Source organism: Camarhynchus parvulus, chromosome 13, assembly GCF_901933205.1.
Source record: "Camarhynchus parvulus chromosome 13, STF_HiC, whole genome shotgun sequence".
Lineage (NCBI taxonomy): Eukaryota > Metazoa > Chordata > Aves > Passeriformes > Thraupidae > Camarhynchus > Camarhynchus parvulus.
Genome location: NC_044583.1, coordinates 6,599,630 through 6,743,808, shown reverse-complemented (window position 1 = coordinate 6,743,808; position 144,179 = coordinate 6,599,630). Strand labels below are relative to the sequence as shown.

The 144,179-nt window shown below is 37.0% G+C and overlaps 1 protein-coding gene across 2 annotated transcripts; it reads left to right on the top strand.

The window, feature by feature from the left end:
• The first annotated feature begins 49,605 nt into the window (after positions 1-49,605).
• On the top strand, positions 49,606-112,693 carry GABRG2 (gamma-aminobutyric acid type A receptor gamma2 subunit). 2 transcript variants are annotated; one of them, XM_030957188.1, is made up of 10 exons: positions 49,606-50,401; positions 74,351-74,499; positions 76,102-76,169; positions 76,927-77,147; positions 79,679-79,761; positions 80,442-80,579; positions 105,617-105,769; positions 107,292-107,497; positions 109,240-109,263; positions 110,694-112,693. In XM_030957188.1, the coding sequence occupies exons 1-10, from the start codon at positions 50,295-50,297 to the stop codon at positions 110,967-110,969; spliced, it is 1,425 nt and encodes a 474-aa protein (XP_030813048.1). In that variant the 5' UTR covers positions 49,606-50,294; the 3' UTR covers positions 110,970-112,693. The 2 variants fall into 2 exon arrangements, with proteins under 2 accessions (XP_030813048.1, XP_030813049.1); XM_030957189.1 differs by lacking the exon at positions 109,240-109,263 and having other exon boundaries at positions 50,288-50,401.
• The last annotated feature ends 31,486 nt before the right edge of the window (positions 112,694-144,179 follow it).

The following is a 144,179-nucleotide window of genomic DNA, read 5'->3' as shown; positions in this document are numbered from 1 at the left end:
TGTTTCATTCTTGCTTTTGCCGAGAGTTGTCAGGGCAAGATATAGGGAAGAGAGTCAGGAACAAAGTGAGATGACAGACTCTTTCATACCACAAGGGACTGTGGGATTAAGAAACACAACAAGCTTGTGGAAAGATTTTGTGGCTGCAGGCAACCTATGTCAGAATTAGAGAGCAGTAGTCCTGGGACAGCAGTGCCCCAGAGCTGTGACTTGTAACAACTGTATATGGCCTAAATACCAAAACAAATCCCCATTTAGTCATCTCCAATCTAGTCAAAGGAGACAGTAAGACATAGAAAAGAATAACTAAGTAGTTGCTGCATTCCAGTCCATTCTGAGACACTTATCCTGAACTAGCCTTTGTATGTGATAAAAAATTAACTTCTGGAGCAAAAGTTTATTGTTACTCTCTGTAAGATGCTGAATCACCAAACTGGATCTTTTCCCCCTTTTTTTAAATGATTTTCCTCCATGTGATAAATTTATTTGGACTCAAAAAATGGAGAAACGACCTTGACCCTAGTGAGTGTTAAACAAATACTGGAATTTACATGGATTAGATGATACTTGATGAGCAGGTACAACATCAACCTTTGTGTAGTCCAGTCTTACTGAATTAGGAACACACCATTTGAGAAACCTGAAGTAGGAACAGCAATGTACAATTGCTGTAGTCTAAACTGTATTTAGACTACAATCTGTGCAAGACTGAGCTATCAGTATAAAAAATAGCCTGGTAAATACTCAAATATAAAATTTTACAGCCTGTGCTCCATAAGGTTTTTTTCTTTAAAAGATACATATATACTCTCTTTTGAGCAATATATTTTTGCTCTAAAAAAGATTTTGATGAAATGATGTTGGTATTTTATTTCTAAGTTAATAGGCAATATAAGATGCTATGAAAAAAATGTGGGTTTATATATGATCACTAAAATGCAAGGTTAATAATGTGGCATTACTATTATTGTGTTATCAAATGATTCCCATGAAATAGCTGGCAGACCAATAAAATCCTGCTCAACTTTCATGAGTTAATAAAATATATTATAAATGTTAGGTATATTCTGCTATATAAAACATTCTTGTATCTGCAGTCTGTGATGTATTTTATACTGAATAGTATAAAAAATGCATTCTGTACAAAAGACAAGAAGAAACAGGAAGAAAAAAGTGCACAGATGATGGATTTCAGAGATTCAGCTGGAAAGCATTAAGAAGTAAAAAAGCCCTATGTGCAATACAAGGAAGATTCAAAGAAGCTAGAGCAGAAAAAAATAAGAGGGAATGAGCTTCCATTCACCAGTAACAAAGTTTGAGAATATTAATGTACATCCCAGTATGTTAGTTGAATTGGTGTTTCTACATTTTTGATTCATGCTAAGAAACCAAGACCTAAGTAGTGATTTGACTTAGGACCCTCTCCAGCTACATCACAAAATTTTGCTGGTGTAGTAATTGAGCCAATATAAATATAATTAAATTGGAATTTAATTCCATATTAACTTGGAGAAAATATATTCCCCCCACCAAAAAAAACCCAAGAAAAACATTCCTGCACCCTAATCAATATAATTCCCATGATCATTTCCTACCCAACCAAAATATCCAATGAGAAATTTCAGCCCTAATTAGAAGTATCAGTCTGAATCACCCAGCTCTAGACATGCAATCAGAGTTGACAATTAGGAGAGTTTTATCTATGAGCTTTTTGCACCTCAGCATTAAACAGAGATTTGAAAAATTTGATACAATTTGCAGGTTGTATGGTGCTGAGTCATGTGTGGAAAAAAGTGAATGCCAGAATCAGGCTGGGATAAAAGAAAAAGGTTTTTAATGCAGTAACATGCTCAATTATGTAGAAATAGAGGATTCCAGGGAGATCCAGTGGCCCTATTGACAGCATGGGTGGCAGTTTTTAGGCAAAACTCCATCATCATAATCTTATGAGGTGATTAAAGACAAAGACTCAACTAATAAGGATTGTTATAATGTGATTTGAAGTGGATTATAGTATCATTTTACTTCCTGGGCTTAGCAGATAGAAATAGCAGATGAGTACAGGATCCTATTAGCTAGCAATAAAATAAAAACCTACAAGCCTGAATTGGGAAAATAAAACAGAAAAACAAATTGTCAGTAAAACAAATGTCAGTAAAAATATTGACATGAGATCTAGGTTTATGCTGCTACAAGCTAACCAGTGAAGGGATTTGAGAGCTGCTGCTGAAAATTTACAAATTTCAACCCAATACAATGCAGTCATGAAACAGGAAAATGAAAATTAGAATCAGAGCTCCAGAGACTGAAGTGGAGAATAAATAAAAAGAATTAGTGTTGGTATCTACTTTTTTTTCATCTACAGTAATAGGATGTTAAATACAGAAACCCTGTTCAACTCTGGATGAGAAAACTGAGCCAAAAATTGAGAAGTGCCTGAGCAACACAACCAATGTACATCATATGACTTAATATAGATCAGAAAGATTTCTTAAAATATAATAAATTAAAAATTAAAAACTGTCTCTGGTAGAATAGGAGAGATTAAAATATGTGGTATGAATAAGGAATCTGTGCAGTAGTTCGAACAACTAAACACAAAGTGACATGCTACCTGTTTCATTAAGAAGCAGTAATCAAGCAAGTTGACTAAACCAATTAATATTATGCAGCAAAATCTAATTAATTGCCCTACTGGGATACCCTCTGTAAAGGTAGAATTATTATTTGTCAGAAAAGCCAAATTCCCAATCTGAACTGATGAAATTAATCTGCTTCATCACCAAATCCTACTGACACATCAAGTGAAAGCCTCTAGGGCTAATTCTCCATCACAGCACACCCTGATGAGGAGCACAGGAGCAGATCAGTCTGGGAGTGCTCCCTGTGTCACCTTGATTGATGACCAGCTCAAAGAGATATTTGTAAATGCTTATTTGGCCCCCCATGAGTTTCAGTCAGCACAACAGACAGCTCAGAGTCCCAGACAATGCTGGGGCTTCCTTGAAAAAGGCACTTTTATATAAATGAGAGCTCTCCAGGAAATTACCATTAGCAAAGGAAGTGCAAGAAAGGTTGATAAGGGAGCCAGACACACAGATAAGAGCAGATTTATATCAGAAAGAGAAGCAGTTCTTCCAAGTTTTGCCCAGTGTCACTTCCATACTATCTCCGTCAAGATATAAAAATACTATCTGAGACTCTTCCTCCTCACCCCCCTGCCTCCTCCACCCCATCCCAATCACTGATTATTTCCATGTCCTTTCAGACACTGAAAGATGCTGAGACAACAGATTGGAGGCTCACTTTCCAGCTCTGCTGGAACCACCATCCAAAGATTTGAGAGAGATTGCATGTAACCTCTTTATAAAATTAATCTCCATCCCTGACAGACATCGCACTCAAATACAAAATCAGTCTCTTCTGAATCCCCAGGATAATCAAAGTGCTATAGCCCTTGTTATAAATAGATTTAAGTGATCTTAGCTCACTTGTTCCATCACTCTGCCAGACAATCTCGCCATCACAAAAGGATTATCATAAATGACCTGGAAAATTCTGTTAACCCACAATGGCTCCAGAACTGTTATAGTGCAGGACACCTTAAAGAAGTTATTTCTGCCCTTAACCATTATTCATAAAAGAAAAATCTGTACTTGGGAGCATTCTTATTCTTTTATCTACTTTTCTTTCTCCAGACCTGACTTATCATACAGAAAAACGTTCTGAAAACAACAGACAACCAAAAACTTAAACACGTCTTTCCTTATTTTAGCTTTAAGATAAAAGAAGTCAAGGTTAGTTCTAAGGCATTTTCTTCAACATATAACTGAATCCAAGCTCCTTGCACAGATACACTCCAATTAGCCTGTGATTGACAGCTGTCAGACTGGTTCATAATCAGGATTCTTTACAGTAGATATTCAAAGAGACTAAAGAAAAGTCATAGAAAATTGAATTTTGTTAATAACCAGACTAGTGCTAGCTCATTGAGATTTTGTTGCTGCACATGCTTCTTTATTCATTTCAAAGACAGGCATTTAAAGACATAGTCAGCTTTTCCATAGCAGAGACATCTAGTGAGGCTTATACATGAATGAAGTCATCCAGGAATGAAAAATTTAATGAGTTCACCTACACAGAATAACTCACTTCATGAACACCTGTGCAACAGCTTCAACTAATGAACAAACATATGCAAAGAAAACAAGTATTTGCAAATATGCAGTAAGCATACATGTAATATAATTTTACAAACTCTAGAAAGGGAATTTACTACTGGATTAACCATTTCTAAAATTAAGAATGTCTTCCTCTACCAGACTTCTGATAATGTAATATTTTGTTTATTTAAACAAAGGGAAGTTAGCAGGAATGGCCACTTGTTCTTCCTGAATGCCTCATAGTTAATATCTGAGATTATTCATTCTCCCTGCCTTTAGCATTATTATATATCAAAAGCAGGGGCAATACGATGTTTTTCCAGGTACTATACACACATGGGCTAAAGAAATTAGTGTGACCTTAGTGACTTTTCAAAGCAACTTGAAAGCTAGTTTTTCTCATCAGCTCTTTGACACCAAAAAAAAAAACCAGCAAAAAACCAAACCAAATCAAACCAAACAAAAAAAAAAACCCAAATAAAACAAACAAACCCCACTCTTCTGTTTAAGGATCAGTGTAGCTGGAAATCACCAAATCCATTTTCACACCTTCTCTCATTCCCTGCCTTCAGCAACAGTAATGTTTAAATTGATATATTCTAGGAATTTTCAGCACTGAATTTAACCACCAGTGACTAGTCCAGAGAACCAGCTTGGTACTCACAGGAAACAAAAGCAACCATGACATGACAATTACAGATATGATTACATTATTTTGGACTGAGAACAATGGCCCTAATTATCCCTCTCTTTGCTTAAAAATTACCTCTGTGTTTCCCCTCTCACATGTATTCTCATGTGGACCAGAAAAAGAAACTAAGTATTCTGGAATGTGACAACTAGATACAGTCTGGTTGTCTCACTGTGCTGATTTCATTGTGCTCCTAATTGTAGCCTCAGTGGTCATAATTAAACATCACCAAGAAATTAAAAATGTTCCTTCTCTGCAACATAAATAAGGCTCTGTTTATTCAACCAGGAGAAGGATTTGCGACACAAAATACCCTTCTACACTAATTTAATGAGCTCATTTTCTGGGGAGGATTAACTGATAAGATGTTTAGATGGAACTTAATTATTCTTCGTGAGATAAAGTAGCAAATTAGGGTATACTGTGTGGATTAGTAAATAAGTAATTTATTTTTCTATAATTAAGACCCAAGTTCAAGCATCAAGTAAGATGGGTTGTGTTATCAAGGGACTGTATGCTACATTTTCCCAACATTCCTGAGTTTCAGAGCATTAGTTTATTATCCAGAAGTGAAGGGCATTTAAAAAAAAAAGAAGATACAGTGAGAAAATCAGTGGAAAAAAAGCTACAAGGTTTCATGATAAATATTTACATATGAAGCACACTTTGTATTCAGATTTCAGAAGCATTTGAACTGTAGAGTCCAACTATTTTCAGAATCACAAGATGACAAATGGAGTCTTTCATGTCTGTTCTATTGTTTATGTGAGGTTTTTATAGAGTGGTAAGTATGAATTATCTATATCTATATAATCACAAAGAATGTTAATACAGATTGTGTAGTTATTCAGACACTTAAGACTCCAACAGCATTTTACATGATCATTCAGTACTCTATCACGAGGATAGAAGCCATAGACAAAAATATGGAGGTTTTTCCATGGTTTTCTTGCTGTGATTTCTGAGTCTGAACTTTCATAAAATGCTTCAGATCAGTGAAAGCTCTTGTTTTAGGTAAGCTACCCACATTCAGCATGTTTAAGCTGCACACCTGTGGCTGGAACACAAAAACAATAGAACCATAGGACAAATGCAAAATCACTGTTGGGAGTTCTCCTTTTGGCTTTTTTTTTTCTCTGAAGAGGGGGTTACATTTTCCATTCCAAGGGAGGCTCCTGCCTTCCTTAGCAAACATCTGTCTTTCAAACCAAGACAATCACCTAACAGAAACTAGCAATTGTTCAGTTTGGTTTCATTTGAGTTGACACATGTCCATAATTTAAAGCTTTCTGCCCCATATCATCAGCAGAAGTGATACACCTGGGTCTTCATTCAGGATTTAAAGCAAAGACAAAGGGCATCAGCATCCAAAGCATCTTCATTGTGCCCTTGCCAGAGAACCAGAGAGACCATGCAGAGCAGGCAGACCTAAAGTTAGTCAACAATACAAGTTCATAACCTCCTGAAACTCACTTTGTTCTCCTGTATTAGCATTTGCAATCAAGCTGTTAGCTGCAATTTCTGAAAACAAATGCATAAATAATGACAATATTTAAATTAGGTAATCTATTAGAATGTCTCATAGAACTCTCATTTAGTGGGTGCATGTACTCTCTAAAAATATCATAGGGTTCAGTCTACCCATGGCAGGAAGGTGGGGAAGGTCATGTCATGCCTTTCCCAGTGCCTTGAGCCATTAGAGTCTGAGCTCTGCAATACTGTGCATGTCCTCCTTCAGTGCCCAACAAGAGCCATGTCAAAGAGAACACCCACTGCCTTTTGACTTCCAGGAAGACCACAGGATTTACTCCAAGTGTTTTCTTGAATTCTCAGGATTTTTTAACTTCAGGTTCCTTTCTTTCTGGTATTTTTGTCAATAAACTCAGCATTGCTAACAACTAACAAACCAGATGGGTGCAATGATTAACCTGCTAACACACACAAATGGACAGAGAACATTAGCTACAAATGGTTCAAAGACAGAAGATATATTTGACTTCCACCTTTTTCACCAAAGCCTCAATATGTAAAAGATCACAAAACATAAATTCTGCTTCTCCAATACTTTTCTACTCTGTCTCTAATGTTTTTCTGGGTTTACTCAACCTTGTTTGTTTTGCTCCCTACAAGGTACTCAGGTTTCCAGTCTGTTTGATTCTTCCAGGAGATGGCACAAAACTGGCTTTCAGACATCTTGTGTCCATATTAGACAAAATACTGGGCAATTTATTCACAGCACAGGGGCAGAGAGGGAAGCAAATGGCTCCAACCTGGCTTCACACTGCTACCTTCCCTTCCACAGGCAAAGAAATCTTACATGTTGTTAGTTATTTACCTTAAATCAATGAGAATATTCTAGTCACATTTAGTCATATAGGAAAAACATGCATTGTTTTTCCTATAAATTTATTATTCCTTTCCTACAAGACAAACATTTATCTTTTGGTGAAATACAGCTCCCCTACCACAAAATTTCATTTCAACCACTGTTATTTTACAGATGTCTGCTGCTTCTTTGCCCTAAAGCTTTAAATACTCTTTCCTCAGAGTTAACTTCAGACACTCAAAACACCCCAGTGTTTATACTCAGACACCTTGCTTCGTTTCTGTTTTTCCACAGTTGGTAACCATGTGAAAAATACATTACTTTTTTTCCTGGCTACTGTGTTACCCTATTCAGTTTATAAACTACCTCAAACCTTGAGCTACCTCTTCTCAGAGACAGTCCCCCATTCTTTTAAAATTTAACACACTGTGTTATTGACTATTTAAATCTAATGACATGCTTGTTGCTCTTTTGTAAGATTCACCAAAAGAATTCAGGTGATTCTGTATTGGTGACCTTTCCTTTCCCTTCATTTGCCACCTGCAATTATGGTTTCACTAAAAACAAAACAGAACTTCATCTAGGGTAGCAAATGGTGTAACAGTGCCAGTGCAGTGATAAAACAACTTCATTAAATTTATACAGCTTCCATGCTTGGCAATGCCCTCAGTCTCATGGAGGGATTCTTGGGGTTTTCCTGTGCAGGGCCAGTACCTGGATTTCAATGATCCCTGTGGGTCACTGTCCATGATTCCCTGCAGAAATGTGCAGTTTCCCCTGAGATAAAACTCGGTACAAGTGGCATGGCAGTAACGGTCATGAGAACTACTTAAAAAATAACTTTTGCTCCATTGGAAAATGGGACAGACAAGGGACAGAAAATGTTTCAATCCAATTCATAAATAATCTGTCATCATCTATTCTGTTCAATCCTAAATAGTGTCACCATGTCCCTGTTTATTTTGAACTTGTCACTTAAGGCAACCAGAGAAAGTATTGATCTCTTCATCAAGCATCTCAGTGTAAACTTTGATTAATTGCTTATGTTTCTTTCTGGGAGTGAGGAAATTGCTGAACTGCAGTGGCAGATGAGAGGAAGCTGTGAGAGGCTGCTCCCAAAGTCACGAGTGTTCACCTGAAAGCCCTCACTGCTTGGGCACACTTGTACCGCATTTGAAACATGAGCAACTGCTACAGCATTCAGCTCAAAGTCAACTCAAGGTCAAAAAAGCAAAACTTTGAGAATGCTTATAGATTTCAAAAAGAAAGTGCAGCTGACGCAAAGCTTGTCACCTCTCACTCACTGAACTAAAACAAAGGTCCTCAAAAAGATTTTGCCAAAACAAAGTTTTATTCACAGAAAAAAAGTTCAGAAAGAATGAACAGAATTTTTTGCTGCTGCTGGTTTTAGAAAAGTTTTTGTTAATACACACAGAAATTTGCAGTGAGACTTTAACAAAAGGAATTGCGCCCCTTTAAAAGACCAGGACCCATAAGGAAAAATGAGAAACTCAACTTGATGGAAGAGGACACAAAGCACCAGCCTCCCCTCAGAGGCCGCTGTATTTTTGTGAAAAGGCGAGGAGTGTTATCAAGAAATACCCTCAGTTTTCCTTTTATCATAGTGAAAGGCCTGCTCTTCTCTGGGAGATGTTCTTAGATATATATATTTTTTTTCCTTTTCCCTTTTTTTTACCTCTTTTTGTTCTAGCCACTATTGTTTCTCTGCAGAAGGAATGGCTTTCCTTCCACTTTTACTTAGCTGCATGTCATGGAACAAAGCTATCATTGATAAGTGAATTGAAATAAATGCAGTGCTTCAGTGTGCAATTCACTAAGGCTCCTGTGCCTGGGAGCCAGCTCTGTGCCCACAGAAAGTTCACAAAACCATGGCAGGTTCAGAAGCGAAAGACTGAAAGGTCTGAGGCTGAGTGGGTGGGGGTCAATGACCAAAAGGAAGAAACCTCAACCAATACATGAAACTTGTTTGAGTATCAAATAGCTAGACAGGAGACAAATTGAAGAAAAATGAACTGGAATATCTCTATTAGCTTGGCCATATTTTTAGGACAGCACTGTGTATGTATGTATGTATATGTAGGCTTAAATATATCTTTTTTTTAAATGATTGGATCTCAAAAAAATGTTACACATTATTTCTGTACTTGCATTCTTTGGAGAGGAGAGGAAATCATAAAAACTAATTTAGTGAATTTGGAAAAGGTTGAGATATATTCAAGGCTATCTCTGTGATCTTTCCCTGTCCAAAAGCCCTGAAGTAATTGATGCCCATAGTTTCAAGAGTTTAATGTGGAAAGTAGAATAATCTCTAGTAGAACCCATCAGAAAAAGCTGAGCAACCAGGGACCCTTTTCAAACTGCTTTTTACTCTCTGCTGATACTTGTCTGTTCCCTGCAAATTCCAATGCAGGAGAAGTTTCATTGATTCAAAAGCCTTATTCAGCCTTGCTCTTGAATTAATATAGCTGGACTCTGATTTTTCCATGAAAGGAACTTTTCATAACATGACTTATTGTCAGCTCTACTCAGGATGAAGGGACCTCACTGTATCTCCTTTCCAGCTTGCCCAAGGTTTCCAGCTTGCAAGATCATGTTGAACCTCACAATTACTGTCTCCACTCTCTCTGATGGGCAGAGGAGAGTGAGAGAAGAGTTAACCCGTGGTGGGGATAAGATGAACTGGAAAATGGTGGGAAACAGTCTGAGAGAAGGATAAGGAATTTCCAAAAAATGTATTTGCCAATAGTTAAGTCACTTGAGTAGGTAACCTTGCTAAGGTGAAACTCCTCAGGAGTGGAGAAAAATCCTGTAAGGCAACTGTGGCTTCTGCTGCTTTTACCATTTTCCAACCAGATATGACCTTTTTCAAAATAAATATTTTCCTTTAACTGATTTTATCATATGATATTATATTCACAAAGCAGAAAGAAGCTTCTTGTTCCTAAACAGTTCCATTAAAAGCAATGTACTACAGAAGACATCCAGCATGGCAATCCTATGGAGTTCAGCAGCACACAAACATCACCAGCAAAATGCCTTTTCAGTTTTAGTCATTTTGAGCAAACGTAAATTGTTCATCATTGCAGAAAGACCAAAGCAACCAAGGTTCCAAACCATGCTGGGTTTTATCTAGTACTTAAATAATTATTGAAATAATTCATCTTTAGTATAAAGTACTGCTAGGTGCTTTTATTCCCCCACAGAGGAGCAAGTGGGCTTTCCCTTACTCTCCCCATTTCATGGACATTTTTTCAACTAGAAACTTCATCAAGTGGATCAAATTGTGATTCTGTTGAAGTCAGCTACAAATTATCATTGACTTTGAGAGGATTTCAAGCTTCAAAGATGATTACATGCATACATTTAATGTTATCCCTGAATTTCCTGTATCTCCATAGGACTAGGAAGAAGGTATAAACAGGTAGACTGATCTCCACACTCCTCAAATGGTCCTTCTTCAAAGATTCTTATATCTTTGAATTTTTAACTTTGAAGTGCTCAGATTCAAGGCAGCAAATATGATTATTCTCTGGGAGACTTTTACCATCTTAAGATTTTTTTTTTCTTGAAGTGTTCTACTTATAGCAGTAAACTAATTATATGCAATTAGAACACAGCAAAAGTCTCAGAAAATGAGAAGCTGATAGAAAGCTACAAAATCATAATAAAATGAAAGCATAACTATTTCTGAATACAAAGTTCCATCTTTCAGGCTTAATCTTTTAAATCCTGCATTGTATAAAACAATTATATAATTTAACTTTGCCAAGTGAACATAAATGAATATACATGTATATTCTAAATTAATTAACTGAAACTTTGTGTTTGCTTTTCATGAATATTTTAGTAAATAGCCTAAAATGATAAAAACTGCAGAAGCTGCAATGTTAATATCAAAGTTACAAAGTATTTACAAAAATGACTCATGAAAGCAAAGGCATAGATATGAACATCTATTAAAATAAATTCTTTGTATTTCCCCCATTGAAAGAGAAACATCTATAAGTATCTGAGGTTAAATCAGTTCAGTTAGAAAGTAAGCAGAACTCAAGTGACTTCAGCATATTTGTGTAAGTTTTTAGAAAATCACTATTCTTGTTACTTTAAAATAAATTCTAACACAGTTTCATCTGAGCTCAGCTGAGGTACTAAATAATGGTATACATACTGTGTGAGAGACCCAGATGACCTAGTAAAGTGGCCAATATTGAAATCCTGAAAATTAATAAGGGTATTCACAAGCCACATTCCAGCCATTCATGTGACACCCAAAGCCTCATGGTGTTTGCTGTGCAAACACAAATATTGTCAGCCTCCCTCAAAAAATTACGAAATACTTTACCAACATTCACATAAGAGGAAAAAAAATATCCATTTGTATAATTTCACTGATTTCAAAGAAGCAAAGCTCAATTACTCACTCCCGTCTCTACTCCATCACTCTGTATCAAATAATGATAGGAATAGAACAGGAGAGGAGGAAATGGCACAGTAACACCCATTAGTTTGGCTGGTCATGATCGTTTTCAACATTGTATTTCCAACTAATAGTGTTCCTTAAAGTTTCTACAACGTGTAATTATAGAAACACAATTTTTATATTCCCATTAAGGAAGAACCTTGGGAAACAAAACAAAGACCCTGCTGTTGGCAGAGAATGTCTCTGCTGCTGCTTGCTCCTTGATGCAAGAGCTGGTATTGAAAAATGAAAACAGTAGCCTGGGGGCTGGGAACGTCATCTGTCTTCATTAACCACCATCTCCAGTGCTATGGACTCAGAGATAGCCTGAGGGGAAACAATGTGCCACAGAAAAATCTCCTCCAAATAAATCACATTTTTAAAGAAACAAGTCAAGCACTCAGACAAATGGCAGCCAGCTGCTAGTGTTAAAAAAAGAAACCCAGCCTTTACTTTTTATGTACACTTTCCTAAGCTTGTAATGGGAAATTATTGCCATTTGGAAAGAAAAAGCAACAATCAACAACCCTATTTGGCACCATCCTACATTAAATCACAAATCAGACTTTCAGAGTACTGGTATGTACTTTCATATTCTCATTCTAAATTTTAGACATGATAGGTGTGTGTGATAAAAGGACCTAAAAAAAATCTTGGTACAGTGACTGCGTTTTTGCCATCTCAATATTAGGTGTCCAACCCCACTGAAGTGCCAAATCAAAGTCCAAATGCTTCTGCCTGCTCATGACACTGAACAAACCTTTAGGATCCCTTTAGGTCAGTTCACTGATATTTCCACATTTGAGTGCCTGTGCTCTTTCTACACTTTGGGGGAGCCATGGTAAAGGCCAGAACACACCTGAACTAGAGCTCCTCTATTTATAGAAGTGTTGACATGCTGCTCATGGTGAAAAATTATTATTCTTAGGACTTTCTGTTCCCTGGCATCCAGCAGGAGTGTAGCTCGCCTTGAACAACAAACACCTGTTGTCTCACAGACTGAGAAAAGAGTGAGCTGTGCTAAAAAACCAGCAGTGACTAATCCTGATTTTGTGGGTTTTAGCTGATGTGACAGTCACCTCCATATGACTGTTTCAGTGCTCTGCACAGACACAGCACCTGCTCCCACGCCCAGCGTGACTGTGGGGCGCTGCCCACGGCTGCTGCAGAGCTGGCCCTCACCAGCTCATCTCCCCTGCACTACCAATGGGCTGGGAGCTATCACCACCTTCAGACAAAGTCACCACTCTTGCTGCTTTAATTTGTCCCTTTGAAGTATCTGAAACACCAAGAGCCAGCAGTTTCTTTTGCTGAATGCAGTCTTGGAGTTAATTTTTAAAATAAGACTGGCTCACCTTCCTTAGCTTAGTGAAATGGAAGCAGAACCTGACAAAAATGCAGAATTTGGCAGGAAGGGGAAGTTTTACTTTTGCAAAAGAATAGATGAGCTTCTAAAAGATCATTCTTTTTGAATCACATACTCCAAACCCCCTAGATTTAACCAGTGTGGCACTCCAGAAATAGCTGTTGCTATAGCTTGCCAAAGATTTCCAAGACATACTTTTCTGTATGCATGCCTGGTTCTTTTGTAAACATGTTGTTTCTAAAACTAAGGAAGCTGGTCTGAGAAAGGGTATATTGTAAAATAAATGCAAATATGATCAAATTATATCAAACAGAAGTATCTGCTAAATCACAAGTTAGCTGCTAACCGGGATCAGAAACAGGTTTGCCCTGGCAGTGGTGCTGCACAGAAGTGTTGGGAATGCCCAAGAAGAGGATCAAGTCACAAATTATTAGAATTTATTTCAAAATTACATTTCATATTTTAATATAAGTTGTACCTAATATATAACCTTGCTTTGCAAATCATAGTTTTTCTTCAAGTTTTATTGTTATAAAAAACTTATTTAAAATAAGTGTGCACAGATACTTAAAGAAAACTCTTCCCAATGTCTAAATACGACAACAAAACAGAATTTTTGTATGCAGTAGCCCCAATCATCATGCATGGCACTGAGGAGCCTGCATTTTGCAGGCTATCCTTGTTCTTCAGCTACAAATTGCTGCTGTGTTTAGAGCAAACTGGCACACCACGATCTCCCTCCCGGCCAAGCTGTGGGACGGGTGTGGGACTGGCTTTAAGGCAGCTTGGTGCTGCTTTCAGCTCTCCAGACTCTGAAAAAAAGGCTCAGTGAGCTCAAAAGCTCAAAGTGTGCCATGGAAAGGAAAGAACAGACACGTGGCCTACCTTTAAAGGGTTAGAATTTCCCTGGAGACCTAAGAGGAGACTGAGAGAATTGCTTTAACCAAGAAAACCACTGATTTAGCAGTGTGAGTCTGATGATGACATTTAAAGGAGACACAAGGGAGGGTGTGTGCAAAAAAGGATGTGCCATGCCTTACTCCAAGCTCTCAGTTTCCAAAAGAGCTATTCAGTATTCATAAATCTCTCTTTTGAAGCCTACACACCTTTTTGGACATTCCAAGTTTGTCACTCCAAAGAAAGTCTAGGGACTCCCACACAAGCTGTGCCCAAAATGAATTTTAGCACAGACACTTTCATCACTAAAGCAAGGCAATCTTGTAAAATTTAATGTTCATGAGACTTTCTGCTGTGGGATAACTGAGATATATCTATGGAAATATTGGGACATGCCATGCTTATGAAAGCCCACCACAAACATCTAGAAAATAAATGAACTCCTAAAAACTGAAGCAAACTAGAATAACACACTACTTGCTAGCTAATCACATGGTTAAAGAGTTCCAGCTTGAGACTGTCTAAATAAGTAGGAGCAATGGGTGTGCCTGAATAGATGGACAGAGAACTGAGATATCTGGACAGGTCTCAGTATATCAAGTGACAAGTGAGAATTCAGTGTGTGGTGTCTTTATCACCATTCACTGCTCTTTAAACTATGCTGCCTTTTACACTATGGACAAAAACCAGCAGCAAAACCATGAAGTCTGACAGGCTGTCTCAAGCAACAACTTCAGCAGCTTCCTGGTATTCTTTTAATTCTCTATTTTTGCCACTTTCTGCTAGGGATAGGTAAAAAAAAAACCAGCTGACAGTTCTGTAAAAACTCTGTCCTGTACATTTCACTTTTAGAAAATTCTGGATGGAGCAGGGTTTCTTTAAACAGGGCCAGGGTGTGAGGAGGGGTCATCTGCAAAAGTGAAAAAAGTAGAACAAAAACGATATAAAATAGTGCAAATTAAAATAGTGTACATGATATGAGTATATGGTAAACTGCAGACTCATGAAAAGAGTTGTTGAAACAGACCTGGAGTCTTTAAAAGGCTCACTAGTTTAGTCAAGCTAAGGGCACACATTTTAAATAAAGGTGTTTTTATAGCAATGAAACTTGCAATTGCATTAACCAGCTTATGGGTTTTTGAGACTCAATCAGATATTTTGATCTTTGTCGTATGTCTAAACCAGTATAATTGCACTGCCCTTTATAAACCAAGCCCACCTCAATTAATTACTGCAGACATTTCTACTAAATTAAATGAGGAAAAGAAGGCATTTGATAAAAACCTCACTGCACAGAATCATTTGGCAAAGGTCTTCTGAGTCAAAATTTGAAGCTTTATTTCTACTGTTTTGAAAACTGAGATAATGACCAGCCTGATTCAGGCCACTATTTATAAAATGGCACAGCAGTGACTTTTAGACATCAAATGTTGTTTATTGTCATGCAGGAAGTTATTATGCAGCACACCTTGCCTTGACACTGCTTGTGGGAATTGAAAGATTTTGCTTGTCTCAGCTCCTTTCCAGTGGAATTCTATTCTTTAAAGAACAGAAAAGCCTAAAGCCAGTTCCTCTGCAATTAGGACACCAGTTGAGAAAAGACACCATCATCTACAGGGTGCCCTGGAAAGGATCTTATTTTACTTCCAGAGTGTTAGATGCTGTTGGAACAGTCATCAACTGTTTTCTCTTGATTATGCAGTTCTTAATACAAAGTCTGGAGTGACATTTGCAGAAAATCAAACACTTTCCCCCAAAATTATGCTGCAAGGGTCTAAAAATCAGTTGTACAAGTGATTTGAAAATGGGGAGGTATAATTAATGTTCGATGAAGAGGAACATGACAAAGGGAGAATGAAGACACAAGCAAGTGAAAAGAGCAGACTAGAAAAAGGTCCTTTGCCCAAATAGAGAACAGAATAGCATAAAGTAAACTGTCCTAACAAGAAATCATAAAAAAAAAATACCCCTTACTTTTCATGCTGCTCAGTAGAAGATATCAAGTTCATAGGATAAACTGGCAAGTGGGAAGCACATAGTAATTAAGTATTGATGGAAGCATGTAATTAGTAGGTCCTACTATATATGATTGGTTTAGAAATCAAAATAAGTCATCTATTGCATCATTCTAGAATTTAAGTGACCCTTTTCATACTAGAATTGGACAAGTTAATTGTAGCAAACATTAGTTTAATTCATTCTTTTAAATTATTTTAACAGACTAATTAGTTGAACTGACTTCCAAGCTATGCAAATTTGCTCATTTAAAATTATTTAGTGAATGATTTATGCACCATAATTATCCTGAATAAAGGTAAATATTTAAGTTCATCATCTAGATACCTTGAACATATTGACTGTGTAAACAGAATGACACAAATGTACCCTGACTGTTGGAAGTGGCCTTCTCCTACAAATACTGAAGAGGAAGATTATATATTTTTCAAACTGAGATAATTAGATAAATGAATTCTACTCCAAGACCCTCTCTTCATGAATGGAGATTGAAGAATGAAGAGCCTTTTTCTTTATAGACAGCAGGTAGGAGATCTAACAAGTTGTAAGACCAAAAATTTGGTAGGAATAAACCTCCAGGAAATGCATATTAGTTGCAACACACCCTTGTTCAATGCCAGAAAAATGATACTCCATGACTACCCTTTAATTCATTTCTGACTCAGATTGTGAAGAATGTTTTACCACCACTTCTCAGAGAAGCAGAGCATGGCTGCTGAGCAGCCACATTCAAATGCAGTGCCTGGTCTGGATTAAGTCCCTTTCTCACCTTGTCCACTAATTTATTTATTTATTTAAATATTAGACCATTAAAGATCCTTTTACACTGCTCTAGCTCAGTCAGTGCTTTGGATTTCAAAGAAGACTGAAAATAGAATTGGGCCTACTGTGATTTAGCTCAAAACCACCAGCTGTCTTCAAACTCTGACGTTAGGAACATATGCCATTTTTATTTATCACAGTCACCCTTCTGGAATATGTAAGAACCAAACATATGTACACATTTTGGCCAGGAAACTAAAAACACTCATGGAAGAAGTTAGTGAACAGATTTGGCTTGTGTTAAACCTGCTTTTTACCTTGCACTCCTCTCACTATGCAAATTAGATAGTGATTATCTAAATAATGATATACATCACAGGATTCCAAAGGGTGGAGAAACTCAATATAAAGCCATACACAGTTCTTTTGACAGCTTTCAGCAGAAAGACATCAGGTATGAGCAGGCTTGTGCTGGTGTCCATCTGTTAAATAGCCCCTCAGAGATTATCACAGCTGGATGTGAAACAGCAGTCACCAGGGAGCTCTTATTTACACCTGTGATTGAAGTGCCCAGCAGTAACATTGTGATAGAAAACTGCCTTTGCCATAACTGCCATCTGTTTCTTTGCCAAATGTAGTCCCACTGATTCAAATGGCCCTAAAACTCACCACACTTCTGCACAAAATATGAGTCTTTAGTCACAGCTTGTAGAAATCACTTAATCATAATTCATTAGATTACAATAACTATTTATTTTAACAAGATGTGATTATTTCAAATTTGTCTCAAGGTGACTCTGCTCTATGTTGAAAATAAATATAGCAAAAAAATAGAAAAGAAGTCCAACAGTCTCTCCCTATCAACCTGCTCCAGGCTGTTGTACCCAGCCAGCCCATTCTTTTACTGGTGACAGCTTGAATTAAAACACACTCTCCATGTTTGTGGAGAACATTTTGTCATCTTAAATTAAGATTCTGTTTTGTCCTCCTTACCCAGACCAGTGAGCAGAGACACACATTCAGCTGAAGTGAAAAAGCACTGGGATCTATATGACTAGAATCTAGAAGTCTTTATTACAAGCCAAATATTCGATTTAGTCCAGCCATCTTTTCATTGTGTAAATGCTCCCTGCATAGAGATTTGACTTTGCAAAAAGAGCAGCTTTGCACACAAGTTCCTGCATGCTAATGCAGGCAGAGAGAGGATGCATTTGTGAGCAGCTTAGGATAGCACTCAGTGCTTCCAGAGACACTCCCTCAAAAGAAAAATGCTCCTCCTAATGTCATGCACCTGAAAAGTATCAGAACACTTTTTTCCAGTATCTAAGTATGGATTTCACTGTAAAATAATCTGCAGAAGAAATGTGTACTTGGCTCTGAAACATTCCAAGTATGATTGCCTCAGACAAAGGTGTACCAAAGCCTTTCAGTGACGTGGTGAGACCAAATTAGGAGACACAGAGCAGCAAATGCAGGAAATGTTTCCCATATTCCTTTTCCAACATTTCTTTTTCCTCTCTTTTTTTTTTCTCCCCCCTGTCCCCCCACTCCATACATCCCCCCTCTCCCCCCCTTTGTTTTTTGTTGTTTGTTTTTTTTTTTTCTCTTTCTGTTAGCTCCATTAGGAGGAGCTCTTGCAGTATTTGGCCTGGATGGGATTCTGGTTTATCTAGTATCATCCAAACTGATCATCACCCACCAGGAAGGGACACACTGAGGTTTAAAATACAAAATACACTGCAAGAAGTATTACTTCAACCATACAGCTTTCACTAACATTACCTGAAGACAGCAGACTGGTCAGTAAAAAGCAAAAACCCAGTCCTAATATTTTTGTGTTTCAGGGCATATGCACACCTTCAGACATTCCCACACATATCAGCCTTAAAGCAGCATCATAGATCTATGCTATAGATATCTATGCTATATATGTACATAAATGCTGGAAACATAGATAGATGCTAAATCTTGAAATACAGAAACAGTCACTCATAAAGCACACCCTCTGCATGACAACAGTGAAGTAGAAAAGTACCAAGACATTCTGGTATTGCAACAAATACTAAGGCACTGTGTGGTCTGATTTCTGGGATATTTGCTAACTCTGTTGTACTCCTTGATGGTGAATTGGCAAAACTCAACGGACAACACTCTGAAGGTGGTTCTGAGAAATGAAGTGGAATTCATCCAGCTCCTACCACACAAAGACAAGAAACTAATGTGAAAATTCTGATTTCTACACATACTAACCACAGCACATAGGATCTCTACATATTGATGGGTTGGTGAGACAACATTCAGTTCCAAAACTGCTGATTTCAGCACTACTGACTTCAGCAGACCTAAATTGTTAAGTAATGGGTGTTGCTACCCTGGGTGTGTGTTTCTACTTATTGACTGACACAGAATCTGACACCTCTTGAAGAAGGAAACACTCCCCCCCTACAAAATATTCAGCTGCTGAGCACCTACTGCAAGTTGCTTCAGATGCAGAGCTGTGGGTAAATCGAAGGAGAAAGATGGGAGATAGGAGATATGTAAATGTCCAATCACATGCTCAGATGCTATTAAATATATTATCAGAGCAGTGTAAACCTCTTCCTGAGTCCAATCTAAAAAATCTCTAGATGCAAGGGAACTTGAAGGTAAATTTGATTTAATAATTTAACAGCAATTTTTATAAAAATTTCAGCTTTGGCTGTGCTTACATTCAATGACCTGGTGATTCTTTTATCTCCACTTGACAGAAATGAACCATTAGTGTCTTCAGTAAAATAACATTTATTGTACTTTTTGGAGAAAGGTAGGATACAGTGTGTCATAAACCTTTCTGTCTGATGAAAATATTTAATAAGGGGATGTTTCAGCTAGTGCTTGTTTTTTCAAAGTATCTCATTTGGAGAAGCTTACATTTTAAGTCTGCCAAAATAAGGATCAATAGTAAGGAAGAAGAGTGTGAAATAAACATTTGTCAGTTCTGGAAAGCATTATATAAGTCTACTCAAACTTTTTCTTTTTCTCTTAATCTTTTTTTTTCTTTTTTATCCAACCCTGATACTTTATCCAAGTCCTTACAAAGTTTTTAAGGCAACAGACAGTTTAATTTCAGACTCAGGATCAGGATGCTCTTTCCACATCATAAATACTGAAACATGGACATCAGCTAGATTAGCAGAATGCTGCATAAGTGGGGAAAACTGAGAGTTAAACTTGATTTCAGCAGCCTTAATGTGAGGAGTCCCCATTGGTAATATCTGATTCATTTGCACGAGGTTTTTTTTTTTTTTTTTGTTATAATTCTACAGAAAAGACTTCTAGTATTATTCTTATTTCTCCCTAATTGCAAAAGTATAATCTGATAAAGAAAGAACTGTCACCTGATGAATGGACAAACACCTAAAGCTACATTCTCTAGTCATTTTCTTCTCAGAAGTTATTGGCTTAGACATTGCACAATATCACCTTGGGATACATAAAATCCTCTCTGTGCAATTCAGAAAGGTCTACTGTCCTTTATCCTTGCCAGCAGCCCCTCCACACCACCTCAAACTGACGTCTTACACAGTTCCTGGGAAAGATCCACAGGCTAAGCTAGGGAAGGAAAAATTACATCAAGTGTCTCTCAGCAGTTTTCACCCTCTTCAGCCCCTGCCATCTGCTGTATTATACAAAACCTCCACAGAGCTCACAAATCTCAGTGCTTCATTTCAAAAAGGAATGTGGTGAAGGGCAAAATTTGTGTCAACAGCTTCTCCCAGTCTCTGGCTATACTGTTCTTTTTTGCTGATGGACATATGGGTATATAGTAAGAAAGTTGTGGGATTTTTTTTCTGTATTTACACCATTTTAAAAGCTATTTTAAACACATTTCTTCATCTTCTACAGACTAAAGAGAAAGGGATATTTGCCTCAAGGAATTTGTAAAAACAAAGTCTGCAATACTGAAGGTCTGATTTCAAAGGCAAGCGTTTTCATAGTGTATCTCAAATACCTATAAACAATCCTGCAGAACACATAACAAATTTTGAAAAACAATACAACTAAATCCTTTCCAAAGGGCAACAACTATTAGGCTAACAAGACAAAGAATTATTTAAACTCTAACCCTCCTAATGAGTTAATTTACTCCTGTTTGTTCAGAGCAAAATTTTAATGCAGTTGTGCCATGAGGTTTTGCTACCTAATATAAGTAAATAACAACAATTTAGTAACTAACTGGAAATATTAAGACAATTCTTGTCTCAAAGAGCAAAGGTGGAGATGGTTACAGACAATCTCCTGAAACATAATTAAAAAAAAGTTAACATAACTATGCATCATATTTCTGAGTGTGAAATGCTGGAAGACAAACTAACAAGGAGATAATATTACCCTGCAGGTTTATCATTAGCCACAGTCTTTTAGAAAACCATGCCTGTTAACCATTTTCTGAAGTAAATTCAGAATATTTAGCCATGACAGCTTACTTTACAAAAGCTTTCATGCCTCAGATCTGTTCTGGTAAAATTTAAAAATCAATATATGACAGACAAGTCTGTCATGACCATTCTATGAAAAAATTTGAAAAATCATGCAAACAAAATCTGAGTTTAGAGGCATGAGATGCCCAGAAAGGTCTGCCTGAAGTACTTGTGCAAATATGATCACAACCAACAATCAATAGAGCATTTCTTTGCTTGAACTGGTAGATTAGAGTCTGACATCACAAGTGCAGGATGCGATGACTGATCTCTTGGTTCCGACTGACTGTTTGTGGAAAAGTTGACTGTAAAATGAAGATAGAGATAAGCAGCTTGTGTTTGATGTGAGAGGGAAGGAAAGGCACATCAATAAAGTTACAGGGTAAGGAAAAACATTTGTGAGGCAAATTACTTTTCACAGTGGTATTCTGGATAATCCCATTAAGTGTTTTAGGCCAACAGTAATGTAAATTACAGTAACTAGAGGCCAGAAGAAGAGACTGGAGCAAAGCCTTACTGATTGTACAGATAAGAAAGCCTATCAAACAGATCTTGGTTCATGATAATCATAACAACCTAGATGCAAATGCCTTGATAAAAGCCTGAGCAAAACAGTGATGCACAGGAGACAAATCAAAGAGCTGCTGTCTTTGAGAAAGGAGACAGCAAAAGGAAAACATGTATGTTTTGGTCTAAAGAGGAGAGAGAGTTGTACTTGAGGACAAGTCAGAAAAACATGTCATGATTTTCCATTGAACAGGTGGAATCATGTCACACTGTCATTCTAGAGGTGGGTTGAAACATCTGTGCTTGTAAATAAGAACCTCCATAAATCTGGCATGAGGCTAGAAAATCAAATAGCAGAAGTTCTGGGAAATGTGAAAAAAATATTGAGGAAATGAGTGGCAGCAGATGAAAGATCAAGAAAAGACAATGACAAATAGCATAATGCATTTTTAGTATCTGGAAAACCAGAAACAAATAGAAAATTTTCTCCAACATTCCTTTACTAAAGGGATGCTTACTTATGCTGACTATGAGACAAGTTGCTTCTTAGCAAGTGATTTAATTTTTCCACACTCTTTACTTATTATTGAACGACACTGATTCCAAGCCAGATCACCCAACTTTTGCAAAAATCTAATTAAGGCATTCACTTGACCTTCTTTTGTGACATTAAATATTTTATGCTGTTCTTTTACAGTAAACAGTAATGTAAAATGCATCATCAGTCCCTGTGTGAACATTCACAGTATCATTTATTCTTGTAGATGTGTGTACAAGCTACTTAATACCTATATAAGATAAGCAGACATGTACATGAGAAATACACAGAAACCTTCAAACTAATTATTTCAAACCATTTCACTAATCCTAATCATCAACAGGAAATAATTGTCTGATTATTCTATGAAGTGTTGGTCTTCAAGTAGAAGTGAAGGGACATGGCCAAAGGGACATACATTGCAAATTAAATGGGAATGGCAGTGGCAGGCCAGGCTTTCAAAAAAAACCTCCAAATCTGTTCACCCAAAGGATATTAACAGAGGATATTAACATATACTCATAATTAGTGATTTCACATTCTTTTTAAAAACAACAATCCCATATGACAACCTCAGCATTCAGTAGAAAGGTTTTAGTCAAATTAGATGAGAACTCAAGAACCATTTTTCATGAAAGTCTACTAGAACAATTAATCCCTTGAAATATATTTTTACACCCTAAGAGTTTTTTTAATTCCCTTAAAAACAAAGTTGATAAATTCAATAGCCAAGTTCAGCTAAAATAAAAGAGAAACCATTGATATTTCAAGAAATTCTCATGAACAATTGAATGCCATTATAAAAAAAAAAAATGAAAAGACAAAGAGTACTTAAAACCACACAAAAACTTGCAATTTCCCAGCAATCCTTTTTGTTACAATCTTGGAGCAAGCCTATTTGAATTAGGTTGCAAAATGCTGATCTCACTCTTAAACATGAATACAGACTTCTTCTAACACTGAAATAGTTTTGCAAAAGGAATGTTAGGTGTTCTAATGGCAAAACATAATCCTTTATGAACCTAAAGGAGATGAATGGGATCAGATCAGATCCAGCTGAGTTGCTTTGGCCACTACTATCCTTAGCAGTGATGGATCAGCAGGAATTTGATGACCCTGCCTGTATTATTTTGAATTTCCCTCATCTTAAACTTAACTCTGGCAGCAACACAAAGCTTTAGAAAGTGTAATTCCACGATACTGTGCACTTTGGGGACACAAATCTTACTGCAGAGGTCACAAAGGACCATATGGATCCAGAAAAAGAAATTAAGAGTAATAGCAAAACCATGGGCAGAAAGCAGTCAAAAAGGAAAAATGGTGCAGTTCTACAAATTTTGAAGACAGCCATGATTAGCATTATATGGGAACCAAGCTTTCAATAACTATGGTTTCCAAATCTACATCATTTACAGAACACAAAAATTACCTACTCATCAGAAGATATATTTTCTAAGTTTGCTTTTCTCTCAGATTTTCTTTAAAAGAATGGTTTTTTGTGCTGCACAGAAAATTATTTAAGTTTTCTAAGTATATAAGTTATGATAGAGAAAAAGCTCATACATGCCCTTCAAGCATCCAACTTCAGAGCTTGTGGCAGTGAAAAGGCTGGACTCTAAGCATGTCCCACTCACATAAGAAATACTCAAAAAGGAGTGAAATTATAGGAACAGGAGCAGGAAGGGTGTTGGTTTAAAGGAAATCTCGCCCATGGTGTTTACATTAAGAGTGACAGCAAAATTACAGATTGACTTCAACATTCATAAATTTGGGTGGCTCCAGGGTAGTCAGCATAACAGACACAGCACCAGTGCTAGACTGTTTACAGACATTAGAGTTCAAGGGATTCTTGAATCTACAGCAAACTTGTGGTTTTTCTGTAATTTTTTTAAGTAGAAGAAAAAGAATTTACAATATAACACACCTCACCAAGCCTGCAAAGGTCGATAAGACTAGAAATCACTATTTTTATAGCCAGAACAAAAGATATTTCAAACCAACCAGGGAAAAATGAATCACCTGTAAAAGCCAGAAGTAAAATTTTGCTTACTTTGTGTTGAATTGTGTCACAGCCAAGACGGCCACAATCCACAGAGGATCACCACACAATTTCAGAAGGCTTCAAGAATCTTCCACACAGAGTAACATGATGTCAATTCAGAAGACTGCAAACTTTTGCCCTTTCTTGTTCTTTAACCCAACCTTTTATCCCCTCCTGTTGATGCATTGCACCTGTGTGCCCTCTGCTCCCTTTGCCTGGGCACTCCATGGCTCGTCGCTGTGCTGCTCACCTGCTGCTCACAGCTGTGGCTCATTAAGGATGAGGCTGGGCCACAGCCCCACTCCCAATCACCACAAACTATGCTGTTAAATCCCTGAAGAAACATCATAAGTCTAATTTGCATTGGTTTCTATGATATTTTTCTATTTCCCTTCTCTTTAGCAAAAATGTTTGGCAATTCTGTTTTCAACCACAGGATAAGGAATTCTCCAACATGATTTTCCTTTCTAAGCATTCTTTGATTTACTATCTTGATGCCAAAGTTTAGCTGCTTTGGTCTTAAGCTTTTTAGTCACAAGTTTAAAGAGAAAATAATTTTAAATAGTTTCAGAGGAAGTTGTTATCCATTATTACCCAACTGGACATTCATTCCTGAGCAAAGACTTGCTATAAAAGAGCATCCTGACCTGAACAGCCTCCATCTCCCAAGGGTGAGGGACACTGGGCATTTGGATAGACTCTGAATGCCTCCATATGAAGTTGGAGGAGCAAAAGAAGTCACAGTAGATTACAAACAGTAGAGAAATCAGAATTAAAGAGGTAGGTGAAAGACTATTTCAAACACTTTTTCAAGTATCTTCAACACTTTTGCTGTGGTGCCAGTCTTATAGACTCTGGTGCTTCCCCAAAGTGCCCACACCTGAGCCCCCTTTCACTGAGGACACAATCAACCATCTGCAGGTGTGAGCTCCTGGATACAAACTGCTCCTGAGGAGAGAGTCTCTGCCTTTCCCACAAGTATTCCTATAAAAAAAAACCTCTACAAGAATTAGTTTCATTGCATAAGACCAGAGACTGGATTTCAAAGGTATTTAGGAGTCTGAACACAAATATACATTTAGTGCACTTTCCAAAGAACTTCCCCTCATGTGGTACACAATCACTTCAGCAAATTCAAGGACTGATGTGCAGCTAACTGCAGACAAGTGATACTAATTAAAGGTACTTTTCAGGAGCTTAGAAGCAAAACCAGCTCATATTTATCTTATATAGACTTTATAATTCAATGAGGAGCGAGTGGTACATTTGTGGTATTGTTATTGCAGGCCTTTCAATGGACTAAAATGCAGAAGAGAGTCCACTCAAAGAAGAAAGTTATGCCCAATGTATTTGTGTCCAGAATAAGATTTCTCTCTTCCATGTGTCTATCACAGCAATCATAACTAAACTTAACTTCTCCCATACTATTCATGACTGGAACTGACCCTGCATTGAAATTGTAGAACATTGAAGTATAAATTTTTAAGATAAATTATTTTCTTCTTATAATACTTAATCATTTACTCCTCCTTAAATTTCTGTATTATTAAACATTATTTATTAAATCAAATCCATATCCATAAAAATATATTTCTTGTTTCTCAGTCTTGTTGAACTTTTGCCTACCTTTGGAGCATTTCTATGCTGTGGCCGATAAAAATATTTTTCCCCAAGTCTTTTCATTAAGTTCAGTGAATAATTACATCCAAATTAGCCTAGGGGAGCACTTATGCAACTTGTCTTATAAATATGTAGTATTTAATTAATAATTTTAAGTTTATGGTTATGTATTATGAGAATTACCCAGAAAATACAAGAAAAATTCCAAAGCATAAGCCAGTCATTGGAAAAAACCCAATTCATCAGCAAGTGACCTTTAATATGTAGTGATGATGGCCCCCAAAGGAAGCTAAACTTCACTTTAAAAGTTAAAGAAAAATGAATTAAAATTTAAAGAATTGTCTCATTGCATGCATGGCTTTATTCTACCAAGAACAACTTTTGCCAAAGGAATGAATGAATCAGGCAGACACAAGAATCAAAATAATCTTTTGGATGTCTATTATTTAATAGCATGGAATGTTCTCTCATCAAGGTCACCTCACTGTTGTGTATCGTTGCTGAAGGGGAACATTAATCAAAATCACTGATGATGAATACTGCATCTTTAGATATTAATAAATGAAGCTAAATGCTTGTTAGATTTTCCAGAATTCAATCACAGCTTTAAATTAAATATTACACTAAATACCCCAAACTGGCAGAGTGCTTTTCTAAGACCAGTACTAGAATACAAATTAAACTGAATTGTACATTAATATATTAGTCTGAGCTGATTTTTTAAAATTTATTTTTCTTCATTCATTTGAATAACTTTATTTTAATATTTTTCCCTTTTATATGATAGATCAGCATTATCAGTGTGTCCCACTAATCACATATCTAGAGAAGGGTATGTGCCTGTTAACCTTGGGCACAATACTGTCACACAGGATGTGATATTGCTGTGGAACACCCTACAACTTCCATTTATGCCCACTGTCCTTAGAAAAATAATTTTAGAGTCAGCTGATTTTTCCTTCTTATCTTTTTCTATTAAAGTCAAGGTTGCAGGATTCTTCTTCTGGTTACTTCTATTTTTCTACCAAGATATGAAATATTCAATGGAGCTCATCAAATTCAACAATTCGACTTTTCATTTAGTTCTCAATTGTGCTAAGTAAGGATTTAATTTTCTAGAGCATGAGCAGGTTTCTTACCCTTGCTGCCACGTGTGCAAGGCCAACTGGAGTCCCAGGGAATGACAACCCCACTGAAGCAAGTAACAGGCTCTAAAATAAATAAACCATCACATTTGAACATTTAGAGGTTGTCTCTGTTGTCACTAACAGTGTGTAGCATCTCTCCTGCATGCTGCTTCCCTCCAGTGTCACTGTTTAAATTCAGAGGAAGGGGCTGGCAGGCAGGATGTCAGTTTATTCCTTGAGGAGCCTGATCTCAACTACATCCTCTGCTATTGACTGAAGGCAATGCATAGGCATCAAAACCCAGTCTGTTGTCTAGTTCCTACTGATTTCAATAGATTAATAGACTACCAGATGATGGTATCTCCATTAATATGGATTTACACTTAAAAATATCCCATTTTTTCCTGTGACAGACAGTACATCCCATCCAGACACACAATTTATTAGAGCTCTGGAGCCCCAGTGAATGTTGCAGATAGTTACTTTCTCAGTTCTTTATTTTTTTCCATGTTCCATTAGTACTTGGGACCGAGGGTCAAATCTTAATCTCAAATGCAAAACAATGAATAACAAAAGACAAGTTCTGCCTTAACAGGAAGATAGCATGCTCTGAAATGTCTTTACTCGGTTTTAAGATCTTGAAGTGCCTCAATTTTTTAGATTTCCTAAGTAACTTCCAGTGCATCATTTGTTCATTGAGGTTATTATGCAATGATATAAAAATAGGGTCTATTTCTAATTTCCCTTCCTCCCCAGCTCTAAATCATGGCTCTAAATCAATCAGGTTCACCTTCCTCATTAATGTGGCTTATCTCTTATCCCTTGACTATTCAGCCTTCCTTTTTATTTTGTTAGCTGCTTTTCTGTTTTTTTAATCCTGATGATACCATTTTAGTATTTTCTTTTTTTTCCCCTCTCTTCCTCCTCTTAATGAGAAAAAGAATTATTATTTACCCAGTGGAATCCTAAAGCAAGCAGTTAATAGAAACTGTCTGCAATTTAAAGACCATTACCAAAAGCTACGTTTGCCTTCCTTGTACATCACCTCCAAGTTCCAGCAAGAAGATCATGTGAGTGCAGTACAGCTGGGCAAGTTATTCAGGCAACAAGGACATTGCAGAGAGAGAGAAAAACCATGTAGGGTATGATGAAATTACACTTTCTGCAGGCTGGACTTGCCTCAGAGCATAGTGAAAATAATTCCTATTTCTGTTTCAAACCCTCCAGTCAAAGGAATACAATACCTCAGGGTATTCAGGTAGAATACTTCACTCATTTATTACTGTAGAGTGGGATTTTTAAGAAAGAACTCGTGAGTAAACTCTGAAGCAATTAAAGTTAAGGAGTTTGGCCAATTCTGTCACAGCTGTACACAAGTCTTCAAAGCTTATCCATAGTCCAGGATTTCAAATCTCAGCTATGTAAAATTTCCAAACTGCCACCTTTTACTACACCTGTTGTGTCAGACCTCTGGCATCTGTAGAATAGTGCTGGTCCCATTCTTAGGAATTAAAACAAACAATTTCAACAACAAGAGCTGTGAAATTAGGAAAAAAAAAAAGGAGGAAGTTGGCAGAAGGGAAAAATAAGGTCAATTGTCAGATAAAGTCTCTTTGTCCCCTCCATCCTTCACATGATCACCTGGACACTGTAACTGTCCTTGCAAATAAGAATATTTTCCTTATTGAGCTGCAAATGTGGGATCTTGTCAATACACACTGAATGATGGGCTGTTGAATTCTGTACCAGCTGGCCCAGCTCAAGTCTTTTCCACACTCTCAGCTAAACATCTCCCAATGACTCAAACTGGAAACCATTGTGCATTTAAGGAATCCTGAGGCGTCATCCAGAAGAAGCTCAGACTACTTCCATGAATTCCTGCCTGAGGACAGGGCAAAGCAAGAACATCTCTAATTTCTTCATTTCCTCACTCACCCCACAGGAAGAAAAAGAGTAAGACAGAAAAATCACATGTTGTTCCTAAATAAAAAATTGATAGAAATGAATGAATGTCATTGTCAATAAATTATCTGAGCCCTCAGATAAGTCACTGACCATCTGGAAGCTGGCAATGTAATAACTCATGAAACTACTTTGGGGAAGCTGTGGATGGAAATATGACATCCTTGATTTCTTTTGCTTTTAACTGACACATAAAACTGAACTTCTTACAAATTCCGTCACAACAAATGTAACAGCTCCTATCTTCTTCACCATCTTAAATTCATTTTTTAAATAGTACTTTTCAGCAATCCACAGTGACATGCTGTAGGTGGGCTAGTGGCTCAGAATAACTTTTACATACCTTCTGATTTCATGAAGCATTTGGAATAGAAGCCTGTAGGAGGGAAAACCCTTTGCTGACACATTATTTGCAGGTCATGATGTATATGCCCCTATATAATTGCAAGATGACAATGTTAACATTGCTAAAATTAGGTATAACATTTAGGAAAAAAAGTATGTATAAGCAGTTTAGCAGTTTCAGTTTTCCAGAATACCATGTGCTTGGCAGTTGATACCAAGAATACAGCAGATAATTTTAAACATAATCTAAAATTGAAATTGAGCTACAAAAAGAACAATCAAGTAACAGACTGCTGCAGACATTTGAACAATAGTATTATGTTTTCAGCCAACAGAACAGAATTTTTAATATGTATATGTTTCTTTAATTTTTAAAAGAACTGATGAAATCAGATATTGACTAGTCAGTTCTGAAGACACAGACATAATAAAGCACTTAGAATTGATAGAAATTTTTTTTGATGAGTATGACAGTACTTGTCATTTTAGACATTCCTTCCATAATTTTTGGACTTTTCCAAAAGCTTGTGTTGAATTACATTACTAAAAATAAAATTAAATAGACTTTAAGGCAAAAAGCAACAGAGGCTGAGTAAGCAACGGAAATACAAACATATTGTAATTGAAATGTATAAACAGGAGTAAAAATATTCCAACTAATGCATAATTCAGGATTATGTGATGTAAAAGCAAAATCTCACTGATAAATTGAACACATCACTTGTTTCCTTAAATTAATCAAATTTTATCTATTTACAGCCTGACATACATTTTTTTCACTTGTTACTCGGGCTGGCTGCACTGCTGCAATTTGTGTAAGCCTTTGACTGGGTAAAGCTGGAATTTCTCGTGGCTGCACTGGGCTAGGACTGCTCCACTCACCACCCTGGGGGATGCAGGAGCTGATGGTTGGGAACTCTCTGGCCACCTGCTGCAGGTACTGGGAGGTACTTCCCCTGTCATAATCACAGCTGCCTTTGTAAGTATTCTTGTAGGATGTGACTGGGGTGCCAGACATGGCGAAAAGGGGCAACAAATGTCATCAAACTCCTGCTAGGGCAAACAAGGCCAGGATTTTCCTCCATGTGTTCCAGCGTGATGTTCCAAAGTAGGAATGTGAATAAATAAATTTTATTATTTTATTTATTTTAATTTTATTATTTTATTTATTTTATTTGAATAAATGAGTTTTAAAAGAAATTGTTATAAAATCAGAAATTCCAGCCTTTCCAGCAAAGCACAAAATAAAACCATACAAAACAAAGAATATAGTGCTCAAATAATATAAAATGGACACAGATGAAGCTGTTCTCTGTTCTCTGCTAATAAAATAAATGTCTGGTTTCCTTCCTTCTATGATTAAATCTTACCTGTCAAATTAATAAAGAGGATTTATCATTATAGCAGCTACAGCTGTTTATTTGCAGAGACTAAAATTCAATTCTCTTGCATCAGAGGAAAACAAAAAATTTGTGCTTGAAATGTCCTTCATAGTCTGAGTTGCTGCTATTTCTCACACATGCCATTACTAAGAGGGTTAAGAGACCATATATTTTGTGTTTAATTAAAATTAGTATCATAAAGATTTATTAGAGGTGGCATAATATCAATTGCTTCTTATGTGTCCTTAAAATTGCCAATCAGATTGAAGAGAGGTAACAAGATAGACTTTTCTTACACTGAATGGCATTTAATTTAGTGTGAGAAACATCTGAGTCTGAGACCTCAGTGAAAAGAATAACACTAATGTTTGCTCACATTAGGCTTTTAAAATAAGTTTTTTAAAATTTAGATACCACCTGATATCACAATGACAGTTGATAACTCCAAAAGGAACCAATACCACCAACTTTCTCAGCATATTCACCTTCATTTTCTTCTGGTCTGAATTGCAAAAATAATTATTCACAGTTATTTTCAAAATTGCCTCTGTGAGCAAAATAATTCCTCTCCCCACAAAATAAAACCACCGAGAAACACACACTACAAGTGATGGAAACATCCTCTTAGCAGGTAAAGAAGGAAGTAAGACTCCAGACCAATTTTCTTACACCTGGCATAGATGTGCCAAGTGCAGAATATTATGTCTTGATTTGAAAGCTTCATGGAAAAAAAGAAAATTGCATGCTTGTTGTGAAGAACAGCTCATTTAATCATCAAAATTACGTTTAAGTGTCACTTAATAATGCAACCAAACTGATAGAGGAAGTGGTGATTTGATTATAAGTGGCAAACCTGCATACAGTAACTCCTGTCACGATGTCACGGTGTTATTAACAGGACCCAGCTTGGTTTTGACCTTAAGGGAGAGGCAGTGTGATCCTATGCACAGGTGGAAAACTCAAATGGTTAGCAAAGATTTCTGTGGCATTTATAAGCCTAATATGATTTAAGGTCCTGCTATTTAATTTATCTCTACTCCAACAGGACTCACAACTGAGAACAGAAGTGGTACATGTTGTTCAAAAATATATAATATTATTATGAATGTATAATATTATTATGAATATGCCTTCTGAGATCTTACAATATACTTTGAAAAAACAGAGAAACGTGATCTTTAACTGCCTTTACAGAGAGGAAAATAAGAGATTCATATTTGGTGGCAGAAGAGGTAACCCAAATTATCTCCCTACTTGTAAACCCTCCTCCATCTTTTGATATAAAAGTACACCATCCTTATTTCCATTGATTAATATAATAAACTAGTATTTAGCAGATTCTTTCATAGAAGGTAGATGAAGTTATATTAATTTTTCTAGTATTATCTGGTTTAGAATGGGGATTAGAAGCAAAGAGCCTGATGGAAACACTATAGATCTGTTCTTCCTTAGTTCTTCCTTGTTTAGAAGAATATTCTGCAATCAGTAACATAACACAGGGGAAATGGTGAGAATCTTTCTCTCTGTACCCCACAATGTGCTGGACAGAGGGATTTTGGAGGTGTCATAGGTTGAGGTCCTTGGGATCCTCTTTTTAATTTTTTTAAAATTTTTATTTCCTGGTTTTTTTTTTGCTCCAAGGAAACAGAAAAATATTCTTCCCTGTGCTTTTGGCAGTTTGTGAATTGTTGCCTTGCTATTGCTTCAAGTGTTGGATGATTAAAAAAAAAGTAAACATTTGGGTTATATGAAGGTTTGCACTAATTCACATTTCCTTTTCTGTTAGATAGCTGAACTGAAACCATCATTTTTATGCAGTTTTAATAAGAAACCTGTATACAAAGGAGTTTTCCATTCATTGCTGGAAAAAAAAGTGATGTTTAAAAAACCATAAGCATAATGTGATAGTAGGATAGATGAACAAGGAAAAAATGTACTGTAAATTATTTAACAGCTGAATGTTTTATATCAGCTCACATGTTCCCTTGTACTCATTGTGAATGTTTCATGTTAATATTGATTTAGATTTGGCTCATAAAGTATTCTGATGCCTAAAATCCTAGCAGTAGGTAGGAATATTTTTTCTTGAAGCATATTGTCTTGTCATTAAAATTTCTGTAGCAAATTTCTCTTCCCACTCACAAAATAGTTTATTACAATTTATTCACATTACTAATTTTTTAAAATTGTGATTTAGTGTACTTTGAAATGTTTTGAAACTTTCCATTCTTACCCTCCTGCACAGAATCTGTCATTGGCATGGTAATGGCTAGTGGAGTTCATGTGAGAATGGTAAGTAATCATGGGAAAAAATTGTGTTATTGCTAAGTTCCATTATAGTTGTCCAAAATGAAAAATCCTCGCAGTTAATTCACATCTCCCTTGTTTTCATTATTGAAAATAACTATACAAAATAGCAGAAAAGAAGCTATTTCTAACAAACCTGAATTATTACCAAGGGAAATAAAAAATACAAGAGTGAAAATAAAACTAAAATGCAAGTAGGAATTCAAAAGCAACTAGAGAAGAAAAATTTAATCGGTGTTGTCCTATTGATATCCAGCAAAATTCAAAGACCCAATACATCAGTCTCACTTTTCTTGCTGGTGTGGCCTGATCATCAAAAAAAAAAAAGATATAGAGTTGCATATTTGTTGTCACTGTGTTACAAACCCTTTAACCATGACTGAAAAGAAGAAAGGAGTTGATTTGGCACAAGAGAGATTTGTGAATCCAGCAGCTGTGTGATGGATTTGCACACAGCAAAAAGTTTAAAAAGTTTCTAAAACCACAGGAGCCAAATATGCTCAGTACTGAAAGCTTTCATGGCATGCTTTTTACCCAGCTTTATTTCACCAGTTTTCTTGCAATACCTGTCCAATCAAAGGGAATAAACTTAAGTAAAACTAAAGAGTAGAGTGTATGGTTCCTAAATTATAAGAGAGTTTATAGAAGAACTTTGAATATTATTTTAATAACACGATATGAACAGTCTATGGCAGTGAGGCACTCTTCTCAAAAAGAAAAGCACACCTACAATAACTAACAAAATTCAAATGGTGGATGATAACTGACAGTTGAAGTTCTTTTTCTCCTCAGAAGCACTGCTGGATCAATAATATAATAGTAGATGCTTCACCTTGCCTTAAGGGTTATTTATTGTATTTCCACAAGTGTTTTCCTCCCCCTGATAGGATTAACATACATTGCAGGCTCAGCAGAGCCTGAACAAAGTTTATGGGAACATTTAAATCAAAACCAGCTATATTTAACAGATAGTGTTATTTTGTTCAATTGCTATGGGAAAAATATTGATTGTCTCTTGACTTCAGGTTTTTTCCTCTACCCCTAGTCTAAAGAGGAATTATTTTGCAATAAATTAACATTGGTCTCCCTGTAAATAAGTCATTACCATTATTATGGCCTTCTTGGAGGACAGCATGTGTAGATAAAAGAATAGTTGAAAATATATATATTTGTTTTAATTATGATACATTTCTTCTATTAGTATTATAAAACAATGTCAACAATAAAATGAAATAAATATAGCACACAGCTAAAAAATCAGGCCAGATGTGAAAATACATTTAAATCCTACAACAATTTATTATGGTCAGATTTGTTTATAGATTTATCTAGCATTTGATTAAATTTGAACACTCTGAGACATCACTGATAAAGAAGAGGTATTTAAATGTTACAGTATTGTCTAACAAAGTGAGACTGAGTATAAAAAGATAAGCTTTCCAAAAAGCTGCAAAGAATAAAAAACTTTTGGTTGAGTTTAGGTAGTGAGTGGTGTATTTTGAAATGTTCATTTCCTAAGGTCTTTCTTCATATGATGCCTCTGCTGCAATGTAAGTCCCCTAAAATATTATTTTTACCTTTTTTTTCTGGTATAAACAAAGCTTCTAAAAGAAGAGATGGTTTCTTCAGGCAGCATGAAATGATAATGATGAGCCTCATTCACAGCACTCATTAAAATAATGTTATCTTAAGAAATTATGTAATTTTATTACCCATTTTCTATTTGAAAATACTTCTTGGAAATATATAATAAGAGCATGATATTAAATATAATTCAAAACCAAAATGTAAAATGACACAAATAAATGATTTATGTATTCATTCTCATTGCACAGATGAACAGAGCTGCTCACAGAAGAACTTTGATTCCCATGACATTCTGACTATCATTGCAAATGACAAATTCTTGGAAAGGCAAAGACATCAAAAGGTAAAGGAAAATGACTTTTTATAATGTAGAAGAGCATTACTTTGTTCAAAGCCATGAATATTATGACACTATCTGACTTTGATATGAAATAGGTACAGTCATAAAGAGGTTTATGGCTAAATTCTGACCAGCTGTTCAGGTGTTATCTAACTGCAAAGATGCATCGTGGACAAACTCAATGGTTCAGTGAAATGTGTTTAATACTTGTTTTAAAAATTGCTTTATACAGGAATAGACAGACAGAATGTCTTAAATTAATAAGTAGGAAAAGTTTCTTAGCTAATAAATTAGTGAAGAACATCTGACTTCAATACTAAGTTTACCATCTAAAGATGTAACTTATAATGTGTTTGGGCCTTAAAGGATTTACTAAAACGCTCAACTATTGGTAGGTATATGCTTATCATAGAATTATTTTTTTAAATTTTACCCTTTCTTTGTCTTCTGTTCTTAATTATATCTTCTGTGTATTTTGCCAGACTCATAAAAGGATTCAAGGACCTTGAAGGAGCTTTGATTTTAGGTGGAGGCACCTGTGTTCTTGACTCTGACAGCAGTGATTCTGCTCCTGTGTGACTGGGATGAGGCCCAGCTGCTGTCTGGAGATTCCTGATGCTTCTGGTTCTGCTTTTGCTCCCAGGGCCTGTTTGGGCCACGCTGACCAGACTGCTCCTGCTCTTCCTCAGCATCACCAGAAGCAGCACCTTGTGTCCTGCTCCCAGTCTCATCCTGGCTACTCACACTGCTGAGTGAGTTTGGAAGGTGTTTTCACAATCTCAGATGTGGCTGATTTCTTCTCTGACATTAAAATACTCCAGCTTTAACAATTCATTTCTGTTACAGGTTCAAGACCTCTTATATCTAAGTAAATTGAAAACCACATTGCATACTTGCAAAGATCATATCCTAACCTGTTGTCTAAGTGCTGAGTACTTCAAAATACCTCAGGGTTTTGGATTGCCACTTTCTCAGCAATGATGGGATGATTAATCCCTCTCCCAGATAATTTTCAGAAACATTGCATCTCTGTGACTCTTCTTTACACTTTTAGACATGACCTACATTCTTTAATCTTATATATATATATATATATATATATATATTTGTGTTCTAATATGTGTTCTAATATAACAAATTAACAATCCAATGAGGAGGTATCCACAGACTCACACACAAACAAAAAAAGCTTTTGTCTCATCCCAGCCAGTATGTTGAACAACCTTTCTCTGCAAAAAAAATAAAATATGCAGGTGAGTCTACTCTGTTTTTCTTTTCACACAATAAAATAAGAAGTGCTGCCAGCATTCACCTGAAAGTGTCTTGGCAAGGTTACAAAAGTCTGGGTGGTAACTGAGCTCCTAAATAAAGAGTCAGGCATTGAAGAAGTCACACATGAAGTGTGGTAGACAGCTTCAAGCCAGAAACTGCAGACACTGCTTTGAAGACACATTGTGGCAGAATGTCTCAGAAGAATATTATTGCGCACTTAATTTGCAAATCAGCTGTGCAGATCAGATCACAAAAACCAATAAATATTTCCTTTCAAAGAAATGCAAAAGTCTTAAAAAACCACAGAGATATTCATAATTGTTGTAGGTATCCTTACAATTCTAATTTAATCAATTAACCAGTTTAATGTTGAAACTTGCACTGTTTAGCAGTGTGGTTTTCAGTTTTCATATCCATACAATACAGAGAGAGTATCAACAGAAAACTTCTACTATTAAAAAGGTTGGTATTTACCTTTTTTAGTTTCCCTCCTACCACTTTATGTAATATAATATCTAAAAATGCTAACTTAGGCCATCTGTTCTTATTCCTATTTCCAGCCCACTCCTTTTTTTTTTTTTTTTTTTTCTGTTTCATTCTCCTAGTTAAACTGATTTTAGCAGCACTGGAGCTCATTCTGTGACATTTTGCTACAGGGAAAATCCATGTTTATTTCCATACAATTTAATAGACCAAATCAAACAATGAATATGCAAATTCCAAGAATAGCAAGATTTTTGAAAAATAGCTGTGAAAAAAGAGGAAAATATTGACTTATAAAAACAGAATCAAAATGTTAGCGAGCAGTTGTAGTGGATGTTGCAACATAGAACAAAAGGAGTATGATTAGGCTCTAGACCATACAAAGGAATATGAGTCACTGCCCAGATCAATAAATAGAACAGAGAAAATATGGTTTAGTTGCACTAAAAAAAGTTTGAGAAATGCACTAGAACTCTGTGAAGTTTTACATATTAATAGTTTATTCACTGCCAAAAGGAGAACAGAAGTGACGAGATGTATTTGCATCTGAGGATGGCATTGAAAGCAAGAAAAGGGAGAATTCTCTCAACATTTTGCTTTCCATGTTGGTGAGAAGGACAAGAAAAAGTGGTAAAACACATGGCATCACCTTGGCTGGCATTACCTTTGGGATCCTGATGCCAGGAATTCCCCAGCTGATTAAGCAAATTTCTACCCATATTCTGAAGCAATGCAAAAGAACCAGGGCTGGGAATACAATCTGACAGAACCCATCTGAAATTTCAGTTAAACCATCCATAAACAAAATGAAAGAAGTAACTAAGCAAATGTTGTTGTGAACAAATTACTTCGGGCAGTCATTTGCCTGTTTAAAAGAGCCTAATTTATTTTTTTTTCCCAGGATTTCCTTTCACAGATGCTGCAGAGATTTTTTTTCCCATCCTTCTTCCTGCAGGATTGTCACTGCAATGTCCATTAGGGAGGATTATTTTGAGAAACAGTCTCCCCATCTGTTGTCCCTTTTAAATGCTGTTAAGTATTATTTTGCCTCCATGGGAAAAAAACTGTCCACATATCCCATTCCTGCTGTTCAGCAGCAGCAGCCTGGAATGAACACCTGGGAAGTGCAATTCAGTGGAGCAGGTTCAAAGAACAGCATTAGTTTAACAGAAGGTAAGGGTGGTCTTACATCCTAGAACATGATGCTCATAAACCCAAAGAGTTCACTGAGCCCTGCGCCTGCAATCCTTCCACACCCCAACCACGCACAACCCTGGGGTAGGTATGTGGTATTTTCGGGGTCTCCCATTGTGGGGAGGAAAGATGAATCTTACTCCATGTTCTTAGAAGGTTAAGATATGAGACGATGATATGATATGATTGATACGATATATGATATGATATGATATGATATATGATGCTATAATAAAGAATAGAGAAAGGATACTTACAGAAGGCTTTACAAGATACTTATGGAAAACTCATGACTCTCTTCAGAGTCCGACACAGCCTGACCATGACTGGTCATTAAGTCAAAACAATTCACATGTTGGAAAAACAATCTCCAACGACATTCCAAAGCAGCAAAACACAGGAGAAGCAAATGAGATAATATCGTTTTCCTTTTTCTCTGAGGCTTCTCAGCTTCCCAGGAGAAGAATCCAAGGCAAAGAGGCTTTTTCAGAAAATATGACAGTGACAGTAGGTGCATCCTTCCCTTCCTGGGTATTTCAAAGCCAAACTCTGTGCAGTGGAGTGAGCTCATCTATTTCAAGATGGCCAGTAGGATTATCAGCTTTAAAACAAGTTCCATGACCAGTAGAATAATCAGCTTTAAATGAGTTAAAATTTCTGAATTTTTGATTTCCATATCTCCTTTGAGAAGGTCTGTGAAATTTCAGTTTTGATTCTAAACATGTAATATTCACCACCCTTCTCTGCATTCCCATAACCTGCAACACAGACTCTGGTGAATAACACATAAACAAAGAAATGTTTTGCTTGTGATCTTGCAAACTTGTTAATTCAGAGGCATAAAAAGCTGATTCCATTTTTTTTCTCAGGATTGCTATGAAACAATACAAAACTTAGTTAAGTAGTATCTCTTAAAACCCCGACCAATTTAATCTCCATTTCACTTCTGGCTGAAATGATGGTGCAGGTGCCACTGCTAAACTTCCAGGCAGAAAAGCAGCAGGTTAATCTCTATTTCTGGATTCACCCTGACATTCACTGCTGTTGACATCATCTGACAAAGATCAAAGTGCGCAGTCCATTAGTTTCTTGGCTTGTTCTTTGGGAGAAATATGAATCAATATTTGCTGAATAGAAAAAGATCAAAAGTTTCAGTAAAATAAATCTTGGTTTACAACTCCTGAGACACTGTTCTAAATAAAGAGGAGTGTGTAACATCTAACCAATAATTAAAAAGCACTTGAAAGCCTCCTTTGAATGGTCTCTTGTTGTATCAATTCACTTGTGGATTCACTGCTATGTCAGAGAGGACACTTCATTTTCAAGTGGATACATTTTTGGATTCTCCTAATTTCACTTCTACCTGGTTCAACGTATCTGACAGTGACAATGGATAGAGGAATATTCAAAATGAAGCTTTCTCATAGCTAATAATTTCTCATTTGATTTCATTAATTTTTTCTTAATTTACTTTGTTATTAATATACACATTGATATTTAGTTTAGTCCAAGCCCCTGGAATGATAGCACACACATCATTTCAAACTGGACAACGCTGCCTCATCATGATTATCACATGATCAACTCTAATAATAGCACAATTGTTTAATAATTATCATTGCAATGATAATATGTAACCTCACCTGATTATGCATTACAATGTTTTATATGTTAAAACTTTGAATATTTTTTAGTTATTTTTGCTTCAAAATGCAGTTTAATTTACTGAAGTGCTAATGGAATTGTATTGAAACATGAGCATAGCACTGTATGGTCTCATTAGTTATAACAGCCCCTCTGATAATAAAACCTTTAGTGTAAAAGAACCAGGAAACGAAATGAGCACCCTTTGAAAATAAAGGCATTTAAGATTAATTATTTTAAATATTTTTTCCATGAGAAGATGTACAAACAGGTAGCATTCAAAGCAGGTACAAATAAATAAACTAAAATATACTCCTGAGAAGCTCCCAGTGATGGTACTTTACAGTAATTTTTAAATTTTAATTTTTTACTGTAAAAGGAAAATTAACATAGTTATTATCCCTCTAGTTTAGCTAGACCCTTTAGATTTTGCATTTTGTTGCTTAAATTGGGCACTAAAGGAAGCTGGATGCAGCCCCTTCAAGTTTGTGGATGACAGCAGCTAGGGCATGGTGTCAATGTGCTGGTGAGTAGAGCTGCCATCCAGAGAGGCTGCATTTGGCTGAAGGAATAAAATGAAATTCAGAAAGAATAGCTATAAAATACTGCAATGGGATGGAATAATCCCTCCCCAAATAGTGCTGGGGACTGACTGGCAGGGAAACAGGAGTCATGGCAGCGATGAAGGCAAACCTGAGGAGGTCATCGCCCACCTTTACCTGGCCTTCATCAGACCACATCTGGACCATTGTGTGATTTGGGGGCTTCAAGACAAGAAATTGTAGCTATTCAACTGATAAACACGAGTGAGCCCCCAGAGGACCACGGAAGGGGCTGCAGACGGAGCAGCTCCCTGGGGTCAGGAGGCAGTGCTAGAGATAAGGGTCATTATCAAAGGGGGAGAACAAATGATTCACTGTCACCACAATTAAAGACTGGAATGAATTGCGCAGAGAGGCTGTGAAATCTCTAACCTTGATGCTTTTCTAGACCTGAACAGCAAGGTCTGGTTTAAATTCAATCAGCACTAACAGCTCTTTTGAGTAGGAGCTGGAGGAGGGAATATCATGCCATCCCTTCCTGCCTGTCTGATTCCCTGTGTACATCCCAACCCAGACCTCAGGTTTCAGCCTGGTGATGTTACATTTTTCTATGACAGGTTTTTAGAGAGATTTTGTGTTCTCTGTCCCAGTTCTGAGAGCTTTATAGTAGCAAAAAGAGTCAAATACTAAATTCCTACAATTTCTATACTTCCTGTCACTGTATGGTCTCAGAGCAGTTTCTGAAGCCTTATTTAATCTGAAATAATAAACTGTGGTAGCCAGTCAGGGGCAGAGAAGGGAGTATAACCCTCCACAGTTTCTTTTAATATGAGCTTGACTTATTAAATTGAATATATGGAACTACACCACTTCAGCACTTTTCCCTTGATGTGTCACTGCTTATATTAGGAAATTTATATTTTGGGGCAATAGGATTCTTGAAAGCTTAAAACCATAGAGAGACATTGCAGCAGAAATACGTTAACATAGGTAAAAGCTAGGATCTGGTCTGCAACTGAGATCATCACAGAATCTACATTTCAGAGGAGAAGGGATGATTCAGGTGCATTTCTTGTTGTCATGAGTATATGGGCCACGTCACTTAGAGATGCAAAAGAATCCACTCTATATGCAAACAGGAAAGAAGAATAAAAGACATGTCTCTTGTAGTCCAAGCAGTTTGAAGAGATTTTCAATGCAGTTACTGTTCTGAGTATGTTGTAAGTTATACAAGATCAAATAACATGAAAAATAACAGGGTTCAAGTCCTTCTTAGGAATATTTTCCTGGAAGTCACTGCTTAGTGGTGAACTTTCATGTCACAAAACTGAACTTAAGAGACAGAGATGGAAAGTGACAATGAACTTTATACAACATCCTTGGAAGTCACTTTTTTCCTTCCATTTTCTTTTGATCTTGCAAGCAATATATTTTTTTCCCTCATCTAAATCATGAATATTGCATACCTTTATTTTTGTGACAACAAAAGCTTTCATTGTCCCTATTAAATGAATTAATTTCCATTAGTTCTTTCAGATAAAATACATATATGAGTCTGCCTTTATTCTTTTTTTGTTTAAAAGCTTAACTGAACAGTTCTCTGTTTAATTTCAGCCCATTATTTAGCTTATATAGAGCACTGACCTATCAGTTATAGAAAGCAACACTGAAGGGACCTCATATTTAACGTCAGAACTGCTTAAGTGCTCTGGGATTCCCACCATAGGGCATTTTTTTGACTTATCCAGAGAAAATTAATCTAAGAAGCTATGATAAATCTCAATCACCCTACAAAGCAGAAACACCAGCTATTCATGCCTCATTACACCTGCACATATTTGAAAACTTGACTCAACTCCTCTCAGACTAAACTGCATTTACCCCCTTTTTCCATGTTTCCTTTGACAACAGTTTTCAAGACTTCTGGCCATTCTTTCTGAATGTTCTGACTTAATCTTTTTTTTTTCTTTTTCAGATCAGTTTTTGTTTTTCAGGTCTAATCCTATTCCCACCACCCTCCTGCCTATGGCTTGGCATCCTTACTGAATATAGTAAGCATACTATTCATACTACCATCCAGATCAATATTTAATATATTTAGTACTAAAAAGAATGATCCTGTTCAGTTCTCAACTGCACTGAAAAGCAAACCACTAAAAATTACTGAGGAGAAATTTCTAGAACTATATAAAATATCCTTAGTTTGCCCATGGGAATGTCATAGCATGGCATCAAAAGTCCAGAGTCAAAAAATGTATTCCTGCTAGCACACATGGGCTGTTATAAGCTATCACTCCCAAAGTGCATTTGCATCCACTGCACAGAAAGTGATCCTTCCCAATGCTGCAAGATCAAAAGAGCTTACTCTGAACAGAAATATGGTGAAACTATGAGATTTCCTCTTCAGCTTTATGTAAATTTAAAAAGATTAACCCAAAATAAACCAAATTTATAGCTCAAATGCAGACATGAAAAGCAGATGTTGAATACTGTATTGAAAACTCTGCTCTTGTGTATCCTTACATTGCACAATTAGTATAATGAGTTAGCATACATGGTTTTTTTTCTGTTTTATTTTTCTCAAACAGAGACAATGGGCTGCCTCCTTCTGCATGAAGAAAACATTATTTATGGCCTTTTACTGCCATTACTTCCTGTTTTTTGGAGGAAGAATCGAAAACCATTTGCAATGATTATACAGAACGGACATAACATTCCCTTGGCAGGGCTGGCTGTAAGGCTTTCACAGACCTCAGCACCCTGGATCCCTTCCCATGGAGCCATTGCTGCTCCACTCAGCCTATATGGAGCCATATTTGTGTCCCAGTGTGGTCCTACACAAATGGCAGGAAGATTTCTTCACGGTTACTTTGGGAGCAGATACTGCTTTGCTGCTGGAAATAGACTTTGAATATTGCAATCATAGGAAATAATGACACACCAAAATAGATCTTAAGATTATGTAAACTGTCTAAAGGAAATACCAAATCTGGCCTGGAAATACAGAGCTTTTGGATCAGTGTTAGTGAACACTAAGCAAAATGCCAGACAAACAACACATATCAAACCAGATTTTCTATACAAAAGGGATAACAGCTACAGAATGTCGGTGATGCTGTGTCTGATAGAAGGAGTGGCATCCCTGAATGTCTGCTATCACACAGGCTTTGGAGGCTGGTGTCTTAAAATATTCACTGCTGAACAAATTCAGGACTTATATTGCCAAATCTCACCTTTTTTACTTTTAGATCTCACTTTCTTGGTAAGAGAGAAAAACAGAAACAGCAGAGACATCTTTACTGAAAATACAGAGATTAAAGTTGTGAAAAGTGACATTCTTAGGCTTAAGTTTTCAGTTAAGTAATGGCCCTTTCCTGCAATAATGAAACAGAAGGTTGCACGTCCTTGTGCAAAGCCCTGGGCTCAGACAGCAGCTAAATGTACTCTTAAATTGCATTAAGGTTTGTTGAGACTTCCTAATCATGCATTTCCAACTGCTTCCTTTGGCCTCTTGTCAGGATTTCTAGACTACTTTTCTGAAAAAATTATATCTATTTGTAGGAAAACTGATAATTCACTTCTTTTTGAAAGATGTGATCATTCTCTTAAGGTATCCAAGTTATTTTTATCAGGCAGAAACCAAGCATCTGATTTTTATGTTCTTGTTGCATTATATATTGTGAAAAACTAATCAATGAATGAACTATGATTTCCTGGTCTATGAGAATTTTCAGCCTTCACGTGGGAATAAAAATAATACTGTGGATGTGCACAGTTTAAATAAACAGATTTAGCAGCCTCAAGAGCACTATTTCTTTGTAGTAGTCAATAAGAAAAATTATATATACAATGATTTAGAACAAAAACATATCATTTACAGAACACATTAATCCTGCCAAATGTGAGTATACACTGATGAAATGACATTTGCAAGCATATTGGTCCATGAAATGTGCTGTTTCATAGCTGATTTGAAGAAGACCTCTTTCATTTCATTCCAATACACATATATTCAAGTACTAGAACACAGTTATGGAAAAGCATCCTTTCAAAATTTCAAATGTGTTTTTCCCTTTGGTATTTAGTGCTGACTGTGCACAGGGTATTTCTTCCTTTCTCATTGCTGAATAGACAATATGTGCAATTACAAGTTACATGCAGGTAAATACCCAAAACAAGGTGCAAGTAGGTTGAGTGGTCATGGGTAATAATCATATTTATGAGAAATAGAATTCAGCTTGCCCCACTGAAAGTGCAAATTATGTAAAAAGGGTTCCCTTCATGCAGAGAGTCTGTCAACACCCCAGAAAGGAGCCCAGCACTGCCACCCTCTCTCAGCCCCCGGACTGAGAGCTGGACAGTTCCAGCATTCTCCTTCCCCTTTGGCTGGTGCTGAAGTACAGGAAGCAGAGTCTGGCTTCCTGGGATGGTTTCAAAGTGATCTTAAACTTAGAGATTCAGCACAAGGCAAGCATGGGGAGGAAGCTGTAGTTTGAACACAGGGTTGAGATTTAAGCTCTTTGTATAAACACGGGAAGTACTGTGCACAAGACTGACATATGTGAATACATATCAATAAATGACTCCTCAAAACCATCCTGCTTTGAAAGTCTTGGGAAGCAGAAACTTCTCCTAGGCATTAACAAAACTGTTCAGAAAAAAACCCCATTACTTATTCCTCAGGAAGTACCTTAGCCTGGTGATTTCTTCCCATAAGAATTTAGTGTGAACAAACTGGGCCCTCTAGGTAAGGGTACAGGGTAAGGAAGCTTAATCAGGTCAGGTGCAGGGAGATGGGGAATGCAGTTTGCTCCAAGAGTTTGATGATAACAGAATCTTAGATGTTTGCAGCACAAAATAGCATTTGCTAAGTCTGTTCCTGGCAGGAGCTTGTACATCTAAGCACAGTGTGAGAGCTCTTAGCCAACAACTTGTTTTCTTTACTGTTTTAGCACAAGATCAAAGCATGTAAGCAAACAGATATTTTAGGGTTGTGTTTTGGTTGTATTAGGCTACCAGAATTCTTTCTTTTAAGTCAAGTACTTGGAAAATGATTGCTTCGAATAGAAACCCGGTGATGCAGATTGAATAATATCTATCTGTAAAAATGTTCACTTTGCATTAAATCCTGAAGTACCACAGTATGTGGTAGTGTCTTAGGAAACAATTTTAATTGACAAGCTTTAAAATAATTCTTTAAAAATAATTTTCCAAGCAGCATAAGATTTTGGCTTTAAAAAAAATGCAGTATGTTGAATACTCTAAGAAGGTGGCTTCAGCTCGAAGGGTTTCTTGAAAGAATTACTATTTTTAACTCATTTAGTCTTTTTTTTTCTCTTATTCTGACAGTTTAAGTGAATCATCTTCCAAATAAACAGAACTGAAACAATGCTTGAACAATACTTTTCCAGTTAAATAATTAAATATACCTTAGAGTTGTCCTACTTCAAAATTCTGTGGTATCCATATTCTACACAATGATGGGCAATATTTCTGACTTCATCCAATATTTACCAGGGAAAAGCAGCAGTGAGATTCAATATTAGGATAGGACTACTTTTAATATTATAACAAGTAGTTATATTTGGGTTATATTTGGAAAAATAGACAGAATTGTGGCTGGATACACTGTGCCCTATACTTCTGAGTTCACCTACTTGGTACTGACATGAATGTATGTATTTGTGCAGATGCAATAATTGTGTTGGGCTTGGTTCACAAAGCTCTTTGAAAGGTCCAGATTTTATGTTGATTCAGTCAATAATCATCTCCAAACTATGATTTTAGTCTAGCACTTATCTAGTGCAGTTTTTGTTCAGCCCACCCCCATACCCCTCCTTCACAGACTCCCTGTATTTTGAGCACATGGATTAAAAGAGAACTAGGTGTCTGGGTGCTCTAAATGAAATCCTCCCATGCACAACCATGAACACACATGTACAGGAATAAATGTATCAAACCATGACCTACCTTTCTCCTAGAAGTGTTTCAAGATTAACTTTTATGTTTTCCACCTCTCAATATGCATTTATACACCTATTGATGACCAGAAAATGTGTTAGAAGATAGACCATGGGAAAAAAAGAGAGATTATATCAAATCCTAGATCACATCAAAGAAATGCCTTGTATTGGATGCTATTTTCCTCAGGAGTTCAATACTAATACATTTACCCAGGGCTAAAATACGCTAGGAGATTCTTTGAAGAAAGCAAAATGTTATCAATGTTATAACTACTACTATAAAATATATATTTATATATAGCTTTATACAAGCTATTTTTAAAAATATGTGGATTCATGCAGTTCAGAAATCTTTTTATTTATAACTAGGATATTTTATTTCAGAATAAGAATAATTTAAAACAGTAGTTAATGTATTTTTCTAAGCATCAAAACATTACTTGCTATGTAATAAATAGTCTCACAAAGCATAATAATAGAACATTTAACCACCTAGATATTTCCTTCTTATGCCTTTAAGAAAGCATCCTCAGCATGACCCATATAAACCAGTTACCTCTACCCAAATCATGTGCCCTTTGAGAGAGAGTGAAATTGGCACTTTATTTTTGGTGGTTTGCTTTGTTTTTGTCTAAAGCAACACAAGGAACAACAAACTGAAACAGAAAGAATTTCCAGATAGGAACATGTGATAAAAACAATCTAGCAAGATATTGATATTGACAGAGTCCTTTTTTATTACTTTGTGCATCTTTTGTAGCACCTACTTTTGCATTTGCTTTTTTACATGTATCCTTTTCTTCTTCCTTTCTGATGTGTGATCGAATATTTGATACACAGAAAATAAATAATTTTAGGGTAAGAAAAAGCCATGTTTTCCTTGGACACACAGGGAAATCATAGGAGCTGAGAACTCCCTTGCAAACAAACAAGGTGTCTGCCAAATTGACTAAGATACTCTTATAATATTCTAGTTTCATAGAGAATGCATCTTTTTGGAACAGTGACTTCTGTGTCTAATTATTCTTCATAAGACAATTTTTTCAAAAACTTGAAATAATTTGTTGTGAAGATACCACATTTGTGCCCAGGGACAAGTTACTATGTGGGATTGGTTTATCACACCAAAGGTGTCAGGAAAACATTTCACACTAGGCAGTGTCCTGATGTAAATTTGGTCCTTTGTGATAATTTATTATGATGGAATCCTAAAATATCAGTGTCTGATAGAGCTTGTGGGTACAGAAAAAAGAACACTCTGCTTCAAAGACAATGTGTGTTCAGAGACAAAACAGCCTGGTACATTTTTGTTTTCTAAGGCAGCTCTATCTGCTACAGATAAACAAAGTTTTTCCTAGCAGAGCTTATCAGCATTAAATAACAATATTGAAATTCTTTAAGCATAAAATGTGCAGTTGCATTCCCTTCCTTCAGACTGAGGTTGCAAAGAACTGCAAGGACAAATTTGCATTTAAAATTACTTAGAGCCAAATTGGTATTGCTTGATTATTGGTGTATAAGTTTTATGTATTGGGATCAAGTATTTTAGCATTGAAGTGATCTTATCTAGGAGCACTCAAAAGCCTGACTTGGCCATTGTGTGGTCCACTGACTGTAACAGAGGCCAAAGATCCTAATTCCCACTACCTAAGTCAATGCCTAAATGTTAATTGCATGCAGCTGAAATAATAATTAAAGCTGATGTGTCTGGGGTGAAAAATTAATCATAATATGGTGCTGCAAGTTTTAATATGCAAAAAAATCCACACAATCTTCAGACTAGGCTTGTCTATCAAAACCCATTGATAACCAACTAAGAATGTGAATAGAATGTACAGCTAATAAAGTACCCATAGGAATATTATTATCAATGGTCTTCTACATCTTTTACATCTCTGAGCAATCCAGGATTAGTATTACAGAATCCAATTCTTTTGGACTTACCACCCATGTGATGGGGAGCCTGGAAAGCTTTCTCAAGCTTTGACACCTGCAGGTTTTTCTTCTATTGCAGACACCTTGCAAGAATAACGAGCTGACCCTCTGGAATGAAAGTGCATAAGAATTTTGTAGGAATCCAGGAGCTCTTTTCAGACAAAAAAGACTTTGCTAATGGAACAAATTTTTAGTAAAAAAAAAGTGCAGAGTAAAGCTGCCACGCTCATGCAGACACAGCTGCAGTAGCCAAGAAAATAAATAAGTGTTTGCACAGTTCAAATTCTTAGCTATCAATAATTTTGATACCGTCACCAAAATATACACTGCATTTTCACCCTTCAAAGGAATGTTGTGATAACTGACAAGAGAGATTACAGCAATAAAATCCCAGAAGTGTCATGTTTGCAGGTAAGGAATTGAACCATCAGCAAATGTTGATATTTGAACATGCACACATACATACACACACACACACACATATATATATATATAAACACTGAGAGATATGGGGAGAGTATTTAAAATATTTTATAGCTTTTTATCACTGAAGAGGCTGTATTTCACAAATTGGTGGAATAATTTAATTAACAATAAGACCATTGACTAGAAATATTAAGTAACAAGTTTGCAACTTGTCACTTTGTTTGTAAAAAATTATAAAAATACAGTGACTGGGTTAGATATTGGCTCCAATAATCATCAAACTATACAGGAACCAAAGTGTATTTAATACAACTAATGATATAGATCTATTGATTATTGTTAAAGTTAAATGCATTGTGTTTGGAGACCAAAGAAATTAACTTGATGGCTGAAGGCTGGATCTGTGTTTTTAGAGACTGAGAAAGCAACTACTGTATCTAATTCTGATGGATAAATTTCATTCTGCATTTGGACATTGGGAACTAACAGATTGTCCAGGGTATTAGAAGGTTTGAGCAGAATCTAAGTGTCAAATTTGGTTCAGACAAGACTAAATCCAGCAGGAAATTTTGACGCTTTTATTTTATTTGGAACATTTCACTTTCCCATCATTTAAGTTTTTTAGCATAATTTTTTATTTATTTCTCCCTGAAGTTTTAGAAAAGTGGGCTTGGGATGGAAAAAAAATGTTCCTGGTGATTAAGTTTGCCCAATCTCCCAGTTCATAAATGTCATTGGGTAGGCTTGTTATTGTCTATATTTACTTGGGTCTAGACAGAAAAAATAGGGGAGGAAAAAAATGCTATTGTAGATCGTAGTCCAAATACCCATTTTAGACTGAAGCACTCTTACTTTAGGAAATCATGAGATTCCCTAAATTATATACTCCACTGGTAGCTGCTAAATTGCATTTTTGGACAACGAAATTTGGGATTCTGGTTCCAAAATTTGGCAGCATTCATCTTCCATAGTCCTCTAGTGTTTCCCCTCTGGCCAGGAAGTGTTTCCTGTGTCTGTGTAGTCTCTTTTATTAGGGGAAGGGGAGATAAAATCCTTGCATATTCCCCCTGATCCTATCACACACTAAATCACCTCATTCATACTGACTCCACCAATGCTGCTTTCCCCATTTCCTGAGTTACTTAGCAACAACCATCCCTCCCTTTTCCACTCCCCCATCCAACCTTTCATTTTTTTCCCCCTTTGCAATCACGATTTCCACGCTGTTTAGAAAAATGAGGATGCTCAGCAGCATAGGGCAAGCTTTTCCTTCCAACCTTCTTTTTTATGCCTGCCAAATCCTTCTCAGCTCCAAAATAAAAATCCAGGCTGCCTGCATATGTGTAATCAAAGGTTAAAAAGCACCCTGGCTGACACCACGCATGTGTTAATCTGTGCTGCAGCAGAGTGCATCATTTCCACTTTGACCTCAGAGTTAATCTGCATTCAGGCAGAAGCTCCATTGCTTTATTCTTTTTTTTTCCCCTCTCATTTACTCTTTGTTGCTTTATTGGATTTTCCTGCATGTGTGTCAGCGGTTCCGTAAACGTGTATGTGATCCTTTCCCTTGATGTTTTTATTCTGCGAGTGTCTGTGATTTTCGCTTTTTGTTTGGGTTTCATTTTTTTTTCCTTTTCTCCCAATTATATTATTTCCCTAGATTTGGAAGCTGCTGCCTGCTGCCAGAGCTGACGTTTTCTGATTATATCTGCAAAGGGCTTGTGCAGATCTAATTTCTCTCCCCCTGCATATTAATTCCCGCAGCTGGGCGCAATGTCTCATCCCACTGACGGGACCTGGTAGGGAGGAGGGAGAACTACTACCAAAAAAAAAAAAAAAAATTAAAGAAGGGGACGGATCCATCTGCAACCAAGAGGAAAGGGGGAAAAAAGCTTGGGGGGGGGGGGCTGGAATAGAGATGATTCCTCCAAATCCAACAAGCCTGGGGAGCACTGCATTCTTGAATCCTGCATTTTCTCTCAAAATGATGGTGTGGGCACTTCTGTTCTTCTCTCTCATCCAGTGGTAAGATGTGCTTTCTGATTCTGTTTGGGAGGGTGGGGGGAGAGGGAGGGCTGGGGGGGCTGAAGAATCTGCGAATTTGCTGAGCTGTCGTGAGAATGCCAGAGGTTTGGATAGTGGCATTGCATTCATCCATCTCTAGCAGCTGAGATCTTAGAATGTTTTATTTCTCTTACAATTGTTGTCACTCTGACATGGACAGAGGGAGGGTGAGCGGCGGGTGTGTGCGATGGTGGTACATGCCGGGGTGTTCATAGAATTTGGTGCCATATTAATGAAGCCTTTTATCTCTGAATTAATCGCTTGCTCCGGTGCATGGAGCTGTGTTTTGCGGGCACAATGTCCGTGCATTCCTGCTTGTTTTCCCGGAGCGGGCAGCCCCATCATGGCTGTGCGGGGCTGCGCGGCGGGCGCGGGCAGGGCTGGCTACCAAGGACAGGGATGCGGGTCCCGCACGGCTCCGCACGGCTCCCCGGGCTCTCTCGCAGCTTCCCCGGCTCCGCACAGCTCCCCTGGGTCCCTCATAGCTCCCCCATGGTCCCTCAGAGCCCCCGGCCCCAGCATCCCCCCGGTGAGGGCGGCCGCGGCTCCCCAGGGGATGCGATAGTTTTGGGGTTGAATGTTTCCAGCTGAATGCTCCCAGCTCGTTCTGGGAACCCGGCTCGTTCTGCTGCATGTGTGTGCATCATGCATGGAAACGGAAAGGGGTGAAAATCCCACAGCACAGGAAGCAGGAGTTCATATGTGGATGAGCAGAAAGTGGAGGGCGGGAGAATTGCTGCAGTGCCAAGCTTTGCGCTGGAGCAGACATTCCTGCAAAAATGTGTGGACTGTGCATTTAACAGGTTAGATGAGGAAAAATCTCTGCACGGCAGTGTGTGGCCTTCCAAGAGGCAACAGACCCCTCCCCACAGCTGCACAAGCCATGTTGTCACTGATACCTTCGAGAAGTTAGTGCCACTCTGCTACTACTAATGCTAGATTAACGTAGGCTCCTCAAATTTATCTTTCCCCTTCCTTCCTTCTACATGGACGCTACTGTACCAAAAAGTGGGTTCGTTCTCTTTATTTTTCTCTATTGTTTGGTTTATTTTTCTTTTTCTTTTCTTTTTTTTAAATTTTTTAAAATTTAAATAAAAATCAGACTTCATACCTGCAATGGCAGGATCTTAGTTCTAAGCCAAATAAAAGGCCGGAATGATCGGCCAGGGAAATGAAAAGTTGCTAGGTTTTCAAGTAACTTTTTTCCACATAAAAAGAACTTTGTAAAGAATTCCTGTGAGAAGAAATTAAAAGTGGCTAAAAATTGAGTAGAACATGAGGTAAAACTTGATGAGCCTGTCATGAGGGTACTTTGGTGTTGGGAGTAAGACAGGTGTGAGATATTTTTGGCCCTTATGGAACCAGTTATGGTTACTACCCGAATACAGAAATGGAAAAGTCATTTTTTACACCATTTTATGATGGGCTTTCATATTATTTTGACATAAAACTTCCACTAAAATAATCCCAGATACTTATTTTAGCACACTTCCTTCTTTTCACTCATCTTTCAGAAAAGCATCGCCTGCGAGGAATTTTGCCAAAATTATTTCATAAGCTTTAAAAGAAACCCTTCATAATGCAATTTATAGTTTTATCTCAACAAAAAGTTCTGTATTTGGTTCACAGCTATCTTATAGCCAAGATGTTTTCTTTTGACAGCCTCCTGACCTCATCATTTTGAAGAATAAATCATAGACTGAGAAATAATAGCTACAAGTAAAGGGAAAATTATTCTCAGGGCTTCACAGAAACACTTTAAATGAGTCAATATGCATATATGATTTTAATTCATAGTGGAAGAAGCCTTGCTATTAGTTTTGGAAACTCAAGGACCAAGATAGAGTTATAAAAGTTGAACTTAGATACCATTTATTTATAGCCAAGATTAAAGGTTTTCTTTGTTAAGAAGTCATGAAACACTTCAGAAAGAGGAGATTATTACTGTATTGTGTGTCACTTGGGCACTGAAATTTAGAAAGGCCAATTGGACACTAACAAAGATGCTCCACATTAAACATTTGAATAAATGTGTTGACATAAATCAGAATACAAGCAGAAGTTTAAGTATTTGCAGAATTTGATCAAAGTAAAGATTACCATTACTGTGCAGAAATTTGAACCCTGTTAATACAAAAAATTACTATATAGGGAAATTTATTGTTGCAAAATCATTAATATTTAGAAGATTGAAGAAAGAAGAGGAAAGTTAAGACACCACTCAGGCATTAATGCAAGTAGCTAAAATTCTAGCATTAGCTCCAGTAAATCATGAATGAACTCAGAAAAAATATCATTTTACAACACTATGGTATTTTATCTTTAGAGAATTTGTATCAGTTTTATGAAGTGCACAAAGTACATCCTTACAGCTGGGCACACTAAAGTTTTAGGTAGTGCTTTTTTCCAGTTGGTTTCTCAACATTTCTAAACTAGACTGCAAACTTGCAGAAAGTTCCCTCCTCCTCTTACCCCTCAGATCAGTGTCACAGCAGTGTGCAGTCCATCACATGGGCTTGGAGCTTCGTTCAGTGAATATTGGTCAGATCAAGCTCCCCATTTCTGAAAACTGTACATAAAAAATCCTCGGGTCGAGAGAATTTAAAATTATTTAAGAAAATATATTTGTACACCTGATGGGGTTTAATCAGAACTAATTATTTGATGGTCCTTATTGAACATACAACATGTGTTTAAAACATTACATGTAATAGAAATCACCAGAAAAGTTTCAAAATTATTTAAAGCCGTACTCTGCACATCACTTATATATGGGGTTTATCAGTTATTTTTGCAGAGCTTTAACAAACTGCCACCAAAAGCGACATAATACAGTGGAAAATAATGTTCAGATGGGGAATTTTTTTTTCACTTGTTTGTGCCCAAGTAGTTTCATGGCAACATTTTTATGCTGCAACTACATGTCTAAAATTGAAGACTGTCAAGACTGATCAAAAAAACCCCATAAACAAAGCAATCATTTTAGCATCAAAATAGTCTGGTGCCTAAGTGAATACATGTATTTTTATTAGTAAATTAATGAACATGGGCGTAAATAAAATTCTTTTGCTCTTGTAAAGTGATGTGATATAATAACAAGAATATCCTTCATATGGACAGTCACTTCAAATTACTGTAAAACTTGCCAATATCAGTTTGATGTTAATCCTGCAGCTACAGTAAATCATACGCTTTCAGTACTTTCTCACAGTGTGTAACACTGACGCTAAGCCAGAGGTCCCATTACTGCAATAAGGAGCTGCTCAGAAAGAGACAATTTTTGACCTCACAAGGATTGGTCCCCTTTGAAGAAGTGTCATGATAGAAGATGTGGATCTAAGTTCTATTAAAATATGACTTATCCTTATCTATGATACTATGAAACTGAATATTTCACACACTCCAGTGTTAGTATCAGCAGAGCTAAAGCTGTGTGGACACAGGTCCTGCACTACTTGAGCATTTCAGGGGGAGCAAGGCCTGCCTGTGAGTTTTTCAGGGCCATGCTGCATTCCTGACTGCTGGCAGCTGCAATGCTGGGACACAAACTTAGAACAGCTATTATTGTCATAAAAACAGTACCAAAACTACTGACCTAAAGTAGGTTTGAAAATTAGGTTTAATTCTATTGTTAATAACTTGATGGGGCAAAAAAACCCCCTACAGACATTGTTTCTCTACTTGAAAATATATGATTCGGAAATATGGATGAAACCCTTTGACTAACTTCTGCTCTAGTGACTAAACCACCTAAACATAACTTGCATGCCAAAACTCATGTATTCCAAAATACTCCAGTGAGTGTGGAAAACAATGTTAGATTCCTTTCAGAAAGTTTGAATCTTTGAAAATCTAAAAAGTGAAAGCTGCTAATAAAAAACTATAGAAACGAACTACAGTAAAAATATCTTAGAAAATTAATCTGCTCTTTTAATATAATATTTCCCATATTTTTCATATTATATGTCTTCTTCATGGCCATGCTTTAGGGTCTTTAGGGTTTAAAATATTCATGATGAATGGTAATCTGGAAAAAGTATCTTGTTGATTTGGATTGTGTTTGCATTGTTTTCATTTATGATACATTTGCTCTATTGACCTATGCCACTAAACTCTGTAACAGTTGCACAAAAAATTAAAAGGCAAGAAGAGGAGTGAATGGATGAAAGGGAAAGAAGCAAATGTCTGGTCAAAGGGAACTCTTTCCAAGTCTCAGTCCCAGTACAATTAAACTCCTATATGCTTAAGTAATGACCACCTCTTTCTCCAATGGAGAATTGAATTGTCAATTGAATAATGAATTATTAAATTATTAGATAAAGCAATAGGCACAAGTGACCAGTAACAGATGCACAGACTTATAGGATGGTTGATTTTTTTACAGTACCTTGCAGACATACATTCCAGTAAGCTCCAAAGCAGAGGCAGTTTTAAGGTCGCTAGCTGTGCCTGGCACTGTCCTGCCGAGAGAGATGCACTGGCTCATTTGGAGCTGGCTCAGCCCCTTCAGCCTTCCCTTGTCACAGGGAGTGTCAGCTGTAAAATATATATAATTATTATTATATATATTCCTACATATATAGTGTTACATTCTATTAGGGTGATCATTTGATTACTTATTTTTTAGCATTCATGGGGATAACTGGAGTGTTCTGGGCTCTCTCTTGGTGCAGTCTGAACTGCAGCTTTGCAAATCATGGCACCTGCAGCCCCACACAGAGAAACCTTTAAAGTAGAGGTAGAGGTGGCTTGTGTGAGACTGGCAGTGAGTTGTGTAAGACTGCAAGTGAAGAACAAAGTGGAGCTGGAGGGTGGATAAATGTGAATTCAAGCTCAGAAAATCACAGAGTCACTGAATCATTACGGTTGGAAAGGATCTCTGGAGATCATCCAGTCCAACCCCCCTGCCAAGGCAGGGTCACCTGGAGCAGGAGACACAGGAAGGTGTCCAGGTGGGTTTGGGATGTCTCCAGAGAGGGAAACTCCAGGAACCTCCCTGGGCAGCTGTTCCAGGGCTCTGCCACCCTTAACATAAAGAAGTTCTTCCTCATGTTGATGTGGAATTTCTTGTGTTTCTGTTTATGGCAATAACTTCTTGTCCTATTGCTAGGCACCACTGAAAAGAGTTTGGACACATACATATAAACACAGAGAAAAATACCCCCAAAAGCTGATACAGGATGTCATGGTTTGTTTTTTGTTTTTTTTTTTTTTCATTGTTATGCTCCATAGCCTATTTAGGGTTGTGCTTTTTAAAACAGATTTCTATTGCAATGCAAATTTCTTTTAACATGAATGATAAGATAGAATTGTCCATTTTCCTAGTTTTGCCTACTGAGAAACCAACATCATATCCAACACCTAATGCTGAAAATCTCAGCAGTTCTTGGAATCTTCTCACATGACAGGCCTCATTTTATCCTCTCAGTAATCCCTGTCCCACTGAAGTCAGTCTGTTGCTGAGAAAAGCCAGGGCATGTCCAGTATAGATTCATACAGGTAGTTTTGTGGTATCTAAGAACTGGGAAATCACCCAAAGTTAAATTATAACTCAGTAAGGATCTTCAAAAAGAGTTTTTTACACTGCATAATGCTTTTGCAGAAAGCTTTCAACCTACATTCCAGCTGATTTACAATACCTCTAAATATTTTTTCCTTCATTTCTTCTTTTTTATTCTATACAGATGATTAGCTAAAACTTCACACTCCACTTCAGACCACAGACTGTAATGTAAATTGATCTTAAATGGCTCATAAGTCTTTCCCTGGCCTTCTGGACAAAAAGGCATTTCTCCCTTCTAGAAAATGAGCTGTTTTCTCTGAATGGAACTCCTGAACAAGCACCAGGGAGGCTTTCTGCGAATATAGGAGAAAGAGATGTATTCATTTACTTTTTAGAAAAGATATGACAGCTGATGATAGCAATGGACATCCAGACAACTTCACTGGAAGTAGCTGTAACTTTCTGGGCTCAAAGCAGGAAGCTATTTACTTAGAACAAGACATGTTTCTTATACAGTGAATAAAAAGACCTTGGAAAGTACCAGGAAAGAACCAAAAATTCCAGAAAGAAAGAGCCCACCACCATAGTCAGGTATCTACACTTATAATTAGGTAAGGAAGATCCTTTCTCATGGAATGAGACTAAACACACTGAGCACCAATGAAAAAAGGGACTACAACTGCCCCTAGAGAAAACATCCAACACAAAAAAACCAGGCTGAAGAGATATTTTGGGAGATGGAGAGATGAGAAAGGAACAGTATAAAGTGCCCATTCTAGATGTACTGATCTTTTTAGAATCAATTTGGTGAGTGACTTTTGATGACTTTAAACTTAGCATTCACTGCATGTTTCCTTGTGATAATGGATTATGGCCTAAATTGTCATGGTGCTGTAAGGAGCAGAGTGTGAGTCTGAATTCACTTAGAGTGTATTCTTGTGGAGGTGTAATGTGTTTAAGGGCATTTTATTTAGGTGAGCATCTACCTCAGAAGAGCTCTGGTGCAGTAAGTAGGAGCTTTGCTGTTTGAATTGGGTCAGGTTTCCTACTTTAATGTTCAGAAGTAATCTGCTTATTTGATTCTTCTGATGAAGAAGAAATTTACCTTTGCATTAAGCCAAGAACTGAAAAAAACAGAAAATAACATTAATTGATTTTAAATTTTTCATATGAAGTGGTTAGAGCATAATTTATATCAGAATGTGTAACCATCTCCTTCAATGTGAGAAATTTACAAAAGGACTATATGTTTTTTTTCATCCATATGAAAAAAGAGTGGGTGAAGGGTGATACATATTTTCACAAGTTCCAACACCTGCCAACTGGCTCAGACAAACTGAGGTAAAAGAGGGATGATGGTGGTAGGTTGAAGAAAACTCTTGAGAGAATAGTGAGGATTATATCCAGTGTGATTCTGGGGTATTTGTATAGTTGCAACAAAAAAATTAATATGCGAGTCTTGTCAGACTGAATATTGGGTATTCAGTCTGACACGCGGTGATATCCTCTTATTTATATAACAGTAATATTTTTAACACAACTGCTGTCAAAAAAGGAGGCTTTAATGCTGATGAAAACCACCAGTGACTGCACAAGCAGAAGAGAAATGTAACAAATACCTTCCCATGTAAATGAGTACCTCAGCTGCATAATGTTTTTTCATGTGATGTCCTAAGCAACACAGAAAAAGTTGACTACAGCAGCTTTACTTGTTCTCTCTTACATAAAGGACATAGAGCATGCAATGATATTATCCCTGGCTGAAAACGTACAAAAATGTTTTTCTTCTTAATAAGTGGGGTGATGCAGAGCCCAAATATTTATATAGATTCAAACAGAAGAAAAATATTTAAAATCCATTAAACTCAGTGATAGCACTCCATTATAGGAAATCTCTAGCTGCAGGTTTCTGAAAGAGGAGAGATTTCACAGGGATAGTTCTGCCCTTATCTTTTGCTCTTATCCTCTGCTATTGGCAGCTGCCAGCTGCAAAATACATGGCACAAAACACCACTGATTTGACCCAGAGTAATGACTGCATTATGGTTACAGCAAAGTGATAGCAGGCAAGAGAAAGTCAGTAAATCACAGTAAATCATACAAGAATCTTAGTGCAACAGTTGATCACCTCTAAAAAAGAAAATCACTATTGTTTAAAACATTTTCATATCTTGAGGATCAGTTCTATTTTTTCAGATCTAGTGGAAGGACATTTTCACACCTATTGAGTAAAGAACAACACAATGTGTAGGCCTAGCTGTGAAATCTGGCCATTGTGTATGAAACTAAATATTAGTCTTACAAGCTAGAACTTTCATCTGTTTGCAGACAGCCAGTAAAACATTAAAGAAACATCATTTCTACCATACCTAAACCAGCATACACAGATTATTACCAGAAATAAAAGATCAATATATGTAAAAAAGCTATTTAAATTAAATGAAGGATAATAATGATCCTTTGGAAGGAATGGAATAAGAAGTTATTTATTTTTTATGCTTGCATAAGCTCTTTCTAGATGATGCAGGTAGTCATGTATGAAATTGTATTTTTTATTGAACATCATCTTGGACTTTGATGTGAACCCTTGAGATAAAAGGCCACCTTTCTTTCTGAGCTATTTGTCTTCAACTTTTTGAATGCCCATGTTCTGCTGAAAAATACTTCTGGTTCTGTACATTGATGAGAAATGCACCTTAAGGGGATCTCATCCATACCTCTAATAACCTTCTTCCAGAATTCCTGCCCCCCCAAAAAGTGGATGATATGAGAAAATGAATGTTTTCCTTCACTAGTGGCTCAATGTTATATTGTGTAACACAAATCGCATGTTCTGGTCATATGAAGCTTTTGTTAATCCACAGCAAGATATCTTCAGATCCAAACAGAACTCTGCCTGCTGCAACAGATTGAGGATTATCCACTAAATTCCACTTTAATTTAATTCCCTTAGATTATTTTCCAAGAGAGAGAAAAAGAGATTGCAGGAGGAAGATTGAGAAAAAAAAAACATTAAGAGAAATTAATCAGATAATGCTAGAAAGCCTTCCAAACTAATCAATGTATTAGTTATTAAGTGACGCACTTCTGGGACCTACTGAATCACACATACGTTTGCCAGAGGTGAAGAAGAGTGTCACCAAACAGAATGAGATGTGCCCATGATAACCAGGCACCAAGATCAGTTCTCTCTTGGACATTTTGTGTACATCCCACTGAAGGGTGGCAGAGTTTGTACTCTGCTTTTCCTCTCCAAAAACTGGTGAAGACACAAGAGATTTCACACTACAAATTAACACTAAAAGGCCTTCAATCAGGTAGACAGTAGATACTGAAGGAGGCAAGGGAAAACAGTTTATCAAGAAGTCTGCAATGACTTTTTCCGTCCGCTACCCTGATCAATGCCAAATGTTTCTATTTTTATAGCCCTAAGACTCATTCTTCCAAAATTTAAACTTTTGAACTGACTGTCTGTGCAGAAAAATAATCACCTGATCCCCCCAAAATCAACAACATAATTCTATATGTAAATCATCTGCTCATTTTTGTGAATGGACAGTATTTTCAAGGCAAGTGTGGTAGCATGGCCCACACAGATAAAACAGGAAAGGCAAACAGGCCCACAAATTTCAGTGAATGACAAATGCCAACAAATAATTGATATATAATTAAAATTACAGTCAGCTTGACCTTCTTAGATGAATTACTGATAGCCATTAGAGTTACTTAATTCAAGGAGTAAGGACTTCAGCTATGAGTCCAGGAAGGTTGTACACTTGCTGTGTATGAGTAAGAGCCAGAACTGAACCTGGTCTGGAAGTGAATTATGAAGACCAGAATTATACAACACTTATAATATAGTGACAAGAAGCCTGCTATGCTTCAAACAGAAAACAAATGCAGGGATTGGGAAGATGAGTTATTATATTCAAATTAACAAAGATGAGAAATGCAGAGCAACCATTTGCATGAAGTGAAGACAGCCTGGGTATAGGTTTTGGGAGTCAGAGAGCAGAGCCATTCCACACTTGAAGAAGAACACAAGGGAGAAAGCTGGTGGTGGTTTCAGAAAGAAGATGGGGTGTGTGACCCATGTAATAATACTTACACTGTCAAGAACTGTCTTAGTAGCTGAACTTGAGAACTGAAAAGACACCTTTTGGCTTCTCTATATGGAACTTAAATGATGTATTCTGCTCCTTGAGCCTGTGAGGGATCAAACATGTGTGAGTATTAAAATTTTGTTTTGTAATGGAGTAAAGAAGTCACTATTTTCTGGCAAGGTGAGGATTTGGAAGAGGGAAATGTTACCAGCAGTAAAATCCTTGGAGGTCCTTAGAATACAATTACAAATATTACTACTCTTTTAATGAAGCCAAATAACTAGCCACTATCACAGACCATGTTGTATTGAATAAACATGTTGGATATTTGTAAGTTCTTTGGGGCAAGAACAATCGACAATACATTAATAATGTCTTTTCTCATTTTATTTCCTGGTTTCTAAAGGAAATGCTAAAAAACCTCACTAAGCTGCTTTAAAGACTTATAGCATGCACTTAAAATTACTTAAAACCTTAATAAGGCTCTAATGTAGCACATGAGATTAAAGTACTGACAAATCTTTTGGGCCAAATTCCTAAATTCCATGTCCAGCACAGCTAACAAGGCTCTGAAAGCCATATTTAAATGGTGAACAGCATGAAAATATTCTTCTCTGCACTGGTTATTGTGATCCAGAGCCACAGCTCTGCCTCCTTTATGTCAAAAGGTTGTAAATTTAAGGTACTGCTCTTTTGTCCGGGTGAGGACAGTTATCTTTCCTCTCACCACATGCCAACAGCACCTCCAGGGACAGTTCATTGCTCTGAAATTAAATTAACCAATTCCAAATCACCTGCTATTAATATCCAACCACTTTCAACCACTGTTTTAGCCATTTAATGCATTTTAACCACTTAATAGCCAAGCACTTTTACTCTGGTATACCTCTTAATAAGGATTATTTCTATAATGAGTTCCAAAATTTACTATTCTGTCATCTAGGGATTATATGTGCAAAAACAACCCATATATAGATTTGATATTAAAAGGGAATATGAATAATTTTAGCCTTACTGATTTCAAAAAGTGGATTTTATTTTAGGCTTTGAAATAAAATTAATCTTTGGCCAGAAACCAAGAAATTCAGCTCTTACGGTAACTTTGAAAAAGTTCTGAGTATGTGAAGGCTTATGGTGAATACTAGAAGGGAAAATTGTGAGCAGCTTTAATTATACAATTTATTAAGGAAGCAAAAAAAAGAAAAGAAAGAGGAAAGGTACTATATCTGTAAAATAAATTCTTTTGTTACCATCCTCAAGGCTCTATCTCTCTATAGTAGATAAGCACAGACATGATTAAATTCAATGCAACATATATTCAGACTAAATAATGAGAAACATTTGTTATCTGCAATCATTACGTGCATATGCAGTGTTCTGAGCTCCTCAATAAAATAGTAATGAAAGGATTTAATGAAAAGCCCAGAAGTTTAATAGTCAAATTACCTCCAATCATAAATAGTGCCTATTTTAAATAGGACCTCTCATTTTAGTTAACGAGCAGCAATTCCAAGTGGTAGGTAAACAATGTATTTCTTTAACAAAGATGTCATGTCTGCAATGACACCTTGGAAAACAGGCTGAGGCAGCTAAGCTGGGCTTCACTTTTGCAAGGTTTTAAGCATTCAAGCCTTTATCCAGGAAAACACTTTCATTTGTGTTTAAATGTTTACCAACATGGTTTTTGCACAAGGATTGGAATACTGAGCAGCTGGCAGTATGGAAAGCATAATCCTGGAAAATCTGACAGATATAAGCTAAAAATGCAGCATTTGCCGGCACATGTATTCCATTTATGTCCTCTCTTCTAAATTATTTCTTTCGTAATCTGTCCTGGAAAACTGTAGAGCTTAGAATAGCACCTGTTTTTTATTAAACAAATTATCCTGAGGTGTGTTTGCCAAATTCCCCAGGATCTCAGGAGGATAAATTGCATGCAGAGTTTTACTTCAGTGGTTTCCAATGGAAGTTCTTTTTATCAATACTCTGTCAGCTATTCTGCTTAAGTCTGTAGCTCATAAAAAGCTGCTGGATCTGTAGCAAGGGAAAACTGAAGATGGATTTATCCATGTGCTACGATTAGTAAAACATCTTCATCCTTATTCTGCTCATCTCCCATTAATTTTAGGGGCTTGCAGGTGTCCATCCTCACCTGATGGTCCCATCAGCATCTGCTCAAGTCATGGAAAGACTCTTGTTTTTAAAGAGTTCCTGATTATGCAGTTTGGGTAGGATCCACAAACGACCAACAAAATCTCTGAAGCCTCATGGTGCCTCCTCTGTATCATAGAAAATGGGGTCTGCAAACCCCCTTTTGCATAAAAGGCTAATGAGTCTTTTCTGAGCTGCCATGATGCTTTGTGCAGCTACCATAAATTCCTTTGTGGACCTTGCTTCAATGCTCACATCAAGTACAATCTCCATAAATGACCCCACATCTAGCTGGTGCTTACGTGTCTTCTGAGGAGACCCCACAGCTGGCCATGGACTAATCCAAGATGACCTGGTAATGCCTCATGGTAGCATCTGTCTATCCCTGCTTGGTCTTTAAAGCTTCTTGCTGTTGTGCCACAGTGGCTGCTCTACAGAGCTCTGATGGAGACAAGGAAGCCTGATGAGGAACTGCACAATGTGGCCTGAATACGGGGACACTTAGGTCTTCAATTGAAAGTCTTGCAGCACATTTAGTGGATCCTTCGACTTAGACACAGTACAGAGCTGCAGGAGATGAGGAGACAAGGAGAAAAGAAAATCCTCTTATATAATCTCTCAAACTGAAGGAAATATTTTCATCACTGTATGTCTTTCTGGACTTTGTACATTCTCTGTAGCATCTTCAGCACCCTGTATTATTCCATTGCTAAACCCATTTTGAAACTCTAGCTACATGAGTCTGCATCTCTTAGACCTTAGCATGGTTTCTTCTCTCCAGAAATTTCAGAAATAAATTGGTAATAGTGCTGGATAAACTTGGCTCCCAAAGCAGTGTTTCAAAAGAATGCTTTTGGAATATGTCTATGGTTACATCCATGTCTATGCTACTGACCCTTCTAGCCAGTTATACACATTAATCAAACTCACTCATAGCTTCTACTTGGTTATGGTTCTTATTCCTGCTCTCTTTTCCAGTTATGAGGCATCCATCTTTCTCTAGCCATGAATAACATTACTTACAAAGGAAATTTCTAGTATCTTTCTCTGTAAAATTTTCATTCCTTTTTACAAGGAAAAACTTCTCCGACCCTAATCAGAGCAATGACAATTTATAAAGTAAAATTCTATAACGCTAACAAGATTAAAAATGGTATGCCAAAATATTTGTGGAAGAAAAAAGAATTCTGGGAGATACATGTTTGTATGTGTATGGAATAGAAATTGCTCCTACTTTCCTGGTGTTTTGACGAGCCTTAATAGTCACATTCAAATGCAAGGGATGGGAAGATTGGCTTTGCAGTGATCATTATGCCTAGCCCACTCAAACGTCAAAAACTTCAGAGCTAGGTAGAATTTGCATGTTATGTGTCTTACATTTTACTTACTGGAGATTGATAAAAAAAGATAAAAAGATAAGACACTAAGTGAACCCATACACAGTTTCTTCTGACTAAAATAAAATTACAGATTCACCATTATATTTATTACTTTGGACTTTTAAAACAATTCAAAATTTTTTCAGAGAAAAGGTTCTGAAATTCTTCCATAAAAAGCTGAATATAGTGAGTTAGCTGAATATAGTTGAATAGTGAGATTGTTGTTCCAAGGACTACATATCCAAACTAAGCTTTTCAAAAAAATTTCAGGACCCCAGCATCTCTTTTTGAAATTGTCTCTGGAAAAGTGGGGCATAAATAGGCAAGTAAGATGTAGTAGCTTTGCATCACAATTGATGTGATGATTTTTGGAAGCACCATGTGTGAACTGCAGCTGCAGCCCAGCAGCACACCACAGGCATTGCTTTGCCCTGAGCCTGCACGGCCTCAGGACAGAGGTTTGTCAGGGTCTGAACTCCTCCTGACCTGCCCACAGCTCTGTTTTACTTGGTTTAGCTGCCACAGCCATTTATCTAATTGACCAGGCATCTATGGCTAATTTATTTGACTTTCTGTATGGTACAACCAGAGTTTTATTTAGACAATAATAACAAGCCACGACTCCATGGGGAATGAGTTACTGACATCACTGCGCAGTGCAGAGAAATACATAGAATACTACAACAGCAGAGGCATTGAGAGGTGGACTTGGGATGCAGCATGGCAGGGTAAAGTCACAGGATCATGGGATCATTAAGGCTGGAAAAGGCTTCTAAAATCATTGAGTCCTGTCATTAACCCCACACTGGCATGTTCACCACTAAAGTATGTCCCCAGGCATCACATCCATGTGGCTTGAATATTTCTGGGCTGGTGACTCCAGCACTTCCCTGCAGTCTGTTCCAATGCTTGGCAACCCTTCCAGTGAAGAAATTTTTCCTAACATCCAACTTAAACCTCCCCTGCTGCAACCTGAGGCTGTTCCCTCTTGTGCTGTCCCTTGTTATCTAGCGCAGGAGACTGACCCCCAGCTGGCTACAACCTCCTGTCAGGGAGATGTAGGGAGGGATAAGGTTCCCCCTAAGCTCCTTTTCTCCAGGGTAAAAAGGCATGGGGTGAGTTGGGAAACCCTGCTTGGGTGCATTTTAGAGCACAGGTGCTGACAGTCCTTACCCAGAAGCTGGCATGCTTATATGTCCCACAGGATTAAGGAGACTGACAAGAAGCCATCCTGATAGTACCAACCACCAAAGAAAGTCCATCAGAACAAATGAATTCCATAGGGGAATTGCAGAACACTTGTTGACGATTTTCCGACTCAGCTGACATAGAGACATTAGTTTGCCACTTACATTCTTAATGTATCACACATCTACCCTGTTATCAGAACTAAATTCCACATCCACCTCTGCACAATCTGTTTTATGAGCATGAGTGCAAACAGCGTCTTGCATGATATAAGTTGGTTTATGTGGGAACACATAGGTTACTATTGGTTACCATGCATTAAAAATGAAGTTAAATCAGAAGCATTGTTTAAAAAAGAAACAACAGCAACCAGATTAATTTCCACCATTTGCTTACTCTTATTTTGTGAATGAGTTAGCTACATCATGATGTAATTACAGACATGTGTATTGAGCAGCTATTTTCTGTTCATTCAGCTCTTTGTTCAGATGCATTTCTGTCTAAAAACATTCCAGTAGTAATACTTTCATGATCTGAGAGAAGTAAGAATTATTAATACACTCAGAATAAGCCTATACTAGTTTCACATTTTTTTGACTGGCTCCCTGAATATTGAGGACTTATCTGACCCACTTGCTTTAACAACAATAAGGGCTTTAATGTTGCTGGTAAGAACAATGCAAAGTCGTTCCCTAAGGAATGTTTCCTCCTCTATTGTGAGATGGTTCAGCATTATACCCAGTCTCCATCAAACACAAATAATAAGGGACATTTATGTGCTTATTAAATTTGTAAAAATGGTTTACACTCACATGCAGAGAAGAGATCACTTGGCTTGGCACAGCAAGTAGGACACTAGTCCTTTAGCTGGGGTAAGCATTCCATGTTCCTGGCTCCCAGCCCAACACCAGGAACACTTCATTATAGAGCTCTTCTGTGTGCTGAGAAGGAGAAGATGAGAATGAAAACATTCCCTGATAGATTTAATTCTAGTAAGGATTTGTATTCAACTTAACATGAATTTATGTTCAGCCTAACTTGAATTTATAGCTCATGCTAGTAGACCAATAAAAAAAAAAAGTATTTTAAATTTGAAAAAATGCTCAGGATTGCTACTCAATAAGCAAAACTGCTGACATTTCTAGCACCTCACATGTTTGTTTTTAAACACTGACAGATAGTGATGAGAAGATGACTACATCATGAGTGATTCCAGAAGTGACTTCCTTCTGGGTGAAATTACCATGCAAACAAAATACAGAAAAAAATTGTAGAAGAATTTTGAAAAAACACAAATATGAGTTCCTTGTAGGGTACTACAGAACAAGAACCTATTTTTTCATTTCTCAAGTCTAACTGAGCAATAGTATTGCTATTTTGAGTTAATGTTTTTTAAATAGATGGCTGGAGGGCATCTATGTTTTCCTAATCTTACTCACTGAGAAGAGAATTGAGCTTTTTAATTTAAAGTGAGATTCTAGAGCAATCATTTATAAAAGCAATGTACATCATTGGGGAAGAGATATCACATGCAATACTAACAGATGACAATTACATACAATAAAACACAGCCAGAAAAAATGAAGTGAGCTCAAGCTAAAACCAACCTAGTCAAATCACATTTCAGTAATGCTTATTTACTCCTTCTCTTGAGATTTGCTAGCTATAGCGGCTATCTACAGGAGCTGAGTAATAACAACAGGCAAAAATCCTGCTCCAAATGCCTTAGATTTCACATTCAGAGATGTGTAGAATGGTTAAAAAAAATTGAAAAAGGAGAGAAGGGGATGGGATGGGACAGGAGTGGCAAAAAATGAAAGTAAAACAAAAAAAAACCTTCTGAGGTTCACATAATTCCAAGATTAAACCCTTTACAGTTAGATACAGCTAGATACTTTCAGATGAAGCAGATCAACTCAAGCTAACCCTACAATTGATGCAGAAGAATAGCTGTAGCTATTTCTCCCTTTTCTGTTTGTTTCTTATGCTTTTGCTCACTGCTAACACGAATATCCATAACTACAGTGAAAACAGATACAGAAGTAGATTATATAACCTCCAGTAAATAAAATATAGAGAAACATAGTCATACAAAATTCTAGCTCAAAAAAAAAAAAAAAAAAAAGGAAATTTGAAATAATCATCTTAAGTTATGGAGGCTTATCTGAATCATCTGATCACATCTGAGACTCCTCCAGAGCTCTAGTAACTATAAATGCTGCACTTCAAGCTCAGGCTGTTCAAAATGAATGATGTATGCTTGTTTCTATAATTATCTTTCTATTCCTTACTGGCCTAAAGTTTCCTTCATCTCTTTACACTTTGCTATCCTCCCTTGGGGTACAATACAATTCCTCTCCTTACCCACGAGTTTTATATTGTGGTGTAATTCAGCTTTGGTTAATAACACCAATCTGTTCATACAGACCTGGAGATGTACATCCATTATCAGTTTATTTAACAATATACCTCAGTGGTCTGCTGGAGAAACAGATTCCAGGCTGGGTGCTACATTTCAGCTTTTGGTTCTTTGCCAGAGCTGCTGACACTGCTCTCTGTTTCTGGTAATTTTTGTGACAACTGGCTGTGAGCCCATATTGTTGCAACTAGAAATATTTTAAAAGGGACAATAACCCTCATGGTCACTCACGACTTGAATCCAATCAGTTGTGCAATGCAAGAATTGCGCTACAATTTTTCAGCACAGTGAACTAGAAAACACTGTAAATACTGCAAAGCAGAAGGTTTATTGTTAGCACTCTCAATAAATGCAGTCTAAAGGGCTTTTTTAAAAAGTGTTTTCATGAACTGACAGGAATGAAACAAAACATAAACTAAGTTAAATTTTTCATTTTAAACCTTTCCACATGAACACTTGCTGTAGTCAAATTCAGCTGAATCTGAAAATGTGGAAAATAGATGCTTTAACAATAGTTACAAATAGTTAAAACTCATTACATCTTAAGTGCAGTAGTTAATGTGAGTGTGTGTCTTGGGCAAGAGATGAAAGGACTGGAAGCTAAACCAGTCTGCTATGATTGACAGTTTTATAGACACTGATACAAAACCACCACTGCCTTGAATTACTTTAGAAATCTGTGAAGAGCTTTCAGAACTGGGCTGTTTTACTCAAAATGGCTGAGAAGCACCAGTGAGGCTGCTGGGAGTACAGCAAAGCTTGTGAAATCCACAGCATGATCCATAGGTGCTGTGCTGCCAGGTATCATCTCTTCAGGGGAGCAGAGTGTAAATGCTCACAGGAATCCAGACAGCCTTTACATCTCAGGGCAGGCACAGTTTACAGAGATGACTGATTGCTGGCAGTTTGGGGCCTTCATGTTCAGTAAAGACGACTGAGAAGTCATTGCTGGGAGCATTCGTTTGTGCTCATCTAGTAATTCCTGGCTCTTAAAAAAAAAATTAAGACTTGTGTGCTCAGTCCCATAATCTAAGTGTTTCAGCTGTACATATTTCTTTATGAGACCTGTAATATTATTTTAATAATTATTTTCATATGTGCTTCAGTCCCTCTATGATTTAGGGGCGACAGAAAAAATTAGCTTTGCTTTGTTTTAAATAATCATTTCATGCCAAGATTTTAACTATGTTACACAATCTGAGTAGTACATGGGATGATAGAAATAAACTATCTTCTACAGGTGACCTACCTAAAACCCACCCCACCTAAACCACTGAATAGAAGTAAAAATTATTTTCTTTCCTCCTGTGAACTTCCGCAGCCTCCCTTAATACATGACTACAACAAATGGCCAAAATAGAGTTTATACACCCCTGTAGCCTTTGCTGAAAAATCTGTGAATCCAGGATTTCAGGCTCTTCTGGAACAGTTCAGCTTCATCCAGAATTGCAGTTGCAGCAGCACCACAAATCTAGGTGAAGGGAATAGGACTACAAGACAGTTCCTCAGTGATTTCTTAGCCCAAATTTTTCAACTTCATTTTCTGTTATGGAGCTTCTGATAACTGACTGGATCTTTTCCTCTCTAAGAAAAGCATCTGAGTTTCCATCTTTGATGTGGGAAATTATTTGGGAAGAGAGTAATCTTTGCATTACACAATTTGCAGTCCTAATAAAATCAAAGGTTGGGTATTTGTGATGAACATTTAGTAGTAAAAGAGAAAATAGATGCCATTTTTATGGCAAGAATAGAAACTCAGTCCTGCACATAGCCTTGAGATTTAAACAACACAAATGGACAGAACAGAAACACAAACAGGACAAGAGAATCCATGGCACAGCTTTGTGAAAACATTTTCTGCTTCAATCAAGATATTAACTTAAAATGTGAGTCAGCAAGGGAGAATTTAGACACAGTTAGATTTCCAGAGGCTGCATTCTCTTCCACATCTGCTAAGTCCACATTCTAAAACATCTCATCTGCACACAGCACCTCTGTACCCACAGTGGAACCTGGAATACATCTTGCCTTCCCACTGACTCTGTCACCACCATGAATAATGTATGACCTATAGATTAAGGTAATTTTTTATGCACATCAGAAAATGAATTGAACTTGACTCTTCATTAAATTAAACAGTGCTAGTTGAACAGTTGGGTGAACTGGCAAGCCTTGTTTCAGTTCTTCCCTGAGAGGTAGAAAACACTGGTGTTTTCAATGGAAAACTCAGTTTATGTTCAAGTAATTTACTAAATCTTGGCTGAAAGATCTATAGCAGACTTAGTATAAAAGATGAAATTGCCCATATTTTTTGATAAATAAACTTAAATTTTTAATTAGATTTAAATTATTTAGTCATTAGCTATTCACTACTGCTACAGGTCTTTCCCTTTAAGCACTAAATGGCTACTCTGATTCTGCATGTCAACAACAATGCAATATTAGCAATTAATTAGGTGAAGTTCACAACAAAATTCTTGGTTATAGTTAAAATTAATTTTGTATATTTAGAAAAATTAGAGGACAGAGCCACAGCAGGTACAAGCTGGCATAACTCATTTAAAATCACTGCAACTACAGAGATTTTGATGAGTTAATATATGACCGCATATCTGGAGGCTGGAAGACTCACCAGCCATGGAAGGATATTTTGCCAGAGAAGAGTTCCTTTCCCTTCCACTCCTTGTAACAAGTTGTGAAAAATCACATTTTTGTGGTTCAGGAAATAATACCTTATTTCAAAGGGATATCCTTTGGGAGTTACTGCTCGCTACTTAAACAAGATGAGCCCAATCTGTCCCCCAGTTTAGACTGTCAAGTTATTGCTGCTGTCTGTGATATTAAATAATGCATGGCCTATCTCTATCAACACATGGTAGTGTCTTCCCAAGAAGCATTACATATAATTCACATTAGAGTGTCTCTGGTTTAGAGATGATAGCAGAAAAAATCCAAAGTTATGATGTTGACTTTATGTTAGTAATTAACTAAAACACAGTAGCTTTGAAATTACTAACCTATATTAATTTCTTAACTAAAGAATTTAAGTCAATAGGCTTGAAACATAATGATGTAGGACAGTTATATACCATTAATATAATTTTTAGTTAAGTTTTACTAAAGTGAAGATTATGTTTACCTAGGCATCAAACTAACTTCCAGGGAAATGAAAGCACAAAAGAAAAGAAATCATACTGAATCTAATAAAAAAAAAAAAAAAGATTCCCTAACTATAATGTGGACTTCAGTGGCTTTGGGCTGCTAAGAGAATGGTGTATCAGCATATTAATGAAAGATTTAAGTAATGGGTTTGACCATGCCTTCTGAAGAAGGATCAATAAAGAAGATGGAAAAAAATTGTTTTCCTAATGTATCAATGATTTCCCAGCAGAGATACCCTTTTCTACAATTTTAATGCATTTCCAGTATAGAAATAATGCCTTTAGTGCTAAGGGGCCCATAAAGGAAGCTATAAAAATGGAAGTGAGCATCATTTCATTAATTCTTTTTCCCTTGGTTGGTGACCCCAGCTCCACCTGCAGTGGGTACCTCTGCCCACAGGGATTACACTTGCACCAAAAATGATTAAATGTTGCCCAGAGAGTATTGCAAAGAAATGTATGGATCAAATGCACTGGCAAAGATCTGAAGAATAAATTCCTGAACACTTTGTTTGCATCAACCTTAGTTTGTGCTGAAGTTACTCCTCACCAATGAGCACCCAAAAGAGTTTTATAAATGTTACAAATCAAGCAAAAACTTCAATGTAGGATAAGGATTAGTATGTGCTTGTTTTAGGAAGAAAGATAAAAAACATTAGTTTAGCCCCTGACATGGTAAAAAACTCATTAGGAGAATGAGATTTTTATATCATTGTAAAGTGAGATACCATTTTATAGATCTTTGCATATATTTGTAAGAAAATCAGATCTAAATCAATAAATGCTTATTAGCACCAGTAATTTCTGCCCTCTTCCTGCTTTGTGAAAGTATATTTCAAATAAATTGAGACATACAAATATCCCCCTGCATATTAAACACTTGTGGTTACACATGTACATATCTATATTTGTAAGTGATTACCATCAGAGCCACCACATGCAGACTCAGCTGGCAAACTGAGAAGGGATTGGACCAGATGACCTCCAAAAGTGCCTTCAACTTTAATTACTCAATGGCTTGAAGTTTCAAGCTTGGGTTCTGACCCTCTTAAGTAATCTCTTTTCCAGCAAGGAAATGTATGGATTTAGGTAAAGCAGTGTTGCAGACATCTTGCAGTGGCATGAATATCACTGGGAATACCTCAAATGGTGAGATTCTGTATCAGTATTGAAAAGATGAACCTTCAAAAAGTTAAAGTTTAATCTTCAAATAGGTAAATATGTGTTTCTCTTCATATCTATATTACTAGATTTGAAAATTTCTAGCAGGCAGAAAAACAAAAATAGACTTCAATATGCATTTGGGTAAAATCTAGGCTTTAACAAATCTGAGTTGGACATTAAAAGCACTTGCAAAATTTCAGCCATATAATCAGAAGGACTGATCTGAAAATCTTAAGGAGATGAAAAGGGCTTTGTCATTATAATTTTCATTGTATTAATGGCATTGTATGGCTAAAGCTCTGCTCATTTGGATAGAGAAGCATCTCTGATTTTTCTGGCTGGAATGAAGGTTTACACAGACAGACAATTGCATACCCATGCTCACTTCTGATCCTTGTGGAATTATCATAAAAGCTGGAATTCAGTAGCATTTTCCCCCATTTACATTGGCTGTGTTTTCCCTCCTCAGTCTCTCACTAATTTCATAAAGTATTTGCTGGTTTTGGAGATGTGGACTGCCAAAATGGCTTGAGATGAGAAATGAGCAAACAAACAGCTGTTTCTGTCATACAAATAATTCCCAAGAAGGAACAGAAGTTTCAGTTACTGTGGGCTGCTGCTCAATTAGGTTGATCTACATCTGAGAAAACTTCTAGCCAAATATACTTGTATTGTTGCACTGTCTAGAGGACCAGACTCTACTGCTCAGCTGGTTTGAATTTTGAAGCTTTCTCATTGCGCTTATATTCAGTAACATATTGCCTTTGTGAAAGAGTGCATTTGATTTATTTTTCTTTTCCATTCAGAAAAACATATCCTTGTGAGAGAATGGTTGTTTAATTGGTTATAAAATAGGAATAAGTTTTTTTATAAATAAAGTTATTTTTCTTCATTCACTTTGCATAGTTTGAAAACATATAATCTAGTGCCTTCTGTTTGCAAAGACTTTATTTAGAAGTATTTCCTTTCCTTCAGGAGAGAAAATTTGGCTTCAATTATGTTTCTCTGAATTACAATTAGATCTTTGAACTCCAGACAACTGAATAAAAAAATCCTCCCAGTTTAATTAAATTGGCCTGTTTGCCAGTACGAGCAGAATACTATGGACCATATTGCCAATTAAAACTTTGCTTTTGATTCCTAATAAAACACTGCAAGTCCAGGCTTGTGCAGCCAGAATGAAGAGGCTGCGTTGCCAGTTGTTGACCTGGGAATGTCCCAGACCCCCATGGCTGGTGCAGTGTGGGTGAGGTGGTGCCTGGAGGCTCAGTCAGTGCCTTGTGCCCAGCACACGTAACAAAGGTGTAGATCAGACTCATTAGCAGCTTCCAAGCTTAACTCACAGCAAGCCCAGCTCTCTCTCTGTGCTGCACGTTCCTATTTGCTACAGCCCTGTGCAATCTCAGGCTGCTTCAAATGTCCCTGTGCCTTCAGCACCTCCTGGGAGGCAGCATCCTACACTGAGAGGCAGAAAGAAATACAGCTCTCCCTGTCAGACTGTGCCCAGGGGAATAAAGAGCCCAAAGCCTCTTTCCTAGTGAGATTGTGTTTGTGCTGTTTGCTTAGAGCTCCCAAGCACCAACACTGGAAAGTCTTTGGGCCACTCTGGGTGGTACAAGCTGGGTGCAGCAGGAGAGCACTACAGGGAAGGGCAGGCACAACCTCAGCTGAGCAAAGATTGCTGTTAAGAAAATGGTGCCCTCAGGCTCTGGGAGGAATTGTCCCTTCTCTACTGCACACATGGCCGTGGCCAGCTGGGCCTCTTTCAATCTCCTGTGCCATGCAGAAGATCCGGCCCCCATGAGAATCTGCTTCTCTGTGCTCTTTCCCACTCCAGATTCTAGCTGAAATTGGAAAATAATTTTTCTGCTTTTCACCCTATCACTCTATCCACTGGCTTAAGACATTTGTAGTATCATTAAGATATTCCATATCTAGCCAGCAGTGTTTCAACTTTGCCAGAGAGCAGGGCAGGGAAGAAGGGCACTGGCATATTATGCAAAAAACCATACAGTTGCCTAGCACTGTTCAGCTGATTACCACTAACATTCTGAAATGAAAATATCTGATTATGTCATATTCTAAAGTAGCTTCAATGTTCTCCTCTAGAACTGGAGGCACTGATTTTGGGAAAACAAAACATCCGTTAAGACTAGTCTACACATTTCTGACTCCAAACTTGCCTTTTTTACTGTACTAAGCAGGTTGAATTAGATCTGCTATCATTGTTCTGAGGAGCAGAAAAAGCCCAGCAGACAAACTTTTTATCCTCTGTGGATTGTGGTTAGCAAAAGGGAAAAGGAAAACCCTTGGCAAAAATTTGTGCTCAACTTTCCAAATGCACAATAAACTCAAGTTCATCAGAGTGAAGAAAAGCTGCAGGAGAAGTTTGTCTGAATAAATACAATTATTGGGCTTGTCAGTAATGTGTTTCATCAAATCATTCTCTTCAACAGAAATAAAGCAACAACAAGGTGTGCATAATAAGTGATATTTTGGTGGAGAGTTGCATAAGCTAAGTGACAGATTTGTTTCATAACAGGTCCCACCTGAGTCAATGAGAGAAAAAATAGCCATGACAAAGGTGATAAGCACTGATGTTCCTCTGAACCGACAATGTGATCTCAACCGTACTAAAAGGAAATGTTGATAGAATGAACTGTAACCTCAACTGTTATCTGGCATCTTTACTGAGAGTCTAATTTTGAAAATGAGACATTTTTAAAATGTTTTTACAGTATTATTAAAATCTTAAATGTGTCTGTGTTGTCTTCCAAAGAAATTACCTTCAAATTTGTATCTTTCAAGGCTTTTCTTCTTTTCATTTTTGTCTCTTTAATAGCTCCACACAAAAAGGAGATGATGATTATGAAGATTACACAACAAATAAGACTTGGGTTTTGACTCCCAAAGTCCATGAGAGTGATGTGACTCTTATTTTAAATGGTTTGCTGGAAGGATATGACAACAAATTGAGACCTGACATAGGAGGTACGTTGGTTTTGGTTTTAGATCACTGTTGATTAAGCAGTGAAGAGAAAGAATTTTTATGTCATATTATACTACTCAGGAAGCAGAATCCATTCAAAGTAGTTACAAGACTAAAATGCAATGCAGAAAAACATCAGAGGCATGTAAATTAGTCATGATTTTGGAAGCTGACATAAATTAAGATGGCTGAATCTATCCTAAGACATCTAATAAGAGTGTTATAATTTGCTGAATCAGGCAGCTTGTGATGATTTACCTGCATATGATGTTCAGAATTAAACTTCTGGGGAAAGAAAAGGCAAGTTTTTATCTTTTTTTGTACCTAATAGATTCTGTCAGAGAATCACAAATAATACAATGGAAAAAAAGTCCAAAAAGAGGCTAATACAGCCTAATCCTTTTATGATGTGATGGATACAGAGCCTCCAACAGCAGCAGGCTTGCACAGATTGATGCAGCCTGGGCAGGAGGTGACAGAATTGGGCTCAGAGGAGGAGGTTCACAAAATATAACTGCAGTCAGGCAAAGCCAGTCTGCCCAGATGATTCCCACAGCCAACGCAGGTAAATAGAGCCAAGCCTGCACTCAGAATGGAAGTCTTATTTGACTCAATCACCTTGTCGAGGGATCTTCCTCTCCACTGATTACTGAGGTAACCCAAAGGAAAAAAATCTCCCTGAATTGCTGAAAGTCAGTTTGAGAAGCCCCATGAGAGCACAGAGCAGGCAGACAATACCTCTGCAGAAGAGGATACAGTCGTAAGACGATTATAGAAAAAGGCACAGAATTCATGGATGAGGTAGATAGAGGAAAGCAGAGAGCAGCAAGGTTAACGAAGGAAGCTAGCAAGTTTATAGTGGCTTGTAAACTAAGGAATTTTTTTCAGTGAAGGATAACATGAGTGTTTAACCTTCAGTGTATGTATACAGTATAAATTAGCAGAGGAATTTGTCTTCACTTAAACCAAGATTTTAGAAAGAGAAAAGAAGTAAAACATTCCTAAAATCATCTGGGATAAAAACAATCATGCTGTAGCCAAGATATATAAGAAGAATAAAGCTGAAATGGAGCAATTTCAAAATAAATTAATGTAACAACTATTCTTAATTTCTGCCTTAGAGCCTTGAGTATTTTGGCTTTGGGCTCACAAAATTGTTACTTATCTGCAGCCACCTATGCAGGCCACAGCAGTCATGTTGCATTTGGCATTACAATGTAAAACAAGTGATGAAGGCATCGTAAGGTAAATAGGTTTGATTTGTTGATAGCGTTTTGTTTTGATGCTCTGCTGTGACCTGAGACAAAATGCAGATCCTCTCAGTCAGACAAGCCTCTCTAGGCTATGAACACTGGTTTCGGTGTTTGTTCTCATAGCACAAGGGAATTGGTTTTGATTGAATAAATGATACAAGAATTTGTCCAAAGCATCTCCAACTAATTTCAAACTGAAGACATGGTTGCAAATTTGTATTTATTTTATATGCACATTTAAATGTGAGGCAACTACAGAGGAGAGATGCCACAGTAACATGCTCCTGCTTGACTTTCATGTAGTTGATTTTGACCTTCATTGGTTACTGATTCTTGTTGTTTCTCTTGCAGTTAAACCAACAATAATTCACACTGACATGTACGTAAATAGCATTGGCCCTGTGAATGCTATCAATATGGTAGGTAAAGGATTGCCCATTTGCCTTGTTACAAAGTCTCCGTCATTTTGACATTACAAAGCTTCCATTAGTTCTTAATGTTGTGTCATATCTATATTATTTTTAAAATCTCATTTTAATTATGGATGGGAGGACTCTATGATCTTAAAATCTGTACAAGTCAGAAAACTGAGCTATATGCTGTAAATGAAAAAATAATTGTTTTAACCTATCCTCACATTTTTATGTGCTCTGCTTTCAAATGCTTTGCAACAGTTTAACTCCAGAAAAACCAATCTTCCAGATTGCTACAAAATTGGGAAAACCATTAATGAGTGATGTTATCACTCTTGCCACCACGAGATAATAAGTAAAAGGCCTAGAACTTCTCCAGAGACTTCACCATTTCTGACATCAACCAGAGGGCAGAGGCAATTAAGTCAGCTCAAGCTTTTCCTGTCCTAGGTCCAAGGAAATAATAATTGTTCTGTGACCTGAGCAGGTGTGGGCTGAGATGTGGGGACACAGAATTAGAAAGGTGCATATAACACTCACTTGCACCTTAGTTTTACCCTCAGTGGTAGAATAATAAATTGTTTTAAAACAATCTTTGCTAAAACATGCCTCAAAACTTCACCAAAAGACATTGGTTTTATCAGTTCTAGTGTCACCTTCTGTAGCTCACAGTTTTTTCATATGAAATTAAGGAAAGCATATCAGGAGTTATGTGGAATGCTGAGTGCTATGTTTTCATCAGTATTTCTGGTTAACACAACAGGAATATACAATTGATATATTTTTCGCCCAAACGTGGTATGACAGACGTCTGAAGTTCAACAGCACTATAAAAGTGCTCAGATTAAACAGCAACATGGTTGGGAAGATCTGGATACCCGACACGTTTTTCCGAAATTCCAAGAAGGCTGATGCTCACTGGATAACAACTCCTAATAGGATGCTCAGGATCTGGAATGATGGCAGAGTCTTGTACACATTGAGGTATTTATACCTAATTTAATTTCATTTTCTCTAAGGAAAGCCAAACAGAAAAATCCTGTGAATTCAGGTCATTTCATATTAACCTGAAGGGGAAAAATATTGGGTTTTCCTATATATTTATGCAAACAAGCCTGAAAAAGGGAAGAATTTAGAAGATATCAATTGTAGGAAATTTATTTTACATTGGCACAATAAGAAGTTTTTTTTCTTCTTATAGATTGTACTGCCTTACTCCACAGTAGTCACCTTCCTATATTAACATTAACATAGGCATTTTTATAGCAATTAGTCTTAATTTTCAGGTATGTTTTAGTGTTTACCTTTGGTTTGGTCCCTTCTACTTTTTAATTGTTTTAAAGTGATAAATGTGAAATATCCTTGAATTAAGTAGATGGTATAAAAAGGAGCTACTACATACATCAAAGGCCTCTTATTCTGAATTGATTACAATCTAATCAGATAAAACTCCACCCTGAAAAAGCAATTTATTCCTCAAATGCCTTAGACAAATAAGATTTTGCCATCCCAGCATTGACTATTTAACTCAAACCTATAGATATGCCCCATTTCACCAAAATTTTCATGGAACTGAATTTGATGTACTCAACCTGTACAGGTTCCTCAGTCATGTGTATAGTTCTTTTAAGACAAATTTCAATAATTATGTGTATGCCACCGGTGAAACTCAAATAACATATTCCAAATGATCGTAATATACTTTGTAAATGTGAAAATCCTGGCGTTTTTTTTTATCCTTTTTCTTACATGTTTGGGTTTATGTAAAATATAGATAAACATAGCACTGTTTCAAGAGAATTTATAATTTAAAATGAGATTATACAATCAAAGATGATAGACATAAGCATATAAGATGATAGACATCTGAGCTTTAGACTACATTTTGTCAAAGTTTTATTTTGCTTTTACTGTCTGGGTAGCCAAAAATAAAGTTTTGAAGGAAAGTACGCTCATAATTTTACTGAGTAGATGTGAAGCTTTGGTTAAGACAACCTTTTAATGTTGCAACTTCTGAATTATAAAAGGGTTTTACTTCATAGCTATTTTATATTTATTGCATATTGCATTTTCAGAAGAGATAATAAAATAATCAGGATTGAAATCCAATGCAAATCAAAGTTAGTCTGATAAAGATGAGTCTAGATCAACTTTCTAAATGTTAAATTTGGACTTGGCTACAATACTGTCTGTTTGGGTTTAATTACCTTTCTCTTCAAATTCCTTGGTTTCTCTCACTACAAAGAGATGTATCTGGTAGCACTTGCAAACAGATATCTGTTTTGAATGTATATTTAGTTGTGCTGGTGAGTCACAGCAAGCACCAAGGATTTAACCACAGTTAACCCAGAAATGAAATGTGATAGTATCACACAGCTGGAATTCTGTCCTCAAGAGGGATCCAGAAGGGCTGGTTGAGTTTTCTCAGTCACCTCCCCCAGGATTAAGAACCACCTGCCCAGGAGGAAATCAAGTATCTGTGGTACTGGAGATGATGAAAATGAGAAGAGGAAGGGAAACAGGGAAATTAGATTTCTTCACAAATCCCTAACACAGAAAGGTTGCCTTTGGACTCCATTAACTTGGTGGGCCCAGCACTCCTCTGCATCCCACAGGATGAGACTCAGGGTCATTTGATCATAACATCTTCATTCAGGAACCTGGAGACTAACCAGGGCTCATCATTTAGACACCCCAGAATCAGCAAAGATCAGAAACCTGCAGCTTTCCTAGAGACATCTTGTGGAACAAACATTTTACCCCACCCTTTTCCTTTTTCCTGATCTCACCCCATGTCTTCCCTCTCTTCCAAAGTCCAAGTATCCTGCAGCTCATGGCTGGGCTGGGAGTAAGTGAAAAATGGTGAAGTTTTTAGCAGGAACACCAGAGGGTACATTTCATCTCACTTGGGATTTTTGAGAGTAATTGTCTTTACATGAGCTTAGCACCTACACTACCTGAGTTATCATGGAGACTCTCCTAATATTCAGTGGAGGCAAACACCTTTTGGTACATTTTTCTTCTGATTAAATTTGAATGTCTTATTTTGGAGTGAGAGGAAGTGTATCCTCAGAGTGCCTCTGCACTAGCTGTGAAGGGAGTCTGGATGGCTGTCTTGGATGCAGATGTCTAAATTTGGACTCCCATCCATCATTTCTGAAATAGAATCTTTGTCACATAAAATACATTTTCCTAATGCTTTATGGCATGTTGTGACACAAAGATTTGTCACTGCTCATGAGATGACCTGTATATCTACCTACCTATGGATTTGTCAGTCATGAGTAATGCTGCCATTTCAGATGCACAGGAACAGAACTTTAATACCTTCTTCCATTACACAGTCCAGAAAGTAGATGATCAGGGTCTATGGAACCAAAAAAGAAATATTGCTTATCAGTAACCATGATGTCTTCCTATGCTTGGAATATTCCAGTAATTACATAGATAGCAATAGTTTACTTTACATATATATATATATATATATATATATTTCCTGATCTCTTTCTTCTCAGGCTGACAATTGATGCCGAGTGTCAGCTACAGTTACACAACTTCCCAATGGATGTCCACTCCTGCCCACTGGAATTTTCAAGCTGTAAGTAACATGCTTAAAAATATTCCTTTTTTTGACCCACACTAAACTTATTATAAATTTATTTTTATGTACCTAGATTCAGTGAAGGTTACATTCTTAATTAGACATACCCCACTGATTTTTAGTTTTATTTTGATTTGCTTCCATGTATTATATATGTTCACGAATATAATTAAGGACTGCTATGAAAAATTATAAAATTTCTGGACCCTATGTGATTAATTTATGTTTACATCTGACCATAAAACAAGAAACTTTTACTTTCAGCATCAAGGTGTCCTGTCCTTTCACTTTCTCTCTGTGCACAGGTGTTTTACTATTGCACCAAGTTGGAGTCAAGAGTTTGACATTTTGTGGTTAGGTCAAGGTGTGAATTCCTGGTCCAGCTGCAGATCCATCTGGATGATGGGCAAAAATGCACCCCTATTAGGTCCACAAAAGTGGAAAACCTGTTTTTGAAAAATTTATCCCAAGTGCTATTATAATTTATAATTAATAAAATGTGACATTAAGTAAAAGGCACTAGTAAGTAACTTGAGAAAAACATATCTATAATTTACTTGCAATATGCTTCCCCAGTTTTTTCCAGAAATAGCTGGTAGTATTTTTACTCCCCAAAGCACCCTAAAGCCTAGCAGTGACTATGAAACCAAGCACTGTGTATTTTCCATTGCAATAAGATGGCTACCCCAGAGAAGAGATCATTTACCAGTGGAAGCGCAGCTCGGTGGAGGTGGGGGACACCCGCTCCTGGCGGCTTTACCAGTTCGCCTTCACAGGACTCAGAAACACAACTGAGGTGGTGAAGACTACTTCAGGTAAGACAACTGAAGGATTTGCCTCCAGGCTCAGTTAGGACTTTATTAACAGAATGAAACCAAGAAAGATATCTCTGGTTAGAACTTAGCATTTACATGGCACTGAACAATTACAGGTTTTTCTTTATCTATGGAACCATCCAGCCTTTGGCATTTCTGAACTCCTCACAGGAAGAAAAAATTGTTGTTGTCTACTGTCCATTCTTGTCCTCCATAAAAAACCTCAGACTGTCAGGAGAAAGCCACTGCTACAAAGGGTGGATGGGTGAGGGAGCTTGTGCTGCTTGAGTGCAGAAAACAGCAGAACTGAGCCACTAAAGGATGATCTGACCCTGCACTGAACATTTTACAATCCCCTTCCCAATGCCAGACACAGAAAGTAAGCCTGCACAGAAGTGAAACTCAAAGTCCCAACTTCTTTACTACAGAGGCTCTAAGTTTATTTTGTTCCCTAAAATAAGGCACATTCAACTTTCATTAAAGAGAACAGCCTTACAAATCAGTCTCAGATGGCCTTCCTTCATATTTCTGTCTCCTTGGAAACAAGCAACAGAATTCAGAATGATAAATGAGGAAGTACTAAGTGTTTAATAAAAATACAATTTTAACCCTACTAACAAAACAGAAAAATATATTTTTCTATATGTTTTGCTTTATTTCTTGGTGGAAAGAAAACCAGTTACTATGAGGAGAGATGTAAAGAGGAACTGCCTATTAATTTTGTTGTATATGCATGATATATCTTGTCTTTAATTTCTTACTTTCAAAAAGAACAATGAAATGTAAGCAGGTTAGGGATTTTTCTCTCTGCTTCCAATTTTTACCTTACTGTATAGCTCTGGCAAGTATCTTAATTTAAATTCAGGCGTCTGTGTTTATTCTGACTTCAGAAATACCCCCACCCATTCTATTTCTACAAGGCCAGCATTGCTGTTTTATTCAAAAAGGAAAGTGAGATATGCTAGAGTTGAGAGGAGCCTGCTGTACATTACACAGGAGAACAAGCAAAGAGATGGAGAATTAATTCAAGTTCCAACTCCTTAATCTCTGGACATTAAGCACCAATGATGTGTTCAGTCTCATGAGCAGGGCAAAACCAGAATGCAGCCATGTACGCCTCATGGAGTCTGCTGCCACTGTAGCCAAGGAAGGTATTTAGTCAAGCATTGAAGAAAGCAGTTAACTTTTCTCATTTTCTCAGGAAAACAAACATAAAGGTGCAAAAGAGGACAGGAGAGCAGCAGGTTTGCCAGCCATAGCTGTTAATAACCACCATTACACAGGGCTCTCAAAGCAAAAATATCAGCAGCAATAAAAACATCTCCCCTCAGACAGCACAAATGGCAGGATTGCACCCAAGTGTGCTTCCAGTCTCATCCTGCCCACATTGAAAACTATCTATACTTCAGCCCTAATTTGAGTTTCTTCTATTTGCTATTTTCTTTAATTTTTTGCTTGAGACATTCTCTAATCAACTCTTTTTATTTTTGACCAGAGATAGAAAATAATAAAATCTTGACATGCTACAAGCTTCCTATACCCTGATTGAGTGCACTGGTGACTCAAAAACATTCTCTAATGTGCTGTTAAAGTGCACGAGGTGCATACTGGGAAATAAACAGTAAAATACAAAAGAGCAAAAAATTCCTTTCTCATGCAAAGCAAACCTTTATTTTTTCAGTTTATAGTCATTCAAGCTGTTAGTACTCACCTGGAGTACTCCCATAATTTAGCCTCCATAGTTTTTAATATGATGACACACACCGGCCCATTTTGTTTGCATTAGAATAAATTAATGAGCAGCTGCCACGTGCTTTAAAGCAGTGAAAAGTTGTCACTCAATTCCTAAGTTAAAAAGCACATGAAAGTTACTCAGCCTGCTGCTGCTTCTGCATTCACAGGCCTGCTGAGTATAAAACTTTGGAAAAATATCCTGTGTATGTATTTCTTCTGCAGCAGTTACCCTGTGCTTGATTTTCATTCCTCCTCTTGTTTTTATAACCACAGATATGTAAAACTAGGTTTTATTTTGACCTAGGTAGGGCATCTAAATAATAGAAGGCAGGAAAAAACCCCAATAACATAGCAGTTGACACGAATCTGGTCTATTTCCTACAAATATTTTCTTAAAGCCAGCAGAGCCCAAAGGGTCTGCATGGCTTCCTTAAGTGACTTATTAGCATGCTGGAAACTACACTAAGTCCAGTATTCCTCAGCCAGACCCACACTCTACCTATAATTACACCCTTAGCATGAACATATTTTCAAAAGTTTCATGAACAGTAAGGACAAAAAAATGATTCCAAGTTTGATAGCAACCTAGATGCAGCCAGAGTACCCTAGTTAAAAGTTTGAGTACCCATACAGCTAAAATTATCTTGACACTTTATGCAATTACTTTCAGTGCAGAATTTCAGTACAAACTCATGCCAATGTTTTGGTGGAGATAAAATCTGAGGTACAGTGGAGGAGGCAATGGAAAAATTACTGAGATGTTGGAAAGAGGGCTATACTATACTCCCACAAACTCTTCCCCAAAATTAAATTTAGTTGAAAAAAAACCCCAGAGAAACCAGAATGAAAGAAGGGGTGTTAGAGAATGCAAAATTAAACAGAGAACAAAAGGATCTTGGGGCTAGTGTTAAGGCATTTGAAACTGCAGTAAACCTTCAGTGTCTCTATTTACACAATTTCAAAACAAATTCTTGTTTTCAGCTCTATACCTCCTCAGCAACCAGCACCTTCTCATCCTTGAGGGCAATGCTTGCTTTGTGTCTGGAGAGAGAATGAGGATGGCTGAGATTTGGCCATTACCAACTCCACTACTCTCTTTCTGCCATGCCAAAGCTGCACATTTCAGCTGTGGGCTGGGTTATGGGCAGAGAAGGACAAGCCTTGTTTGAGTGTAAGCTTCCTAAGACCTGATGGCTCTTGCTGAAATGAATACATTTATGTGCTGCTCTTCCTTTGCACGCACGGCAGAAATACAAGATTAACTCAAAGGACCAGATGTCAGAATTCTGTCCCTTAGTTAGCAAATCCCAGCAAATCCCAGCAACAGCTGAAAAAACCCAACTGGAATATTACAAACATCCCTCTATTTCTCTTATCACAAGTCATCCTGAAGTACCAGCTTGTTTCTCTCCAAACTGAACATTTACCTGCAACTTTAATTTTCTTTGAAAGTCACTGACCAAGCAAGTAAGAAATAACTTAGCAAATGGAATCCAATTTAAGAGTCCAGTAATAATGGGGACTCTTAAAAAAAGTTAACTATAAACCTTCTGCCTTATGGACATTTCATTAAAATAACCAAATAGTCCATATACATTACCTGCATTTTTTTATTTGGCCTTTACACTAAAATCTACCTTTTGTAAACAGCATTAGTTTAGTTTAGATTATTTCCAATAAGAGTACATGTTGAGACTTAATATCATCTGAGTTATATAAACTACTACAGTTGACTTCACACATTTAGAAACTGAGATGGGTTTAAGATATTTTGTACTATTGATGTATGTCAATAATCACTGCTCAAAGGGTTCATATCTTATTAAGAAACTGCCATTTCTTGTGTTTGACCTTTTTGGTCACAGTAAGGCCCCATCCAGTGAATGGCAATGAGATTCTCCAATAAAAAAGGGATAAACTGATAAAAAAGTCTTGAGAACAAAAATTCACCAACTTGCAAAATTTGGATGCACACTGCTAAAACAAATAAACAAACTAATGAGTAGTCCTTACAAAAAGAAAGCAAAAAGTGATACAGTAGTCTAAGATTTTTTTAATATAATGCACACATGGATTATATTGAGAAGGACATGTTGCACTTTGGGAAGAGGAAAATAGGATGTTTTAAAATTTGTAATGAGTTCCTTTAAGAGGGAAATATTGTAGGAAGGAAATAATCAACTGCACAAATATAAAAAACACTAATTTTGCAAAAAGGAAAAAAAAATTGAGGGCTGTAGTAGTCCACAAAGGACAGAGAATGTGCTATTATTGCAAAAACCTGTCCCTGAGATGTGTTACTCAGTGTTGTGTGTAAACTTGGGAGAAATATTCACTGTGCTGCTCTGTGAAAAATTTACATCCAAAGGTTGCTGCATTCTGCTTGATCAATAAAAAAATCACTTTTAAGTGCAATATTTTGAGAAAGACAGGGTAGTGCAGGGGAATATAACAAGTAAGGAGTTTAGAAAACCTGACCTATAGAAATACTTGGAAGTATGGAACTAGTCTGGAAGAAAAGATTATTGATGATCAAAGGAGTAAAACAACCATGCTGTTTTTAAATCATAACAATGATCAATGCTTGTAGGGAGGAAAATAGTGGAAACCCTAGAATCAGAGAGTTTATGAAATCATACTACAGACCAAGAGGAAAGAAGTAGCTTAAATCTTGAAATTCTATCAATAGGTTTCCATTAATTTAATACAATCCTACATAAATTGCACTTCTACTCACCCTTCCAGTTGTTTTGAACATATAAAATATTGTAGTATGCAAACCACTTTGTAAATGTGTAATTATTCAGGACAGATGGAGTTTCTGGTATTCCCAGTCCATTTCTATGACTGGTTAGTTCCTTTTTTTAGACCAGATATTGTCTACTGCTTATTTACAGAGCCTGTCCTGAATTTTTAATTAGATACAAAGGCATTAGAAGACTAATAAATAGCAATTCAACAAGCTGAGGAGGAGCCACAAGACTAGTCAGGCAATATTTGTAAATACCTTTTATTTTCTTCCTTTTCCATGTTTTAGAGAGCTAATGGGAGCTATGCAGTAGAGACAGTGCATTGCTTAGAATTGATAAATGGGTAATTAAATATTCCCCTTGCTATGCATCTGCTAAACCACATTAGTAAATCTGAGTCTGGTTTCTGTTTTAGCTGGAAAATATAGTCAGGGCTATTATTTTGTGGAAGAGGATGTATTTTCAGGCTTTTATACTTTATTTCAATGTTGCTTCCTAATGAATTGAACTGTTGGCAGATATGCAGTCCCCAGAGGTTTCATAATGCTCAAAAAACCCCAGGAGTCGTTTTCTGTTTCTTTATTAAGGCAAAATATGACAGCTGCAATCAGATTTGTAGATCTGCATTGGGAAATAGTCCTGACATTAAAAATAGGCATAAGTGGATCTCCAGCGCACCTAGAAATCCCTGCCAGCCCCACACACAGCCTCAGGCTCTAGCATGGGCTGACTGTAGCGTCTGGCATTGCCAGGGAGATCGCCGGAGAACCCAAAACATTTCCTATCTGAAGATGCTGATCTACTGAATGGGTACAAGGTACTACTACCTGCATCTTGCTTTTGGCAGAAGTTAAACACCTTTGCATTCACTTTACAGAGGAGCAAATAATGGCATAAGCTGCAAGTCAGAAAACCCAGATGACTATTAAAGTGTTCTGTGTGCTCTTATTGTTCTCTTTATGGTATGGGAAGGTATTTATCTCAATATCCTTATTTTTGAAAAAGCTATATTAAATTATTACCTTAAACATGCTTGCTAGAAGAATACTGTCTCTGTAGGACAGTGAAACATTATTGTGCAGAAGACAGGCACAAAAAGGCCTACTTTTATGTTTGATGCCTCGATGGAAATCCTCAATTCTAAGCCAATAACTTTAAGATAACCCCAAAACACCTTAATAGCTACACCTTAAGATTTTACTCCCATTATGAATAGCCACCTATCCTAGTAAGAGAGTCAACAGGGAGTATTTTTGCTTACAAATGCTTTTTTTGTTTTTTATTCTAACTCTCCCTTATTTCACCTTGCATGAACCACCACATTACTGCACCCAAATATAATAATTTGAAAGAAAACACAGGAGGAGTTGAATTATTTGAATTTTTCATAATACCATTAAAAAGGGTTACAGACACTTCTGTGAGCAGGAATTCAGCCATGGTGGCAGCTTACAACAGTTTGATCTTGCTCTTAGGGGATAAAAGCCAGTCTAAGATAACCACACTTGCATATTCTTTTGGAGAATAATGGATAAGAGATATTTCTAAAATGTGAACAACAATTTTTTTCCTAAAATAATCCACATACTCCTGCTGGTCTGTGATGGATCAAATCATATTAATTAATGAACATTTACTAAAATTTAACTGTTGAATAATTGGCTCATTGAAAATAATCTAAATTTCAGGATTGTGTCTTCAAAGAATAAAACTGAAATACAATTCCCTTCATTCCCTAACTTTTGTATATTCTACATTTTTTCCAGTTGGTTAGTTGTGTGGCAAATAAGAATTTACATTAAAATGTACATAATTGAACAAACTAATTCAGTAAACTGGCATTTTGAATCCTCCCTGTCATGCAGACTTCCAAGATCTATGTATGCATATTTTTGAATAACTGCAAAATCAGAACTCCCTAGTACCATTTCTCCTTACATAATCCCTGTAGAAACAGACAGGGCTACAGGGACAAACCAAAGGCTTCCCAGGATACCTCCCAGGGCACTAGAGAATGAAGAGCAGACAAGAAGGACACAGGCCTGACCTGGAATGGCTGGGAAGGGCTCAGGGCAGATACATTTGAGTCTCTTCTGTACTGGCTGCTTCAGCCCTTGGCTAAAAATCAACAGTTGCCTTCCCACTTCTTGAGTCATTCAAGCACCTCTCTGTTCATCCTCTGCTCTGTAGTTTCTTTTCAAACCACTGTGGACCCATCCTATGGCAGCAGAGCAAGAGGAAAAACCAAGGGCTTCCTAACAGCACAGGCTGAGGCCATGGAATTTAACACAAATGCCACATCCAACAAAAAACAGTGAATCCAAGCAATACAGATAATTAATAGCCTGGGTTTGCCTGGTTTCAGCTCTGTGTTCAGTTGTGAGCACAGTAGAAATGATATTGCCAGGTTGTGTGGCATAGTCACTGCCATCACCCTGTGGGACTCCTGGGGAAGGTCTGGATGGAGAGCAGGGACGTCTGGCCATGGCAGCAGCCACAGCGGGCACTGCAGGGACATCTGGCCATGGCAGCAGCCACAGCGGGCACTGCAGGGACATCTGGCCATGGCAGCAGCCACAGCGGGCACTGCAGGGACATCTGGCCGTGGCAGCAGCCACAGCGGGCACTGCAGGGACGTCTGGCCATGGCAGCAGCCACAGCGGGCACTGCAGGGACATCACCCCTGGAGGTGGTGCAGAAAGCACCCAGAGCCAAAACTCCTCCACTTTGTCATCTCTTTCACAGTGGCAGGTTAGATCTTTGGTTTAATTGGCAGAAAAAAAAACCCACCACACACTACTCCTAGGGAATAAACAGGTTTAAAAATCTCAGAGACTGAGAGAGTCTGACTTTTCTGTTCAGGTTTGTATCTATAGGGATCCAGGCATTGAAATCCACCTGCTTCTACCTAATCATATAAAGAGTTGAAAAGCTCTGATTATTACTTTTCATTTTCTGAGGGAGGTTAAAGAATTTCTTCCAATTCCATTAATTCAGCCCTTTTTTTTCTCTCAGATTTTCCTAGACTCAATGGCAACTGACTTACCTCAGCAAAACAAAATCATGACTGTCCCTGAGGAAAAGGGTTGGTGGGGCCTGAAATCCTCCTCACAATAACTGTCCAATTGAACAAAGATTCTTGAGGGTCAAGGTTTTATTCTGAGTCTGTCCTTCATAAGGTTTTCCATATCTAAAAGCATGGCCTGCTAGAGCTTAAACAGCTTCAGAAAGGTCAGATAAGGATAAAAAGAATTAATATACAAGTAACCAGAGAATAAGGGATAATGTGGGATCTTACAAGCATTTTCACTGAACTTATTGCTGTATAATTACAAAACACAGATGTTACAAGCAAGATTGGTTCTGCAATAAATAGACTTGTGTAGATATGATAGAACACTGCCTTTAAATGATATTTGTTCATTTAATAGCTAGAAAATAATTAGATCTTTTAGGATATTTGAATTATTAAAAAGAAAGAAAAATGAGAATTTTGAATGTTTCTAATTTTATGATAAAATCAGCAAGTTAAGAGGGTGAGTCTATATCTTAAAACACTTCCTGGACGTAATCAAGCAAAAAATTCTTGCGCTGCCTCTTGTGCCCCTATGAATATATTTTCATAAGTACTGGTGACTCCTTGAGACAAAGCATATTATCCCAACTCCCTCCTATAATTCCTGTTTGGCAATGAAATCATCCTCCTCCAACCACTGAGTGATTTTTCAGAAATATCATAAGAGAATGTCACTCATAGAGTTGCAGCTAAATCTAATTATAATTAATTACAGGGAGAAATCTTGGGTTCAAAAGGATCAGAGCAGGTGACATAGTAGTAAAGAACAATGTATAGTCACAATTACTTTAGAATTAAAATAAGTCTTTAGAATTAAACATTTTTAATAGGTAATAAGCATGTTTAAATCACTGATATAAATAAATATTTTTAGTGCACTGTTCAAACAACTGAAGTTCAAGCAATCCTGTGATAAATCACAAGGTTCCTGAGCACTTCATCCTTTCATCTGCAGAGTACTAGATCATCTCTGCAGCCTGCAAACTGATCAGTGTAGTACCGATGGTCAATTTCTGTACTGATGTTTCACTTCCAGATCCTTTTTATGTCAAAAAAATATATTTGTAGTACAATGATTATAAGATAATGTCTTGGACATTATCTTCCCTTGGCCTGATTTTGTTATTCACCATCCTCCTCATTTCTTAGCAGAGAAAAATTAATTCATTAGGATGTGTGAAGATGAGGACAGCTTAGTGTTCATAATATGTATACAGCAGGGATAGTTCATTTGAAATAGGTTTTCTTTTGCCTGGGGCACATATATGTCCTAAATAATAAACATATTCCTCTAAGGCTGTTCTTACACAGTTAAATCCCTTCACTTTGCAAGTGCAATTTCTAGTTTCTCAAACCCCTGTCATTACACTGCATTTTTAGTAACCTACTTAGCCAAGATGCTGTTTTGTTGTCACTGTATTTGAATAGATATAATTGAAAGGCTGGTTGGAAATAAGACATACAAGTCTGTGACACATGTAACAAGAGCCAAGCAGCATCCATAGGAGCTAATAATACTCAAATTCAGCCATATGTTAAAAAAAGACATGGATAGAGGAAATAAAACTAAATGAACATCAGTAACTTTGAAGAGACCTTCACAGTGAGCTTTGATTGTTAATTACTCGTATCAAATAAAATGGGAGAAACAAAAAGAGAATACACTGGTGGGTTAAATGAAAATGTGTACATGATGTACAAACTACCGAAACTCTCTGCTGTACTTTGTGACTACAAAATATTCTACTTACATTTTTAGAGACATGTTACCTACAATTCCATATCCCATCTTACAAGGTTGACAACACATTCTCACAGAAGAATATAGTAGCCTAACACTAAGCATGGTCTAATGTTCAAATAGCTGTCATCATCATTGTATATTCTCAAACATTAACTCCCTCATTTTGCATTGTTAAAACAAATTCTGAATTGTAAATAGTGTGTGTTTTAACGTTGCCTTTTGAAACAAGGCATAATTGCCCTCATTTCAATGTACATTACAGAAGCTAAAAATATGCCACTTATCTCGAAAAGTGATACAGTCTATTAAGTGAGTTCTTTGCTACTCTCAAGAAGATTGCATAATTAAGGCTAAAGAGCTGCAGGATAAAATTTATGTAATAATGCTTTCTTGTATCATGTCCTATATAGGAGAATTTGAAAATATTTTTCAAGATTTACGCATTAAAGTGCCACAACACCCTTTGTGTGTCTTAATACTAGAGACTAGAAATGCTTATGAAAGTGGTCAGTAATTGTTATTTGTCTTGTCTATTGCTCCAAAAATTGAGAAAATTATGAAAAATTTTGACTAATGCAAATAATGTGCTCTTGTTGACTGGAGCTCAATTTCTTCTATTTCAATCTGAGAGCCTGACTTTGAAGAGCAAGTGGAGTCATACTGTGTAGGTAACAACCCCCCATACAAACTCGCTGCCATTCTCAGTGCCCAGGTTAAAAATACCCCCCAACATGTCACTTCCTTTGCCTCCCTCCAAAAGTCCTAAAGCGAGTCCACACCCTACCAATTCAAATGACAAAGAGCAATAACTATTTGACCTTTCTTAACATTCCTTCCCTACTAATGCAAAATGCAAAAACACACAGTCAACAAAGAAAAGGCATTGATTTGATTATCTTCTGCTGCTACCCAGTAATACTTATGCAAAACCAGAAGAAAACAAGTTTGAATGTTTTCAACCATCTTTGTAGTTCACCAAAATTTCCTTTCTTATCTTACGGTAGCAAGTGTCTGGTCTGAAACTGAGCTGGTGGATTGTCCCCCTCAGGATTACAAAATCCTAAGGTGAAATAGCAGAATCTTGGAACTGCATTTATTGACTTTGGTTATACAAATGCAAGAGCAATAACCAGGGCACTCGTGACAGCATACTGTCACTCCAGTTTCTTCTAGTGCTAAGGGTTTGAGCTAAGAAAAAACATTCTTGAGTAATTCTATTATTTGATTTCATCCTAGAAAAAACAAAAATATTATTGAAAATGAAGAAAATTAATTTTCTTCCCATTGTTATTTTGAAAAACAAGGATTGTCAACAACTCTATGACAATAGTTAGAGAAAAAAATAGCGTAACATCAAGTATAGCTATAGGAAAACATTTGGATATCTTTCCATTCTGACAGAAAAAAAATGTACCTTTGGTGACAAGAAAAGTAAAAAATTTCATCAAAAGAATTCATTACTAGAGAATAACAGAGACTACCCATGAAAAAAACTCACAATACAATATAAAAACAAATTTAAAGGGAAAAATAGCTTTTCAGAAAAGCACAATGAGGAGTATTAATTTTATGACATTTAATTCATTTACTCTGGAAATGTAAACTTGGGAGATACAAATGCTTTTTCTTTGAGATAAAATTCCCATGATAGTGGAACTGCATTCCAAAATCAAGGCTGCTTGCTCAAGGTAATACAAATGATCAACAGATTAATTGTTTCATGTTGAGCGCTGCTTGAAGAACTTTGTTTATACCTGTATTCATGTTTTCCAACATTCATTTGGCTTAAAAATGTGTTCACATAGAGATGCTAGGATCAAAAAACAAGGAGGAAACTACATCAGTAAAACATCTATTTTTCAAAAACTACCACCAGTCATCTACTTTTGAACTTCTAGAAATAATAAAATGCTTAAAATTGATCTGGTTGGGAGCTGCTGGGATGCAATTTGAGATCACCACTACCATTGATACATTAAAAATGAAAAGTCATGTTACAAATTAAGCCTCTGAGTTCAGTAGAATAAAGGAGAGTACGGCAGTGTTTTCAATGCTCTTTTGGTTACTCCTTCTCCCCCACATGCCTAATGTGCACATGAACAGCAAAACGCTTCCTAGGGAACGTGGCCAGCAGAACTGGGCCAGGAGCAACCCCTGCTGCTGGGCATGGCAGCATGGAGGATCAGAGCTGCATTTGCTGGTGGGGATCTCTGTTTCTTGAAGAACACTGGATGGCATTTCCATACCTACATCATTTTCAGGAAACCCGTGAGCCCCTTCAAAACAAATGTTTTGTTGGGTGTGGAAAGTTAATGTTTGCAGTTTTATTGCTTTGCCTTGGGCTTTGAGTATCCTTCTCTCTTTATAGCATCTGAGGAAACATCATGACTGTCCCAGAGTGAAAGACCACTGCATCATTTCTGCACCCAACCTCTTACCCCACCCCGAAGTCTGGCAACCTCTGTAGAAAGATAAATGCAAAACACTTTGAAAGACTCTTTGGAGCCTATCAACCTTTTCTGATGCCTGACACTTATTGCAGCCTTATCTCTTGTTTAGAAACGCAGCACCTGAACTTCTCAAAAAATAACATAAGAGACCCCCCAGAGATCTGGCTTCCAGGGCCATCACATCACTTTGCCATGTGTAGGGTGCAGCCCAGCCTACAGGGTACAGCTCAATGCACAGCTCCCTCACCACAGTCCTGGACTCCAAATCCAACCTTCTCTGCATGGCTCACAGTGTTTTGGATCCACAATTGCCAGTTCATTTTTAAAAGCTTCCCAGGACATAACATTTTCAAATGTTAAAAAAAAAAAAGCCTTTAAAAGACATTACCCGTGGGGTTTGCATTGTTGTAACCTCACTTTTAAGAAGATATTAAGAGGTTGCACTTTTGGGCCTGAAAACATACAATGTGATGGCAATACACACTGTGACATGGAATGGGGACTCCCAGGGGAACCAGTTTTGTAGTAGCTGTGAACTTTTATCCTGAATATGTCTGCCTGAGAAACAAATACTTCTTCAAAGGTCTCCTCTTGAAAAGAGAGAGTCATTTAAATACCTTGTAGGATTTGGACTAGGGTGATTACATACACCTAGAAGATCTACCTCTATCTGTGAAGCTGCTAACTAAAGCTTCAAGATGATTATCTGTAGTCTTTAAAGATTTTTTTCACGTCCTAAGCTTGATCTATTTGACTTCAAATGGCAAAACTGGGTATAAATTATTCATGATTCATAGCTGTCTCTTTTGAGGCATGATCTCAAACCAAGCATTCTCTTTATCTCTGTTCCTCCCTTCAGGCCTGTGGTCTTGCTCTTGGTATTAAGTACAGTTTTAGAACATCATCTCATTGTTTGCCATTTTCCATAGTTTCTTGCTCTTTCTCAGTTTCTTGAACATCCTCCATGTTTTTCTAAACTTTACATTTATTTACTATTTTAATAATCACCTAGTTCCTTCTACTTCAGTGTCTTTATTTCTTCTCTGATTTTAAAAATCTTTTCTTTCACCCTTCTAATAGCTAAAGAGATAGTGGTTTTAAAGGCTTTTTTCTTTCCTTCAACACTTTTACTTTTTATCTAATGTCAATAATATCCTCCTAGAAAGCTAAAGAGGTTAAAAACACACCCAAACACAATTGCCATCTCCTTTCTTAGCATATAAATAACTGTTCTATTAGAGCTAGGGTTTTTTTCCATTTCATTTCCTCACCAATCACACCTTAGACAATTTTGCAACACCTACTTTTACCAGCGGATGTTTCTGCTGCTACCTCTGATTGTGAACAAGATTAATTCGCACATTGCTGAAGGTTTGCACCTGGCTTCTGCAAGACAAAATACTTAATAAACGAGAAACAATTTGGAATCTGCACACAGAACAGGGCTTGTCCTCAGGCAAACTGATAGCAGGAGAATGAAAACCATGTTTGCCTCTCAAATACCAGTCCACAACAGTCTACTCTAGAAAAATGTCTCAAATAGAAAAAGAAATATATTCATCATATTTTTATCAAAAATTGTTCTAAGTAGTTCTAAACACCAACAATAAGAACATCATATTTTTAATAGTCATAGATGTGAAATCTGGAGCACTTTCTTCTGGGGAATTTGGTAATGTCTTTATGTGTTGTGGTTTTAAAGCATGGTTTTAACAGTTTTTGGATGCTTACAAAATGTTGACAATAAATGAGCTACTCTCGAACAAGTCAAACTAAACACAGACCCAGATGCATCCAGTGAAAATATTTTCCTTTTCATTCTGAGCTTTTGTATGTAGGATTGTGGTATTTTAAAAGTAGAAGATGTGTGTATTATGGCTGTATTTAATATAGTAATATATGTAACACATCACTTATTTCTGTAATACACATGACTTCATGCAATTTATATGTTCCTTTTATTGAGCTCATTTCAAGGAAAAATATAACTACAGCTCTAAATCCTACAAGGCAGGCACCCTTCTTGAAACATGCCTACTAATGGGAGCAGCCTGCTCCTGTATGGCCTTGCACATGTCCAGCAGGAGAAAAGCACAGCTCACATGGAAGTGAGTGCACAGGGTTTTCCAACAGGACTATTTATATTTTACCACATTGGGTTCTTGTGTTCAGAGGTATTTTTTTTCTTACTGACCTCTCTGAAGCCCAGGACATTTGGTAGGTGACCACCCTGCTTTGAGTCTGATCTGTATAAATTTTGCTCTTTGATGTTTTGCCTTCTAGAGCCTCATACTTAAGTAAAATTTAGTCTTTTCTTGGTTAGTTGAATTGGTTTTCTGGGATTTTAAAACTAAATATCTACTGATGAAGTACCCTAAAATATTTAATGGAAGCTAAAAATAAATGAAATTGAAACACTTTAAAAAAAGAAAAGAAAAAATAGTCAGTCTAATGCTGGAAACTGAGTAATAAAAGCAGATGTATCCCTCCCTCCCAGCACCCCTTGGGCTCTTTGTTTATGGTACTGTCTTCCCAGTCATCTCCCTGTGCACCCACTGGAAGTGAGATGCTGGTGTTTGAGTGGTATTTCCTTGTATAAATATTTCTTCTGCTGGGGCGTTCAGACAGAATGAATCTGTGAAATCTGGAGCTCCCCTGCCTTCTCTCCTCTGCAGAGGAAGTAGAAGCAAACATCAAGTTTTATTGCAGCCCCAGGTTATGTACTACTGTCTCCTGGCCCTGAAAATAACTGGAAACATCAAAACCAAAGATTAAATGTACTGTACCCTCAAATTCCTCTTCTCCCCAAAGGAAAGGCATTCAGAGGAATTCAAGAATGACCTCTGCCGTGCAAGGCAATTCACAAAGATATAAAAGCAAATCTGAGAAGGGATGTTTATGAGCTATATTAGTCACTTGCAGTTATTTCAGCAACCAGGACTTGCACAAAGCTCATGAAACCGTATTAATTTCAAGGGAGTTCTCCAAGATGTCTGTAGGACTGCTGTTATTTAGACCAACATTATTAAATACTTGATTTTTTTGCCTTGTTGTACTCACCAAATAGGCCTGTATCTAATTTTTATTAACAGTATTTTAACCTAGACCTCAAAGTGTCACATTTATTTAATTCCCATTTTTATATCTTATATTTCTCTTATTACCCCTGGACTTGCCCAGACTCTCTTTTCAGACAATCCTTTGCAGAATTGCCTAGAAAGTCCAAATATGTAGACCCATGGTATGGTATCAGTCTTGTGCTTTGCCACCCCATAAAACAAAAACAATCACCATTTTGTGCCTTCTTTCTCTGACACAAACTGCTGAAAATTTCAACATGATAAAATTTACATAGTTTTGACAATCCTTATGCCATGCCACTTCATAATTCTGATAGTGTGTTTGATCTAAAGTACCGGGGATGTGTAATACTTCATGCTTTGAAGCACAGAAACAGAAGTTATTTCCAGTTCTCCCTGCAGCAGGCAGGTTTGGATGCTGTCAGAAAGTGGTTATACCATCTGGATACCTTGAAATCAATGAAATATGTAATATAAAATATATGTAATATAATATATGTAATCTAATATTTTATTATAATGAAACACATTTCTTAGTTGCTTACATTGATGACTGCATTATATAAAAACCTGTATTATTATGGCAATAGGTTAAATAATCAAAATTAAGCAAGTCATTATTTTAAATATGCACAGAGCCCTACTATAGGTGCATAATTTTCTTGAAGCAGACAGCTTTTCTTGAGGTAGTCAGATAGCAACCAGACATCCAAAAAAGCCAAGGACACAGGATGTGTCAGGCACAGCAAAATTCCTGACAGAACAACACCCCAGCTGGTGCTGCTGCCTGGAAATGGTGACTCTCTCCTTTCTCTCTTTACTTGATATTTCCTGTAATCCTCACATTTTCTAACCTTTGAACTGGATGGACTTTTTATCACAGTGAGTAAGAGGTTCTTTAGAACCTGAACAACTCCTGAACACTGAGTGATGAGACATTGAGCTCTAATCCTTGGTTGATGCTTGCCAGGCAAGGAGGAATGGGAAAGAGAGCAAAAGGCACTATAATTTGAAGATTATTTGCACACTGAAGCATAATGGTTCAGTCATAGAAGTTGCAAGCTATTGCTGCTGTCACATCTGAATACTAATCCTGCACACCAAAAACCCTCCTGTGTTTGCTAATGCCAATGTAATAGCTTATTCACCTTCACAGACAAGCAAAAAACAATTGCTTTTAATTATGTCACAAACTAGAAAAAAAATCCTATCATGGGCAAACACACGCAGTCAGTAATGTTCATTTTCCTTTCAGACTTCTGGCACTCACAGATAAAACCTTAGAAACAAACATACCTACGTGTCCATTCCATACATTTCCACATCCTGACATTTTTCAGCAACAAAAAATTCTCAGGCTAAATCTTGTCTCTGTGATTCCAAAGAGAAGGTGCAGACAACAGTAATAGATTTTAATTACTGCCTAGTGTCATTACATTATTTCCTCCTATAATTAGAAACTAATGAGAAATAGAACACATTCTGTCAAATGAACTGAGAAAATAGCATTTCAAGTGGAATGAGTGGCCAAGGACCAAACAAAATCCAGAACTGTTGGGCAGAAAGTCCTGTCATACATAAAGAAATTTTGTTTGCTTGGATGAGTTCAATGATTCATCTCATTTTGCAGAAGTTTCATCCGCTGAGATTGTCATTTCACAAACATAAACTAATTGCAGCTCTCTTCTGCCTGCTCCCACAGGAAATCAAGGTGTTTAATGTCAGACATTGACACGCAGCCATGCACCTTACTGCCTCACTTTTTAAAAACTGCACCAAAAAAAAAACCAGATCTCCTCCCATCTCCTGCCCTCCATCCAGCTGTGCAATGTAGTTAGGATTCATCCCTTGGAATGTAAATTGAAAACCAGGCTTGCAGCTATCCGAATCCCAGAGATAATCTTATATAAATGGACTACTGTGCAAGCTTTGTCAAAATCTTAGTATTGTTTTACCTCATTGCATAATCAAACTATAATCATAGCTTAGAAATGGACATTAAGAATTTCTATGATTAGATTTTTTGGGGAAATCACTTGGTACAGTTGCTGTGCTGTACCAGCAATGACCATGGCTCACCCCATTTTTATGTAATGCCAGCAGTCAGGTAGGGAATGGCACTGATTCCATGTGCAAGTCTGTTAAAAGCAAATGCCTGCAATGCCATGGCCTATTTTCTTTTTTTGTCCTAAAGGCTAAATATTTACCATTTTATTTCACTTCACATCATGACTTCTCTGTAATACAATTAGTGGTATTTTGCAGCTAAACCTCAGAGGGAAAAAGATTATTGAGCATTTTTGGAAAGGAAGAGACTCAATTTTTTTTAACTCTCTGGCCCTTATGCAGTCTAGAAATCTGTCAATGAAAGAACAAAAAGCTGTGAAGGATAGAACCAATAAAAGGGTATTTGGCAAAGAGTGAGATAAGGAGATATCTGGGGAACAGTGTTCCCTCTGGTTTAACCTTTTCTCCAGACTTCTCATTTCTGGCTGTGGCAACAAATAAATCTCATACATATCAGCATACGATTGGTACTGTGATCAAATTTCTGTCCTGTCTTTAAGAAAATGAATTCAGTAATGTGCCCAGTGATCAAATACTTCAGCCAAAATTATTTTTGTGCCATATATGTAAAAACACTGCACTGTAAAACAGAATATAATTTTTTCATGAGACAAAAGACCAGTTGTAGGACATTGGTACTGAACTCGACAGACTTATGAACTTTCTGATCTATTGGAAAATGAAAAAAAATAGGTCACTTGAGGTTTCACACAAGATTATTATTGGAATAGGTTAAATCTGAATCCTCATAGAAAACTGTGTGTTTAGAACAAATCTCATGTTTTCTTTATGCCACTGTAACAGTGTAAGACATCCCACTGAACTGTATTTGCAGGCTAACTCAGTACCCTCACCAAGACAGTAAATGCCAGCAAAACTCCAAATATAGACCCTGTCAGGGCAAGAAAAGAGATGAGCACAAAAACCAAATGAAGATTCATCAGGACAAATACTAATTCCAATCTCAAGCTATTTATGTGATTTTTCATCCTAGATTAGAGCTGCACTGTACAATGTAATCCACAGTCTGATACTTGCTTGATCTGGTAGAGAGGTCTGATTCCTGACTCCCATTCTCTGCTTTTCCTGCCTTTTCTGGGGGCAGGGATCTGCCCCAGTCACTGCTGAGCAGAACAAACACCAGAGCTCGGTACCAGCACCTGATTTGACATGAAAGAGAAAAGGCTTTGTCTATATACTTTTCCTTTTCTTTCATTTTCTCTCTACTTGCAGCAGCTTTTGGATAACCTTGCTGCCCTCCAGCATGCCAGGAGGGCACACAGTGGGAAGGAAATCAGCTGCTTCTCATGCAGTGACCCACAAGTTTACCAATTAGATGTTTTCTTTTATTGCAGAATATCTGTCTGAAAATGGCACCAAGCCTAACTCTGTGATTAAGGATGCATTTTGAATCCTTTTGGTCCCATTTACTATTATTTTTATAGTCTGTACTAATCCAGCAACTTTTTGAGAACTAGAGAGGTTTAGAAGCTCCTAGAGGAGATGTCCATAGATGTCATGCACCACTGGTTTAATGGTATTTCCAGGTACCATGACTAAACCCAAGAAAACACATCTATTCCATCAAGCTACCATTTACCATTCCTTCTTTTAAAATAAACCAAGAACACTATAGCGGTGTTCTCTGCCTAATAGAAAAGCAGACTGCTGGCCATGCTGACAGCAAAAGAGAGAGAGAACAAGGATGTAACTATTAGCTATTTATGAGGAAAAGAAGATAAATTCTGCTGCCACAGTTGTTCTTCATTAACAATTGATTCAGTTTATATTCATTACTTTGGGGATATTTCTATCACACAAGACTTTGTTTGGTCTTTAAAAGTGCTCCTCTAACACCAGACCCACACGTCAGTTGTGCCATTTCAGTGTTTGTATAAACATTCAATGACAAGAATAATTAGAAATTTTTAAGATTTGGTTTTCCACTGGCAGACTTGCAAGCTTTTCTCATTTCTATTCTGAGGTGACAGTGCCCTCCTGTGGCATGAGGTTTTGTTTTTGCTTTTTCCCCTATGTTTACTCCATCCAGAAAGACGAACTGGATAGGTTTTCCCATTTAGAAGTATGTCATTTATTTATCAAGTTGTTTATATGAAATAATTTTGAGAAAGGGTTCCATTTCTATCTCTATTTTCACATGTCCCTTTAAAGAAATATTTTAAAAAGTGTTTGCTCCTCTTTGTATGGTTTCTGTGTAAATTTGGGGGTTAAAAGCCAATTGGGAATCTGGACAGTGGGTGCATCTCTGTTTGCAGGATCAGGTGATTGGTATTTGCTGTACATACAAAGCTGTGCCTATTACATACCATATAATTTGTAACCTATGTCAATCCTAGTTTTTAGTAATTTGATCTGTTCTTAAAGAGCAAATGATGGCTAGAAATTCTGGGAGAGTCTGGATAGTGCATTACTCTTCTCCTATCTGACTTATTTTTTGTCAGTTTAACAAATTCACGTAGTGGAGAAAAACTTTAGATTTTAAAAGGATATAATAAAAGTACTTGGTAGCTTTTGCTGGCAATTATTGATTCATTACCAATGTTCTCCTACATAATTTGTTTTCTCCACATATTTTAAAATTTTAAACGCAAAAAGCCCTACATTATAAACATTATCAGAATTACTAAAACAGACATTGATTTTGATACTACTAAACAATGATAAAAATATTTAAGGTAACTAAACACTCAACGAAAATCCTGTTCAGACCCTAGGATAGAAGACTTGTCATTACTTGGGAAGAAGATCTCCACAATGAAACTCCTGACACCCTGGAGTCAGCATGAGGTGATGAGTTCATGTGCTGTAAATACTCAGCAGTACAGAGAAATGCTGGAGATTTTAGGTAGTGGAATATATAAAGGAACAAACACAGTTTGAGAAGAGAGCCGCTTCTACCATCCCTCTGTTTCTGTGGTGCTGTTCAGAGTGGTGTGGAGCTTTGTAAGAAACAGAGAGAAATAAAGTCTTATAAACTCTCAAAAACCTTATTCATATGGACATGTCTATGCACACATTCACCATTTTCCAAAGCCTTTAAGTTAGTCAGGAATGACTTAATAGTGTAAACCCATAACAAGGTCAGCCCTTCACCTAATTGAATTTCCCTGTTCAAAACTCCATATCCTTAACAGAAATGAAACACTGAATTTTCCCCAGTCAAAAACCATCTGAGAATGAACTGAACTAACACATACAGGTAATTTGACTGTGTGGCCAATATATGATTTTTGAAGTTCTTCTGCAGTTCTTTCAATAATTTAAATGCAGCAGTATTTTAGACAACAGAAAGAATCTCACAATACTAAGTGTGAGACAGTCTTAGCTCTAGTGCTCCTACCTGAACTATAATTAAGACACCAATTTCTTGCGGTGCTATAAAGGTGTTCTTTTCTCTTGCATTTGCACTAGCTTCCAAATCACTTCTGAGTACAAATTAGAGGCTTTTTCCCCCAGTACCTTACACTTTGCACAGTCACTTAAACATGCATAAAGAGAGCACTAATGGGTGTAATTCCCCATTCACTTTGCACAGGTATAAACGGCTCTTCAACCAGGGAGCAATGAAGGATCACACCCAGTGAGCTGATTAAATCACTTAAGCACAGAGTACATTCCCCCTGGCTGTGCTTCCTGGCACGACTAATTCCTTCTATTGAACCTTTGGGACCTAGGCCAGCACATATGCACAGATGGTGCCTCAAATCAGGAATTCACTTCCCCTGCTGCAGAATAGAATCCTGGTATTCAAATCGCTATGTCATACAAGTGTAGGGTAGGAGGAAGACCACAATTTCCAAAGTTCATACAGACTGCTATGAATCTGTGTAAATTAGGATGGAACAGGACTGTTAAAAATAAAACCTTTTGCAAGGGTTTACTAAGGTCACAAGCACTGAATACTGATTCATTAATCTAATTTTCAAATTATCTCCTACTCTGGAAACGACTTGAGGTTCATACACTTCCTCTGTGTGCACCAAGACAAATATTCAATTTTCCATTCAGTGTGTCAGCATGAAAATGCTGTGTCTCAAGTCAGAACACTGCTCTGCATCCCCTGATCTTCCAAACATAATTGGGAGAAATAATGCACTTAGTAGAAAATATGATATGAGCATTTATACGTGAGGATAAATATGACCTGGATATGATTTTTATGAGGAAGTGCATTCTGGTTTAAATATATGTCATTAAATATAAATCATTGTTCTTTCCATGAAGAAACTGGTTAACTTGCTATTGTGTCTTCAGATGAAGATTATAGCTGTCTATGTGCAGATACAAACACAGATCACTACAGAGGAATAGGAGAAATGTGTACATTCAGAGAAAGAAAGGAAGGGTGTAAATATATATGGGATCAGTTATTATGCTCCTCAGTGAAATAAGATTTTTTTTTCCAGAGAAATTATGTATTTCTTAGAAGTTGAAAATTATGGAGGTGTTATTTTCTAGACAGATGTCATAGAAATATACCTCAGAATGGACAATAAGAATGTAAGGTCTCTGGTGAATGGCTACATAATCCAAAATCTTCTGATTACAATGCCAAATGTTGAGTGCTTAAGTGTGTTGGCTTACAAAGATTCTGTCAGGTTGCACTATCATTGATTTCTAGAAAACTCCAACAGTGTATTAGTGCTCCAAACAGCAATCTGGCAGTCTGAGGAGCTTTCTTGCTGCAGCAGACAATATTGGACTAACAAGAGACAGAGCTCAGGGAGAGAGGATGAAGTAATAATGAAAAGATTATAAATTTGCCAAGTGAGGACTAATAAATGACATTGTACTGAGGATCAAGTCCAGCCATTTTTTACTAAACAAATGTCTTCTTTTGACAGCTTCATGCAGGCATCACACCAGGAGTGAAAAATCACCTGAGGCACAGAGATAATCTGAAAATAACAGAGTATTTAAGCTGGTCTCAGCTAAAGAGCTAAGAAGTGCATGAATAGAGCCAGAAAATAAACCAAATCTGGATAAAAACAGGGCTGGGGCAAGATTCCATCAAGAAAGGTGTGATTAAAGCAAAGCACTGTCAAGTCCATGTTCCACAGGGGACTTAAGGCATTTGGCATTTTGGATGTATGTGTTGTGACAACTGAGACTGAGTCTTAAACTTCGCATCTCAGGTCTTGCATTATTTTGTATGTTCAGAGTTCTTTTTTTTTTTCAAAATCTCAGAAGACCTGCTGTTATATCATTCCAACATCACTTATCTTGGCAATCCCAGTAAGATACTTCTCTGGAGCATTCCATCACTTAGTCCTCTTTTCCTTTTCTCATTATTGTCACAGTTTTCCCTGGCTAGCAATTGAGTACACGTGGCTTTTCACTTGCTCCCCACTCACCACCCCTCTCGAGTGGGGAGGAGAATCAGAAAGAAAAGGTAAACCTCATGGGCTGAGACAGGAACAACTTAAGAATTAAAACAAAACGTTACTATTATTAGAAATATGTAAATAACACTAGTTATAACTGCAACAATAAGGAGAGAAAGTGACAGAACCCAAGAGAGGGAGGTGATGCTCAGTGCAGTTGGTCACTACCAAAGACTGATATGCCCAGCCCACTCTCCCAGCTTATGTACTGGGCAAGACATCCCAGGGTGTGGAACATCCCTTTGGCCAGTTTGGTTTATGTTTTAAAAGGTCTTATGGATTATGTTATGAACAGCAACAACAAAATTAAAATAATGCATACAAGACTGTAAAAACATAACTGTAATAGTTTACTGTATAAAGAGCATTCCTTAGGTTAAAGGAAAAATCCAGACAAGTCTCCATTGACACCAGGGGATCACCACTAAAACCAAACAAAAAAACAGAAGTACTTGGAAATGGTCTATAAAATAGAAGGACTAAGGACTCTCTCTCTACACACACAGATGTATATTCATATGTTATCCACAGCACCCTGGGCTGCATTTGCACACACAGCTGTTGAACAAGGACAGTGTGTGAGGGAGGCCTTGCACTATGCCTTGGTCCATCTCTATTTAGTTCTTCTCAGCACAGGTGCTGAGTTTTGGATTTAACTCTAATACCTGTAGGAAAGTTATGGCTTCTATACTGAAGTCTGATATTTTCTGTTCCTTTGAGTACAAGGCAGAAGGGCTACAGCTGCAAAACAGTTGGGCAAAAAGACCTGTGGAAGAATAGACAAAAAATAAGGAGCATGTAGCTACCTGGGATCTGGTACCTCACTCCTCTACTCCAAAAGAGCCCATAGCAGTTGGAACTTCAGTAGAAACAAGAACAGCAATAAAACATCTAATTCCTAAACTTCATTTCTAGGTCTTTTGTACATTTTTCTCTTCTAATATTTATCCAGGTTTATATTTCATATCTTACTTCTGGAAATTCTTTGTCCAATTAAATTGATATAATAATACTGAGCACAAAATCCTTCTCTTTAAAAAGATATTCCTTTTGCATGGAAGTAAACCAGCTACTGCTGAAAGTGACTCTGCCACATCATAGTAGAATAAAATTGAAATAGGAATGCTATTAGTAGCATGTATGAAGGTGAATGAATAAAGGGATAATTCCAAAAACTGAAAAAATAATCACTCCTTAGGAAGTTAATATATGATCCAGAGAGATGAAGAATGAGTCATTCTGTAATTTTATGGCTTCAGCCTTGCAGTGCTGCTGATGAGTGCTGGTTTTCAATAGGCTGGCTGGACTTCTTTGGTATATGAAGGACATGCACATACAATGCAAAGTTATCTGCGACCTAAGAAAATCATCAGACTGTACTTATTACACTTGTTTGCTCATATTCAGATGTATCACCTTCAAAACTGCATACATAAAATTTGGGGGCTTCATTTTTTTGGTTTAATTATAATGTAATATAATTAAACTAAAGCCAGTCAATCCCAGGAATAGGGATATTCAAATTAAAGTAAATGACAAGGAAGCACCAGTTGAAAAATATTTCTGAAGTTTCTTCTGTGGTCAGGTTCAAAGGGATTATTCTGGGAGAAATTTAAATTCCAGAAAAGAAGGAAATCACTGTTAACTAAAAGTACTGATCTAAGCAGAACTTGCATTAGCCACTCTTTGATAATGCTGGAAAACTAGCTCACTCTATATTTGCAAATCATATCCTGCTTCCATTAGAGACTTCTCTGGGTGCATTTCACTGAATTGCAATGAAGTCTTTGTATCCCGGGGTTCTGTAGTTCCTTTGCAATCAAGATTTTTCCCAGGAGTGCTGTAATCGGAAGTAAAGATAAGAACTAGGGGGTTTTTTAGTTTAGGAAAAAAACCCCACAACCAAAAACAACAATGACAACAACAAAAACCAACAAAACCACAAAAAACCCACAAAAACTACCAATGAACCAAAAAACACCAAGAAAACCCACCTAAAACAACAAAACACAAACCACATCAAAAACTGAAGCTTGGGTGTTCTCCTGAGCCCAGATGGAATTTACTTTATAATTTGAGAGGGGAAGAGAACCTGGAAAGACAATCACAAACTACTGAATAAGAATTATGTGTTATGTGCACCTGAATAACTTCTAGCCCAGCTTTTGGGGTCACTTAGAAAATGTGGGTTCAAGTCATTTTAGAGAAAAAAATACAACAGAAGATCAAGCAAATAAAAAAATGAATTACTGACACAGCATAGCCCTGAATAAGAGTTAAGAACATGAAAAATTTAGGAAGTACATCTGAAAGCATGCAACACTTGAGAATGGAGCTGGGAGCACACTAATGGGGACAGAGACTGGAGGAAGGCTGGACCCCCACCACACCCTGAGCTGCTGCAAGGGGATCACACCAGGCAGGTGTGGTTATGAGGAATGACTTGGGTAGAAGTCCTGCTATGCAGGGCAGGCTACCCTTGAAATCATACAGCAAAGTTCCCTGCGTGAATCTGCACAACTGTTAATTTTCTTAGTGTGGAAAATCCACTGGTTCCTGACTAGAGCTGTGCTGAAGATGTATGTGTGTATTTGCCACTAGTACATCTGGTGAATCCCTTTAACATTTATACACACACACCATAGATGTGGAATAGGAAAGCCCTAGCTCTTACAAATTTTATGTTGGTTTTTTACCATAATATTTTATTTGTTCTGCTTTTGTTTTACAGGAGACTATGTAGTCATGTCTGTCTTCTTTAACCTGAGCAGGAGAATGGGTTATTTCACTATTCAGACCTACATTCCCTGCACACTTATTGTTGTCTTGTCCTGGGTCTCTTTCTGGATTAATAAGGATGCAGTTCCAGCCAGAACATCACTGGGTGAGTTTAATTTTCCTCTTTCCTTCAAGCATTATCATGTTTAATTGACACCTCTGCACATCACCAGTTTGTAAATATGAGGACAACTTCACGTGAACTCTCCTCATTTAGAGGAACGCAGTAATTTCCAAAGAATAACACAGACTGAGCTATATTTGCATGTCTTCTTTTTTACCATGTCAGATTCTGACTAATGTAGATTGTCAACAATAAAAGCTTTTTTCTGATTACAGCAGTATTTTTATAAACATCAAGAGGATGGGGACACACAGCTGGATTAGAGACAGGGTGCATTAGTTTCACTTGTTCTATTTCCATATCACGGTGACTGGCAACACAAATTAAATAATTGCCTAGAAGGAATCCACCTTTCTGGCTGTGTGTCCAAGTGCTAACAAGGGGAGAATGTAGCACCATGACTACTTTAGAAACCAACAATCAAGCATAGACTTCTAGCAAAAAAAAAATCAACTGAATTTGGTGGTGTCCAAAACCTTATACATGAAAATGTGACATGCAATTAATCAGAATTAGAAATTTCTACACATTTAGGAACTAGTTTATTTGCTCCACAAATAAACTAAGAGACCAAATTAATCTTGCTTGTGCAAAGCAGCTGAAATAGTAAGAAATAACAAAGCAGAAACATTCAGCTAGAGAAAGTTTAACACATTTTCTACTTCTACATTAAATCCACACAAGTGAGAATTATTTCAGTTTTTCCCTCTGCATTTTCATTTCTCCACAGAACCACAGCACAGAGCACTGGAGTGTAAAATAGGGTATGCAATTTTCATTTCAGTCTCCCTGGAAGGAACATAAGAGAGGACCAGTGGCTTCCATAAACGAAAGCTTTAAGCATGTTATTGGTTTTTTCATATCCTCTTTGAAAGAGGTTATAAAATCTGCTTTAAAGAAGTACAAAATTAACAAAGGCATTCGGCTATTATTTTAAATTTTACCTAGATACACAAAACAGACTTGTCCCTCTGTTGAGAATTAATCTATTTGCACCAGTAAGAAAGTAAAACCAACAGTGCAATAAAAAATGTGGCAGATTTTAACTCTTCTGATGCATTTTTAATATTTTTTCACATTGCAGTACATGCAATAATGTTCTGAAAGGAAAGGGATGGTGAGGCATGTCACAGTACTTCTCTTTTGTAGATCTGTCTCTTGCTCTGTTTAAGCATTTGAGCGCATAAACCCTAAACTTCAATTTTCAAACTCCCCAGAAGTAAACTACAAAACCAAACCTTAAATTAAATTTCTTAAAATTCATCTAACCAAAGTACTCTCCAGAGCAGCACTGGCAGTGACCATGCAAAAATGTCAATTTTCCCTGTTAATCCTCTAAGCTCCCATTGAGCTGGCATTTCACTGCCAGAATGTGCTACTGAATACCTTTGCTGTGTGTTTGAACTCCAGGCACACTTCAAAATCAATCGCAGAGAGATAACTGGCAAAATCAGTTTTCTACTTGAAGTAATGTTATTTCTGTTTTTTTCTATCCATTTACCAGGAATTACAACTGTCCTGACAATGACCACCCTAAGTACAATTGCTCGTAAATCTCTTCCCAAGGTCTCCTACGTGACAGCCATGGATCTTTTTGTGTCAGTCTGCTTTATTTTTGTGTTCTCTGCACTGGTGGAATATGGAACTTTGCATTACTTTGTCAGCAACAGAAAGCCAAGCAAGGATAAAGACAAAAAGAAGAAAAACCCAGTACGTATCTTTTTACCAGCAAGGCCTAAAATTTAATTAGTTTTTCTGAGAGAGCATTTAAATCCCTCTTTATAACTATCCTTATTTTCCATATTTTTCTATTACCTATATATCCATCCTTTGTAACAATAGGAATGAAAACATTCACTTTGAGAATCAAAAGCTCATATATTACAGCTTTCTGGATGCCAGAAGAACTAATTTCTTAAGATAATGATCTTTTTAACCAAAGTGTTCTGCAAATCACAACTACCAAAGGCATTATTTATGCTATATATAGATCCCTTTATAGAAAAGATCAGTTTCTCTGTATTATATTAGCAATATTCTATGCCATTAACTTATGTCCACAATATTGACATGACTGCCTTGCTTATCAGGACTACAGTTAAACTTTTATATTCAAACTTTGGTGTGCTTTCTCCGACTTCCCCTTAGCATCTGTTTCCTTTCCATTATTTCCTTCAATTCTTTTTTTTTGTATATTTCTTACCTTATTTACCTACTTCTCTGCCTTAGAAAGTGATTTTGCAGTAGTTTATAACGATACTTATGGATGTATGCTACCCAATAGTAAAAATAATGTATAAAATAACAACAGTAAAAAAATCCTGGGAACACCCTCAGTAGCAATTTGGGCTTTTGCCCAGACAGGGAAAGAATTTGATGCTTATTATGTCCAGGACAGATTTCTCCTTGCCTTTGGCAACTGAGCTGACAAATGTGTTGTCTAGAACCTCTAAAACATTTAGCCTAATCATCTACCAAAAAAAATGCCAAAGATCTAAAAAACAACAAAAACCCCCAAACCCAAAACATCCCCATAAAAACCAAAACAAAACAACCTTAAACCAACCAAAGAAAAAAAAAAGTGAAAAACATGAAGGAAAAATTAATAAAGCGTATTTTCATCTCCATTTCAGGCATCTAACAAAGAATAAAGTAATTTGTATTTGCTCTGCTAACATATTCAAGGACTTTTGAAAATATTCTCTTTTCATTTTAAAATGCATCACAAAAATGGTTATAGGAAAAAATAGCAGTTAAGGAACCTTTCACTACATACTATTTCTATAATTTCAAGTTTAAAAGCTGCTGAGTGGTAGACTGTAAAAAAAAAGTTAAATGACCAAGTGATGTGTCCTGGGTTAGATGGAAATAAAAATATCTGTGTGTATACGTGTCTTATGCAGTCAGGTAAAGGACCAAAACTAAATGTACCTCAGATTTAATTGTTTCACTTTAAGGCATCCACATGAGAAGGAATAACTTATTCTTTACATTGCTAATCTGTGAGCATCTGGGAAGAAACAGAACTACAAATGCTTGCCAAAATCCTAATCAGAGAGTCTAAAAACCATTAGTGTTCAGGGCACAGTCTGCAGGTAAAAAGTCTTCTTTCTAAAAGGTGTTTCTATAAATTGTGAATGGTCTCTTTCAAAACAGTTCAGCATAAAAGACTAGAATTCCCTCAGGATATGAAAATCCAACAGGAGTTTGATATCTTATGTCTTTGGCCCAGATGTAAACAAGACAGCGACAAGTTGAAAATGTGGGGGATTTTATGTTACAGATACTTGTTTCAATTGCTGTAATCCCAATCTCTCTATAAATTTAGTTATTTTTTGACTTACCATGTTTTAGAAACATATTTTTAATTTACATTATTTTTGTCTCTTTCTTTCCTTTCTTTAATTTAAAACAAAACCCTCTGATTCTCTTTTCTGTCTACAAAATGAAAGCTTCTTCGGATGTTTTCCTTCAAGGTATAATGTTTTTTGGAATGGAAATTCACTGCATGCGACTGCTGAATTTAACTAGTAGAGCTTAGATGAGAGTGGTGTTTTGTCTGGTCTTTTAATTAATGAGAAACCTATTCAAGCTACTTCCTGATTAAGTAGAATGGTTACAAATTCCTAAACAATTTGTAGAGTTGATTCAGCAGCCCAAATACCACTATGGTTCTGAACTTACCTAAGTTCAGGAGTGACCAACATGATTGGATCACATGAATTAAGAGAGTTCAACGGTAGAACATTTCTCCTCTCTCAATTTGCCATGGGATCCAATAGCACTAGCTAGCCAAAAACCTGCAATACACCCTTTTAAAACTCAACTCTGACCCCAGATTTTTAACCTTTGTGATTTCACTCCTAATTATAAAACCAAATCTGTCCCGATGTTGACCTGAAAAAAACTCAGTGTCACCATCAATTACTCAAATGCTGCTAATTGTGCAAAAAAAAGTCAGAGTTTTGAAAGGGTTTAAGATGCATATAGATTTCTAATGTTGTCACTGGATCAACACACTTAGAAAATTACCTAATGTATCTAGTTGTGTTCCGCATTGAAACCTTATGTCCATTCAGAAATGCAGAGATTTTATTAAAAAAAAATTTAAAAGGGTGGGGGGGGCAGGGGGGAAAGAAACCACATAAAATATATGACATTGAATTTACATACTTATGGAATGGAATTGTTATGTTTCCTTAATAACTATCAGCATGAAATTTCAATGCCTATCATCCCAGCATTCACCCAATGAATGTGTTTTAAATGCTTAACTTGCTCAATTCGTTCTAATTATATGTATGTATATATACATGTACAGCTACTATATAAAATTCAGAACATGTTGAACCTTCTTGTTGGTGAACATTAGTAGGTGGTGAGCTCCAAATATTCAAATAATTGGAGAGTCTTATAGAGATTCTCCCAATCTACAAAAAACCTAGGTTTTGCCTTTTTCCTGTGTATACATATTCTTTTTTCTCAACATGAACCACCCCTTTTAAAATCCTGCATTTCCAATTGATTCAGCTCATTTCATGTGCAATGCACAAATTGCCTTCAGATATCAAGCAGCTACATAAACTATAAACAAAAACTCAAAATACCGTCAATTACCTTCCTGGATGTTTCATTTAACCTGCCATGTTTATTCAGTTTAGCTTTGAAGCTGATTTCCCATAGCTGTTAACTTTAGATTGGTTTGTGCTGCTTTCCTCTAAAGGGTATGATGCAACTGCTTTTAATAAGCTCAAGGTAATCTTGCCACTAGAACACCTCAGCAATTTCCCATGTACCCCCACTAGAACCATCATGCACATGTTGACTATCATTCCCAACTGGTATGGTGATAATAACAAAGTTTTTTCCTCTACCATCTTTTTCTTGTTTTGCTACTCCCCCTTAGGCACCTACTATTGACATCCGCCCCCGATCAGCTACAATTCAAATGAACAATGCTACACACCTCCAAGAAAGGGATGAGGAGTATGGGTATGAGTGTCTTGATGGCAAGGACTGTGCCAGTTTTTTTTGCTGCTTTGAGGATTGTCGGACGGGGGCGTGGCGGCACGGCAGAATACACATCCGCATCGCCAAAATGGACTCCTACGCCCGCATCTTCTTCCCAACTGCCTTCTGCTTGTTCAACCTGGTCTATTGGGTATCATATCTGTACCTTTAAAAGCAGTAGGAAATCAGTGATATGAGCCTTACTCACTGAATTTCTTAGAGAGATGGTTTCCTAAATCCACTTGAAGTATTTATGATGCGCTTTATAGTGATCTGAATTCTTTAGTGCCATAATCCCGTAAATATCAGTCATATCATTCGTCCAAAAATTACCATCAGGTTATTGTGAATTACACGTCCATTCCACATGCCAAAATAATTTAAAAATAAAATCATGTCAATAGGTAATATACACCTATACCTGCTGGAATAGAGAGAAACAGGGCAGGCAGGACAAGGGGAGCAGAGCAACATCACTTAAGAGTTGATACTGTGGTTCCAAACAGAAGTGAGAGAGAGGAGAATTCCCAGGTAAAGTGTTGTACAGTTTGTTAACATTGGCTATAATTATGCTATAGCTTTATTCTCTGTGGGCTTTTCTTTTTGGAAGAGTCATCTCTCACTTTGAATAGGTATTATTAAGCTAGGAAAATTAACTTCTACTCCCACCAAGATGAAAACAGACCTTTACCTTTGCCATCCCTTTAAGAGCACATGTACAATGCTGTAAATATTTCAATACCTTATAGTACATAAAGCCTAGTGCATGCATCTTTTGGGGGCCAAAATAAATGAAAAAAGGTACTATAAAGTTTTGTCTTTTATTTTGTGTCTCTGGATGTGCTATTGTAATTGAAATGTGGACAAACCTAATTTTCTTTTTTCTTGAAAAATTGCCCTTCTCCCTCATGCATGGAAGATCCAAGCAGACAGCACTGTCATGCAAGATATTAGAGAAGCCTTAAGGATTCAACTAAATAACATTTAGACAAATCTGTTTGGCCAATATAATAGCTGATAAAGTGTAATGTATGTGTCCTCTGCAGTTGTAGCCTTCATTTCCCATTGTTAATGTTGCTATATTTCAACTGAATCTCCAGTAATTATACATTGCAAGATCAGCTTCCGAATTTAATCCACGTGCTTCTATTGTTCTTTTCCCATGTGGAGCGCCACTTTTTTCCTTACTCAAGTGTTTGTGGGGTCTTTTATTCTTTAATTCAGTACAGGAAATAGCTTTTATTCTAGATGTTATTTTTACATAAGATCTTCAAGTTAATTTTGAAACATTAGTCCTTCTATTGTATATACACACACAATCCTCTGCCCATTCATGTCCTTGATCAGCAATAGTTGTTGTCAGTGCTGCTTTCACTCAGTGAGTACCTTTACTAAAACAAACCTTTGCCATGGCTAGCACAGAATTTATAGATAGCCTCGAAAACAAAAGGGAACAGAAGGTGTCTCGGCTACTAAATCACATGTATGCAGTTATGTATGTATTTAAATCCTTCAACCCATCTGGGTGAATCCTGAAAACCACTGGTTTTCAGAACCTGTATGATGCTCAATTATGCAACCTTAAGCACATGTAAATATGACTGATGGTTTGTTTTTTTTTTTTTTTAATTTGTCAAAGATGCAAAACACCACCTCCAGAAAAGTGGGCTTGCAGCTTGAAAAGGGAGACATATAGCTTATCACTACAGAATTATTATTAATTGAAACGGAGGAAAAGGAAAGTTTTCCAAAGTCTGTATAGTTTTGGAAATAACGATGTATAAAAAAGGAATATCTCTTGATCATCAATTGCTCCTAGTCCAATGTATTTGAAAACATTTTAATAAAGGAATTGCACACACCTGTGGACTTTTTCAATAAAACTACTGCACTCAACTCCAGTTTTTCTGTGATGAGTTTGTTAAAAGCATGCTTTGAGAACTAGACTGCTTCATCAGTGGGATTCATCAGCTGCCTACATATAAGTGATTATAATCCATATAACCCTCTGCATTGTCTCATTTTGCAGTCAAATGGCTCACATATAACTTTAAAGAATGGAGACTAGCTCTTTTGAAGGTTATCTTATTCTAATTAAAAAAAATAATAAAAATCACAGAATTGGAAGTACTCCAAAGAAAAATAACTTTTCTTTATCTACTTAGAGAGTTTCCACTATCTGAATGAGTGTCAATCACCTTTCACACAGGAAGGTGTTTCAACTGGTACCAGACTGATCTCTAATTTTTTTTCCCAGTAGTCAGTGATTTAAGAACTTTTTTATTTTCTTGTAATTAATAAGAGTGACTAATGCTATACATTTAAAATTTTAATCTTTCCGTGCTTCCATATAGGTTTTACAGATAATCACTATGAAACAAACCAGCCCTTTAATGCCCTCAGTCCAAGTGCATTTTGGTTAACATACATAGAATTATTTTTTGTCATGATCTGTGGAATTAATGTGACTCTTAGCACTTTACCCTAGTTCATCCTAATTCACAGGTTAGCTGTGCCTAAGAAAACCTGCAGTACTGATGAATCAGATGCAATAATGAGGAACAAATGTTCCAATCCCTCACTTGGGCAAGTTTGGCTTCTCCTTCCATCAAGGGAGGAGTTAAGAATTGATATATCCCCACCTCAATAATGCAAGCCACACAAACTGGAAAAGTGTGCCACATCTGCCCTAAGGAGGTGAACAAACTTTTCTCACTGTGTATCATGACACAAAGCAAAGGAAATGAGACCCTAATCAGTAAAAAATCTCCCTCCTGCCACACTTGCTGAGGGGATTTGTCATTTCCTTCTGGGGAAAATGGAGGAAATTCAAAATGATTGCTCATGAAGAAACACACAATTCCCAGCAAGAAACTGACATCAAAGTGCAATCTAAGTGTTCCTCTAATAGGGATTATTTACCTATTCAGTACAGAAAAAAACCTTTGTGTTGTAAAGCCAGATTGCCACCACAGTACACAAAACATTGGGGGTGATAAGTGTTATTATTCAGAAGAAAACTGCCAAGAAACCTATGTTGACAGACATGTTCATGTATACATATCAGAGAAAACATTATGCTAATATGTACATTATACATACTAACTCTCCCAGTTGCATTCCAGGGAACAAACTCACTCCTGATGCATCAAGCTTGCTGAAATGTTTTCAAGCTCATCACATTGCAAATAAATATTACTGCTCTGGGATGTGTCTGAGGGTGTTCAGAGTGGCATTGAAGTTTTGTGAAGTATACCCTAGTGGCACAATTATTTACTTGCTATTTACACTGCAGGAGGATGTAATATCCTGACTGAGACAAGACACTGTTGTCCCAGGGATTATACCAAAACAGGAAACCTTCAAAGGATTTATAAATCTTTATACATTCATAACATTTACAAACCAAGATTGTAAATAAAGAGTTGGTATTCAGGGAGATCACATAACTCAACAATAGTTCTATTTTTTATGTCAGCCAACCCCAAAAAAAAACATTTTACCAAGCAAGTATGGAATTATTCTAGCCTCTTTTAGCATAAAAAATGCTAAAGATACACACACACTCTAAAAAGGGGGAAAATAATCAAGGAGTCTTTTTTTAAAATCCACTCTACCTCATTTCTACCTCATTTTCCCACAGTTACATAAGTCTATAAGAGGGTTGCACTGGCCTAATAACAACGTGTCAGTTTCAAAGACGCAGCTGTTACAACAATTATTGGAGATCCAAATATTTAGACCTCCTGCCACCTGTGCCCCCAAAGCCCTTCAGTACTAAAACATGTAGAAAAAGAAAAAAGCATACTTATTAAATAATTAGGCAAATGAATAATGTCAGAGAAGGAACATTCTCTGTTAACTGCAGAAATTTTAGTGGATAGCGTTGTTTAATACAGAACAAAAAAATGATTTGGATTATCTGCCTTACCACCAAAACTGGGTTTTGTAGGACCATGGCAGAGATGAGCTGAAAAAAGGATTGGAAAACAATAAGCAATGACTTGTCCAGGTTTGCTGAAGACTTTATCATGCTTCAGACAAAAGACAGGACAATGTGAAAAAAAGAATTTTTATGAGAATTTGGTAGTTAAGGAGAGAAACTGAAGCTTGGATAAGACACAGAGGCTGAAGTCAATATTAAGATGACCTGCTCTATCCAGGCTGCAGCTGAGAACTGAATTAGACAAGTAAGCAAAAGAATTTGTACATTAATGGACTAAACTGGGAGCCCAGAACAACAGGCTAAGAAGGCAAACTAGAGGCAAAATTATCTACAGAAAATAATTTCCAAGGCTAAAATAATGAAGGTTGCAGTTCTCTGAACTTTTAATAGAGTACCTTTGGGATTCAGGCTTCCTCTACATGCATGAAGGACCATATTTAGTGTAGCCATAGTAGAAAGGTAGTTTTATTTGGAAATTATTCACTACAAGATGAGGTCTTCATGAAAAATGAAGTCTGTCCATGGGCTTCTGCAGTTGAGCACTGAAACCTGTTCTTTTAAACTGAGGGAGCATCCAAGGCAGAACCCAGTAGTAAGAGTGAACAAAAGAAATAAAATATGAAGAATCCATTTAAATGCAACCTAATTACAGCCCAGGGGACAAAATAACATTTTAAAAAGCAAGTGTTGTCTTTCAAACAAAATTTCAGTCACTGTGCTGAGAATTTAATTAAATCTTATGAAAAGCTTCACAGATAAATCAGTTTATTATACCCATGAGAGATCTATTGTTCCATTTATAAAAATTAAGAGCCAGTGCACTTCCCCTCCTTATTTAGGGGGATTCTGTAGATGAAAAGATTTAGACTTCCTACTGACGCATTATTGTGGGGCTTTTTTTTAAAGACAAGATTTACAATGAAAAACATACCCATTCAATATGTAAAAGAAAGCTCATGACCTTTAAAAGATCTTGAATAACAGACATGAACTAAAAGCTTGCTTACAAGTCAGCAAACACATTTGTATAATTCATTCCATAATGTCAATTTACTTTACAGAAATATAGTAAAAATGTAGTCTTCCTTGTGGGAAAAATACTCAGATTACAGGATGTTAGACTGGACAAGATATTCTCATTTGGATTCACATAAAATTCATATTGATTACTAAAATGAGAAGGGGGAAAACAAGAAAATATTAATGTAGCTTTAATTCAGCCAATATGAAAACATTAGAAATATTGATCTTTCCACCAGAAACATGTTTTTTAATACAGGTATATTGAAACCTATATCTGATGAGATTTAATCTGCCATTACTCTCGTTAGAATTTTCAAGTATATGCTATAAGCCTAACTAAATATTCAGTTATTTTGCCATGAGAAGCCTCATCCTGATTTACTCATAGAAAGAAAAGGAACAAAACCCAAACCCCCACAAAAACGCCACCAACCTTCCCCAAAAAGGCTCCAAGACTGCTCATTTCATTCCTAAAATGAGACACAAGCACAGAGACATCCACACAGATAATATATTTACAAGATGTCTATAAAAATAGCAAATCAAGCTATGAATGCTTGAAAGTCAGACAGACCTGCTAGAGAGGATTTAGCATAGCTGGATACTTTGCTATATTAAAGAACAAAAACCTCCATGTTAATTTACCATGCTTTTACTGAGATTAAAAAAAAAAGTCTCCATGTTTGTATTGACAAAACAATGCATATCCATCAACTCCGAATTCATTTCAATGCTTCCCTTAGGACTAGAAGGGAAAGACTAGACAGTCTTAGTACTTCTACAATCTCACAAAACTATTCCAATTTCAAAAGATTTTCTGCTTCTCATTCTTCTACTTCTATCACGATTCCTTAATCTGCTACCACAATGAGATTTCTTACAGAAGAGAGCACTTTCCTTGTGCTCTTTCCAGGTCCTTTGCCCTCAGTTACATTCCCCTGAATTTGATGGCTTCCTACTGATTTAGCAGTGCTGCTTCTTTCTTGCACAAATGCTTCTGTCCCAAAAATCACCACCACACAGTTTCACCTAAATCGGTGATTCCATTTCAACCCTGAAAAATTATTGCAGTTTGAAAACTATTACTTCTAAAGAAGCTATAAGTGGAATAATAAAGTTAATGGACTTTATATCAGGAAACAAAGAAGTGGTGAGAAAGACCAATTACTAAACTTTGAGCTCACCTTTATTTCACTTGCTTTAAGGACACCTGATGTCAGCTCATGTTAAGGCCCATCCCTCTATGCTGAATTTTCAGAGTGCCCAGACTGGCACAATCTCCAGACCCTGACAACTTCCAGGTGTGGCATAACTCACCCAAACCATACCCTCCCCATACAGGAGCTATTCTGCTGCTCTCAAACACCTGAGGATGCTGCCTACAGCTGCTGAAGATGAGTATTTCTGGAAAGCCCAGACAATGGCCATGCCAAAACAGATGTCATTATTTCTTTCAAACCTCAGGTAACTCTTCCCTACATTTTTGGCTGGTTTCAGTAGCTTTGCCAGTTTCTTAGGGGTCTTCAGCGGTTCTGTTGGATAATTACACAGTGGCCAATCTACTCTGGATGGCCCTTGGGAGATTCTCAGCATCAAAGAATCACAGATGAGACTATACAGGCATGACAGAAGTTGGTTTACTATATGTTATGTTTGAATGAAGATAATACATTTGTTCTTGAGCTCAAATATTCGGCATAGAGAAGAAATAAGTCTAAAAAATGAAAATACTCCACAAAATTAAACTGCAGCAAAACCCACTTAAGAAACAGTCATGTAGTTATAAAAGGGGTTTTCCCCCCATTTATTTCTACAGTTTGTTTTGCAAATATACCACAGCAAAAAGAAAAAAAAAACCACACAACCAAAATTTATGAAAACAAAGTACAAATAATTTTAAGCCAATCTCTAATTGTGATTTGTTAAAATCATTTGTTTACTTCTAAATTTACTGTTGAAACATCCATAATCAGGCTTTGTTACAAAGGGGAATAAGCACCAGAGAAAGTGACTTTGTTCTGCTTCCCTCCAGGTCCTACAGTGCATTTGCACAGATAGGTCCAAAACAACTCATGGGTGGTGACATGGAGAGAATGTCACATGGAAAACACATTAGGTCAAGCTACAAATCTCTCTAAAATCTGTTAAATATAAAGCAAAATTAGGCTAAAAAAATCACCTTGCAAACTCTTAGTACACTTGAAGGCATTTGTTTCAAACTTCTCTGTCATAACTGATGAGAACTTCCTATATTTGAAGAGTCATCTTATTCTAGTACATTTGTCTGTGCTTTAATAAAATAGCATTTTTAGACACTGGAAACCTTTTCTGTCCTTTGGAGCACTCACTTTCAAGAAGAGGTAGGGCAGTTCTTCCTTCCAGCTGTTGTCAACCTCATACCCAGCACTTGTGTGCAAAGAAACAAATCTGAGTGCCAAGTACATCTGAAAGTAGGACTGAACAGAACCCAAAACATGGATATTTTTTAACCAAAAACATGGCTTTCTTCCAAAACCCTCTAAAGAGCCTTCTCACCTGCCTATGAAGGAATTGGGTGTTCTACAGCCCGTGCAAGCTGGCAGGTCCCACCGCCTGCCTGGGTTATTACTTGAGTACTATTGGCACCTCCTCCCTCATCTCTTCTGATCCTAAACCACTGCACTAACACAAGTCCTGAGTAGCATGAGACAGGACAATGTGGGAAAGGTATCGATTTGAAAGGTTCAGCATCAATGATAAACAGGAACATATATTACCTGTTCAGTGTTATTATTTTGTAATAGTTGACCATAAATTAATGTTTCTACATATAATTTTTAAGAACCATAAGCTTTTTTTGTTCTCTCTACATCACTTCTGATTGTTTCTTTTAGCATTGGTATCAGCATTTCAGATCAAATATTGCCCAAGTGTAAATGATACATCTCTTCCATAATTGCCTAACTCAGAGTTATTGAGAAGTGAACAAAACTACAGGACGCCTGTCTGGTAAAGCAGTGAAGTGGTTGGCTCTGTTCAAAATCTCTGAAATTTGAAAATAATCTGATCCAATTTTTTTTTATCCTCAGTTGGCAATTTTGTCCTTTACAGGGAATTTAAAGATAAAACAGGTAATTTAAGAATAAAATCCATCCCAAATCTGAAATAAGATTTGCTATAGTAATAATTCCTAGGGGATAAGCTGAATAGAAGCTCATTGCATGAACATGCATCTTAGTCTCCAGAGGATGTTTTTCCCACCTGTACAAAGGGGAAGAGACAATAATGCTGAGTTAATGCAGACACACAAGTTTTGATTATGTAAACAGACAAGTTCATATCCCATGTACATCTGAGATAATTGTAAAAATTCTTCAGGGGATTTTGCCAAATAAATGCTAAGTACCCTGTTATTGCTCCTTCTACCTTCCCTCCCACTCTCCTGGCATCCAGGCACAGAAGAAATGAGATCTCAGTGCTCTTGAATTTGTACATGGTGAAAAGGAAAAGTACAAGGGGAGAAGATGCTCCTTGTCAAAGATGCCCTTATTTTATCCTGTCATCCAAAAAACCCCTTAGAACTGAAAACTAGTATTTGGGAGGAAGTTTTTTTTTTTTAAATACTCTAAATTAACTTTGCAATAAACTTTTCTAGGTAAAGAAAGAGACAAGTATTGGCAGCTTAATTTCTGTTCTCTATTTGTCTTTCTAAACATCTTAGAAAAATTCAGACCATAGTAATTGCATAAATTAATGTTGGTAGACTAAAAACATCATGACCATTCCTGGAAGAAGTACTACCAGATCCCTACATCATTCTGATTACTAGCACAATTAAAGAATTTTATCCTATCTGAATCATTTATCACAGTTCCAATAAATGGATTGACATTCTGATGTTACCTAGAAAATGTATTCAATGGACATTTTGAAACAGAAAAGGAAAGCACTGCTTTCTCAGGTTTAGTAATAAAATCTTACTAACTTGAAAAGTTTGTTTAATTCATAGGTAGCAGGCAAAAATATAAATCAGAATCCTAATCAAAGTCATTCATGCCACAATAGAACACAATGCATTTTATTCTAAACAGCAACAGTTTCTGAAGATGTTCTGCAATTATTGCGAGTTATGAGGAACATGCTTTTCAAAGAGTTAAAATACAAAAGGAGTACTTAAGAAAAAAAAACCAAAATAATTACATAGGAAATGAAAGTGAAAAGAAAGCAGTCAAATGAACTATAACCCTGAAAATATGGTAAAATAACAGAAACCATAAATTAAAAACTCATTAGATACATTTTAAGAATTAACATTCTCAAAGATTGCACTTTGCCACTAATTTGGAATACATTATTATTTAAAAACTAAAACCATTGGAGAGTTATGTCACAACCAGCAATGAATACATCCCCACCTGAAAGTGAAGTTACCATCTGTAATTAGTTCTGTAGATCTGCATTTTTACTTTGTTTCCTCCTTCAGCACAGGACACCAATTTTCTTTTAAAAGCCTTCTTTGCAGAAGTTTTTTTTCCTAGATTTAAATCTCATGTCACCTGTTCTTAGGATATTTAGACAATCAAAATTTTAGGAGAGAAGTTAGACAACAAAAAAAAAAAGTAACTTGGCAAGTTACCACTTAGTCATCTATGGGAACTTCAGAATTAATGTCTTCACTTTTTCTCCAGGTCTTATACAGAGAAAAAGCTGACATTTCATTAGTGTCTGTTGTAAAACTCAGGGAAAATTGCCTTTAAATTGACATGAGATAGAGCTGCTTCCTGTGTCCAAATCTGTAAGGAACCTTCAGTCCCAAACACCCACCTTGTAAGGTGGAGACACCAAAGGGACCAAAGAAATCCCTGCTGGGATCTCCCACACAAGCTCACAACTGCAGAACAATGTTCTAACCTGTGTTAGCAAAAACACCCCCAAAACCGCAGAGCCACCTCTTGGGTGTGACTTGTCACATTTTGTCAGGGATTTTGGTGACTCCCCCCAAGTTCACAGAGATGTATAGGTGGCAACCGAGATCCACAGATTAGCATAAAAAAGATAAATGTAGGAGACAGATACAAGATTCCTCACAAGTTAACGAACATTTTTTCCTCAGGTTGTTGGACAGGTACATACAGAATTTTAAAAAGTCATCATTTCAGTGATACATCATCTCTTTGTAACACTTTTTAATATAAAGTTAAATATTAAGGTGCATAAAGAGACAATAACATTCATTATTCTGTATCTCCCTCATACCTTTAAGATGTCTGCTCTACCACTAAATGGTTAAAGTACCAGCTGGGGATACCATCTTCATAGGTAATCTTCAGTTTAACCACACTACATATTTTACAGTAAATATTGAAAACAAGCAAGTGAACCATTTCATGATATTCATAAATATCACCCAGATATTCTTTGTGAAATATCATTCTGCCTGGAGAGTAGGTGGAGCCTTGCTTTGCATTTTCAATTTGTCTAGCAAACTGCACAAGCCCATTGAGGAGGGAAGCACTCGAATGTCACCTCTAGACAGAAACGGACCCCTTCGTCTCAAGGGATTTTTGGTTTGGGTGGTTTTTGCAGGCTGGGGGAGGACTTATAATAATATACTGCATTACTCCTGTTCTGAATCTCAAATGTCCCTTTACCTCAAGTTAACAGAGCCTACAGCAACCTATAGCCAAGATTCAGGCTCTTTCAGCTTATTTATTAACCTTATGAAAAATTAATCACCTTAGTCCCTTACCAGCAGCAGGCAAATATGATCTCACATGTCAGAACAGAACACTCACGGGCAATGAAAATCCCAGGATTTAGTCTTTCTGTCCCCATATTGATTACCTAATCATTGACTAATAAGGTTACATAAAATTAAGATTTTTCCAGTTTCAAGAAAGCAGAATCCTCCTCTAGGTGATCACCCTTCCATTGTACCTCGTATTAACTCATGCAGGCAATCTTGGAAGAAATTCCATTTGCTACCATAGAAACCAAGGATGTGGACTCTACACCCATCCCTTGAGTTTAATCCATTTAAGACTGAAATACATATTTGGAGGCAATGAGGAACAGAAAATGCATTTCTAAAAGTGGCCTTTGAAGCAGAATAAAAGGAGGAAATGAATGTAAATCTACTGGATGGTTTCTGCATTGCCTAGGACAAAATGACAAAAGACCCAGGGAGAGACTGCAGCAATCCTGGACACCTGCACAGAACTTTCACCTAGAGTGCTCTATAATCTCCATGATCTGCAAGCAAAACCAGGATAAATTGCCTCACATTGCCAAGTAATTATTCCTACCAAGAACTTTTCTGATGATACTGCTGTTGGGAGAAATGGTAAATGCAAGAACCATTTGTTCAAGCCTCTTCTCCATTCTTTCCATTTGATTTTCCATTTTTTCAGTCTTTCAGTTGATTCTTTTCTTCCTTGACCTATTTTATAGACTCTGGAAAAAGTGATAAAACATCTAGAGACACAATGCGTCTGTCTTGTAAATATTAAAATTGTGAGTAAAGGACATCAGACAGCTCTCAGGGAGCCACTTCAGGTTTCTTATCTGCAATTAAAAAACAACTTCCTAGTTTCACTAATTGGAAAAAACCCCAAATTTTTGCTTACCAAACCATCACAAATTCATTTCTCTTGTTGGTGTAGAAATCTTTGCTTAATTAATACTGTAAGCCTGAAAGATTGAATATGATATGAGGGGTCACACAGCTGCCCAATGTACAAAACAGTTTAAGATAAAACAAGGCATGTTTCACCTCAGGTGAAAAGGAACCTGATTTTATGATGAGATGAACAGCATAAAAGATGAGAAACTCACAACAACTAAATGGGAGCATCAAAATATATGGTCTTTTTGTCAGACAACATGAGTAAAAAGTAATAGCTTCCAATAAGAGTGTTTTAGAATGTTGGTATGCATTTCAAACTCTACTGAAGTTGCACTTGAAATATCTACTGCTGTCTGTGCAGCACCAAAAAGATGAATATTCATTTTTGCTTGTAGTGCAGAGTTAGCAATACACTGAAATACAAACACACCCCCAACACTGAAATTTGCTGAATGTTTGTACTATGCAAATTTCATATTGCTAATAGATGCATTGTTTGGTACATTGAATTTCTCTGATATTTGTTCCTTCTTCAACATCAGGTGGGTGTATGGAGACACACTGAACACACTGTTAGTCTGACTTCCCACAGGGATTAGGCACATGCATAACTGCATCCCTGAACTGGAGGCCTAAATTTCACATTAGAGCCAAGTTTAGAGTTCCACTGCAAAAGGCAACATTTTTGATACTATGACATCTAAATAGACAGAGAACTGCTATCCTTACAGAGAAAAGGAAAAAAAAAATATACGGGCAATGTGAATTCTAAACTGACACCTGTACAAAGTTTATATCAAAAGATGTAAACTGAACTAGAATCCTTTGACACCCAATCTATGCCTTAATCACAAATCTGTCCTTTCTGTGCCATAAAATGGAAAATCTCCCTACCTGCCTGTCAGCCAGTGACAGCATTATAAGAGGATTAAAGATGAAAGGTTTACAGAGTTTTTAAACTGCAGATCTTAGAGATTCTTTGCTTTCTCTCTCATAAAGATTTTATATTTGTACTCACTTTGTATTTCAGTTTTCCTAATCTAAAATGAAAGTAATTGAGACTGAAATGTATGTTTTGCTCTTTATGCACTGAAAACACAGCAAAGCAAGCTGTCACTGAAAATACAACTGTGAACAACAACAAACTGCTCAGAGCAAAGAGAAGGTGAAAAGGATCCTTGCATAAGAAATAATTAAAAAGAGCAAAACCAGTATGCAACCAAGCAAGCAAAGCAGCCTATTATGCAAACACAGAAGTATTCAGTTTAATTAAAAACATGTGAAAAATCTCACTATCCCTCACAGCGGATCAGCAAATATTTTCTGCAAATGCTCCTGAATAAATGAGTTGTTTATAACAAATTCTGCAGCCCTTGTAATTTTCCCTGGGACTACTCGTAGAATAAAGAATGACACAGTGCAAGTCCTACAGTTATTCACAATTATGTCAACTGGGCAAGTTCATTTGCCTTTTTTTAAAGATACACAGAGAACTCTAACAATTTTTGCAGGAGGGGAAAAGAGGGGTTCTATTGTGGATAAAAGTACATTAGGACTTCATTTTCTGAATGTGCAAATCTGGAGAGGAAGTATCTTAATGGCAATGTGATACAGAGCCTTGCACCCCAACTGATGCACCCACAAACTGTGAGCATCTTCCATATCTTAGACCCCACCAGAGCTCTGTCACAGTGCATGGAAACCCAAACATCCCTGCTGGCAGCAGTACCAGCCCTGCTGATAGTGCAGTGCAGCCCTGCATCCTCCCCAGGCCAGAACAGAACCACAACGGTGTCTCACTAACACTGGAAAACACATCAGGTTATATCATACATGCACCAGGCCAAATCCCTGACCTGTTTTCTTCTCAAAATCACTTTGAAGCTTGGAAGATGCAGCAGGACATTGGCACTTGTGTGCTGTGGCCACACAATAAAAAAGGTGAACTTTTGCAATCCAACATTTTCTGTCTACAGTGAATTTAATTACTTGGTTCCCAAGCTGTGGGTCTTGTAGGTTGTTTCTTCACTTCAAAAGAAAACTCCAGGGGTGATGAGATGCAAGACTGTTTTGATTCTACTGCATCCCATGGTTATATTTACTTAATAAACCATAGCTGTTTATATTTACTTAATAAACCATTGCCTGAGATTGCTTGGAACACTCCCTCGTGTTTCTTCCACAGGAATTTGGAAACGTGTTTGGTGTCCACCTGTTTGGGGTGACAAACTCCTGTAACCAGGACAAAACCTTGTTAACCATCACTGTCTCAAATACCACTTCCCTTTCTTTAGGAATTCAAAGGATAATTTTGAAAGTGACACTTCTGAAGACCCCAAGATCACACTAGTTTTGTTTTACATCATTCTCTCTTATTGCACTTCTGCAGCTCCCTGAAGTTCTGACATCAGTTTCTAGGACTTCATTATCAATCCCCAAACTGTAATTCTTCCCTAGTCTTCCTGCCCTAATAGCTGTTCGTAAATTTAAGAACAAAAAGTGTAAAGCTGTGGGGACTCTAAAAGTTGTGGAACTAAATATTCTTCATTTTTAATATGTAATTTTTAAAGAACGAGAACAACAAATAAACCCATTTTCTAAAAGCCAAGAGGTAATATTTTCCAACTTTTGTGATGAAGTAATTTGTCCAAATTCCAAAAAAGAATTTTTTTCCTTATGATTCAGTCTGAAATTGTGCAACTTATATTGATAGCCAAATATAACATATACATCAATATTGGCTCTGCCTCTGAAGTAATTAGGCTAGGTTCTTTTATGCAATGTGTAACTTCAGACTTCCAGTAAGTGTGACTATTAAACATTTTGTATACGCATTTTGTCTGTTCTAAAGCACTACAACACTAATAAAAATCCCTAAATCTAAAAGTACATTTTGATTTTCCTCTGAAGAAAAATTTATAATGTTTCATTTTAAAACTGTTGATTTTTTTTTCCTCTTTATTTTTAGTTTCCTTAAGACAGAAAAATGGGACAATTTTTTTCAAAAGAAAGAAAAGGATCTCAAATTTATTCATGAATTAATTTACCAAAAGCATCTGATCTCACTTGTGGGCTTTCTGTAATCCATTCTGCTCCTAGAGTCTCCCAATTATTAATTAATTGGGAAAAAATAGAATATCAGACTGATTTAGAGTGGAGAAGTTCAAGACATGGATCTACTGAGAATTCATAATTCATAGCTTGATAGCAGCAGCATTGACTACATTAAGATCATAAGATTATTCAAGAATTACACTTATCAATGGGGAAAAGTTTGTCCTGGGAAAATCTGTTTTCTGGCTCTCTCTGCAGATTTCTTGTTCCCACTGCAGGGACTTTTCAGGTGTTTATGAAACAGCTGGTGGCCTGGGAATAGCCAGTTTGGTCTTCTGTGTCATATTATGAAATTAACATAAGAAAACAGTGTCATATTATGAAATTAAATGCAATTGAATACAAATCTATGATTATTTTCTTCTCCATTTTCAAGCCAAAAATTATATTTAAAAAAGTTTTAACCACGTACTCTCCTTGATTCACACTACAGACAGTGGTTTTGCTGACACAAAATGCATTTGTAGTATTACCTCTGCCTGACCAAAGTTGCCTCATGCAGTGGGAATATTTCAAAGTCAAAGGTTATTTTTCACTGGAAAATTGAAAAAAAATAGGTCTAGCTGAATTGCAGAGTCTGACTCCTGAATGTCTGAAAGATAATGCAGGGAGATACTTGGTAAGTGCTGCTGCAGGCAGCAGCTTTATTGGGATTCGCAGTGAGACTAAACCAGCACCATCATTAGAAAAGTAAGGACTCCAAAGCATACAATATCTAATTAACATTTCACTCCAAATGGCTGATCTTCCACACCAGGGTTCACGTAAGCTGCTCCTGTAGAAATTGGCATTGCCACCATCTGCTCTGTGGATGAACAGCAAACTTCACAGTTCTCACCTTTGGGGAGCAAGGAGTTCAGACACTTGCAGAAAAGTGGTTTTCAGAAAGCTTTACTCTGGCTGTAATCCAGGAAAATGGCCCTTTGTAATTAACTGTGCATGAATCCATTAGAGAGGGACTGAAAATCAGTTCCTCTCTAATGTTCCAGGCTGTCAGTGACCTGGAAAAGGCAGGAGAGCATTGACAGCTCTGCTGGTCCTGCCTGGACCTCACACTGCAAACAGACCACAGCCAGAGAGATCAGTCACAGCAGGGCTCTTCAGAGGCAAAACTGAAATTCTTTTCACAACTAAAAGACCAAGACAGCAATGTTAAAGTTACCTAATTTTGTCTTCAATTTTCTCATAGCTTCTGTGCACCACAGCTTCTATTGCCTTCAGATTTAAAATTCAGGTCATTAGATGTGATCAAAACCAGTTTTGGGCCAAGTGCCCAGTACCAATTAGGTATTAAGTATTACTGAAGCAGGACAGAAGAAAGGGAACTGCTGGGGAAATTTTGACTAATAAACACTGCCAAATAAACCCAAAAGATCTCTGGAAAGTTGCTTAAAATACTTCTAAAGTGTAATGGATATGGCTGAAAAACAATTGTATTAAAAGAATTGGGTGTGATTTTGCAGGGAAAAGAAGAAATAAGGATATTTAATGAAAAGAGTTTTTAAATGTCAGAAGCTGGGATTCAAATTGAATTCCCTAAACTAAGTACAATGCCCTTAAACTTCACCACAAACAAACAAAACACTACACACTGCTGACAAAAAAGGGCTTGTAGATCTAAATGGAAGCTGAAAAAAAATATACTGTACTAGCAAAGAGAATTTTCCTGTTTGCTTCTCGACAGTCAGAACAACTGCAAAAAAACATAGCAAGTCAATTTTCTTAGTTGTTTTCCAAATTCTCCAGAGCTAGCACAAACAAATGAAACAGATTTAAAACCAGGTCATGCGGAGTACGCAATTTCAAAAGCTTGACTTGGAGGAGGGAGGCATCTTTAGATGTCTTCCTCATTGCACTGCTATAGTTGGAGTACTTTAAATTCAAGCATTGCTTCTTATTTCTGCTTCCATAGACAAAAATGCTTGACATTACTCCAAAATTACACTAAATTCAACTCAACCAAACATCTTTTTGTTAGTGATTACTTACTAGAGCTACCTTGTCAAAAAGTACAGTTTGCTGCACTAGACCTCTTTCTACTTGTTTCCTTGCCCACTTATATCTGCTCTGAATTAAGTTTCCTGAGAAAACAAATAAGAAAAAACATGCCACTCTTCCAAATCCAACCCTTCATCCTTTATTATTTTTCTGACTCATGAAAAGATTTTATTCTCTTGAAGGTGACAAAAAACACAACCCAATCTAATTCTCAAAAGGTATTTTTTAGAGAGTCATTCAAAGCAGAAATAAATGAAGTGGCAGCTGTGTAGGAGGAACGGTTGACAGAAAATATCTGAATGTTGACTGAAACCCCTCTAAGTGAAGCATTCAGTGAAGTGATACCTTAGAAAGAATTCCAGGAAGAGGTGCCCATTCTCAAACATTTTGTTCAACATTATCCTATGGCAAAGTCCTAAGGGACTTTCATTCCCTTCTATGTTTGCCAGGTTCTTGTTCCTCTGTGTGCCCAGACCTATTTTTCAAACCCCTTGTCAGGGATTTAGGTCCTTTGATGTGCCTGGCTTGTTTTCAGTCCAGCCAACTCCTCAGAAAGGCGTTTTCCCAAGCTGTTACACTTCATTACCGTAAGGGAAAGCTCTGTGTCAGGCTCTCACACTTCTCCCACCTCAAGCCAAGGTGACCGCAGCTGGTTCAGGGTATGGGCAGACAGAGTCAGCTGCCAGCTGCAGAGCAGCTGTGTTTGCCCTGAAATGCACCCACTGACAGCACACAGAGCAGGAAGAAAGCCCAAGCATCTTTTTTTTTTTTCCATTTCCTCATACACATTGCTATGCCTTTCATAGGTAGAGGGTGCTGGGGAATGCTATTTGTCTCTTTTCAAACCATCTACATCTTTATACAATATAGAACCTGCTCAATGGCAGCATTTGAAAACTTTGAACAAACTCATTTCCATAACACTTTTTGTAAAGTTACGGCTTGATATTGATACTTCTACTGACAGTACCAAGCCTCAAAGCATTTCATTGTTTAGATTAAGCACAAACCAGAGCAAAGTAGAAAACGTTCCAGTGTCTTTCCTCTCATTCAGGCTGACCAAAACAAAGCCAACAATGGATAAATCAACATTAGAGCCACAATAAATTAAAGTTGGGGAAGAAGGTATTCCTTTTTCTCCTGCCTCAAAGCAGGTTCAGACCTGCCTAGCTACATATTCCCACAAATTTTTTTTTCTAATTTTTTCTAAAGACTGGCAGCAATGCAGCATCTGCATCCATTGATGCAGAGCTGTTTTGAACTACACAGTCTGTTACTTTTTCCTCTTTTCATTCTCAGGCTGCCTGTGGTTCCCCTTATCAATTGAAAAGTTCAATCCTATCCCTTAACAGACAATTCAGAATCCATGAATATCATTTGGAGTGGTTATAACAAGAGTTTCATGTTCAAAATATGTATGAGGTGTTAATAAACTAAGTAATGCAATGTAATTTTTAAAATTTCTGATTAGGTGATTCATATAAATAACCAATACTGCTTCAAGTGAGAGCATTCTCTTTGCTGCAAATTACATTTCAATTGCAAATGTATTTCTGTGGATTTTTGGGTTAGCCCTTTAATCTAACAAGAACACAGTAAATAAGTTTCTTACCTTGAATATTAGAAAAAAAGTTAACAGGAAAAAAAGAACCAACATGTAATAATTCAAAAGATGAGAAAATATTTCTGGGTTTCTCTTTCAAGGTAAGTTTTCAGTTGTTCTTATTCAAGAACACAAAATGGTTACAATCCAATAATTTGTTGCTTAATATTTATTTAGCTTACTGACAGGTCTAGGGTGGCTTACTCAGTTCTTCCTTCCCACCTCTGCTCTGCTGCCTTCAGTTTATTGAATAAAAACAAGTTTTCCAGTCCTTCTTCATCTCCAAATATTGCACTACAATGGAGGTTCCTAACATGGGTATTTGAAGAATTTGAGGAAATTACTTCATGAGGGCCTAGATAAAAATATAATTCTTTTCTATAAAAAATTGTAATGAAATGAAGTAAAACAAAATTAGGTATTTATAACATACAACACTGTCACTGGAATAAACCCAAGTAGAAAAAAAGAAAAACCCACAAAAATATAGGAGCTTCCTGGAAAGTTGCTAACTTTTCTGCTAGTGTAATTATTCCAGTTAAGAACATATTTTTATTTTTTCCTAATTGAGATAATAACAGCAGTATAATCCCTAATTCCAGATGGAGTTGCATTATTATAACATGCAATATGGTTTATTCCCATTTTCCTGTTTTTCGTGGCTGCTGGATTTTGTTCTTTTGCTGTAGTGAAAGAGCTTCTCACCAGAACAACTGACTTATGTGTGTTTTCTTGCCTTTGGATGCTCACAGATCTGATTTCTAGCTTAGCTTGCAGAAGCACCATGGTGTTACTCCTAAATAACATCTCTTATTTCTCCTATCTAGATATGCCAGTAAAAGATTCCAATGTCTCTCAGAACCCTCTTTAGGATGCAGTTTGGGGTTTTGTTTTCTGGTTGTTTTAACCTATTTCCACTTGAGCTCCAGCTGTACAGCTGCCCCACAGACTCTTACTGCACATCATTGTGTCCTATTTATTCTCTTCACTTGACTGCTTTCCTTATGCTCTATAGTTTATGACTCAGCTCAAGTTTTGAAAACGAGGAAGAAATGAGTCTCTGTGTATGCTTGGGAATAATCTTCAGTGCTGTGATATGAAAATTCTGGACTTTGCCACTGTTCCTGATACCCATTATGAAAATAAAGCAGGAAACTTCTTCACTCACCAAATATTTACTCTGATGTGAAGTTGCTAAGTTTCTAATTCCCTTCATACACAGGAGGGTCCTGGTAGAGCAGCATTAGCATAAACCTTACAAGACCATAAAATTATCAAATAATATTTTATAACAACAATAAAGTATCTGGCATGTCTAGATATTATCTTCATAAAATGCATGTTCTCTGGAACTGTTTTACAGTTAAATAGATTCATTCTGGTATTAAGGACTTACAGGAAAAACTGCCCTAAATAATGTCTACAGGATCCAAAACACAAGCTTTAGCTACGAGATATGGAATGCAAAAATTAAGATACAAAAATATTTTTCTATAAATTTTTTCTGATATTTTGATCAGATCACACCATAATACTCTGGTGTTTTCATGTACTGTCCCCTATTTAATAAAAATTAGGATAGAAAACTTATAATGGATTAGTGCTTCTTATATATAAGTAGATTTTGTCCAAATCTACTTAATATTATGCATTCACTTCACACGAAGACTCCTGGGATATTCTTTGTATATGTGTTTACTTCTGAGCTGCCTTGCAATGATCTAGCCCTTGTAACTCGAGCTCCATTACTCAAAATCCTGTATTTTTTTCTGTGTCATTTGGGAATATTAGAAAAGTATTTATTTAATTTTATTTTTATTATTGTATTATGAAACTTGATCCTTCCTAAGTACCATCACTTCTAGTTCCCCATTTCTACCTGCATTTCATCCTCTCTGCTTTACTGAAGGGTGGAAAAAGTTTTTGCTGAATACTGGGAAAAAGCACAGTTTTTCAAAAATAGAAATAATTATTCCTGCTTTAACAGCTAGTAGAGATGGAACTCTTGTTCAAATACTTTTCTGCTTTTTTCCTTTTTTTTCTCAACTTCAGTTCTGAGCTGCAGCTTTTATCACATGACAAATCAAGGTTCCTGATCCATAATCAGAATAGCAGCTCAGACTGTAATTGTGAATAGAAGCAGATTTTTCATATTGCTAACTAGGAATAGACAAACACATGTTCTGTCTCACAAAGAAATATTGTGCTTGGAAAACAGATCAGTAAAATTCAAATTACATTTGCCTTGCAGTTTATGGATGACAAGCCTTAAATATTGCATTTTGTTGAACCTATGTGGTACCCATCTTCCATAAAATAAGAAAATAAGCAAGCAAAAGTCATGTGAGTTGAGAGATATCTACCCTATATTGAGCAGGATCCAATCTTTATTTTTATTGAACACTGTTAAAATGTCAATATTGTTAAAACTGTCATGTAGCCAGCCAACCATTCCAATTTTCATTATTCTCTGGAAGTTTCCACACAGTTTGCATGTGAATAAAAACATAAGACTAAACACCATAATCCCCTCAATCTTTTAGATAACAGACAACTTGCCTCTGAAAACACTTTTTATAAACAAGCATTGTTCTACTGCTCAGTCCTTGGAGCTGTCTTTGGCCATTTTAGGAGTTTAGTCAGACATAAGCCAGACATGAGCTAAGTCTCAGGAGGCACCAGCACCCTGCTGGTTCCAGGTGATGATTTGTTCTTCATTTACACTAGCAGTGTAAGGGTGTTTCTGAACTGCTGTGCAATAGAATCCTTTGTGAAGGTATATAATCTGTTTAGATTTATGCTGCTTATTCAGCATGATTTATTTAACAAAATATTCATCTGTATAACTAGCTGGAAAACCAGAGTATTTTTCTAAATGAAAGTAATCTATTTCCATTATTTTTAAAAGCAATATCAAGTTCAAGTACAGAAGTTCTTGCTTGTTTTTCTTTAGATGATGCATAACAGGAAACAGCTCTGTTGCCATCCCAGCACCATAACTGAGGCACAATTAGACACTGAGCAATTACTAGATACAGCAGAATAACACATGATGTGGTATTTTACTATCTCCCTTACTTGTCCTATTTGTAAAAAATATTGGAGAAATTAGAGGAGGACCATCACTTTTTATGCATGACCTCTATTAATCTTCATTATCTTTCAATCATAAAAAAATCTGTCTAAATTCATCCTCTTCTATGTTCAAATGGAAAAAGAAGGTCACTGTGTGCCATGCTCACCAGACTGCTAGGTTACACCTGAGAAGTTTGGATTCTGTTTTCAGGTGTCTAATTTAAGTACAGTGGGACTCCCTGGAAGTTCAAGCAGATTTGGCTGCCAAAAGCTGCAGCATGACATGCCTGTTGCCAGACTGAATGCCATCATAGCTCCTCTGGTCACTGCCAGCAGAAGGACACAGAAGAGCTCTCAGAATTCCAAGGCAAACCTGCACAGCGCAGCTCCCTGCATGATTGTTACAGCTTAACCCCAGCCAGCAGCCAAGGACCACAGAGCCGCTCCTGCACCCTCTCCTAGAGGGACAGAGGGGACAACTGGGAGAGTAAAAGCAAAAAAACTGAGTGGGTGAAGAGGAGAAAAAGTCCTGATGCTGTGCAAGAACAGCTCAGCAGGATCTAAAACAGCTCGGTGCTAGCAACACTGTTTTCAGCACAAATCCAAAACACAGTTAAAATTTACTCCATCCCAGCCAAAGCCAGTACAACAATCCACACTCTTTCTGATCCATAAGGGGCAGTGGTGCCAGAAAAACAGTTTCAGCAGACAAAGTAATTTGCCAAAAGAAGCAAAGCAGAGTATCCTACACCTTAGCTGCTTTCTGAGGGTGCATAACAAAGCCACTGTGAAGATAAATAGATAATATCTGGACATGCCAGATTAATTTTATGGGGTTGGAAAATATCTCATGATTTAACAATATGCAAATCAGTTGCCATTGTCAGATCCCAGTGATGCCCTGAGTTAGAATATCTGGGTGCTTCTTGCTTATACAAACAGCCTCTTGCAGTTTCTTTTAGAAGAATATGCAAATTCATATTTTGATCAATCAGTCAGATAAGTCATTTGATGTTGGTTTCCTTTAACTAAACTGCTTAGGGCAACTGAACTAGAGGCTGTGGCTGCCTGGGAGGAACCTGGCTGCAAAAACATCAATTGCAAACACATTATAAAACTCTCAAACAAATCAATGCATGTTTTGCCCTCCTGGTCTTCCTGCTGTCTGTAAAAAGAATAACAACTTAATCTGTACTCAGACTGATGAGGAAGGAAATTCTAGAATCTTCAATACGGATCTTGTAATAGCTTTACACCTCTATTAACAACACTAAAATAACTTAAGAGGTAATGCGCACTAACACTTGTGAGAACATTTGTACACTACCATTTATAATCCATGTGGAAATCACATGAATCTAGATAAGCACAATAAACTTCAAATGAGAAAGAAACTATTACAACATTTGTTGACCTTCACAGCCATAAATCCAGCTTGGTCAGGACCATGCGTATTTTGCAATATATCTGTCACATGAAAACTCTACTGTGCAGTTAGCGCCATTTATGTTCCAGATCATCACTTCTGTAAAGAATATTTAGAATTTTATTCTAGAAAAATATAAAATAATTATATTTTTAAGATAAAATACAGTTCCTTGTCTTTTTAAGAGTAAGGATTTGTCTACTCATGTATATAATTAGCTCCCTAACAGAACTGCTTTCACTGCCAGATCCCATCTACCTTTGCTTTCTCAGCTGCCTTAAAGAGTATGAAATTTATTTTTGACATCACAAGCTTTAAGGCTTTATTTTTCTTTTAATCTCCTATGAAGAAACAGAAGATTCACTCTCTTTTCTAGCACCTTACATGAGCATAACTAAAAAGATTATGTTTATATCATTTCTCATTTAGCTTCTACATCCATCATTCTTTACCCTGTGATGGTACAGATGGAATGGAGTTGGTCTAAATGTATGTCTCATGCAGTGTCCATAGACATCACAAACTGGAAATTAACCTTACTGTAAGTCTCACTTCTAAGACTCACCTGTGTTATAAGCAGGTTGAATTCAAATACTTCACAATCAAATTAAAATTTAAAACAATTCACACTTGAGAAATGAAATTAATCATCTAATTTGACATGTGTAAATATTGCTGGCATACCTTATACTACCACACAAGAAAACGATTTAAAAACTTATTTTAACTTACTTTCTTTAAAAGTCTTTCACCAGGGGCCAGTGCTACAGTCAGCACATTTTGATTTGATTGCAGGGCCAAGTTCTCATTTTCTCAGTAATGGAACTGAACTTTGTCACTATAAAAATCTCACTCTGGAGCATACAGTTTGTCTGTTTAATGGAATATTCCTTGTATTGTTTGTGTCCAAGATGACTATTAAGAGGAAATGTTTTATAAAAGTGTTGAAGGCTTCCTGCCCACTGTATTTCATCTTGAATTCAAAAAATCACTTGTTTAAAACTGATAGATGCTTTAGAATATTTCATGATGTACCCAGGAGAAAGCAGAGACGCATCACTCACAGATTATGCTGTCCATACCCAGACAGCACAGTTACAGCTGCTACATTTTCTCATTAATACAAAGTTTACATTTTCAAAAGTACTGTCAATGTTGCATCTCAGCATTTGACTATTTAGGTGAGTTAATAGACATTGCAACTTGTGTTCCTCCTTATTTGTGTTCCTCCTCATCCCATTCTCTGTCAAAGACTTCCAGATTAAAAAAATAAAAAAAATCTGTCTGCCAAAAAATTATAGAAAGCGCATAAAGGAAAACACAGTCAATCTCTTAATTGGGAATACAATTTCACACAGATGTTATGTTGGCATCTGTATCCCATTCATTAATTTATAAGGTCAAATTCGTCCTGTTTTGGGCTGCCCTTTATGTCAAATGTCTTACTTCACCACATGTAACAAGCAACCATAAAGGTTACAGACCAGGAAACAAAATTTGACAGGACATGGTGTAGTCTTTCTCAAATCAAACAACCATGAGATTTTTGGTAATACAGCAAATGTAGATTGCAAGTTAATCATACTACACAGTATTCCTTTAAAACCAGAAAAAAATAAAAAGAATAAAACATTACAAAGAGAAAATTGCCAACTGTAGGCCTTGAGAGGCTTTCTAAAATATCTTTTACTGCAATGAAATTAAATATGCTATTTCATCAGTTATGTTCTGCTATTCATCATCATATAAGTATGATCTTAACATACTTCTGGGTTTGTATCACAAGATTGATTACTCAACCACTGCATCCAATAATGCCAATGCCAGCTTGATCAGACCCCACATACAAATGGACACTTGGATCCCAACAAAAAATTTCTCCAACCATTAAGAACGCACAGTGTGTTTTTCATGCCCACCTGAACTGTGGTATTGTGGGTCTTTTCTATTAATTAATAATGAAAAAAAACCAAACCAAAAATTAAAAAAAATCCATAGGCAAAAATTTTTAGCAATCAAGACAGGAATAAAAAGAAATTAAGGATAAATTGTACAAAAAGGTCATGAACAGATGCTAGGAATTACCTGAAAGGAAAGCTAATTCTGTGGATATACTGGAAGCCAGGAACATCAGCCTATATTCCTACTGTAAGAAGGAATTCTGGCCACCTAATTTCTCCTCATTCAGATATTCAGTATTGGCAGATACAAGTATGTGTGGTTCAGGTGCACCTGAAGTCATGCACACTAGGAGCCAATGAATGCCCTTTCCTGAGACATTGCATCATAAAACAGCTGAAATATTTGCAAATACCCCAGGCATTAAAAACAAATAAAGATTGTAACTTGTGGACATCTTCAAAAGATAAAATCCAGTTGGTCTTCACAAGTCAAATAAAAATTTTAAAAAGCCTCAATTCCTACACATACTTTCCTGCATAAGCTAGCGAAGTTTTCAATGTGTTATTGGCTCTTTGAAGAGCCTCCAGTGAAATAAACACACAACTGCAAAGTTAAGCCACCCGTTCTCCAGCTGAAAATCTGAATTTCTTTGGGAGCAAGGACAGCAAAGGAGTCAAAAGGTCTTGTTGCAAATTTGTTCAGTAGAGGGGAATTGTGACAGAATATCAGAGTGTTTCCTTGAAAAACAAACTGTAGGCTCCTGCACAAAGGACTATGTATTCACGAAGCCTTAAGTCATTTTCCTCAAAGTTGTGTAACAAACTGTACAAAAAGGTCATAAATTGCGAACATAGTGAGATTATTAATATCCTGAATTAAACACGTAGTTGACAAGGTCAAGGTTAGAGTGAAAGAAGAGGAACAAATATGTAATGAAGTTTTGCCTCACAGGAAAGAAATTAAGGCTTAGAAATAGGAGCTGTCCCTCCTGTCTTCATTCTTGGGATTCTTCAGAATTAACCAAGACATCAAAAGGACACATTTTTCGAAGAGACACTGAGAAATTAAGTCAATACTGATTCAAGGCTGTTACAATACATCTCAAGAGTACAAACTGAGCTGCCTGTGATTTAACTTTGTAATCCACCCTGCAGTATTTCTAAAGTGAAAAATGCAGATCATGGATATTTGTTAAAAGAATATGTTGAAATGCTCTAGGAAGGAAAGAATTCTGGACAATTATTAAAGTCCTTTTTCATGAGTTCAAAGACAAGGATGTACCATTAACTACTTTGTAATATCTTATTGTACAATGTGCACTGCATAATAGGTCAGAAGGTATTTAAATTCACCTATTTAAAGGCATTTTCAAGAGGCTAATTTCTTTTCTTTATGAAAGACTAAGATGTTTTCAAATATATATTGATTGAAACACTATTACTTAAGACAGTGAATCACAAAGTACAATGAATCTCTGACCAGCAGGTGCTGATGTGTGATCTCAGATTGCCACTTCAACACACTACTTTCAGGACCTAATGTTTTTTCAGTGAAAACCACCCATCTACAGACACTGAGCTATATTTGCCAGTATAGAAGGCAGCAACTAGCCAGAGGTAAAAACAATAGCAGTAACAGCAGTGGATACAAATACTGGAAGAAGTGCCAGTCATAGTTAGAGCAAAGTAAAGACAATTACAGCCCTCCCAACCAGCGTTCAATGTGAGTCCCTTCTCAAAGGTACAGGTATCCCAGCCTCAGTCAAACACCTTTCCAGACAGAGTCATTCCACTGAGTCAAGAATCTGCTCTCATGCTTTTGAATTTGAATAGTTTAATAAAACCACCAGTTTATTAACTGGTGCACCAGGATCTGCACAGTCATTACTCTATGTACCATTACAAACATGATGTCTTCCCTTCAGCATGCAAAAAGGTTTCTACCTATATTTGATTCTACACTGAAAGCAGTGTTCCAGTGTTCCCTCTGACCCTCTCCTCATTTCCATTCTGCAGCTCTTTTCCTCAGCACTTGCTACAAACTTAGGACATACTCAGCATATCAATTGCTGGGCTCAAAACCTAGGGAAGAGCACACCAATACAGGCTGCGTTAGATGTTTCTTTGACTGTTACAATAAAAAAAAAATGGTTGCTTCTGGTGGCCTAAAATTAAATCTGAATAACTGGAAAGGATCTTTCTGGAAGAAGACAAAATATGTAACACATCTTGTACATTCACAAAGGGCTTTGAACCATTACCTTTTCTTCTAGATATTGTACCTGGTTTTGAGCTGGCATGAAGAGAGCTAAAAGTTCAGCCTTCTCATACCTGTAGAGTTTCAGAAAGGAGCCATATACATTAACATGTTCTTTAAATGCACATTCATTGTATTAAAAAAAAAGATATTTTGGCTGGAAAATAATTTTAAGTTGAAATAAAGTAAACCCCTTTTATGAAAAAACCCAGGAAATTATTATGGGAAACTGCAGTGAAACCAACAGCTGTAACAGGGATAATTTTATTTTGTAAGGAAAGTCAAATGAGCATGTACACTGACAGTTACTTTTTCATACACCATATAACAGTTATTTTCTTGCAGAGTTCAAAAGAAAAATTAAGCCACTTAGATGTAATGGTAAATCCTCAAATTTTACAGATCCTTGTCAGACCAAATCATATACTGAAGCTTTTATATACTTCATTATTAAAGATTTCCTGCATTATTATTTCCTATCTTGCCTCCTGCAAGCCTGAAATCATCTTTCAAGCACACTCCTGTTCCAAGCAGTCTACCTGCAGTTCTTCCCAGGGCCCTGCACAGCTGAGGTTTTTTGATCACAGCCTGCTCAGAGACAGCTGAAGAAACAAGAGCTAGATTGTGAATGGTTACAGATCAGGAGCAGTGCATTGCTCCTTGTTCCTCCTGCAGCTGCCAGCAGAATCCCACTGCTCCAGGCGCCACGTGGGTACAAGCTGGCTGCAGCCAACCCCCCAGCTGTTGGGGACAAGCTCTGGGTCTGGCTCTGTCCTGCAGCAGCAGGACGTGGGCAGTAGCTGGATGCTGTTTGGGCAGGTGACACTGCTGGAAAAGTCAGGTTCATTCTCCACAGGAAACCATCTTCCCCCTCTGGCAGCCTGCCACTCCAAGAGCCTCTGCCCTTGTCCTTAAATCCTACACTGGAAGCTAAGCTGCAGGTGCACATTTGAGAGGCCACAATCCAGTTTGTAAAGGACTGTGTGTTCTACCTGCATGATGAAAGCTGGAAGCACCATGTCATTACATTTTGTGTGTTCACTGGAATCTTTATTGGAATCCTCATTCCCAAGAAATGAGACAACACAAAGTGACTCTCTAGCTTCATAATAATATGATTTAATTGATTGTCTTGTATTTTTTTGTTAGAAATAGGCCACCATTCTATGACTATGAGACCTACACTTTTCCTAAATTCATAGCAGCTTTTGAAAGAAAGATTTTCTGTGAAAGGAGTTAAATGGACCGGATTTTTTCCGCCAATTATTTTCAGTAAATTCCTGCTGTTCCTACATTAAATAAAATTCTGTATTAATGAATTCTGTCTGTAGGTGGCCAATTGCATTTGGTACCACATTCAAAAATTCACAAGCAAACACGTCTCTCCTTTAACCTCTCACCATCTTTTTCTCCTCTAATCGACATTTAAGTGACAGCAGCTTTATAAGGCAACCATCTAGAGCAGGGACTGTTTCTCAGGCTGCTGAAGTTACTACAGCTTTTTCCTTATGCCAAACATGAAACACAGACTTATTTTTTCCCCTCTTCACTCCCCAAGAAGAGTAGAAAGCTCATATTCTACTAGCTCCTCTGGAAGACTGAATGCAGGATTTTGGAAGGCTCTCCAACTCTGAGCAGTAACACTGAACCAGAACAGCTGAAGAGCTTGCAGTATAGCTGTCTCTTGGCAGTAATCATTTATTCCAGCTGAATGCTAACAGCAATCATTTACTCTAACTTACTGCTAGCAATCCTTTCTTGAGTCACAGTGCTGTTATCCTGCTACCTATTGCCTGCAGCAAAGTCAATACAGTGTTTCTAAACATAGTAATAATAGCCATAAACCTTTCTTTTTAAAAAAATTACATGCTGCAAGTTAGTTTAAATTTGGACATCTTGAGAGGTCAGGGAATTTAGTGTGTGAAGGGCCATGTACTGTCACTCACATGGGTCTGAGCCTGAGCCAACACCCCTGAGTGCAGCCCAGCGGCCTCTGCCCCTGGCAAACCCAGGCCTTTACTTCATCACTGGCTGATGGATTAAGTTGGCTTCTGATCTGACCATGCCAGTGCCTTTTGCTGCCTCCTCTGGCTTTTTAGGAAGGTCTGCTCTAAGCTGCATCAAGCTCTGGTGTCTTGTTGGTTGAAACTGAGACCCCTGGACATTTTCATGGACAGGGCTTGGAGCAACCTGATCTAGTGGAAGGAGTCCCAGCCCACAGCAGGGGATTCAGAACTAGATGATCCTAAAGGTCCCTTGCAACCCAAACCATTCTAATCTCAAAGCTTCAGAGTATGCCAACTATACCAACTCAAAATTTGATTTTTTAAAATTTCTTTTACATTTTTTTATTCCTTCCCAAAAAATCTTTAGATAGAAACTCCATATTAACTTCCTTTAAGCAATAAGTTGATCAGGACAAACATAGGAAATTCCCTTGACTAACCATCTCAGAGAATATTATCAGTTTTAATTATGTACTTCATTACCCATTTTTAGTCCCAGATACTTCTGAAAATTCATGAAATGAATATACTAACAAAATATTTCTTAGTCACCATCACTACCCAGTAGAATACAAATTAGAGCTGCAGCTGCAAAAACAGTCAAACCAATGGAGAAGCAGAGAAATATTTTCACATGAGTAAAGAAGACATTTATAAAAATGGTTAAGCAGCAGATTACCCATGTCCAGTTGAGTCATGGGTGCTGTTGGGCAGGTATAATACATATAACAAGACCCCCTATATATTCTGGTGCATTATCAGTGAGCCTTAACTGACTGATTAATTTATGAGGTGCAAAAGGAGTTTTCTGCCAGAAAGGAAGTCACTGTGTTCTGCTCTGCCCCTGCCCAAAGCTCAAGCAAAATGTAGCTTCTATCTGCCGTACCAATTAATCTACTTCTGCTATTGCCAGCTAAAAAACCTCATTCACATTCTGGACCACCGGAAAGAGAAATACATTTGTTCTTATGTCTTTCAGAAATACAGTATGTTCTACACAGGGTGGTGCATAGCTCATTGCTCTGCTGACCATCCATGAACACTGATATTTGTCAGCATTCCAGGCAGGCAGCCAGCCATGCCTGGTTCTGGGCTGTTTAGAGAAGATTTGGAATAACATTAAGCAAATAAACACAGCACTTCATAGAACATTAATGATTGCCATAACCAATAGAAAACATTAGCACACAGAACAAAGCAATGGATTTAAAATGCCCAGAGAGAGAAATTCAATACCAGTTTCCTTTGCAAACTAAATGTGCTTTGAAGATATATCTTAAAATGGTTGATAAAGCAAGAGATTTGTCAGGAGGCCAAATCAAGGCAGCCTTTTTTCAAGTTGTCTGGCTGTGAGCCAGGTAGGAAGAAGCCTGCTTCATGGATGAGTGCCCACATGCAGGGGTTTTCCCTATAAATTTTAGTCAATGGTCAATAACAGGAATAAGATTTCCATAGTCATGGGTAAATGTAAATGGAGGCATCTATTCTGATCTATAAGAAATAATTTCATTTCCCCTTCCTTCTTGATAGTTAAAGTTTAAAAATTTGTTAAGCTATACCTTGTTTAGCAAAACCAGTTTAAAGTCAGTTTCCTGAGAGGGGGAAAAAAGAGGATAAGTAAGAAAAGAGGATGAGTTAAAAAAAAGAACTGTATTAGGTTACTGCAAACACCACCAGTGTTACCATTAGCAAGCATAATTTTAATTGCAACTGTGGGAAAACCACCCAACCCTCAAAAACTACACAGCTGCTCCTTTTAATTCATGACAAATTTCTCACTGTTCCTCATTTCCCAATGGTTAACAGACATTTTTTCATAAATCACTACAAGAAAATTCAGTGCCCTTCACTGGTTACATGTTTGTATCAGAAAAAGAGGTTGGACTTTCTGTGGCAAGAGGCTTTGACACAGAGTTTGTTCACTACCTGCTGTGTTCAGGTTGCAAAAAGGATTCTACACAACATGCTTTTAAAGCAGCCAAAAGGAAAGCACCCTTGTTATTAAATTCAAGTATCACATTTAAGTTCTTCTGTTTTATTTTCTTCAAGCAGAAGTTGTGCAAAGCTGAAAACTGGAAGAAACTAAATTTCAGAGTTCAGACTTTAGTCAAAACACAGGGAGAAAGCCACAGGAAGCTCTCAAGAGAAGGTGATGGCTTTCCTCTATGTCTAAGAGATTTATTATCAGGAATTCCTTGGCATACAGTTGTGTAATACCTTTATGAACTCAGGCACCCTCCTTTATGTTCTTTATTATAAACCGTTAAAAACCATGAGTCATTTCCTCATCAATATTCATTTGTTAAGCACAAATTTACTTCATTATATCTGGTAACTAAGGATCTAAATAGTAAAAGGGTGACAAGGAGATGGTGAGTCGATAAACTGGGTCCTGTCCTCCTCATTTGCATATCACCAGGCTGACAGGCTACATTTCATATACAGTTCTTTTTTTAGGTCCTTATGTTTATTTATCACAAGGTTAATTCAGCATGCATTCAAATTAATAAGCATAATTTTGTCAAGGTCAGTAGGTTCCAGACTGCAGCCTAAATGCTCAACCTCTTGTCATTGTTTTCCCCTATTAAAATCAGAGCTTAAATAGAAGCTCAGTGTATCAGACACTTGAATCATAACCAATTTCATTCCCCTCCAGGGTGGACCCTTCACTTTTCCTATTGGCTAGCTCTGACTCATTCTGTACTTTTGTCATTCCTATTTTTCTATCCCCTTAAAAACATCACCTGTATGTGAATATTGTTTAGGTAGAGGTTTTTGACTCCAAGAACAGCCACGTGAAGCTACACAACCCATTTTTATGTGGATCTTTTTTCTCTTGCTGTAATTTCTTGCACTTGCTTTTATGGTTTAAATATAAGCCACTGAGTACTCTGAGCTTCTTCCTACAGCTCACTTCACCAGTGTCATCTAACTGACCAACTGCTCTGGTCACTAACACAATAAAGATTTTGGCTAACAGACAAAATTTGGTCCATTTTTAAATGCTGTACTGGAAAGGGAGGGGAAATGCTGAGAAAACAACAGTCCTTTCTTCAAAAATAATCTATTTTCCCACCTTAATACAAAGAGTTAGTTGAATACACCTCATAAGATAACAGGCAGTAACCTACCCTGAGGGTATGGTACCATGCAGGCAGGAGAGCTCACATTCTTTATGCAAAGTGGTACAAACTGATAAGGAATTTTTAACCATCATCCCCCCAAGAAATTGCAATGAAGTAATGAAAAAATATCCTTTTAACTGGTTCCAAGTAACAATCATCCTGTAGCTTTCATGAAAAACATTGTTCTCAGAAACTTTCTGGAGAAAACTATAATCTACAGTTTGTAAAATGTACCCTCCATTTTATACAGATGCAACTTCTCTTCACCATTCCAATTATTTTTCTGGTTCTACTCACAGGTCCCCCTGGAACTAATAAATCTTACTCTCCCAAAGCTGAATCTTATTCTGAGTCCACCTATTCTGAGTGAGAGACACTACACCCCAAACTTTAATAGATTGTTTGTCAGTTGCTCAAATTTCCATCCACAATACATCACAAAGTGTGATGGAAATCTCCTATCTTTGCAAAGCCTCAGTAGGTTCGGTCACGGGCCCCTGGCACTATTTTTTTTTTTCACCCACATATTTTAGTCCATGAAATGTACTTTGGGTCAAAACTTTTTAATGAGATTTGTTGAATAGATCTTTTATTTCTAGACATATCCCCAGATCTCCATCTTCTGGTTTATTTCAAAGAAATTAGCTAAGCATTGGTCTGTGACCTCTCTGAGGTTTCTTGAGAGAAGATGTCAAAAAACAGTGAGGTCTCAGTGGTGATGTTTAGCTGCCCACTTCATGACCGCCTGCCTCTGCTCCTGTACAAAATTAAAAACTTCCATTTTTGCACATGTATTGTTTGTTCCCTTCTGTTTGGGGCACACACATCACACAGGCACAGACAGAGGGCAGCTGTCTAGATGTTATTCAGTCAGTACAAAGCTAAGTGTGGAACCCATAGCAGTGTATAAAATACACTGCTGTTATAAAATACAGTTACTTATTACTTGTTCTTGAAATAGGTAAAGCTAGAAGGCACATGCCAATGGTGCTACAATGCATCACTGCTATCAAACACCATCAAGTGCTCAGACTTTTGTGTGTGCTGTCCTGTAAGCACTGGCACGAAAAATTCTGGGCTTCTATTATTTCTGTCTTCTGAGAAGTTGTCTGAACTGAATTGTACTGATGCTGCAGTGGGAGTGCACTCTTGGCTCACACATCAGAAAGTCCACACATACTGAAAATAATCCCAGTCACAGCAGTGTGACCACTGCTCATGTCAAGGTTTATCAGACAGCATTCCTTATGCTTCACTGGTTTTCCTAACACAGGTATTCACAAAAAAATTCATTCAGGTGGGAA

Bases quoted from the DNA above. Each gene is read 5' to 3' on its own strand.
- GABRG2 (XM_030957188.1), top strand. From the start codon at position 50,295: ATGATTCCTCCAAATCCAACAAGCCTGGGGAGCACTGCATTCTTGAAT. The intron at 77,148-79,678 runs GTATTTATACCT...CTTTCTTCTCAG, and splicing joins AGAGTCTTGTACACATTGAG to GCTGACAATTGATGCCGAGT. The intron at 109,264-110,693 runs GTATAATGTTTT...ACTCCCCCTTAG, and splicing joins TTCGGATGTTTTCCTTCAAG to GCACCTACTATTGACATCCG.